Source organism: Lithobates pipiens, unplaced genomic scaffold (genome assembly GCF_037356315.1).
Source record: "Lithobates pipiens isolate NorthernLeopardFrog02 unplaced genomic scaffold, aLitPip1_a1.2 Scaffold_28, whole genome shotgun sequence".
Taxonomy (NCBI): Eukaryota; Metazoa; Chordata; class Amphibia; order Anura; family Ranidae; genus Lithobates; species Lithobates pipiens.
In genome coordinates this window covers 144,836,976-144,981,154 of record NW_027507789.1, presented here as the reverse complement: position 1 = coordinate 144,981,154, position 144,179 = coordinate 144,836,976, and the positions used below count along the sequence as shown (strand labels likewise).

The 144,179-nt window shown below is 44.5% G+C and overlaps 2 protein-coding genes across 3 annotated transcripts; one reads left to right on the top strand and one right to left on the bottom strand.

Moving 5' to 3' along the window:
* Positions 1 to 22,972: 22,972 nt before the first annotated feature.
* Positions 22,973 to 73,726, bottom strand: NAT9 (N-acetyltransferase 9). The gene is made up of 8 exons (XM_077459639.1): positions 73,649 to 73,726; positions 67,080 to 67,160; positions 56,189 to 56,298; positions 39,513 to 39,650; positions 29,619 to 29,678; positions 29,172 to 29,266; positions 27,535 to 27,687; positions 22,973 to 23,308 (listed from the first exon to the last, which is right to left on the bottom strand). Exons 2-7 carry the CDS (start codon positions 67,154 to 67,156, stop codon positions 27,553 to 27,555), a joined length of 615 nt encoding a protein of 204 aa, XP_077315765.1. The 5' UTR covers positions 67,157 to 67,160; positions 73,649 to 73,726; the 3' UTR covers positions 22,973 to 23,308; positions 27,535 to 27,552.
* SLC38A12 (solute carrier family 38 member 12) lies at positions 73,714 to 126,009 on the top strand. Of its 2 annotated transcripts, none has more exons than XM_077459637.1 (10): positions 73,714 to 73,847; positions 82,039 to 82,131; positions 88,248 to 88,369; positions 95,512 to 95,593; positions 98,813 to 98,900; positions 99,035 to 99,115; positions 103,058 to 103,157; positions 112,226 to 112,328; positions 118,936 to 119,029; positions 124,666 to 126,009. In XM_077459637.1, the coding sequence occupies exons 2-10, from the start codon at positions 82,087 to 82,089 to the stop codon at positions 125,424 to 125,426; spliced, it is 1,476 nt and encodes a 491-aa protein (XP_077315763.1). In that variant the 5' UTR covers positions 73,714 to 73,847; positions 82,039 to 82,086; the 3' UTR covers positions 125,427 to 126,009. The 2 variants fall into 2 exon arrangements, with proteins under 2 accessions (XP_077315763.1, XP_077315764.1); XM_077459638.1 differs by lacking the exon at positions 73,714 to 73,847 and adding an exon at positions 73,928 to 74,061.
* The last annotated feature ends 18,170 nt before the right edge of the window (positions 126,010 to 144,179 follow it).

The following is a 144,179-nucleotide window of genomic DNA, read 5'->3' as shown; positions in this document are numbered from 1 at the left end:
GCTGGTTGGTTAGTTATTTATTTATAGTTTCAGGGCACCCGCCATTTATTACCTAATAAAGGTTTAACCCCCTGATCACCCGGCGGGTGTCATTTGTGACTGTAATAACTGTTAGGGCAGTTAGGGTTAGCCCCCTTTAGTTCTAAGGTACCCCCCTAACCCCCCCCAATAAAGGTTTAACCCCGTGATCACCCCCCGTCGCCAGTGTCACTAAGGCTGGGTTCACATTGCAGCGGTTTATGAGAACGGATGTGATTCGCACCGCACTGCAGTGCAAATCACATCCGATCTCTGTGCGATTCGAGTTCAGCCATACAGATAGTATGGCTGAATTCGCGTTGCACCCGCCGCAAATTCGCACGGGACCCTTTTTTTGGTCCGCAGTAGAATCGGATCGCATGGGTGTTCACACCATGCGATCCGAGTTAGCAGATCGCACTGCGATATGCGAACTGATCTGGGGGTGTCATTAACATTTCACTGACACTCCCAGCAGTTCGCATAGGGCAGTGTGAACTGCCGTCGAGAGGCATGCGATGCGGGAACCCGCCGCGGATTCGTGGCGTTCCCGCATCGCTCCAGTGTGAACCCAGCCTAATAAGCGATCGTTTTTCTGATCGCTGTATTAGTGTCACAGGTGACGCTAGTTAGGCAGGTAGGTATTTAGGTTCGCCGCAGCTTTTTATAGCGCCAGGGACCCCCATATACTACCGCATAAAGCCCCCTGATTGCCCCCTAGTTAACCCTTTCACCAGTGATCACCATATAACTGTTACAGGTGACGCTGGTTAGTTAGTTATTTTTTTATAGTTTCAGGGCACCCGCCATTTATTACCTAGTCTCACTAGTGTACCCGTAAATTTAGGGGTGTCTACTTTCCAAAATGGGGTCATTTGGGGGGGGGGGTTTGTGCCATCTTGGCATTTTATGGCCTTCAAAACTGTAACGCCCTTAGAAAGCCTGAAGGCGGTGCTTGGATTTCGGGGCCCCGTACGCGGCTAGGCTCCCAAAAAGTCCCACATATGTGGTATCCCCATACTCAGGAGAAGCAGCAGAATTTATTTTGGGGTGTCATTTCACATATGCCCATGGCATGTGTGAGCAATATATCATTTAGTGACAACTTTGTGAAAAAAAAAAATAAAAAAAAAAGTTTGTAATTTTCCCGCAACTTGTGGCAAAATATAAAATATTCCATGGACTCAACATTCCTCTCAGCAAATAACTTGGGGTGTCTACTTTCTAAAATGGGGTCATTTGTGGGGGTTTTGTGCCATCTTGGCATTTTATGGCCTTCAAAACTGTAATAGGTAGTGAGAAGTGAAATCAAAAATTTACGCCCTTAGAAAGCCTGATGGCGGTGCTTGGTTTTCGGGGCCCTGTACGCGGCTAGGCTCCCAAAAAGTCCCACATATGTGGTATCCCCGTACTCAGGAGAAGCAGCAGAATTTATTTTGGGGTGTCATTTCACATATGCCCATAGCATGTGTGAGCAATATATCATTTAGTGACAACTTTGTGTAAAAAAAAAAAAAAAGTTTGTAATTTTCCCGCAACTTGTGGCAAAATATAAAATATTCCATGGACTCAACATGCCTCTCAGCAAATAGCTTGGGGTGTCTACTTTCTAAAATGGGGTCATTTGTGGGGGTTTTGTGCCATCTTGGCATTTTATGGCCTTCAAAACTGTAATAGGTAGTGAGAAGTGAAATCAAAAATTTACGCCCTTAGAAAGCCTGAAGGCGGTGCTTGGTTTTCGGGGCCCCGTACGTGGCTAGGCTCCCAAAAAGTACCACATATGTGGTATCCCCGTACTCAGGAGAAGCAGCAGAATTTATTTTGGGGTGTCATTTCACATATGCCCATAGCATGTGTGAGCAATATATCATTTAATGACAACTTTGTGTAAAAAAAAAAAAATATATATTTTTTTGTCATTATTCAATCGCTTGAGGCAAAAAAATAAAATATTCAATGGGCTCAACATGGCACTTATCAATTTCCTTAGGGGGTCTACTTTCCAAAATGGGGTCATTTGGGGGGGTTTTGTACTGCCCTGCCATTTTAGCACCTCAAGAAATGAGATAGGCAGTCGTAAACTAAAAGCTGCGTAAATTCCAGAAAACGTACCTTAGTTTGTAGATGTGACAACTTTTGCGCAAACCAATAAATATACAGTTATTGACTTTTTTTTTACCAAAGACATGTGGCTGAATACATTTTGGCCTAAATGTATGACTAAAATTGAGTTTATTGGATTTTTCTAATAACAAAAAGTAGAAAATATCATTTTTTTTCAAAATTTGCGGTCTTTTTACGTTTATATCGCAAAAAATAAAAATCGCAGAGTCAGTCAAATACCTTTAAAAGAAAGCTCTATTTGTGGGAAGAAAAGGACGCAAATTTCGTTTGGGTACAACATTGCATGACCGCGCAATTACCAGTTAAAGCAGCGCAGTGCCAAAGTGTAAAAAGACCTCTGGTCATTTACCAGCAAAATGGTCCGGTCTGAAAGTGGTTAAAGAACAATTTGTGTCAGCATCTGTCTTGAAGCACCCTAATTCTGCGCTACCCTACATCCTAGAGGTGGATGCATCCGAAATTGCAGTGGGGGCAGTTCTCTCTCAGAGGCAGGGCCCCAAAGCCTTATTGCATCCGGTAGCGTTCTTCTCGCGCAAATTGTCTGAAGCGGAGAGGAATTATGACGTCAGGGACAGGGAGCTACTCGCTATCAAAGCTGCACTTGAAGAATGGCGCTATCTTCTGGAGGGAGCGGCTCATCCCATTCTGGTATACACTGACCACAAGAACTTAGAGTACTTGAAGACGGCTAAGAGGCTGAAGCCGCGTCAGGCCAGATGGGCACTTTTCTTTACGAGATTTTCCTTCCACATTACCTATAGGCCCGGGTCAAAAAACACCAAACCCGACGTGCTGTCTCGGATGTTCAGCGAACCCGAAGTCCTTCAACCAACAGATACCATCCTTGCACCCGGAAACTTCCTTATGCTCCAGGAAGATCTTTTGTCCCAACTCAAGCAGGCTTCATCATCGGCTTTGCACCCATCCAACACCACCCTACACTCCAGCAATGATTTGTTATGGCATGAAAATAAGATCTACGTGCCTCAACAACTACGGGTTGCTGTTCTTAAATCTTGCCACGATCACAAACTGGCCGGCCACTTTGGGGTACACAAGACCGCCGAACTCCTCCAACGCACCTTCTGGTGGCCTCAGCTGCTAAGAGATTGCAAGCTTTATGTGGAATCATGCATCACCTGTACCCAGAACAAGGGTAGCAAGGCCAAAGCCTGGGGGTTGCTGAGACCACTCCCTATTCCGGAAAGGCCTTGGAAAATGATTTCCATGGACTTTATTGTGGAATTACCACCGTCAGAAGGCCACACCACTATCTTTGTGGTGGTTGACAGATTCTCCAAGATGGCTCACTTTCTGCCCATGAAGGGTACACCTTCTGCCCCTGAGACCGCAAGGATCTTCATTAAGGAAATAGTAAGGCTCCACGGTATACCTGCAAACATTGTGTCCGATCGTGGGGTGCAATTTACATCAAAATTTTGGAGAGCTTTGTGTGAGTCCCTGAAGATTGACCTTTCGTTCTCTTCTGCCTACCATCCCCAGACCAATGGCCAGACCGAACGAACAAACCAGACCCTCGAGCAATATTTGCGATGTTACTCTTCTTTTTCGCAAGACGATTGAGTATCCCTTTTACCACTTGCCGAGTTCGCCTACAACAACTTCGTTCATTCTGCAACAAATCAATCTCCTTTTTTTGCAAACTATGGTTTTCACCCTCTGTTCTTATCAACCAACATTCCAGAATGTACGGTTCCAGCGGCTCAAGAAACGTTGAACTTTTTCTGCACCAATAATAAGCTGCTTCAAGAGACGATGGCAAGGACCCAAGAACGCAACAAGGCGGTTTTTGACAAAAAGAGGAGAGGGGAGCTCGATCTAAAACCCGGGGATTTAGTTTGGCTGTCTACCCTGAATTTGAAATTGGCATGCCCATCCAGAAAACTGGGCCCAAGATTTGTGGGTCCCTTCCCAGTAACCAGGAAAATTAATAATGTGGCCTATGAACTGAAACTACCGGAATCGCTTCGTATCCACCCAGTGTTCCATGTGGCCCTTCTAAAACCCGCAATCCAGGATCCCTTCACTGATCGGAACGTTGATCCCCCTGAACCTGTGCTTATTAATGGTGAGGAAGAATTTGAGGTTGAAGCGATTTTAGATTGCAGAAAGAGACGCAACCAAGTCCAATATCTGGTGAAGTGGAAGGGGTATGGGCCAGAAGAAAACTCCTGGGAACCAGAGACTGGTATCCACGCCAAGAGGTTGGTTCTGGCCTTCAAAAGATCTTACCCAGTTAAGATGTCCCAGTTGGGCATCCGGAGGCTGCCCATTGGAGGGGGGCAATGTCAGGAAGATCCTTCTCACCGACATCCGAGCGGCGTAAGTCGCAAAAGATCTGTGCGGTAAGAGCGTTACCGCGGTCGGCGGTGCGCGCGGGATCGCGCGCGGCCGTTTGACGCAATTGGCGCCAATGGCGCTATTTAAAGTGGATCCTTGCTTTACTGTCTTGCTGCCCGATCAACAGCGTTCCTGTGTACTCTGGTATCCTGTATCTGAACCTGAATCTGAATCCGTATCCTGATCCGTATTGAACCCGGCTCGTTCCTGACTTCGCTGTTTGCTGCCTGCCCCCGACTTTTGGCTTTGTACCCGACTACTCTTCTGGATTTCGTTTCTGTACCTGATCTGCTCACTTGTGCCTGACCTGGACTGTTATACTATCCGTTATCTGCCAGTTGCCTCTTTTACCGCTGCTGGACTACAGGACACCTCCCAGCCACCACCGTACCCGGCTGTTGTTCCCTCTGTGCCCTGCTGTCTCCCACCTCTTGCTGCGGACTACAGGACTCTTCCCACTTCACGCTATATCCAGTTTGCACCTGCATCCGCTGTTGGACTACAGAACTCCTCCCGTTGTTCGCTGTACCCTGCGATCACTTGCACTCCGTTGCCGGACTACAGGAATCTTTCTGCTGTCTACTGAACCTTACCATTGCCTGCATTCCGCCGCTGGACTACAGGACACCTCCACCATCAATGGTCTGCTGCTTCCTACATCAACCATCCAGTCAGGCACTTGTGCCCCTCTGTGCTCCCGAGCCCCTGTCATCACTACCAGGGCCTCCCGAGTCAGAGGTCTACGAGACGCCGCTCCCTGCATTCCGGGCTCTGCCTTAAGGTACGTGACAAGTAGCCTGCTGCTTCTCCATTTCACTGTGCTAAAGTTTTTCCCATTCAGTAAGTGTCTGTGACACAAGTGCTGTGGCCAGTACTGGTCGCATTGCAGACCCCACAACCGTAAACAAGGAACGGGCGGCTGCCTCGGCCTTCCTGTTCGTAGGATCCTTAAATACAGGACCCCCCTTTCCTGGGATCATGGTTACTTTATTTAACCTGGATACTGGGAGGTCCACGACCAGAGGAGCCAACCATTTTTTAAGAAGGCTCTCCTCAAAGGGGTAACACACCATACTTTTTGGGACCGAAAAGGTAAGTTGCGGCTGTCCCCATTCCTTGTATATGAACTTATTGAAATAAGTCAGATACAGAAACACCTTAGGTGTACGGGCTGGCTTACGGGACCCAAAAGGGACCGCTACTTCAGCAGAGGAACCTGCTGTATCCTGAATTTTCATGGTATCATGCACAGCTTTGATAAGTGCTCCAACTAGCACTTTTTCTTGCGTGGACCCGGACGGGGACTCATCCTCACTGTCTGATCAGTCCTGGTCAGCATCATCTGAAGCAACAGAGCAGGGGCCGCCAGCCTCAGTGGGGCCCGAGTCTGCGTCAGAGCCCACTGCCTCCACCCTGGCAACGAACGTTTCAAGGACCGCCGACAAAGCGTCCAAAGGCACTGCACTATTTGCAGACGAGCCGGTTGCAATTGCAGGGAGTTCTGGGGAAGAAACACCAGTTTCTGAAGCCATGCTGACCCACCCTGTCTGCCACCCTTGGGGACTTAGGACAGGGCTTATGCACAGTCCCACCCTCCTAGCTGCTACAGACTGAGGGGACCCCACCGCAGGACTCACCACCCTGACCAAGTTCTGCACCGTTCAGCTACCAGTGCCTGTGTCCTTTGTCAGCTCCCAGGTGCATTGAGTGAGAAACCACGCTGTTCTGAGTAGCAGGGACCAGCGCTGAACCTAAAAACCACGCTGGACTACAACAAAATGGCCGCCCTGTATAAAGGACATAATCACAGAGAAAATGGCCCCTGACCATGCTTTTCACTGAGGCACACCAAAAATGGCTGACAAACAACTGTACACAGTGAAAGGACAGTGAAAATGGCGGCAGAATATCGCTATGTCGATCAGCACATGCAGAACTCCAGGCACCCACCAGGGAGACCACAGACACCCAGGGACACAGCCACCCAGCGCAGCCCCCCATCCAAGGTGAGAGCCCCCCAGGGGACCTCTGGCTACAGGTACACACACCACTCATCAGCCGATCATGCAGCATCCCCCACGGGGGGGGAAGATAGGGACAGGGAGAGAAGAGAGGGAGGAGAGGGACCCCTGAATCGACCTTCCAGGGAATGCCCAGCTGCTCAACCCCGCCTTGGCAGGGAGAGCTGTACTTACCATCCGATCGAGCTGGGGACATCCCATCACAGACCCACTCTCCAATCAGTACGGGGTGGCTGCTGTCCATGGCACACTGTGACAAAGACATCAGTAGTCCGGTCATATGTGTGCCCCGGAGTGTTGCACTCACCGGTTGCCCCTGGAGCCCGAGGGGCATGTCGTGGCTGACCCAGTGCGTAGCTAGGGCCTGCACACGCTCGACGGCCAGGCTGGGGAGACTACAAGGATAAGGTTATCCAGTCTGTCACCCAGCCGGCTGTTGACAGTAGATCACCAGATCTAAAAATCTTGCGCAAAATGCAAACTTCAACAAAAAAAATCCCAGGACCGATGGTCCCGCAGGGTTCCTAGGTCCATCTCCTTCACTAGGCTGAAAAAAACTGAGCTGCATGCAGCAGGCTGAGGGGATGTTACTGGAGGGACTGCCCCCTGGGCGGAACTGTAAAGTTCTGTTTTTTCACATGTATAACATGTTCTGCCTAGTCCTCTCCTTAAGGTGGCGTAACAACCCTATGGTCAAGAATAATGGAGCTGTGTCAGTCAGTGAACGAAAGAGAAAAAAAGAATTGCTTGTATTGCAAAAAGCTTGTTAACTGTGTTACTCGCAATCCGAGGTATTACTGTATACAACACACATGATTGGCTCCCAGTCCTGTCCACCCCATTCCCAGTCTGGGGTGAGTGCTGCTGTACAGGGGCTTGCAAGTGACTGATAAATCAAATTTAGATCCTTATACGGATTGCATAAACAAAAAAGACTTAGACTTAATGGTGACGGTATTTCTAAGAGCCTTTCAGGACAACCCCGGAGAGAGTGTAGCTCCACCTTCTTCGCAGGAAACACATGCCAGCTAATAAAAACCCCTCCCCTTCCACCTTGGCTTCAGTTATTGTGGACTTCCGACAACTGGAAAACAAAGCACAGAAAACCACACAACCATGATAGATACTTAATACTACTACTAAGATTAATCAAGGGAGAGAAGTATCGGTTGTCCTGAAAGGCTCTTAGAAATACCGTCACCGGTAAGTCTTTCTCAAATCATCTTTCAGGACAACCCCGGCGAGGATAACCGAGAATACCCCTAGGGTGGGACTACTGCCTGCAGTACCTTCCTGCCGAAGGCCTGATCTGCAGCAGACAGTAAATACAGACGGTAGTGCCTGAGAAACGTTTAGAAACTGGACCAAGTGGCAGCCTTGCAAATATGTTCAGGCATCGCAGTGGCCCTTTCAGCCCAGGAAACTGCCGTAGATCTGGTAGAATGAACAGCAATACCTGAGGGAGGTATTTCTCCTTTTGCTTTATAGGCTTCTGCTATAGCCAGCTTAAGCCACCTACCCAGTGTACTTTTTGAAGCTTTCTCTCCCTTGCGTGGGCCTGAGAAGACCACAAAAAGGGCATTTGACCTTCTAAACTCATTGGTCATCTTGAGAAATTGCAGCAAACATCTTCTCACGTCTAATGTGTGGAAAGCCTCTTCCTCTGTATTAGCTGGAGTTGCAGAAAAGGTGGGCAACACTATTTCCCGCGACCTATGAAAGGCTAAAGATACTTTGGGTAGAAACACTGGGTCTATCTGAAGGATCACTCTGTCTGAAAATACCCTTAAAGCGGGAGTCCGCCGGGACTCCGCGTTTTTTTTTTTTTTTTTAAAGCCAGCAGCTACAAATACTGCAGCTGCTGACTTTTAAAATAGTGACACTTACCTGTCCAGCGCGCCCGCGATGTCGGCACCCGAAGCCGATCTCTAGATCGTCTCTCGGGTGCTGCCGCCGCCATCTTGGGTATGGGAATCAGGAAATGGAGCCTTTCGGCTTCATTTCCCGGTTCCCTACTGCGCATGCGCGAGTCGCGCTGCGCAATAAGGACGGTCCCCGCTGCCTCTGGGATCTGTGTGTTTCCCAGCAGGCAGCGGGGCACTTGCGGAAAGGGGCGGGCACTTGCGGAAAGGGGCGTAATCTACGCCCCTTTCCGCAGAGAGCTATCCCGGAAGTGGGTGCAGATACCTGTACTGTACAGGTATCTGCACCCCCCTCCCCCCTGAAAGGTGTCAATTGTGGCGCCGGAGGGGGGGAGGGTTCCGATGAGCGGAAGGTCCACTTTAGGGTGGACCTCCTCTTTAAGAAAGGTTCTGTAAAGCCCCATACACACTATCAGTTTTTCTGCTGAGTTTTTCCTTTAGACTTACCAAAACCATATAATATGAGGTCAAAACTTAGGAGTTTCAATTTGAATGCAATCAGGCAGGCCCTTGCACTACATGGTTTTGGTAAACCTGAAGGAAAAACTCAGAAGAAAAACTGATAGTGTGTATGGGGCTTAACCGCTAAAGCTTGTAGCTCACTAATTCTCCTCGCCGAGGTGATGGCCAACAGAAAAATCATTTTCAGAACCACATTCTGTAGTGAAGCTTCTAGTAAGGGTTCAAATGGAGCTCCTGAGAGACCCTGCAAAACGGTAGACAAATCCCAACTGGGAAAGTCTCTAAAGGCTACTGGCCTACTTCGAGTGAGAGCCCTAAAAAATCTAGAAATTAAAGTTTCTTTTGATGTCTTTTCAAAGAAATCTGATAAAGCCACCATCCGAGTCTTCAGGGCGCTGGCTGCCAGACCCTTCTCCATTCCCTCATGGAGAAACTCCAAAACGGACACCACGCTCCTGACTTGGAGGTCTCTGGATGCACACCAGGACTTACATTTTTTCCAGACCTTCATATAAATTGCCTGCGTGACTTCTTTCCTGCTAGACAGCAGGGTTTTTACCACCTTGTCCGAAAGTCCCTTTGCTTTCAATAGGTTCTCCTCAGAAACCAGGCGGTTAACTGCAGAAACTCTACTTCCGGATGGTTTACTGCCTCCTGGGATAGCAGATCCTTCCTGGACGGTAATTTCTATGGGGGTTCCATGGCTAGATTTGGAAGCACTGCGAACCAAGGTCTTTTTGGCCAAAACGGAGTGATTAGAATCAGATCTGTCTTTTCCTCTCTGAATTTTATTAAAACCTAGCGGAATCAGAGAGAAGGGGGGAAAACGTAACACCGTTGGTAATGCCAAGGGTGGGCAAACGCATCCAAGCCTACCGCTTCGTCCCCTCAGTGAAGAGAAAAGAATAGGCTTACTTTAGAATTTTGTTGACTGGCAAATGCGGAAGAACCCAAGACTTGGAAATTCAGACTCCACTCCACTTCTATCAGCTTCCGTCTGCTTAGAAGATCTGCCAACAGATTCCGAGAACCTCTCAGGTGAACTGCCGATAATGAAGCCGTGTTCTGCTCTGCCCAGGCCAACAAGAGGTTGGCCAACTCTATCAGACCTTTGCTCCTGGTCCCCCTTGCTTCATTATATAGGTTACTGCAGTTGTGTTCTCTGACAACACCTGAACTTGATGACCCCTCAAAACCTGCTGAAAGGCCAACAGACCCAGAAAAATTGCCTTCAGCTCTCTCCAGTTGGAAGACCTTTGGGCCTCCGCCTTTGACCAGACCCCCTGAGAAGTCTGATCGTCCAGGTGGGCCCATCAACCCCAGGCGCTTACATCCGTCGTTAGACGCTTGTCCAGGGGAAAAGCCCAAGAAAGGCCCTTTGTTAGGTTTACTTGATCTCTCCACCACCAGAGAGCCCTTTTTGTCTTTGCAGAAATCTTTATCTGCTTCTCTAGGGGATCTTGATAGGACCAATTATGCAGAATGTTCATCTGAAGGGGCCTGGAGTGTAACCTGGCCCATTGGATGGCAGGGATTGCTGCCGTAAGCAGACCCAGCACTGCCATGGCTGACCTGACCGAAACTGGTTGGTTGCTCTGGATTTGTTTCACTGCTGACTGTATCTTTTCTCTCTTGCAGTGGCAGAAAAACTTTCTGGAGTACTGAGTTTATGGAATAACCCAAAAACTTAATCTCCTGTGAGGGTACCAGATTTGACTTCTCCAAGTTCAGAAGCCACCTCAGACTTTTGAGGTGAGACTGGGACGCTTGGAGATTCACTAAGACTTGCTCCTTGGAGTCTGCAAAAAATAAAAGGTCATCCAAATGAGGGACTACTGAAATCCCCTTCAACTTCAGGGGTTCTAAGGCCTCCGCCATAATCTTTCTAAAGATTCTGGAGGAGGACGAGAGTCTGAATGGCAGAGCCCTGAATTGGAGGTGCCATACTGAACTCCCTAGATCCACTGCCAGGTGTAAAGACTGCTGGGGCGCCTGGTGTATGGGTACATGGAGATAAGCGTCCCTTAAATCCAGGGATGCCATGAAACAGCCTGGGGTCAGTAACTTTGTGATGGAAAAAATCTTATCCATCCTGAAATGTTTGTACCGTATTGACACAGATCGTAACAAGACATAAACCTAGGAAGCATATGTGTGAAGTGTTGTTTGTTCTAAACATCCGGCTGGTTCCTTCCGCTGAACGCCATCAAGGGGGTGATTTGGTCAGTGTATACCTCACTATATGAGTGGATGGACGTCTGAGGAATACAGATCGGGTGAAATACATCCTACCCCACCTCCTATGTGGTGAGGAGACAAGCCGTTTCTTATTGGTAATCTGGTAAGCCTAATTCATATAGGTGGTGGATACACAGCACAGTGAATTATTGAGGATTCGGCACTGGGTGTCCTTCTTCACTTCACGGATTGGACTTTTTATTTTTTATTTAATTTATATATTTATTTATGAACTTTAATTTGGACTCTGTTCCATACACTTTGGGATATTTTTTTATATATCATTTGGATATTGGGGATTCATACCATAAATTTTACATGATTGTGAGTGGTTGCAATATCACTGCTTACCTTATCACTATTTTTAGCGCAGCTTAATTTTTTTCACCATATTGACCTGTTTAGAATTTTTAGGTTTAAAATCAAACGGTACTTCCCTGAGGGTTTCCTCACTAGAAATATATGGGAGTAGAAGCCCCTGCCCTCCTGATTTTCTGGAACCTGGATCATGACTTCTTGCTGTATCAATTCCTGTAATAGGCACATCATTGCAGAAGCTTTCTCCCAGTCCCTTGGTAGGGCTGTTACGTAAAACCTGCTTGGGGGTGGCTCTGAAAACTCCAGCCTGTAACCCTGAGCAATAACGCTTTTCACAAACAGACTTGGGGATATTGAGTCCCACTGCATGTGAAAAGCTGACAATCTCCCCCCCCACTGGAGCGAGATTGTCACTTACTTTTAGAGGCCTGTTCTGGGGGAGATCTAAAGAGACCTCCGCCCTTACCTCTACTCCTCTGGGAGCCCCACTGGCCCTTACGGTCCTGGTCTTTACTCTTATGGGACTGCTGAAGAGCGCAACATTTTTTCTTGACGGTTTGCTTTTTCTTAGCCGGAAACGCCTTCTTCTTGACGGCTGTCCTGTCAAGAACCGACTCCAGGTCAGGCCCAAAGAGAAGATCTCCCGAAAAAAGCAAGCTACATAGCTTAACCTTAGACGCTGTGTCCCCTGACCAGGTTTTCAGCCAGATTGCCCTCTTAGCTGAATTTACCAGAGCCGATGATCTTGCAGCTAACTTAACTGACTCAGCTGAAGCATCAGCCATATACTTGACCGCATTCAAGATTAGGGGAAAAGATTCTAAAAGATCTTTGCGAGACGTACCCGCTTCTACATGGCATTTTAGTTTCTCCACCCAGCACTCCAGGTTCCTTGCCACCACTGTGGCGGTCATGGCCGGCTTAAGACTAACTGATGTTGCATCCCAGGCTTTTTTAAGGATGGAGTCGGCTTTTTTGTCCATCAGATCTTTCAAGATTCCCATATCCTCAAAGGCTAAATCCGTGCGCCTAGAGACCTGAGAGACTGTCGCATCAACTCGAGGCTTCTTGTTCCATACCTCAGAGTCCTTGTCCTCAAAGGGGAACCTCCTCCTGAGGGACTTGGAGAAAAAAGGGTCTATTTCTGGATCCTTCCACTCTTTTTTGACTGAATCCGAATGGACCCTATGGACCGGAAAAACCTGCGTTTTGTTTTGTCCATATCCTGGTACATCTTGTCGTGAATTGACAACTGTACTTTTTCCTCCTGAATTTCCAGAGTAGTGTAGATTTCTCTCAATATATCATCTACCTCCTCCAGTGATATCTTGTACTGAGAGGTCCTGCTTTTCTCTTCCTCCTCCTCTGAATCTCTGAGGGAGACAAGAGTACTCCCCCCTTCATCACCTGAGTCCTTGGTCTCTACTGGTTTAGATGAAGACGCCTTAGGACTAGCTAGTAGGTTCTGGGGTTCAACCTGCACTGATGGGCTTTGTATCAGGATGGTTCTGACGGAACTCAATGGGCTTGTCAGTTCTTTAACCAAGGAAAATAGATCCTTGTACTGCTGGGATGTCTCCTCCTCCACCAGCTTCTTAATACAAACTCTACGCATCACCTTCTGCCACGAATCTCTAACGGGGTTCTTGCAAGAAAGACATTTTCTTTGGCTTGGTTTAGGCTTTCCTAGTGATTTTTCCTGAAACGACAGTTTACACTCGCCTAGTGTCTAACGGCTAACAAACCACCACAAAGCCAGTGCAGAGACCAACCACCACAGGCACATGTGAGACCCCTGAACCATGCTGCAGGGGCCGAGCGAAGTCACCTCTGACCCTGCGGCGACAGGCCCCCGACAGGGAGGTAACAACAAAAATCCCTACAGAAGCACATAAGGTAGAGTAGAAAGGCACCACTGCACCCCACCTACCTGGGCTGGACCGGTGCTAGGGGCGCCTGCCTCCGCCATTGCTGTCTTGCCCTCATCCATTCCGCCGAGTAGAACAGCTTTCCTTGAATGAATTCCACCATTTCTTTTGAATTTCCGGGCCGCTGTGTCAGCGCTGGCCGGAACCGGAAGCGCCGGTCACCTGACCCACCCCCTGGTCCCTGCGTTCCAGGCGTTTGGAACCACAACGCCACGCGTCACCTGAAACGACGCACTCGCCGGCTGGGACCTGGATCCGCAAACGGGGACATGCCGCTGACCTGCAACGGCCCCCGCCAGCCACAGAGCCCTCCCTGTGCTAAACCACGGACCCCAGGCACAAGACGCTGACCCTCTGAAGGACCTCACTCCCCTGAGATGGCAGGACCGGGAGTACCACATCACCCCCCCACCCCTGGGGGGGCTGCTGGCTGGCCACAGAACAAACAACAACACCGGTAAGCCTACTCCACCACCTCGGAGAGCGTGTACCTTCCCTGGTTCCAGGCACATGCTTCCACCATGGAGGAAACACAATAAGTGAAGCCATGGTGGAAGGGGAGGAGTTTTTATTAGCTGGCATGTGTTTCCTGAGAAGAAGGTGAAGCTACACTCTCTCCGGGGTTGTCCTTAAAGGCGATTTGAGAAAAAAAGTGTCTTTTATATCTGCGTGGAATTCATGGAAATCCAGCTGCCTTCGCTCTAGCCCGGTGTGCGCTGAAGGGGCAGAGCTGAGAATGGTTACTGACTGAGAAGATCGGGAGTTGAGTGAGTGGCAGATATGTGATCGCTCAGTTCTTGGGCTTAGAGCAGGTGGGGGATCACAGCAATGCTGTAGCATAGAAGTGAGCATGGATGTTTGGCGGTTACTTTCTTATTTTGGAACACCAAACTTCCCCTTTGATCACTTGCCTACAGGGCACTATCATCCCCCTTCCTGCCCAGGCCAATTTCCAGCTTTCACTTTGAATGACAATTGTGCAGTCATGCAAACTGTACCCATACCCTGACACAAATTGTTTTCTTTTGGTGGTATTTAAATGCTTGCTGACTGTATAACTTACATATACAGTGGCAAGGTGGTTCTGCTACACAGGATCAAGTACATAGTACATGGCCCAGCACTTCCAGGCTTGGGGTGTGCATGCTACGCTGTCGGAGACCCGCTCCTGCTGTGATTATACACAGCGGGAACTAAACTGCGGGTACAGTTGACTCTGTGTCCACCGGCACCCGCTGATCATTAGGCAGAGAGCCTGAACGGTAATCACTGTTCTGTCAGTAGGGAAGGCATGGATCCTGTGTCTCTGCAAAGCAGGAACAGGAATCTCTGCCATCCATTCGTAAAAGCACCTCCCCCACAGTGCACAAGCACTGGCTAGGCACACGCTTAATCCTTTGAACGCCCCTGATGTTAACCCCTTCCCAGCCAGTGTCAGTACAGTGACAGTGCATTTTTTTTAGCACTGACCACTGTATTAGTGTCACTGTATTAGTGTTTATCACTGTAAAGAGTCATTTAGTGTCCTATTTGTCTGCTGCAATATCGCAATCCTGCTATAAGTCACTGATCGCCACCATTACTAGTAAAAAAACAAAAAATTCATAAATATATCCCATAGATGCTATAACTTTTGTGCAAACCAATCAATATATGCTTATTGGGATTTATGTTACCAAAAATATGTAGCAGAATAATACGTGTTGGCCTAAATTGAATAAGAAATACATTTTTTTACATTTTTTATTGAATATATTTTATAGCAGAAATGTAAAAAATATTGTCTTTTTTTGTTTACAGCGCACAAAAAAATAGAAAAACCAAAAAATAAAAATGCAGAGGTGATCAAATACCAACAAAACAAAGCTCTATTTGTGGGGAAAAAAAGGACATCATTTGTATTTGAGTACAGCTTTGCACGACCGCGCAACTGTCAGTTAAAGTAACGCAGTGCCGTATCGCAAAACAATGGCCTGGTGATGAAGTAGGGTAAATCTTCCGGCAATCAAGTGGTTAATCACTACTGGGTTTTTGCTAAATAAACAAATAAAAACCGGGATTAAAAAATAATTTTTTTTTGCAAACAGGTCATTTTCCTCCACTGATGGCACTGATAGACAACATGTCCCTTTTACACAAGCCGGTTATTGGCTCTCATCTCCACTCCTCATGCTGTCAGTGTAAGGAAAGGAGTGCGGATCAGTGGCTTCTGTTTACATCCGTGATCAGCTGTGATTGGACACAGTTGAGCTGATCATATGGTAAATTAGTAGATTGGCTCTTTACCGCAATCTGTGAACAGCAGGACACTGCTATCCCAGAGCGTACCGCCCGCACCCAGCAGCCAAACACACCCTCCTACCTGAACTAGGGGCAGATGAATTCCAGGAAGTAAATGGCAAATTAATTTCTGCCCTTACTCAGGGTGGCCATGGTCAGAAATGCTGGGGGTGTTTTTCAAAGTGATTTCTCAGTAAAATAAAGCATTGAGACATGAATGGATGTGCGGGTTTGCGTTCAATATTAAAAATGAATCAAATAGTGTTTTTGGTCCTCAGGTGCAGTGTAGTTCAGCTTTAAATCACTGAAAGATGATTTCAGACTATTATGGGTTAATGAACCTATAAATGAATGTACTTATTGTATATAGTGGTTTTCTTCATATTTGTGTCCTCTGTTCATTGGTTTTAAACACTCTTACGTTTTTCGTTGTTTAACTACTTTCTGACCTCCGGCAGTCAAATGACGGCCAGGCGGGTCATCTATTGTGGCGGGAGGCCGTCATACGCGTTCGTGCGCACGCATCCCTGTTTCTTCGATGGCGGCGTGTCACGGAGACACCGCTCGCCACCGAAGGGGGTGAACAACCATTGGTTATGGCTGTTTACCACGTGATCGGCCGTGATGAAGTCACGGCTGATCACAGATGGTCACACCCCCACTGTGCACGGCGGATGCGCGCGCACGTCGGTGGCAGCGTGTTCCCCCCATTGGCCGGCTGTTTACCCACGTTCATCCTTTCACAGCCGATCACTAAAATGTAAACAAACCGCGGTAACGAGATGTTACCGGGTTCTCCTCCTCACACACCGATCGTGTGTGAGGAGGAGATTCCAGTAACATCTCGTTACCGCCTACAGTGTACACCAATCACACTGATTGTCCCCCCCCCCAATAAAGAAGACCTGTCACCACCCCTCATAGTACCTGTCACTCACAGTCCATCAGAGTACCTGTCACAGTCCATCAGAGTATTTGAGTACCTGTCACAGTCCATCAGAGTACCCGAGTATCTGTCACAGCCCATCAGAGTACCCGAGTATCTGTCACAGTCCATCAGAGTACCCGAGTATCTGTCACAGCCCATCAGAGTACCCGAGTACCTGTCATGGCACATCAGAGTACCCGAGTACCTGTCACAGCCCATCAGAGTACCGAGTACCTGTCACGGCACATCAGAGTACCCGAGTACCTGTCATGGTCCATCAGAGTACCCGAGTACCTGTCACGGTCCATCAGAGTACCCGAGTACCTGTCGCGGTCCATCAGAGTACCCGAGTACCTGTCACGGTCCATCAGAGTACCCGAGTACCTGTCACGGTCCATCAGAGTACCCGAGTACTTGTCACGGTCCATCAGGGTACCCGAGTATCTGTCACGGTCCATCAGAGTACCAGAGTACCTGTCACGTTCCATCAGAGTACCTGTCACGGTCCATCAGAGTACCCGAGTACCTGTCACGGTTCATCCCAGTACCCGAGCACCTGTCACAGCCCATCAAAGTACCCGAGTACCTGTCACGGTCCATCAGAGTACCTGTCACAGTCCATCAGAAGACCCGAGTACCTGTCACAGTCCATCAGAGTACCCGATTACCTGTCACAGTTCATGTGAGTACCTGTCTCAGTCCATCTGAGTACCCAAGTACCTGGCACAGTTCATCTGAGTACCCGTCACAGTCCGTCTGAGTACCTGTCACCGCCCTTCAGAGTACCCAAATACCAGTCACCAAGCCATCAGAGAACCTGTCACCAGGCCATCAGAGTACCCGAGTACCTGTCACCAGGCCATCAGAGTACCCATCAGAGTACCCGAGTACCTGTCACCAGGCCATCAGAGTACCCGAGTACTTATCACCAGGCCATCAGAGTACTCAAATACCTGTCACCAGGCCATCAGAGTACCCATCAGAGTACCCGAGTACCTGTCACCAGGCCATCAGAGTACCCGAGTACTTGTCACCAGGCCATCAGAGTACTCAAATACCTGTCACCAGGCCATCAGAGTACCAGATTACCTATCTGCAGCCCATCAGAGTACCCGAGTACCTATCTGCTGCTCATCTGAGTACCCAAGTACCTATTTGCAGCCCATGCCTCATAGAATATACGTTGGGGTGTTTGCGTTCCAAAATGGGATAATTTTGCGGGTAATTTCCCTGTCTTGGTGCCCCAGGACCTTCAAAAGTGTGATAGGTAGGAATGAAATGAGATGTGTCATTTATGCTCCTAGAACGCCTGAACGTACTTCAATTTTCAGCCTCTCTATGTGACCAGGCTGTGTAAAAGTCCTACACATGTGGTATTGCCATACTTGGGAGGAGTAGCAGAATGTGTTTTGGGGTGTAACTTTTGCTATATACATGCTATGTGTTAGAAATATCTTATAAATTGACAACTTTGTGTAAAAAAAAAAATGCGTTTTCACTTTTTTCCACATATTCCAAAAACTTCTGGAAAAAAATGAACCGTTCAAAAGACTCATTATGCCTCACAGATTATACGTTGGGGTGTTTGCTTTCCAAAATGCGGTCATTTTATGGTAAATTCCATTGTCCTGGTACTCCAGGGCCTTCAAAAGTGTAATAGGTGGTTGAGAAATGAGATGTGTCATTTTTGCTCGTAGAACGTCTGAAGGTACTACTTCAATGTTGGTGCTCTGTATGTGACCAGGCTATGTAAAAGTCTCACACATGTGGTATCGCCGTACTCGGGAAGAGTAGCAGAATGTATTTTGGGGTGTAATTTGTTGTATGCATATGCTGTGTGTGAGAAATAACCTGATAATATGACAATTTTGTAAAAAAATTATAATAAAAAAAAAAATCGTAATTTTGCAAAGAATTGTGGGAAAAAAATGACAACTTAAAAAAACTCACCATGCTACTTACTTAATACCTTGGAATGTCTACTTTGTAAAAAAGGGTCATTTGGGGGGTATTTGTACTTTCCTGACTTGTTAGTGGCTCAAGAAATGAGATACACCTGATGTACTGAAGGCCTGATCAGATGTGATTTTCAGTGATTGGCACCATAGTTTGTATAACTTTCAGAAAGACCAAATAATATACACTAATGTGGGTTATTTTTACCAAAGATATGTAGCAGTATAAATTTTGGCCAAAATGTATGAAGAAAAATTACTAATTAGCAAAAATTTATGACAGAAACAAAGAAAAGGCACTTTTTTCACAAAATTTACGTTTTATTTTATTTATAGCACAAAAAAAAAACCCACTAGTGATTAAATACCACTAAAAGAAAGCTCTATTTGTGTGGAAAAAAAGAATGCAAGTTTCATATGGATACAGTGTTGCATGACTGAGTAATTGTCATTCAAACTGTGAGAGCACTGAAAGCTGAAAATTGGTCTGGTCAGGAAGGGGGTGTAAGTGCACTGTATTGAGGTGGTTAAATAAGCTCATTGACAATGTGAGTTAAAAAAAAGCACATGTGAGATTAAAGGATATCTAAAGGTTAATTTAAAAAAACAAACATGTAATACTTACTTCTACTTTAGGGGTCCCTCAGCGGCACTCTTGGCTCCTCCTCTTCTCGAGTGCCCTGTTGGAGAGCCGTTCTCCCACGGGGCGCTCCTGCAGGCACGCTCCCGTGTCCTGCTGCTGCGTCTATTCACACAGGCAGCATGACTCGGCCCAACCCTCGTGTCATTTGATTTGATTGACAGCAGCGAGGGCCAATGGCTGTGCTGCTCTCAATCTATCCAATGTAGGACCCAAGACACTGGCTGCAGCTGGTGTGCTCATCCTCGCCACTGGAAAGACATGGCTCAGGTAAGTAAAATGGGTGCTGCTGCATTACTGGAGGTTTTTCACCTTCATGCATACAGTGGTGTGAAAAAGTGTTTGCCCCCTTCTTCATTTCCTGTTCCTTTGCATGTTTGTCACACTTAAGTGTTTCGGAACATCAAACCAATTTAAACAATAGTCAAGGACAACACAAGTAAACACAAAATGCAATTTGTAAATGAAGGTGTTTATTATTAAAGGTGAAAAAAAATCCAAACCATCATGGCCCTGTGTGAAAAAGTGATTGCCCCCCTTGTTAAAACATACTATAACTGTGGTTGTCCACACCTGAGTTCAATTTCTCTAGCCACACCCAGGCCTGATTATTGCCACACCTGTTCACAATCAAGGTATCACTTAAATAGGAGCTGCTTGACACAGTAAGGTCCACCAGAAGATCCTTAAAAGCTACACATCATGCCGAGACCCAAAGAAATTCAGGAACAATTGAGAAAGAAAGTAATTGAGATCTATCAGTCTGGAAAGGGTTATAAAGCCATTTCCAAAGCTTTGGGAATCCAGCGAACCACAGCGAGAGCCATTATCCACAAATGGCGAAGACATGGAACAGTGGTGAACCTTCCCAGGAGTGTCCGGCCGCCCAAAATTACCCCAAGAGCGCAGCGACGACTCATCCAAGAGGTCACAAAAGACCCCACAACAACGTCCAAGGAACTGCAGGCCTCACTTGCCTCAGTTAAGGTCAGAGTTCATGCCTCCACCATCAGGAAAAGACTGGGCAAAAATGGCCTGCATGGCAGAGTTCCAAGGAGAAAACCACTGCTGAGCAAAAAGAACATCAAAGCTCGTCTCAATTTCTCCACAACACATCTTGATGATCCCCAAGACTTTTGGGACAACATTCTGTGGACCGATGAGACAAAAGTGGAACTCTTTGGAAGGTGTGTGTCCAAGTATATCTGGCGTAGAAGGAACACTGCATTTCATAAAAAGAACATTATACCAACAGTAAAATATGGTGGTGGTAGTGTGAGGGTCTGGGGCTGTTTTGCTGCTTCAGGACCTGGAAGACTTGCCGTGATAAAAGGAACTATGAATTCTGCTGTCTACCAAGAGATCCTGAAGGAGAATGTCCGACCATCTGTTCGTGTACTCAAGCTGAAACGAACTTGGGTTCTGCAGCAGGACAATGATCCTAAACACACCAGCAAGTCCACCACCGAATGGCTGAAGAAAAACAAAATGAAGACTTTGGAGTGGCCTAGCCAAAGTCCTGACCTGAATCCTATTGAGATGTTGTGGTATGACCTTAAAAAGGCCGTTCATGCTCGAAAACCCTCTAATGTAACTGAATTAGGACAATTCTGCAAAGATGAGTGGGCCAAAATTCCTCCAGGACGCTGTAAAAGCCTCATTGCACGTTATCGCAAACGCTTGGTTGCAGTTGTTGCTGCTAAGGGTGGCCCAACCAGTTATTAGGTTTAGGGGGCAATCACTTTTTCACACAGGGCCATGATGGTTTGGATTTTTTCTCACCTTTAATAATAAACACCTTCATTTACAAATTGCATTTTGTGTTTACTTGTGTTGTCCTTGACTATTGTTTAAATTGGTTTGATGTTCCGAAACACTTAAGTGTGACAAACATGCAAAGGAACAGGAAATGAGGAAGGGGGCAAACACTTTTTCACACCACTGTATAATACATTAAGGTGAAAAACCATGAGGGTATACAGCTCCTTTAAGCTAGGGCAGGGTACAAAAATACCTGAGTGTACAGCTTGTATAACAGTGTAAATTTGCTGTCCCCTCAAAATAACTCAACACACAGCCATTAATGTCTAAACTGCTGGCAACAAAAGGGAGTACACCCCTAAGTGAAAATGTCCAAATTGGGCCCAATTAGCCATTTTCCCTCTCCAGTGTCATGTGACTCGTTAGTGTTACAAGGTCTCAGGTGTAAATGGGGAGCAGGTGTGTTAAATTTGGTGTTATCGCTCTCACACTCATACTGGTCACTGGAAATTCAACATAGCACCTCATGGTAAAGAACTCTCTGAGGATCTAAAAAAAGAATCGTTGCTCTACATAAAGATGGCCTAGGTTATAAGAAGATTGCCAAGACCCTGAAACTGAGCTACAGCACGGTAGCCAAGACCATACAGCGGTTTTACAGGACAGGTTACACTCAGGACAGGCCTCGCCATGATCCACCAAAGTTGAGTGCACGTGCTCAGCATCATATACAGAGGTTGTTTTTGGGAAATGTCCTGTTGTCTGATGAGACCAAGATAAACTTATTTGGTTCAGATGGTGTCAAGTGTGTGTGGCGGCAACCAGGTGAGGAGTACAAAGACAAGTGTGTCTTGCCTACAGTCAAGCATGGTGGTGGGAGTGTCATGGTCTGGAGCTGCATGAGTGCTTCCGGGACTGGGGAGCTACAGTTCATTGAGGGAACCATGAATGCCAACATGTACTGTAACATACTGAAGCAGAGCATGATACCCTCCCTTCAGAGACTGGGCTGCAGGGCAGTATTCCAAAAAAACGACCCCAAACACACCAAGAGGATTGCTGCTCTGCTAAAGAAGCTGAGGGTAAAGGTGATGGACTGGCCAATCATGTCTCCAGACCTAAAGCCTATTGAGCATCTGTGGAACATCCTCAGATGGAAGGTGGAGTACAAGGTCTCTAACATCCACCCTGCTCTGTGATGTCATCATGGAGGAGTGGAAGAGGATTCCAGTGGAAACCTGTGAAGCTCTGGTGAACTCCATGCCAAAGGGATTAAGGCACTTCTGGAAAATAACGGCAGCCACACAAAATATTGACACTTTGGGCTCAAATTGGACACTTTCACTTAGGGGTGTAGTCACTTATGTTGCCATTGGTTTAGATATTAAGGGCTATTTCACACATGGATATCCATTTCAACGGACTACGCTTGCTCAGCAGCGATCGATCCGTTGATCCCTGCTGAGCCAGCGGATGACAGGTCCGTCTCTGCTCACAGTGCACGCACCTGTCAGAGCCCCATTGTTCTCTATGGGGGATCGGATGAAAATGGATCTGCTTGTCCATTTTCATCTGATCCGCTAGACGGATGGAAAATAGGGTTTCCATCTGTCTGGATTTAGCAGAGCAGATGTCAGTGGACATGTCATCGCTGACGTACATCGATCCATAGATGCATGGAGTGTCCGTTCAGGTCTGCCTGAAAAAATGGAAAGCTGATGGTCCACATGTGTGAAAATACCCTTATGGCTGTGTGTTGTTATTTTGAGGGGGCAGCAAATTTACACTGTTATATAAGCTGTACACTCACTACTTTACATTGTAGCAAAGTGTAACTTCTTCAGTGTTGTCACATGAAAAGATATAATAAAATATTTACAAAAATGTGAGGGGTGTACTCACTTTTTTGAGATACTGTAGTGTGAAGTATGCTACCATCTAGTGGTGATAATTGGTATAAATGTATTAATAAAAAAGTTCATAGTTCATGGTATAGCAATGTAAAATAATTTCAGAAACCTTTTTTTGCCTCTTTATTTTATTTGGTACAACAATATTAACAGTTATAGGCACATATTATTCAATATAAAGAATAAACTATAAAATATATATATATATATATATAAACCGTAAAATATTGTCTTCTGGTAATTAACATTGTTTTTCTTCAGCTCTGTTTCATACAGGAAACTTCTCTCAGTTTGGTACACAGCAGATCACACAGCGAGAGCTTTTCAATCTCCCAGCAGAATTCAGTCAAACCGGCGTCAATTATTCAACAATATCAGTGCTTTTCTTCAAAGGAAACCTTTCACTAAAACGATGCATATCTAGGATTTGTCATAGAAAATACTAACATGCCAGTTCGTATGGACAGAATAAGAAAAAAAATAAGTGCCAAAAGTTAATATCACTAGGCATAACACATGTAATATTTTATAACTATATGCTATTACCAGTAATTAAAAAAGAGGAATTTGACTAAGGCTGGTCATACATTATACAATTTCCTTTAGATTTACCAAAACCATAAAATATGAGGTCAAGCCTAAAAACTTTTAATTTTTCAATTTGTATGCAATCAGGCAGGCCCTTGCACTACATAGTTGAAAGTAAATATAAAAAGGACACTAAAACAAACCATAGCCCCACACCTACAATTTTCCCCACCCTCCCTATTCGAACGTATCATACTAAAGGGGCAAAATCGTAGAGGACTGATCTCAGACATATACCAGATCCTAAATGCATACCTAATACCAGCACGGGGTAAACATGCATACATGTTGCGCTGGGAGATAGAGTTGGGAGAGGAACTCCCGCTGGAGGCATGGCAGGCAGTCTGGAGACAAGCTGCCAAAAGTTCCCTATGTTCTCTCTGTAAAGAAAATTTGTATAAAATCTTTTTTTGGTACCAGACCCCAGCTGTACTCAATAAAATTTACCCCTCCACCTTTGACCGATGCTGGCGCTGCCAACAAGACAGAAAGACAGAGGCTCTCTTTCACATTTACTGGACATGTCCTCTCATAGCCTGTTCTGGAGATCGACCTGACAATTACTAACCCGCCTCTTTGAGGTACCAATACCGCTGACACCTACATTTTTCCTGTTCGGCCTCTCCCAACCAAAAATAGCTAAACCATACAAGAAATTGCTTAGACATATTCTTACAGCAGCCCGATGCCTAATAGCCCTCAATTGGAAGATCAATTCACCCCCATCCCCAGAGGCCCTGTACTCCAGGATCAAAGACATAGAAGTTATGGAGAAGATGATGGCTAGAATACAGGACAGGTTGGACGAGTACAACGTAGTCTGGGAGATGTGGCATTGCGGGAGGACTAACGATGAGCCAATACAGGAGCCAAAGCGGCAATCTACTGCTCTCTTTTATCTCATTCTTTTATACCTTTCCTTTTCTTTCCTCCTTTTTTCTTGATTTGGAGACTATAGTTAACAAAAAAAAAAACTGTCTATTAGGTTGTGCTCTACTGGCATTGTTGATGGAGAAGTTGGACCATATCACGACCCGCTAACGCAAACGGTTTATTTACCCCTGATTCTATCACGTATAAACTGCGCATTATTTTGTATTTGCAATTGCTTTCACTGACTGCTTTACATCTATGTATTGTTAACTTTGCTGAAACTAATAAAAAACGTTAATTGAAAAAAAAATTAAATAAAGGACATTGAATAAGAAAATGGTATAATGTATGGCCAGCTTTTCCTGTAACCTCCATGTCATGGAGTACAGTACATGAGACAGAAAAGTATTAACACACCGAGGGTTATAGACTCGTACCTTCGGGTGATTTGACCCTGGCAAGCTTTAGAGGACACCTTTCCCTAAAGCCCTACTCACTCCATGAGTCCTCCGATTTGCTGCAAGCAATGCTTATTAACAAGATGAGTTAGGGAGGGTGGCTCGTGGCCTGTGTCCTGTACTGTACTTCAAGTTATGGAATTTACATGTAAGTCAATTCTTATCTTAATTGTACAGTGCAGGATGCAGGCAACATATTCATACACCATGGGATGTCCCAAAACAATGAATATAAGGATGGGCAACAACCAGGCAATAGAGCCGAGTACTGGGAGTGCACAGGTGCTGTGAGTGCCGAGTGCTGTGAGTGCCGAGTGCTGTGAGTGCCAGTGGACTGTTTGTACCTGTGCGCTGCAAGTGCCGTGTACTATGGGTGTACTGGGAGTAGAGAGCTGGGAATAGGGTAGGTTACAAATAGTTAGTCTTACTCAATGTCCCCAATAGAATAGCGAGTAAAATGTCCAACAGGATTGGTGATGCCACTCGGTGCACATCCTGCTCCATGTATGCGTTCCTTGATGAGACAACTGAGGGCGCATACTGCTGTGTGAGATGTGAGCGAGTTGTTTCTCTGGAAAGTGGTAACACTGAGAAGCATTAGCAACCTGGAGAGGAGCTTGGTCATTACACAGCAGGTGCTGACAGGGGCCAGTCTAAAAGGAGGTTGGAGAGATGGAAGCACAGGAACCAGAGGTAGGTAGCTGGGTAACGGAAAGGAGGGGTAGAGGGAAGAGTGTTAGGGAGGCCAGTCCTGAGTTGGTACGCCCCAACAAATATGCCAATTTGCATGATTATGGGGCTATAAGCTCAGGGGTGGCAGTGATGGAACAGATGCCCTCCCCTAGCTGCCAGGGGAGAGACGGCTCCAGTAAGGAGAGGAGCAGTGATACAGGAAAGGCTAGACAAGTGCTGGTGGTAGGGGAATTATTAGGATGACAGGGAGGGCAATCTATCAGAAAGACCGGGGTTGCCGAACAGTGTTTTGTTTACTGGGCACTCAGGTTCGGCACATTGCGGATCGGGTGGGCAGATTACTGAGTGGGGCTGCTGAAGCACCAGAAAAAAGTGTAAATAAATAATTTATGAGCCCATCTTGCTCCCATGTGCATGCACATATGAGCGTAAACACACCTGTTGGGGTGCCTACATATCAAAATGTTGCTTGTGCTACATGTCACAATGTAAAAAGATGTGTACTTACCTTTTTTTAATCCAATATGGTTTTGGTCATGTGATCCTGCAGCTCTGGCTTCCTTTTGTCAGTGAGCAGCTGTTGCAGGGGCAGGGGCGTTGCTGGGTCTACAAAAGATCTGGGGCTAGAGCCCATAGCAGCGTGGTAAAGAAAGTCATACGCTGTATATACAGTAATATACGTGTGCGTCTGTGTATATATATATATATATCCCCAGAGAGCCCCCACTTGCATCAGGGTCCCCAGAGAGCCCCCCTTACATCAGAGTCCCCAGAGAGCCTCCCCCTTGCATCAGGGTCCCCAGAGAGCCCCCCACTTACATCAGGGTCCCCAGAGAGCCTCCCCCTTGCATCAGAGTCCCCAGAAAGCCCCCCACTTACATCAGAGTCCCCAAAGAGCCCCCCCCCCCTGCATCAGGGTCCCCAGAGAGTTCCCCACTTACATCAGGGTTCCCAAAGAGCCTTCCCCTTGCATCAGGGTCCCCAGAGAGCCTCCCCCTTACATCAGGGTCCCCAGAGAGCATCCCCCTTACATCAGGGTCCCTAGAGAACCCCCCACTTATATCAGGGTCCCCAGAGAGCCTCCCCTCCCCTTGGAGACCCCTTGGAGACTCAAGGCTATGGGCCCCAGATTTGGGGCTATAGCCCCAAAAGCCACCCCCTAGCGACGCCACTGTGCAGGGGAGAGAAGGAAGCGCCAACAGCAGCTGGGACATAGGAGCCTACAGGTGATGTCAGGGCTCTGGGAATAAACAGCTGTTGTGCGTTCCCTTACACAGGGAAACCTGAAGGATCACGAGACCAGATTAAATGGTAGGTACACAGATCTTTTTTTACACAAGGTAGGCAAAATAAGTAGGAGGAGGGGGGATGGCATATGTTTAGAAATGGTTAGTATTAAGCTGGGCATAGATGGGTTGTTTTTTATTTTTTTTATTTCAATCAGCTGTAGGGCTAATCAGAGTTGACTGAATGAAAATAATCCTACATCTGTTTGACAATAGTTGATCATTAGTCTGACTCTGTCATGTGGGAATGGCCTTAGATGGATCACAGCTTGGCCAGTGTTTATTAAATCTATCTATCTATGGGCAGCTTTAGGCTTTTTTTCCACTTCTCAATGAATTACCAAGGTGCTGTTGAGTGCTGTGATAGTTCATTGAGTTTTCTAGTCAGTGTGAAACATTGGCCATACGATGTACAGGCAGACAGCTCACAAAAACAGTCTGCAGGATACCTGCATGGCATCAGAAATCTGCTGATCCGTGGTGCAATACTTTCCAGGCTCCTAAAAATGTTTTTAAAAAAAAATACACATTTTTTTTTAACTGCAACAAAAAAATGTGCATTTATATATATATTTTTTTAAAGCAAACTTATCCTTTAGGTAATCTTTAGACCTAAAATTATTCTTTTGAAATGTGTGAAAAAATGTCTCTGGCAGTGAAAGCATTAATTATATGGTGAAAAGAAAGATCACATCACTGTTAGAACCAGGCGATGAATCAGTATATTTTCTAAAATGACTGTACCACTCTCTGACATTGATCATACTCACCTATTATATGGTATTTATCTACTGATTTTGTGGCACTTTCAGATTCCTGTATGATGTCACTGTAAAATTCAGTGTGTCCAGAAGCTGCTGCCTTTCTTTATTTGATACTTTCCACTGCAGAGTGAGCTCCTGGAATACTGAGCTAAAAGATACCTGATGAAGTCAAATACACGTGATGATCAGGGCTCAATTAGTATTAGTATTAAGCATTATTAGGATTAAGCATCAGCATTAAGGTGAAAAAACACCTGGCAGTGACCGCCCCCCCTTTTACTTACCTGAGCTTGGAATTTCACCCGGCGGAGACACGCACTCTCTGCCCGGGGTTCTTGGGTCTTGATTGGATAGATTTATAGCAGCGCAGCCATTGGATCTCACTGCTGTCAATCAAATCCAATGACACGGGCGCTGAGTCCTGCATTCGCGTCTATGGACACCGACTGCTGGACTCGGGAGCATGCCTGCAAGGTAACTCCCTGGGAGAGCGCTTCTCCCAGGGGGTTAGCTGATGTGGGGAGGAGCCGCGAGAGCCACCAAGGGACCCCGGAAGATGGGGTTTGGGGCCACTCTGTACAAAACGAACTGCAGTGGAGGTAAGTAAGATATGTTTTTTATTTCAAAAAAATAAAACTCGAACATTTACAATCACTTTAAGTGCAGTTTCGAACAAAAAGACACTTAGTAATTTTACCTTTGTGCCCTTACCCTCCACAGATCTATACTTACTGATACTTGATGCCCGTGGCCTTCCAGGATTGTTTACATACCATTCTGCAAGTCTCCCTCTCCTGATTGTGCCCATCCTAGTCCTTCTCTTGGTTAGGTTAATGGCCCCATAGAAGTTTATGGGAGTGTAATACACAGGTGTTGCCAGCAGAGTAAATCTTGCAAAATGGGATATAGACAATCCCTGAAGGCTGTGGCCAACAGATCTCAGTAGGTATGGATCTGTGGCAGGGGTGGACTGACCATTTGGCTACTCGGGCACTGCCCGAGGGCCCCGGGCCACTAGGGGGCCCCATCAGGGTTGCCAGCCTCAGTAAAACCAGGGACAGTATGTAAAAATCTGTGTTTTTTTTTTACATCTGTCTCTGAAATGTCCCTTACCGACATCCTTTTGGTCTAAAAATCCTGAGATTATAAATGCAACAACTCTCCAGTACCTTCTCAGCCAATAGAAACATGTCTGTGTATACTGTGTGTATATGTATGTGTATACTGTGTGATTGTATACTGTGTGTATACTGTGTGATTATATACTGTGTGGCCCCATTATCTCTGATTGCCTGGGGGGCCCATAATCTCCTATAGCCCGGGGGCCCCATAATCTCCTATTGCCCGGGGGCCCCATGAGTTGTCAGTCCGCCCCTGATCTGTGGGGTGGGGATGGTTTAGGTCAGGGCACAGAGGCAAAATAAAAAGTGCACTGTCTGAAAGTCTGTCCATTAAATCACAATAAATGCAACTTAGGGTACAATAACTCAAGCAAGGTCATCTTTATACAGGTATATCTACACTGTAAAATGAACACATTTTGGAAACAATAAGCCTAGGTATACAGGTGTTGCTCTCTTTATAATGACTGTAGAACATATGAGCTTACTATTTGAGCTATGTAGGTAAGCAGAAGCCCTTACCTCCTCAAAATGCAGTTTGTTGAATAGTTGAACACTCTTCATGTTATCCTGACCTATTTTGGCTTGAAATGTAGAGATGCACAAAGACGAAATACCTGGAAAAGAGGTAATAATGCACATTATATTAACATATTGCAGGCTAACCTCCTCCCGACGCATAACGCATATATGTGACAGCAGGAAATGTGGGCTTTAGCACCTAGCTGCTGCATATATACATCCACTGTGATCTGAGGTTGTGCTGGGAGCATGCTCCAACAGTTCTTGTTGGTTATAGACTCAGATTGGGAGTCTGTGGGTGGGGGCGAGGCTTTCAATCATGTGACCACTGTCAGAACGAACCGCAGCCTCCCGACATAGAAGCCCACTTAACTGGCCCCCGGCAGCCTTCAGCAGGGGGGTTAAGTGGATGCTAGTTCCAAGAAGTAAACAAATTATATATCTTACCATAGAACAACATGAGCCTTGTAGACTCTTCACCAAACCCTTTGCCACGACATGTGGGTTCTAAAAACCAAAACACACAAAACAGACCATTAGTAACACGCAAATGACAAATAGCTTGGTGGTAGGGAAATTCTGGTTAAAATGCTTGTAAGACAATTCAATAACAGGAAGACAGTATGTACTGAGAAATCAGCGGCATCTCATTTCTGTATCACTTCCATAAATTCATATTTTACTTAGGACAGGGTATGCAAACCAATGCATATTACATCCAAACAACTTGCTGGGCTCATTGTGCAGCCATCAGTAAGGACCTATATTACACTGGAATTTTCTAGGTTTAAAAATAGAATTCAGATTGCTATACATTAGCAAGATGCAGAATTCTTAAAAGATTGATGAATGAATTAGAGAAATATGGCAGTGACATTTATTAAGGGCTTCACAGAGCATGGTCATGTGAAGTGAAAGCTAATTAGGCAGAAGACACAGAGGATGCGAGAAGACATTATTAGAGTGTGAATTGATGTGTTGTGTGTGATGAACAAGAACATCCGGGACATTTCTACAAATGAATAGGAGAGTTTCAGAGTCTACACCCAGTGAGTGATGGAGCAGGGCTCTCTCATGACACACTCTCAAAAGCCAGTGTGTCATTCTTAATGTCATTTTTATATTGTATGTCTTCTTTTGCATGATAGCATATTAAATAATTATTAATGACCACTTTAGAAACTAGATCAGCATCTCTAAACTACAGCCCACATCCAGACTGACGATTGTACCTGGCTCCCAGCTAAGGTTAGTGGTGTATCCTCAATGAGCACTGATTGAGGATTAGGGTCAACACACTGCCTATGGTCTCTGCTTTTGGATGTTTGGGGGTTCCCTGATGCAAGTGGGAACTTTGATGGGGACCCTGATGTAAGGGGGAACTTTTATTGGGACCCTGATGTAAGTTGGGGACTCTGACGGGGACCCTGGTGTAAGGAGGGGATTCCGACAGGGACCCTGATGTAGGAAACTAAGGGGAAAGTAAAACTGGGAGTATGCTATAGGCCCCCTAACCAGAGGGGGGGGGGGGGGGGGGGGAACCTGCTATCACAGTTTGGAATGGCAGCAAGGATGGGAAGTGTCATTATAATGGAGGATTTTAATTACCCAGAGATAGACTGGGTGGAAGGGACCCTGCATTCATCTAAAGCTCGCCATTTTCTAAATACCTTGCAGGACAATTTTATGGGTCAGATGGTAAATGCACCAACAAGAAACAAAACGTTACTAGACCTACTGATTACCAACAATACAGACCTGATCATAGATGTGTAAATACCGGGCAATTTTGGAAACAGCGATCACAGGCCAATTAGTTTCAGTATAAATCACACAAATAGGAAACATAAGGGGAATAAAATACACTGAATTTCAAAAGAGCCAACTTCCCTAATCTACAATCCTTGCTAGAAGATATTAAATGGGATAAAATCTTTTTTTTTTTTTTATCAAAAAAACGTTTATTGAGCATGTAAAATGGAGAATACATATACAGGTGCGCGGTCCAACATGCACCAAATTTAAGGAGATCACATCTGACATTAATCATTGATACAGAATGCATACAACATGGAAGAATGGCTACGGTCTTCCCAGGGATCAGCATGGGGTATACCCCGAGGCGGTCCATTAGTCACAAAGGCAGACAGGGCAGCTGTTAGGTCATGGATATTGACTATCAGGGCGCATCTCTAGGAGACAGCAAATTATACTCTGAGTACCCAACAAAAGTCAGCAATGTAATAAAGGATTAGTCCTGTTCTGTGCATGTGAAAGAGTCTTCCACACATCTGTCCCATATATTGTTGAATTTGGTTGGACAGCCTCTATGCATATATAGCACCCTTTTGTAAGGAAGGGTGGCATTAACCGCCCCCCTCCACGTGCGAGCAATTTGCATCCTGGCAAGGAACAATGATTCCTGCAAAAAGGTGTTGAGGTACTTTTCCTCTTCAGGTAGGGAGAGGATGCCCAATAGACATTGACGGGGGCATAAGGATAGAGGTGACCCCATGCGATCATGCAAAAATTTCACCACTTGGGACCAGTATTCCCGAAGCCTAGGGTATGACCATAGTAGGTGGTAAAACGTACCCTGGGGGGGGGGGGGGGTCGCCACATTTAGGGCAGGCCGAGCTGTAATTTGGTTTGAATTTGGACAGGCGGATGGGGGTGAGGTAAGATCTGTGCAGTATGTACAGATGGGTGAGTCTGTCTGACAATTTAGGGGAGACCACCTTGGAGGTAGCCGGTAAGCCTGTAGAGTGGCCGCCGGCCTTATGAGTTGGTTGTAGAAAAAATAAATCATCCCTTTGGGATCCTGGCCGCTGATCACATCCATGAGTGGTAACTGCTCAAGTCTGGGGATGGAATCTACAAACTGGGAGTTGAGGGCATGGCAGAGCTGGAGGTATCGAAAGAGCATTAGAATGGGGAGGCTGAACTCATCCTTAAGGAACATCTTCAAGAACCTGAGAGAGGAAGAGGATTCCCTTGTCTATCCACTGGTTTTGGTCTGGAATTGTATGTAGTTCAGGGAGCTGAGGATTGTCACATAGGGGGGTGTGTGTGTGTGAAATGCAGGGGCCTTAGTTGTGGTAGTGGCCTGCCGCCAGATCTTGCGGTGGTGGGAAAGCATGCTGTCCCTGGGAGTCAAGGGCCCATTGGTGCCGCACAGGAGAATTTGGAATGGATGGGTAACCTGATCATTGTGGGGAAAGCATACAAGTGTCATGTAGCAGTCTTTATCTATCTGGTTGTAATAATAAAAGTGTGACAATTGGGAAGCAATATAATAGAGGGCAAGATCTTGGAGGGCAGTGCCACCTAAGTGAACGGGCATTTCAGCGTGCGCCATGAGAGTTTGTGTAGGGAGGTGCCCCATATAAACGTGTTAGGAAAGCCTTCCATTGATTTGAAAATTCTAGGGGGAATGTGGAGGGGGGCATGCCAAAATAGATAGAGCAGCTTGGGGAGAAGGATCATCTTGACTAGGTTTATGCGTCCCATTACCCCAAGAGGGAGTCGGGACTATGTCTGGGTTTTGGTTTTAAGGAGAGAGAATAGAGGTTCGATGTTTAGAGTGATGTAGTCTATTAGTGTTCTTGAGCACTGGACACCCAGGTATTAAATCTGACTCGACCTGGCTAGCAGGAGTGCTGCCTGGTCCGCAGAGGGGACATCTGGATCCAATGGGAGTATCTGGGATTTAGACCAGTTGATTTTGAGACCTGAGTACTCCCTAAACTGCTCTATTAACCGCAGAGCCGCCACAAGAGAAGGGCCCGAATCCTCCAGGTACAAGAGCATGTCATCCGCGTAGAAGCTTAGAGTCTCCGTCAGACGACCCACGCGGAGACCCCTAATATGCAGGTGGACTCTGACGGCAATAGCCAATGGTTCCATGGCCAGGGCATACAGCAGGGGGGATAGCGGACACCCCTGCCGGGTGCCCAGGGACACCGGGAAGGAGTCAGAGATCCTGCCATTGACCTGAATCCGAGGCGTGGGAGCCTGGTAAAGGAGTCGCAGCCATTTGATAAATTTGGGCCCGAAGCTAAATCTGTGCAGACACTCCCATAAGTATCTCCATTCCACAGAGTCAAATGCCTTTGCAGCGTCCAGGCTCACCACTACCCTGGACCCGGTGTTTTCATGTGTGGACTGCATATTCATAAAGAGCCTATGAAGGTTAAATGCAGTGTTCTTTTGGGGCATGAACCCAGTTTGGTCTGGGTGGATCAGGCTAAGTATAACTTTGTTACGTCTCAGAGCAAGGATTTTGGCCAAGATTTTTACATCCAGCTGCAGGAGCGAAATGGGGCGATAGGATTCAGGGTATATGGGGTCCTTGCCAAGTTTGGGGATAAGGACGATAAGAGCCTCACCCATGGACAGCGAGAGAGTCTCGGAGTCAAACATATGGGCGTATAGAGCTTGCAACTTGGGGGCAAGAACCTCCTGGAATTGTGTATAAAACTCCAGGGGGAGGCCGTCCGAGCCCAGGGCCTTAGAGGGTGGGAGTTGTGCCATTATCTCCGCAACACAATCTAGGGTTATGGGCGCTTCCAGTTGGGCTCTTTGAGGGAGGTAAAATCGATGTGTTGGAGAAAGTAGGAAAGTTCATCTGGTGTGTGCCGTGCTGTGGACGTGTAGAGATTGAAGTAAAATTGTTTGAACTCCTCCGCAACCGAATCAGGGTCCGAGACCACGGTCCCATCGGTCGTATGGAGTCGGACTATGACCGGGGGACTATGGTCAAGGTGGGCCATATATGCCAACAACTTGCCTGCACGGTCGCCATGCTCAAATATGCGTTGTCTACTAAAAAATATGCCTCTTTAGGCATGTTCGTAATGTAAGTGGTTAGTCAATCTTGACTGTAGACGGACAAGGGAAGTGTTATCTGCCGAGGGGTCTGTATGAAATATCTGCTCAAGGGAGTCCAGCCTCTCCTCCGACTGTTGTAGTACAATTTTGGATGTGACCTTGTATCTGTTTATGTGAGTGGACAAAACCAGTCTGGCATTCAATCTGAAGGCCTCCCAAACAGACCCGACGGACGCCGAGCCCAGGTTGGTGCTAAAAAAGTGGACCCCCTCCCTCTGGACGGCCTCCAGCTCTGGGAGAACCGTGAGCCAAAATGAGTTGTTGCCAAATGTGCGGGAGAGAGGCCAAGGGTAGTTTTAGCGTGAGCCAGTATGGGGAGTGGTCGGAGAGCACCCTAGTGCCGAAGCTCACATCCACAAGGTCAGGTAGCAAGGTGGGGGAGATCAAAATTAGGTCGATGCGTGACATAGCTCGCTGCGACGGGGTTTAGCATGAAAAAGCAATTTTAGTTGGGTATTTGTGTCGCCAGGAGTCTGTCATAGCGAATTCAGATAGGAACCTGCCAAATCTGGTGATGCGGGATGGTGGTGACATCTGGGTGGTCGCGCCGAGCCTGTCCATACTAGGGTTGATAGTCATATTGAAGTCGCCCACCCACATTACAGGTACTGTGGGGTATTTGGCCATAAAGATAAGCCCTTCTTGCAGTGCATGGAACTGGAAAGGTGGTGGGATGTAAAACGCCAAAAGGAGTAGTACCAGACCACCGATGGTGGCATGAAGGAAGAGGAACCGACCCTGAGGATCCGACTGCCGCTCATGAAGTTGAAATTGCACTATTTTAGCAATGAGAATGGCCTCGGGAAATAGATGTGTGTGGGGCACTAAATAACCAGCCCACCCAGGGTTTTTTGAGGTTCATCTGGGTTTGTCCTATGAGGTGGATTTCAACCACGACAGGTACATCTGCTCTCAAGCATTTTAGGTGGGTAAGAACGGCTACATGCTTAGGTTTGGCACCGTGCCCACGGCCATTCCAGGTGATCACTTTAAGTGTAGCCATATGGGATCAATACAGGTGTGGGCATACAGTCGGATCCGCCAGAGAAGGCACCTATCAGGGGAACAGAGCAGGATGTCTCCATCACGCCATCACTCAGGGTATATAGAGCATTTCACAGGAATAAGCAGTAGGTCTGTACAAGAGTACGGAAAGGACTTTGAAGACAGGGCGCCCAAATGCACAGAGCGCTATCCCCATCGGCACCAGCCACCCAGCAGACATTTGGAGGCAGGGTTTAAGGAGGACAAAAATGCAGTACAACATAAATGTGTGATGTTTAGGTACCCCCTTACACAGTTGGCCATCTCCAGGTCGCTTCAGCGTAGGGGCGCAAAGCAGCCCACTCAGCAAAGAAGAAACGTCCCGTGAGGGCACGCCTGCTCTGCGCCGCCAGGCGGCTCGAGAACAGGGAGCAATGTGACCTAACCCACAGGGTCCTGCCCCAAGTTTAGCAAGGCGGGAAGAACATTGCATGCGGTGCATTATAAACAAATAAAGTGCATAATAAATCAGATGTGACCATTGCGACATAAAAACTTTTTATAACTTCACTGTCTCTGGACCAGCATGGCGAGACATACAGATAAACACACTCCACAGCCATGGAGATGAGTGCTGGCCAGGGAAACATAACATGTGTAACTATGAACAGTTGCCAGGTCGATAAGGCAATGAGGGGGTGTCCATTTCCAGGGGTGACCATGGCGGGGTTTCGGGGGCGACAAAAAAGAAAAAACTACAAAGCACACAGCTTGGTGAACTGCAGGATGTCTGAGTGAGGGCCTGGAAAGTGTCTGAGAGCACGTAATAGTAATGGGGGGAAATCCAAGGATTGCAGAGCAAAGGAGGAGGGGAGATAGAGTAAGCAGCACTCAAATGTCCGGTCCGGCGACAGGGTGGAAAGTTTGGTTAGCTTCTTCGTTGTCATGCCGGTTGAGAAGTAGGAGAGAGGGGAGATAAAGTGGGGATAGGCATAGGCAAGTAAACGCACTGTTAAAGGCGAGGGTAGACAAATCCAGTCCCCGAGTGCTCATCAATGAAGGCGGAGATGGTTGCAGGGCGGGTGGGGGGGGGGGGGGGCTAGGGGTTGTGGTTCAGCAGTTGGCATGTCCCTCTGCTTGGTGGTGTTCCAGCCAGGATAGAACGGCCGTGGGATCCTCAAAAAACTGGGCTTTTCCGCTGCGGATCACCCGGAGCCTCGCTGGAAACAGCATTGCATAAGGGAGATGATGAATATGAAGCTGACGCTTGGCCTCTGTAAATTGCGCTTGTTTATTTGTCACTTCGGCGGAAAAGTCCAGGAACACCGCCACAGTTGCATTGCTGACTGGTATGTTGCCTCATTCACGGGTGAGACGTAGCACGGTGCCCCGGTCTCGATAACTGAGCAATTTGACGATGAAGGTTCTCAGGGGTTCACTGGCCCGGTGCGTGGCCAGGCGGTGAGCGCGTTCTATCACGAACGATGTGGAGAAGGCCTCTCTACCGTAAGTCTTAATAAGCAGATTTTCCAGGTATGTGGGAGGGTAGGAGCCTTCAGACTTCTCCGGGAGACCGACAAACCGGAGGTTGCACCTTCTGAGTCGGTTTTCCATGTTGTCCTACTTGTGGAGGATGACACTGAGTTGGTGCTGGAGTTGGTCAGTGGTGATTTGCAAAGGGGTGATGTCCGACTCCACGTGGCTCACTCTGCGCTCGGTTTCGGCAACCCTGTCCCATAATTTCTGGATGTCTTGCCAGATGAGTGATATGTCGACTTTAACTTCTTCTATTTTAGAAGTAAGTGTGGTTTGGCAGAGAGAGACAGCCTCGATGATTTTGGCGGTGAGGTTTGAGGGGGACTCTGCGGCCTGGGGAGGGCCGGCGCCATCTTCCTCCTCGATATCCTGCCCATCGCGGCAGTATCTTGCGAGCTTGGCTATAGCGTCTGAGGTCCGCTTTGGAGGCGACATTCGAGCCGTCACTATGGGCTGCTTTGCGGTGTGCTTCTGGCAGAATTTCCCAGAAGGATAAGTTTAAAGGATAGTGTCTCAGATGGAGCTCTCACTCTGCACATCCTATGCCATGCAGCTCCAGGCCACGCCTCAATGGGATAAAATCTTAGAAACAAAGAACACGAAGGAGAGATGGGTTTGCATTAGGAGCATATTAAATAAGGGTATTAGCCAGTGCATCCCAATGGGAAATAAATTTAAAAGAGCATATAAGTCCTGGGTAGCTTAACTCCAATGTAAAAATGCATATAATCGCAAAGGAGAAGGCCTTCAAAAAATACAAGGGGGTCATCATTAGCATTCCAACTTTTCAAAGTATGCAACAAAAAATGTAAGGGTGCAATCAGGGTGGCTAAGATAAAACACAAAAGGCACATAGCGGAGGAGAGTAAAAACAATACCAAGAAATTCTTTAATATAAACAGTAAAAGAGGGAAGTCAGATCATATTGGCCACATAAGGGGAATCTAGTTACTAAGGATGGAGAGATGGCGAAGGTATTGAATTTATTCTTCTCTTTAGTCTTCGTGAGGGAAACAGGGGGTAATCAAAGCTGCAGTGTTTATCCTCATGACATGTCACAGGAAGCACCCTCATGGCTAACAGAGGACAGAATTAGATTCAGTTCGCATTGTGCGCTATACAAGTATTTTATTCATTCATTCATTCAATTAGGAATAGACTTGAAAAATCTAACATTAATAAATCACTGGGACCAAATGGCTTGCACTCGAGGGTCTGTATGGAACTCAGTCAAGTAACTGCCAGACCATTGTTCCTAATTTTTACGAACAGTCTACTGACTGGAATGGTACCAGCTGATTGGAGAAAAGCCAATATAGCACCAATATTTAAAAAAGGACCAGGACATATCCCTGGGAATTACAGACCAGTTATCTTAACATCAATAGTATGCAAGCTCTTGGAAGATATGATAAGGGACTATATCAAGAAATTTTAGCAATGACAGCGGTATCATTAGCAGTAATCAGCATGTATTTATGAAGAATCGTTTATAGATTTCAATCTATTAACCTTCTATGAGGAGGTGAGCTGCCATCTAGATAAAGGAAGGCCCATAGACATGGTGTATCTTGATTTCGCAAAGGCATTTGATACAGTTCCCCATAAAGGTTTACTGTACAAAATAAGGTATGTCGTCATGGACCTTTTGTGTGATGGAGTAAAAACTGCCTACAAGGGCGAGTTCAGAGGGTGGTGATAAATGGGGAGTACTCAAAATGGTCTGGTGTGGAAAGTGGGGTCCCCCAGGGTTCTGTCCTTTAATTCTAAATCCTTAAATCGGATTTAGAATTAAATCCTGTTTAATTTGTTCATAAATGACCTGGAGGATGGGGTAAACAGTTCAATCTCTGTATTTACGGACGATACTAAGCTAAGCAGGGCAATATCTTCTCCGCAGAATGTGGAAACCTTCCAAGAAGATCTGAACAAATTAATGAAGTGGGCAACTACATGGCAAATTAGGTTTAATGTAGAAAAAATTTAAATAATGCATTTGGGTGGCAAAAATATGAATGCAATCTATATACTGGGGGGAGAACCTCTGGTGGAATCTAGGATGGAAAAGAACCCGGGGGTCCTAGTAGATGATAGGCTCAACAATGGCATGCAATGCCAAGCTGCTGCTAACAAAGCAAACAGAATACTGGCATACATTAAAAAGGGGATTCATTCCAGAGATAAAACGATAATTCTCCCGCTCTACAAGACTCTGGCCCGGCCGCACCTAGAGTATGCTGTCCAGTTCTTGGCACCAGTCCTCAAGAAGGATGTACTGGAAATGGAGAGAGTCAGGAGAGAAGGGCAACAAAACTAAAAGGGTCTAGAGGATATTAGTTATGAGGAAAGACTACAAGCACTGAACGCATTCTCTCTGGGGAAGAGACGCTTGAGTGGAGATACCCCACAATTGAGATAAAACTGTTCAGAAAAAGGGAAATTAAAAAGACACACAGCCATTAACTAAATAGTAAAATTGGCAATAAGCTCACTAAAGCATCTACGGTTAAGTTTTTGACCTTGCCACCTCTCTGAAAATTGATCCATGGTGGATTGCTTTTCAGAGGCATTGGACAGGCAGCAATGAGGTGAATTGTTGCCTCCTTGCGACCTGTTTAAATATCTGAAAAACAAGCACCACCAGTTGTGGCATAGCTTCATTCACTTGAATGGGTTGTGTTCAGCAGCAGTACTGCCTGCCATATGCGACAGGGGTGATCATTTTTGCCATGGCCATAAAGTAAAGCATTGTACCTGTAGCATGGATACAACCCTGTTGGTCTGCCTTTGCAGGGGGCAGTTGGAGGGTGGTAAAAATGCAGCTCAAGCATCTCTTTTGACCTTCCCTTTTTTTTTGATTTTTCTTCTTAAAACATAAACCTGTAAAGGTTTACAAATAAAGAATTGGTATGGAAATAAGTTGAGACTCACCTGCAATCATAATTTCAATCTCTGCTAATGTCGGGTTTTCAGGATCAGCGATGAACAAATTAACATCTCCCACCATGCACTGCTCTTCTGGGCATCCCTGATCCCATCTCTCAGCATCTAGTATGATGAAGGTACACTCTAAAATGTAAAGTGGAAAATATTTGTACTTTTTATATGACCATTCAATGAGATGCATTCAGTACATCAGGATGGGGCATGTCAAATGTCTACCCACTCCTAAAATTTACACAGCTCTGCACATAATGGAATGGCAAAACAACGTTATGTTGCTTTGCCTTGTGGCCACTAAGGATGAGCTCTGGCGTGTCCGCATTCTCCACGTGCAGAGCCCGCCAGGAAGTCGGCGCAGCACTGAGCTAATCACAGGCAGTGAGACATTCCCCCGATACGCAGCTGCAGAGATTGGGCAATGTCTCACTGCCTGTGATTAGTGCAGCGCTGCGACAACTTTCTGGCGGGCTCTGTGCACGGAGTATGCGAAAACGCCTGAGCTCATCCCTAGTGACCACTTTGCAAGAGGCAATGCGAGTGCCCGACAGGCGCGATGACCGACGGGCTCCCGCGATCATTCATGACACACTGAGAACTGGGATCTCTAAACACACAGATCCTGGTTCTCTGAGGGGAGAAGAGACTGATCATGTGTTGTTCATACAGAGTATGAACAGTCCCCTCCAACCTTCAGTTAGAACACAGAGAGGGAACACAGGTAACACCTTGATCGCCCCCTAGTGTTAACCCCTTCCCTGTCGGGCGGCACAGTGGTGTAGTGGGTAGCACTCTCACCTAGCCGTAAAAAGGGTCACTGGTTCGAATCCCAACCACGACACTACCTGCCTGGAGTTTGCATGTTCTCCCTGTGCCTGCGTGGGTTTCCTCTGGGGACTCCGGTTTCCTCCCACTCTCCAAAAGCATGCAGGTATGTTAACTGGCTTCTGTCCAAAATTGGCCCTAGTATTTGAATGTGAGTTGGGGACCTTAGATTGTGTGCTCCTTGAGGGTAGGGACCGATGTCAGTGTGTGATGTATGTGTAAATTGATGGCGCTATATGGGTACCTTAAATAAAAAATAATATAATGGATGAGCATGTTAATGTGACAGAATGTACAGGGATAGGGACAGTTGTAGACACTCACCCACACTCAATAGTTTAAATAACTACATGTGACTAATTAAGCTAGTGATTTCAAATGTCCACCTCCCACGGTGAATAAGTGCCAACTAAGCAGTATCCAATCACGTGCAATGTGACGGTTGGATCTTCTTTAACTTAGGACAATAAAGTGCATACAGTGACAATAAAAATAAACAAACTCTAAGATTACAATAGAATTCAGGATGTGACTCAATCCATAAAGTGCATACAGTATAAAAACAGTGTAAATAAATAAAAAAAAAAATATATTGGCAAATATTTAGCACAAAAAAGAATAATTGATATCCAATAAAAGTGAAAAAGAATAATTGATATCCGATAAAAAAGTGACAGTGTCTCTATCTATGACCTAAGAAAACAGTCCGTATTCAGACATGCAGTATGTGAATCCACTCCGTGTCATGGAAATACTATAACTCTGGGAACAAGAAACATAGTTCCACCGGTGATCTTGTGAATCCTCAAACAATAGGTGTCCACACACTAGGTGCAATGACTACCTTACCTACCTCACTGCTGTAAGGTAAACAGCAATTATTAATTCCAGCAATCACAGTGTTATCAGCTGGTGTAGGTACTACAGGTAGTCCCTTCTAGGTGCTTAGCCAAAAATCATCAATCATGTCCATAGGAGAAAAGAAGGAGCTCCAATAGTGAAGTATGTAATTACAATCAAACTTTATTCTAAAAAAGACTGATGAAGTCACATGATTAGTGACGATACACGTAGAATTGGACTAGGAGGATACCGGAAGTGACGTCCGGAGTACAAACGTGGAGTCCGTTAGTTTGATGCTGTTGTTTTGCCTATGAACTGTATGACCAAATGTGAGTACCCAGGACTATGTCCTTTTTAGAATAAAGTTTGATTGTAATTACATACTTCACTATTGGAGCTCCTTCTTTTCTCCTATGAACATGATTGATGGTTTTTGGCTAAGCACCTAGAAGGGACTACCTGTAGTACCTACACCAGCTGATAACAACACTGATTGCTGGAATTAATAATTGCTGTTTACCTTACAGCAGTGAGGTAAGGTAGTCATTGCACCTAGTGTGTGGACAACTATTGTTTGAGGATTCACGAGATCACCGGTGGAACTGTTTCTTGTTCACGGAGTTATTGTATTTCCATGACACGGAGTGGATTCACATACTGCATGTCTGAATACGGACTGTTTTCTTATGTCATAGATAGAGTCACTTTTATTGGATATCAATTATTCTTTTTCACTTTTATTGGATATCAATTATTATTTTTTGTGCTAAATATTTGCCAATATATTTTTTCTTTATTTATTTAGAATGTCCAAACAAATATATAAAAAAATATATAAAAAATAGGAAAACAACGTGAAAACAAGTGAAAAAGTTCTCCAAATTTTCTGTGTATGATACGATGAAGTGAAAACAGTCCTACACCTTCTCCAAAGAATGATCGCACAATCACCGCGTGAACCCTCCACCACATAAAATGGGGGCTTACCAGATTTAATGGATCCTACTCAAAATTATATTTGGAGGATTATATATGCTTGTAGATATACATAGGCTTTTTCGGTGTTGTCCTTTTCTGGAAGACTTTCAAGTGTGGCTATTTCCTCTACAGTATGTCTCCATCCACATAAATCATCATAGGTAATGGGATAGATATAAAAGAAGAAAGCAGGGACCACAATAGTGTAACTCCGTTTTTCGTTTCAAGTAATTTAATAAAAAATTATCAAACTCACGTGTACAAAGTTTATATAAACTGGAGGGCTGCCTTGAAGTTGTACCCCAGATGATGTCTGCTTAAGACGAAACGCGTCGGGACTTCACTGCAGCCTGAGATTTTATTGAAAAAGCGCTTATGTTCTTTGTACACGTGAGTTTGATAATTTTTTATTAAATTACTTGAAACGAAAAACGGAGTTACACTATTGTGGTCCCTGCTTTCTTCTTTTATATCTATCCCATTACCTATGATGATTTATGTGGATGGAGACATACTGTAGAGGAAATAGCCACACTTGAAAGTCTTCCAGAAAAGGACAACACCGAAAAAGCCTATGTATATCTACAAGCATATATGATCCTCCAAATATAATTTTGAGTAGGATCCATTAAATCTGGTAAGCCCCCATTTTATGTGGTGGAGGGTTCACGCGGTGATTGTGCGATCATTCTTTGGAGAAGGTGTAGGACTGTTTTCACTTCATCGTATCATACACAGAAAATTTGGAGAACTTTTTCACTTGTTTTCACGTTTTTTTCCTATTTTTTATATATTTTTTTATATATTTGTTTGGACATTCTAGCTTTAATTATCATATATAGCAAAGAGTGTTTAAATGTATTTATTTGTTTGCACAGTCTAATGTATGCACTGATTACATTGGTCACATTGTAATGTGGTAAAAACGAATACCGTATATACTCGAGTATAGGCCGACCCGAATATAAGCCGAGGCCCCCAATTTACCCCCAAACAAACTGGCAAACTTATTGACTCGTGTATAAGCCGAGGGTGAGACATGCCTGTCCATCCCTGTGTGTGTGTCCGTCCCTGTGTGTCCGTCTATCCCTGTGTGTCCGTCCATCCCTGTGTGTGTGTGTGTCCATCCATCCATCCATCCCTGTGTGTGTGTGTGTCCATCCATCCATCCATCCCTGTGTGTGTGTGTGTCCATCCATCCATCCATCCCTGTGTGTGTGTGTCTCCATCCATCCATCCATCCCTGTGTGTGTGTGTCTCCATCCATCCATCCATCCCTGTGTGTGTGTGTCTCCATCCATCCATCCATCCCTGTGTGTGTGTGTCTCCATCCATCCATCCATCCCTGTGTGTGTGTGTCTCCATCCATCCATCCCTGTGTGTGTGTGTCCATGTGTGTGTGTGTGTGTGTGTGTGTGTGTCCAGCCTACCTGTGTCCCGAGCCTGTGTCCCGAGCCTCCGTCCCGTGCCTTGCCTCCGTCCCGTGCCGTGCCTTGCCTCCGTCCCGTGCCTCCTTGCCTCCGTCCCGTGTCGTGCCTTGCCTCCGTCCCGTCCCGTGCCTTGCCTTGCCTCCGTCCCGTGCCTTGCCAGGATCGCCGCTCTTCGTCGGCGCCTCGGCGGCCATTCTAAAATTCAAAAGCCGCGCCTCCGCCTTCGCCTGTGATAGGCGGAACACTGAATTTCCCAGCAGCCTGTGTTCCGCCTATCACGGACATCGTCTCATCCTCGTACTACGGACGAGGATGAGACGATGTCCGTGATAGGCGGAACACAGGCTGCTGGGAAATTCAGTGTTCCGCCTATCACAGGCGGAGGCGCGGCTTTCGAATTGTAGTATGTCCGCCGTCTGTCTGCTCGATACGCTGATCGAGCAGTCAGACGGCGATGACTCGAGTATAAGCCGAGGGGGGCACTTTCAGCCTCAAAAAAGAGGCTGAAAATCTCGGCTTATACTCGAGTATATACGGTAAGCGCTACACTGTTTTTTCACAAAATTTATTATGCCACATTTGTACACCTAGATGTTGTGTTAGCTGCTGTTTGTATACCGTCTACACATTTGAATAGCGCAGTGTTTTTGGTTCTTTTTGAAAAAACTTTATTTATTTACACTGTTTTTATACTGTATGCACTTTATGGATTGAGTCACATCCTAAATTCTATTGTAATCTAAGGCCGCGTACACACGGGCGGATTGTCTGCCCAACTAAGTCCGTCAGACAATCCGACAGACAGTCCGTTCAACTTTTGAATGAACGGACTTCACCACACACGATGAACAGACAGTCCGCTGAAAACGTGCACGATGACGTGTACAGCACGTACGACGGGACTAGAAAAACGACGTCCAATACACTGCAATGCAACCTTCGGCCATGTAAACCCTTTCTGAGCATGCGCCATACTTAGTCCGTCCAACTTGCCTACACACGAGCGGACTGTCCGCTGAAACCAAGTTTGGACGGACAAAACCAAGTTTCAGCGGACAAAATTACGGAAATTCCGAAAGACAAAGTCCGTCGAAAAAGTCCGCTGAAGCCCACACACGAGCGGATTGTCTGCTGAAACACGGTTCAGCGGACTAAGTTGGACAGACAATCCGCCCGTGTGTACGCGGCCTTAGAGTTTGTTTATTTTTATTGTCACTGTATGCACTTTATTGTCCTAAGTTAAAGAGGATCCAATCGTCACATTGCACGTGATTGGATACTGCTTAGTTGGCACTTATTCACCGTGGGAGGTGGACATTTGAAATCACTAGCTTAATTAGTCACATGTAGTTAACCACTTGCCGACCGCCTAACGCCGATGTACGTCGGCAGAATGGCACGGGCAGGCATAAGCACGTACATGTACGTGATTTGCCTCCCGCGGGTCGGGGGCCCGATCGGGCCCCCGCCCGGTGCCTGCGGCGGTCGGTTTTCGTTCGGGAGCGATCCCGGACGAGGGGACGGCCATTCATTCATGGCCACCCCCTCGCGATCGCTCCCGACGAATAGAAATCCCCGGTGACATCACTTCCTCTCCTGTAATGTAAACACAGGAGAGGAAGTGATGTATTCTCTCCTCCGTGTCGGTATTTTTCGTTCCGACACGGAGGAGAGCGGATCAGTGAGTTGCACCAACACATCCCACACACAGTAGAACATGCCAGGCACACTCACACCCCCCCTTTACCCCCCGATCACCCCCCCAATTACCCCTGCCCCCCAGTCACAGTGACACCAATGTCATTTTTTTTTTTTTTTTTTTTTTTTTTGCATTGGTGTCATTTGTGACTGTAATAACTGTTAGGGCAGTTAGAGTTAGCCCCCTTTAGTTCTAATGTACCCCCCTAACCCCCCCCAATAAAGGTTTAACCCCGTGATCACCCCCCGTCGCCAGTGTCACTAAGGCTGGGTTCACATTGCAGCGGTTTATGAGAACGAATGTGATTCGCACCGCACTGCAGTGCAAATCACATCCGATCTCTGTGCGATTCGAGTTCAGCCATTCGCCGCACCCGCCGCACCCGCCACACCCGCCGCACCCGCCGCAAATTCGCACGGGACCCTTTTTTTGGCCCGCAGCAGAATCGGATCGCATGGGTGTTCACACCATGCGATCCGAGTTTGCAGATCGCACTGCGATATGCGAACTGATCTGGGGGTGTCAGTAACATTTCACTGACACTCCCAGCAGTTCGCATAGGGCAGTGTGAACTGCCGCCGGGAGGCATGCGATGCGGGAACCCGCCGCGGATTCGCGGCGTTTCCGCATCGCTCCAGTGTGAACCCAGCCTAATAAGCGATCATTTTTCTGATCGCCGTATTAGTGTCCCAGGTGACGCTAGTTAGGCAGGTAGGTATTTAGGTTCGCCGCAGCTTTTTATAGCGCCAGGGACCCCCATATACTACCGCATAAAGCCCCCTGATTGCCCCCTAGTTAACCCTTTCACCAGTGATCACCATATAACTGTTACAGGTGACGCTGGTTGGTTAGTTATTTTTTTATAGTTTCAGGGCACCCGCCATTTATTACCTAATAAAGGTTTAACCCCCTGATCACCCGGCGGGTGTCATTTGTGACTAATAACTGTTAGGGCAGTTAGGGTTAGCCCCCTTTAGTTCTAAGGTACCCCCCTAACCCCCCCAATAAAGGTTTAACCCCGTGATCACCCCCCGTCGCCAGTGTCACTAAGGCTGGGTTCAGATTGCAGCGGTTTGAGAACGGATGTGATTCGCACTGCAGTGCAAATCACATCCGATCTCTGTGCGATTCGAGTTCAGCCATTCGCCGCACCCGCCACACCCGCCGCACCCGCCGCAAATTCGCACGGGACCCTTTTTTTGGCCCGCAGCAGAATCGGATCGCATGGGTGTTCACACCATGCGATCCGAGTTTGCAGATCGCACTGCGATATGCGAACTGATCTGGGGGTGTCAGTAACATTTCACTGACACTCCCAGCAGTTCGCATAGGGCAGTGTGAACTGCCGCCGGGAGGCATGCGATGCGGGAACCCGCCGCGCATTCGTGGCGTTCCCGCATCGCTCCAGTGTGAACCCAGCCTAATAAGCGATCGTTTTTCTGATCGCTGTATTAGTGTCACAGGTGACGCTAGTTAGGCAAGTAGGTATTTAGGTTCGCCGCAGCTTTTTATAGCGCCAGGGACCCCCATATACTACCGCATAAAGCCCCCTGATTGCCCCCTAGTTAACCCTTTCACCAGTGATCACCATATAACTGTTACAGGTGACGCTGGTTGGTTAGTTATTTTTTTATAGTTTCAGGGCACCCGCCATTTATTACCTAGTCTCACTAGTGTACCCCTAAATTTAGGGGTGTCTACTTTCCAAAATGGGGTCATTTGGGGGGGGTTTGTGCCATCTTGGCATTTTATGGCCTTCAAAACTGTAACGCCCTTAGAAAGCCTGAAGGCGGTGCTTGGTTTTCGGGGCCCCGTACGCGGCTAGGCTCCCAAAAAGTCCCACATATGTGGTATCCCCGTACTCAGGAGAAGCAGCAGAATTTATTTTGGGGTGTCATTTCACATATGCCCATGGCATGCGTGAGCAATATATCATTTAGTGACAACTTTGTGAAAAAAAAAAAAAAAAAAAAAAGTTTGTAATTTTCCCGCAACTTGTGGCAAAATATAAAATATTCCATGGACTCAACATGCCTCTCAGCAAATAGCTTGGGGTGTCTACTTTCTAAAATGGGGTCATTTGTGGGGGTTTTGTGCCATCTTGGCATTTTATGGCCTTCAAAACTGTAATAGGTAGTGAGGAGTGAAGTCAAATATTTACGCCCTTAGAAAGCCTGAAGGCGGTGCTTGGTTTTCGGGGCCCCGTACGCGGCTAGGCTCCCAAAAAGTCCCACATATGTGGTATCCCCGTACTCAGGAGAAGCAGCAGAATTTATTTTGGGGTGTCATTTCACATATGCCCATGGCATGTGTGAGCAATATATCATTTAGTGACAACTTTGTGAAAAAAAAAAAAAAAAAAAAAAGTTTGTAATTTTCCCGCAACTTGTGGCAAAATATAAAATATTCCATGAACTCAACATGCCTCTCAGCAAATAGCTTGGGGTGTCTACTTTCTAAAATGGGGTCATTTGTGGGGGTTTTGTGCCATCTTGGCATTTTATGGCCTTCAAAACTGTAATAGGTAGTGAGAAGTGAACTCAAAAATTTACGCCCTTAGAAAGCCTGAAGGCGGTGCTTGGTTTTCGGGGCCCCGTACGCGGCTAGGCTCCCAAAAAGTCCCACATATGTGGTATCCCCGTACTCAGGAGAAGCAGCAGAATTTATTTTGGGGTGTCATTTCACATACGCCCATAGCATGTGTGAGCAATATATCATTTAGTGACAACTTTGTGTAAAAAAAAAAAAAAAATTTTTTTTTTGTCATTATTCAATCGCTTGAGGCAAAAAAATAAAATATTCAATGGGCTCAACATGCCTCTTATCAATTTCCTTAGGGGGTCTACTTTCCAAAATGGGGTCATTTGGGGGGGTTTTGTACTGCCCTGCCATTTTAGCACCTCAAGAAATGAGATAGGCAGTCGTAAACTAAAAGCTGCGTAAATTCCAGAAAACGTACCTTAGTTTGTAGATGTGACAACTTTTGCGCAAACCAATAAATATACAATTATTGACTTTTTTTTTACCAAAGACATGTGGCTGAATACATTTTGGCCTAAATGTATGACTAAAATTGAGTTTATTGGATTTTTCTAATAACAAAAAGTAGAAAATATCATTTTTTTTCAAAATTTGCGGTCTTTTTACGTTTATATCGCAAAAAATAAAAATCGCAGAGGCAATCAAATACCATCAAAAGAAAGCTCTATTTGTGGGAAGAAAAGGACGCAAATTTTGTTTGGGTACAACATTGCATGACCGCGCAATTACCAGTTAAAGCAGCGCAGTGCCAAAGTGTAAAAAGACCTCTGGTCATTTACCAGCAAAATGGTCCGGTCTGAAAGTGGTTATTTAAACTATTTTGTGTACCATCCATTGACATATACATTTATTAATCTGTGCTAATTAATTGTGGAGCGCAACACCACTTATTAATTAAATATCATACCTATTTAGGGCAGTGTTTCTCAAATCCAGTCCTCAGGCCCCCCCAACAGGTCATGTTTTCAGGATTTCCCTCAGATGAAACGGCTGTGGTAATTGCTAAGGCAGTGAAACTGATCAAATCACCTGTGAAAAATAACGGAAAACCTGAAAACATGACCTGTTGGGGGGGCCTGAGGACTGGATTTGAGAAACACTGATTTAGGGGAAGGTTTGTTTTGCTGCAACCATACCTTTTTTTTTCTTTCTAGTTGTCTAATCATTGTGGCGCGAGGATAATTTATAACTATTACACTCACCCACACTCACTCACTGGATGGACTGGTGTCTTTATTTAACCTAACTATGTAACTATGCCAGTGACATTTTTACAGTAATCAATGCATTTTTATAGCACTGATTGCTGTATAATTGTCAATGGTCCCAAAAATGTGTCAAAGGTGTCCGATGTGTCCGCCATAATGTTGCTGTCCCGATAAAAATCGCAGATCGCCGCCATTACTAGTAAAAAAAAAATAATAATAATAAAAATGCTATAAATCTACCCCCTATTTTGTAGACGCTATAATTTTTGCGCAAACCAATCAATATAAGCTTATTGCGATTTTTATTACCAAAAACATGCAGAATACATATCGCCCTAAACTGATAAAAAAATAGCTTTAAAAAAAAAAAAAATGGGGATATTTATTATAGCAAAAAGTACAAAATAATATGAAATCCTTTTCTCTGTAATTCACCGACCTACACAGCTCCTCTCTGTAACTAAATGGGTTGTATAGCCTGCCATTAGGAGAAACTAGGCAAAATTGTTACACAATACACAGAACTTTAATCGCCCCCCCCTGGGGGGCGGACCCTGTGCTATCAACCCTCCCCACTGCTCCCAGCAGCTTCAGTACGTCAACAAGCAGAATAACGTAGAAAAAAAGGAGGGGTTGGTGCTGTGTCGGTCTGTGAATTACAGAGAAAAGGATTTTACAGTGAGTACCATATAATCCTATTTTCTCTTATATTCACCGACCGACACAGCTCCTCTCTGTAACTAAATGGGACGTCCCCAAGCAGTGCCAAACGAGGGGCGGGAAAAAACAGCATAAAAACCTCATCCACATTGGCAAGTGGGAACTAGTGAAACGAAACCCACAAAAAAACAGCAGTGTGTGGAAAAACACCACCATATAACCGGGTATCCTCAACAGGAGTTATCCCCAAGACCGCAACATTGTGGAAGTAATGCAACAGTGCATTAACAAAACAGTACTGCGTTTTTATCGAAAAACCAGGAAAAAATTCAATTGCAACTACACGACTGCCTGCAAAACTTTGCAGCCAAAACAGGCATCAGCCGATGTACTGACGTCTACCTTGTAGAACTTGATAAACGTATGGACAGACGACCAGGTCGCCGCCTTACACACTTGAGCGACAGACGCTTGGTGTCGGAAGGCCCAAGACGTTCCGATTGCTCTTGTAGAGTGGGCCGTGACTGGAAAGGGCAGTTGCGGACGCAACACCACCTTATCCCTGTGGATGACCAGATAAAGCGACTTGCAGGACAAGGCCGCCAATTCCGAAACCCTCCTGGCCGATGTGATGACCACCAGAAAAACCACCTTCTGTGAAAGGGTCAACAGGGCAATCTCCTTGATATTTTCAAACGGCGGCTTCTGAAGTGCCGACAACACCAGGTTCAAATCCCATGGGGGTAACGGAGGACGCACTGGAGGGACTACATGTCGTACCCCCTTAACAAAGGTACTCACTAATGAGTGAGATGCCAGGGGTCACTGAAAAAAGACAGCCAAGGCTGAAATTTGCCCCTTAATGGTGCTCAACGCCAATTTCTGGTCTACTCCTTGCTGAAGAAACAGCAGGATCCTGGATATAGAAAAGGAGAGCGGATGCCACCCTTTCTCCTCACACATGGAGATGTAGGCCTTCCAGGTTCGATGGTATATCTTCCGTGAAGATTTCCGCGCCCCCAGCATAGCTGGAATCACCGAGTCCGACAGACCCCGGTTCCTCAGCACCTGGCCATGTCTCAATAGCCATGCCGTTAAAACCAGCGATGGTAAAGCAGGGTGAAAGACTGGACCTTGAGATAGGAGGTCCTCACGCAGCGGCAGTCGCCAGGGAGCGTCTGCCACCAGACGCACCAGGTCTGTGTACCAGGGCCACTGAGGCCAATCTGGGCAACCAGGATTACTGGAATCCCCTTAGCTTCCACTCTGCGAAGCAGACATGGCAATAGTTTCAGTGGAAGAAAGGCGTAGATCAGCTGGTACTGATCCTATGGAGCCGCCAACGCGTCTGACGCATCTGCCCACAGATCTCTCGTCCTGGACACGAATCTGGGCACCGTCCGATTGAGACGGGAGGCCAATAGATCCACATCTGGTGTGTCCCACTTCAGGCACAGCAGCCTGAATATCTCCGGTTGCAATGGCCACTCTCCATCGACTCAGATAGTCCGCCTGCCAATTTTCCACCCCCGGGATGTAAATGGCCGACAGGGCCGGAACGTGTCGCTCTGCCCACTGAAGTATGTGAGTTACCTCCCGAGCAGTGGCTGAGCTTCATACACTTATGTACGCCACAGCCGTGGCGTTGTCCGACTGTATCCTTGTCGGACGCCCCTGAAGACACATCGACCATGTGTGGAGACACAGCCTGATCGCTCTCAATTCGAGCAGATTGATCGGCAACTTGGATTCTTCCCTCAACCAGAGGCCCTGAGCCGACTGAATCCCCATCACTCCACCCTAGCCGTATAGACTGGCGTACGTAGTGATCACTGTCCATTTCAGAGGAAGGAATGATTTTCCGGACTGAATCACTGGGGACCTCAACCACCAGATCAGGGAGTCCCTGACTGGCTGGCTCACCTGGATCTGCCAATCCAGGGACAAAGGAGATTTGTCCCATTTTGTCAAGATCTCCTTCTGCAGGGCTCTGGTGTGGAACTGGGAATAAGGTACAGCCTCGAAGGAGGCTACCATGAGACCCAGCACCTGCATGCAAAAGCGGAACGATGACCACCTGCGGTTCATCAGTAGTTTGACCACATATCTGAGAGTCAGCAATTTGTCTGAGGGAAGAAAAACCCTCACTTCCCTGCAGTCCAACAGCAACCCCAGGTACTCCAGACGCTGAGATGGTACAACCACCGACTTGTTTAGGTTCAACAGTCACCCAAATTCTTGCAGGGACTGCAAGGTGATCGCCACACCCTCCTCTAATTCTGAGGCAGAAGAAGCTCTCAGGAGGAGATCGTCTATGTAACCCACGATCACGTTGTCTCAACAACGCCAATACTGGAGCCAGTACTTTGGTAAAGACTCGGGGGGCTGATGCCAGGCCAAAAGGAAGAGCCACAAACTGGTAGTGGGCTTCCCAGTCTGCCAAACGCAGAAACTTTTGATGCCGAAGGCATATGGGTATGTGCAGGTAGGCATCCTGAATGTCCAAGGACGCCAGGAAGTCCCCTTGATGGAGTGCAGCGACTACTGAGCGAACTGATTCCATTCTGAACCACTGCACTTTTACAAAGTGATTGAGGGCTTTTAGGTTCAAAATTGGACATACCCCTTCCTTCTTGGGAACCCCAAACAGATTTAAGTAGAACCCCTGGAAGCTTTCTGATTCCGGAACCGGTACAATCACCCCCTGATTCAGCAAGTCCCTCACCGCCCCTAACAGGGCCTACCGGCGAACAGGGGACACGGTTATGCTGGAGGGGAAGAATCTGTTTGGCCTGTGGAAATCAGATCGCAGACCCATTGGTCTGATAACCGGGAGGTCCGCCGGGCTGCAAACTCCCGAAGACGACCCCCGATCCGAGACATGGGTGGGGGCAAACCTTCATGTGGTAGCACTTTTGTTCGTAGGCTTGCGGTTCCAGGGAAGCTTCTGACCGTCCATGGGCGTCCTGTCGGGCTGGGGGCATTTTGCCGAAGCACCGGGTGGACGAAAAAGCCGATTGTGAGCGGAAAAAGAGGGCCCTTGCCTGCGGCGTGGCTCCTTAGCCTTCCTGGCCTGTGGGAGTAGTGTACTCTTAGCACCCCTGGCATTTTTAATAATGTCATCCAACGAGGCTCCAAAGAGCCGGTCGCCAAGGAAGGGAAGATCCGTCAGGGCTTTCTTGGATGCCTGGTCAGCAGACCACCATTTCAGCCAAATGAGGCGCCTCAGCACCACAGCTGACACTGAAGCCTTGGATAACAGGGGGAGAGTATCCAGGGCCACGTCACAAACGTACTGAAGGCCATGCACTAGTTGGTCTGCTAGCTCAATGCAGACAGGGGAGGCGTTCTTCTCTCCCAATTCGCAGTGCAAAAGTTTTGGCCACGCAGTCAGTGTCTGCGACACCAGTGTGGATGTCAGTACAGGTCGCGTGGCTGACCGTAAACAAGGAACGAGCCACTGCCTCGGCCTTCCTGTCCGTGGGATCCTTGAATGCAGGAGTCCCCTCAACCGGGATCGTGTATTTAACCTAGACACTAGGGGGTCCACGACCGGAGGAGCCGACCACTTTTTGAGAAGGCTTTCCTCAAAGGGTAACGCACCGCCAAATTTTTGTGGACCGAAAAGGTCTGTTGCGGGCGACCCTATTCCCTGTAGATCAATTTTTCAAAATAAGTCAAATACGGGAACACCTTAGGTGAACGTGCTGGCTTGCGGGACCCAAAAGGGAACGGTACATTAACAGAGGGATCCGCTGGATCTTCAGGGTATCATGTACAGCTGTGATAAGTGCTCCAACAAGCGCCTTGTCGCGCCCGCACCCGGGCGGGGAATCATCCTCACTGTCCGAACGGTCCTGGTCAGTCACGTCTGATAGGTCAGAGCAGGGGTCTCCAGCCGTAGCAGGGCCTGAGTCTGCATCAGAGCTCTCCCCAGAGGACGGGGGGGGGGGGGGTCAGGGGCCTCTTACACGCACCTTTCCTGCCACGTGCCGTCTCTATCTTAGCATCATAGGAGTCAAGGACCACCATCAGGGTGTCCATGTGCACCGCGCTAACCGCAGGCGACCCGGTTGCTATAGCCTGGACTTAGCGCTAGACTCCCCACCTGGGGCGTTCTGTGAAAGCCACAGCAGTGCCTGTAGTCCCTAGGAGGTTTCCAGTTGCAGAGAGGAGAAAAATGTGTCAGCAGCAGTAGCTATAAAAGCGGTGCAACGATCTGCAGAGCTAGCTTCAGCGTTCAGCAAAGAGCCATCCAGCGTCCTGAATACACAGTGGACACAGAAAACAGCAAGTGAGAGCACATGTAATGCTGCCACAAGAGAACAGCGGTGAAAATAACGCTCAGGCTTCAAGAAAATGGCCGCCAATGCAAGTAATAGGAAATCCTAAAGAAAATGGCTGCTGAAACTCATCAGGGGAAAATCAGCTTTCCCTCATCCAAGATGGCCGCCGGACGGCGCCATGCGGTGACAGAACAAAAAATGAAAACGTGCTGCCTGTTAACAGTCAGAACAACCTCCACAAACACCTTTTTTGGACCCCCCAGACCTGAACCAGGACCAACGCCAGCCACACAGAGCCCCCACAGGTGAGAAAATAGCAAACCCACACACACACACCGCCTGCAGCCACCCACCTCAGAGGGGGGAAGGAGGGGTGATAGGGACTTGGGAGAGAAGATAAGTAGGTGAGGTGGCCCCCGAAATCGACCCCCCAGGGAATGCCCAGCTGCTCATCCTACGAGGCAGGGAGAGCCGTACTTACCAGTGCTGAAGAGCTGGGAGACTTTCCATCACAGCCCGGTATACTGTGATCCAGACAGGAGTAGCCCGGTCATATGTATACCCCGGAGCATTGAAGCTCAACGAACATCTCTGGAGCTGAGGCATGTCATGGGCCTGTCGAGCCTTAGCTGCGGCCTGCTCACGCTCGATGACCGGACTGGAGAGACTACAAGGACATTTAACCAGTCTGTCACCCAGCCGGCAGTTGATAGAAGATCTCAGGATCTTTCATCTTGCGCAAAAAGCATCAAACCTGCAGCAAAAACATGGACAGAGAGGCCCGCAGGGTTTTCCTAGGTCATTCTCCTTGCTAGGCAAAATAAAAACTGAAGCTGCTGGGAGCAGTGGGAAGGGTTGATAGCACAGGGTCCGCCCCCCAGGGGCAGGATTAAGTTCTCTGTATTGTGTAACAATTTTGCCTAGTTTCTCCTAATGGCAGGCTATACAACCCATTTAGTTACAGAGAGGAGCTGTGTCGGTCGGTGAATATAAGAGAAATTGCGTTTTTTTTCAAAACTGTCGCTCTTTTTTTTGGTTATAGCGCAAAAAATTAAAAACAGCAGAGATGATCACACACCACCAAAAAAAAAGGACATCAATTTTGTTTGGGTGCAACGTCGCACGACCACACACAATTGTCAGTTAAAGTGACGCAGTGCCGAATCGCAAAAAATTGCCTGGTCATTGAGCAGCCAAATCTTCCGGGGCTGAAGTGGTTAAAGAGCTTATCTTTCTGTTCCCTCCTACTATTAGCATGCTTCTTGTTGGCAAATGAGAACTGTAGCACAACTGACTGGCTCCTTTTCTTTCTCCCAGTCTGTGCTCTGCTGTGACTGCAAGAGGCTGATATGAAATTAGATTCAGGTAGTTAACATACTTGATGTAATAATGAATATAGAGCTACAATATTTTGTGTCCAATACACTATCTGCCTGGAGTTTAAGTGTTTTGTACAAGTGTCAGTACTATATAAGTACCTCAGTGAAATAAACGATTAATCTGTAAACTGATCACACAAAGTATTTGGGGGCACAAGTGGTGATCATTCACCATAGAACAAGAATGACCCTAAGCCTTTGTACACACGGTCGGAGATTCCGACGGAAAATGTCCGATCGGAGCGTGTTGTCGGATAATCCGACTGTGTGTGGGCTCCAAACGGACTGTTTCCGTCGGAATATCCGACAGACAAAGTTTTAGAGCTGGGCTATAAAACTTTCCGACAACATGATCTGATCGGACTTTGTCCGATTGTGTATAGAGAATTCCGATCGGACAAAGTACCACGCATGCTCAGATCAAATTCCTGGACCAAAGCTATTGGCTGCTAGCCTGAACATAGTCCCGTCGTAACAAAATAACGTCATCACGTTACGCACGATCGGATTTTCCAAAAACTTTGTCCGACCGTGTGTATGCAACACAAGTTTCGGACAAAATCTTTTGGATTTTGTTGTCGGAATGTCCGATCGTGTGTACAAGGGCTAAGACAATAAAAGAGAAGGAGGCTCTGAGAAGTGATGCAGGAAATGGAATAAGAAAAATTATGTCTGTTTTATAAAACTGGACAAAAAAAATGTTGTCAATAGCAACTAACATTTCACTGTCTACACTACAGTAGGAAAAAAATGGAATGGTTTCTGAAGTTCAGAACTTTCAGAGAACAGACTAAGATTATTGATAATTGGCCACTTACTATCATTATCCTCTCTCCAGCTGCGCTGCATATCATATTCCTGCTCCAGGGTCAGGGGCTCAGAGGCTGTAAGTTTCTGGAGTTCCTCTGACTTCATCCACTCATGGTACCTGAAGGGGAACATTTTAAAGTGAATAGTTATATAGAATAATATGATAACACAGATGCTGGTTTGGTAGGAGGAATCCAAGATATTACAATTAGATTAAAGGCATTTCTTTTTGTTTAACCACACGCTGACCACCCTATAGCTGTTTTACTGCTACAGGGCGGCAGCTGTTCACCAGTCCATGTATATATATCCGTGGTCCTGCTCGTCCGGGTAGTGGGTGCGAATGCGCATCACCAGCGGCACACTCCCACTGTGAGTAATTACAGCGGGAGCCGATAAGTGGGTACCGGGGACTCGATGTCTGCCGGCACCCACCGATCATTCGGTACACAGGCAGAATGGCGGTCTGCCTATGTAAACAAGGCAGATTGACGTTCTGTCAGTAAAGAATGCATGGATCCTGTGTTCCTGCAAAGCAGGGGCATGGCTCCATGCCTTTACCTAGTACAAGCACCTCCCACACTGTACAAAAACACTGGTTAGGCACACAGTTAACCCTTTGATCACCCCTGATGTTAACCTCTTCCCAGCCAGTGTCATTAGTACAGTGACAGTGCATATTTTTAGCACTGATCTAGGGCTGCAAGTGGTGATTATTTTCACAGTCAATTAGTTGGCCGATTCTTGTTTTGATTAATCGGTTAATAACCTTAAAAAAATAAAAATAAAAATAAGTGTGGTGAATAATTTTGATAATATGTAAAGTTAACAAAAAAAAAAAAAAGGCAATTTATTCTTACATTTTTCTATGCAGTGGTAAATATAAATAACCAACTATATGGTTAGGGAGTAAAATATATAATCCACTCTGAGAATAACAGACAGAAGAGATTATATACTGTATACACTATTAGAGGAGATATATACTATATATACTATTAGAGGAGAGATATACTGTTAGGCCCCTTTCACACATGCAGACCATATGTTCGTATTTCATCCATCCGTTTGCGGATGAAATATGGACATACATGCATTCCTATGGGATAGAGGGTGTCTGTGCATGAACATCCGCAGACACCCGATATTGTACGTCTCCGTTATGGTCCAATTCTGCAGACGGAGGAAAATCCTATTTTTCTATCCGTCTGCAGAGCGGCTCAGATGAACACAGACAGAGGGTCCGTGTTCATCCGATCCACCATAGAGGAGAGCGGAGATCTAGAGAATCGCATTTTTTGGGTGGGGTGTTTAAGGGGATTAGAAATAAGAAGAGGTATAAATAATTGAAAATGTTAAGATGTAATTGAACACTGTGTATTTTTGTATGAATAATTTTCTTAATAAAAGAAAGATTAAAAAAATAAAATAAAATTTAATTAAAAAAACAAAAAACAATGTCTTCCTTCAAAAAAAAAAAAAAATACATTTTAAGAACGTTCCTTTCGATTTTATAATTGTTGGTGGGGTCAAATCGACGTTCATTTTCAACCATAGTGACGGGACAATTGATAGAAATAATAGAAATCCTCTCGGTCAAAGGAATTTTCAGCCAGTGTATGTGGTTCTCGTTCACAAATTACATTAATTTTAAAAATGTTAAAAACAAGCGAAAATTTCAAACATTCTTTCATTCAGCGAATGTAAAAGATTTTTAGTCTGAATATTCTAGTCTGAAAATTGATCCGTGTGGCCAGCATAAGGCTTGATGCACACCTATGCACTTTGCTTTTAATCTGTTTGTAAAGTGCTTTTTGCTGTGCGTTTTGATTTTTACTCACGCGATTTGCGTTTTTGCAATTTTATTTTGGCCAGTTTGTTGTTGGGCAGTTTAAAAAACACATATTACTGCAAAAACGCATTCCATGCTTTTCTGCAGCTTCTCCATTGAAGTATATTGAACCACAAAAACACTGTTTTGTATTTAAAAAAAGTTCTTGACCCTTTCCAAATACGCAGAGGCTGAAAAAAGCATAGATGTGTCCCATAGGAAACCATGTAAATGAACTGTAGTGCGTTTCTGCAAAAAGCACCAAAAAACACATAGATGTGAACCAGGACTAACACGTTTAGTAACATAATGGAGTTAAAAAACTAAAATTACCCCTTTATAGTACAAAAAAAAGCAAATAATCGCTACTGTAAGGGGCTAATTTTTCTTCCTGTAGAATTGTGAAAGTAATATTTACAGTAGCGATTATTTGCTCTTTTTGTACTATAAAGGGCTCATTTTAGTTTTTTTTAACCCCGTTATGTTACTGGCTGGATTAATTTCATAATCGATTAGTTGTCAATTAAATCGACTAGTTGTTTCAGCCCTACACTGATCACTGTATTGGTGTCACTGGTCCCCAAAAAAGTGTCAGCTAGTGTCCGCCGCAATATCGCAGTCCAGCTATAAGTCTCTGATCGCCACCACTACTAGTAAAAGAAAAAAAAATGATTAAATAAATATACCTCCATTTGTAGATGCTATAACTTTTGCATAAACCAATCAACAAAAGCTTACTGTTATCTAAAATATGTAGCAGAATACAAAAATTTCTAAACTGATGCAGAAATTTTATTGGGTATGTTTTATAGAAGAATGTAAAAAAAATAGTTTTATTCAAAATGGTCGGTCTTTTTTGTTTATAGTACAAAGAATAAAAACTGCAGAGACGATCAAATACCACCAAAAGAAAGCTCTATTTGTGGGGGGAAAAAAGGACTTACATTTTATTTGGGTACAGCGCCGCACGACCGCACAAATAATTAAGTTTGCATTCACAAAAAAAAAAAGACCTGGTCATGAAGGGGGGGGGGGGGGGGTAAATCTTCTGGAGCTGAAGTGGTTAAATAACAAACCTGTCATACTTAACTGCTCTGTGCAATGGATCCTGCCTCTTTGCAGGTCCCCCGCTGGTGCTCCTCCCGAGTGCCCCTAAGCAGGCTCGCTCCTGAGCCGCTGCTCTGCGTGTCCATTCACACACACAGCCGCATTGGCTCACTGGCTGTGATTGACAGTAGTGGGAGCCATTGGCCAATGAGGAATGGGAATCCCAGGAGAGCTGAGGCTCAGGTAAGTATTAGGGTTGGGGCTGGGGGGACGGCTGCACACAGAAGATTTTTTTACTTTCATGCATGAAGGTAAAAAACCTTGAGCCTTTAGAATCACCTTGTGCTGAATAACTATCCAAGAGCTAAAAGCTATGCAATTTTTAGTGAGTGAAAAAAGTAAACTCTGTAAATTATCAGTATAACGGTGAAATCAATCTTTACTTAGTGCCAAAGACCATGTGATTTGTGAAATATATGAGAACAAAATTAATAACAGCAGCACTCACTGGTATCCATACACTATAATACCTAAAACACGTAAACAAAAAAGCTCGGCGTGCTGTCTCTTTAAGAGTGAAATGAATGTACACAACCTAACATATATAAAATGTGTTACACTATATCTCACAATTGCTCTTCAAATAAACATATGAATCAGTCCTCATAAATAGACTAATCATCCTTTTCTATGCATGTGGGAAAAGATTACATAAACCACACCAATGCAAGCAGAAACAAAAGGAGAAATCCATAGTGTAATATCCTCAAGAACCATTTACTAATAAAAAAGAAGGTGTGCAAAAGAGACAAGCGTGCAATCGCCACCGCGCTCTGAAAAGCTGGCAGACGTGATGACGTCACTGCCAAAGCTTCTCCCTATGTGTTTCATCTACACAAATGTCTTCATCCCGTGCCCCTTGAAGACATCTGTGTAGATGAAACACATATATGGTTCTAGGATGATTAACTATGGATTCCTCCCACTTGCATTGATGTGGTTTATGTAATTATCAGTCCAGCAGTTATAATCAGCCTTTTCTATGCAGGTACTCGGATTACATAAACCATATCAATGCAAGCAGGAGGAAAACCAAGGAGAAGCCCATAATGTAGTATCTTCGAGATCTGTTTATTAATAAAAAGAAAGGGTATTCACAAGTGTTCAAAAGAGACAAGCTTGAAATCGCCACATTGCTCCAAAAAGCCAGGTGATGACATCACCACCAAAGCTCCTCCCTACGCGTTTCATTTACACAGAGGTGTTCAAGGGGCACAGGAACACCCGAGAAAAAATTATTGCTCTTTTTATTTGGGACTTTCCTGGACTCTCATGATTAAACGTATAAACTCTTCTGTATTATATATTTTTTATTATATTGTGCATGTTATTTATGAGGACTGATTTATAGGCATATTTGCAGAACAATTTTGGGATGTAGAGTAACATTTTTTATATGTTAGTTACAGTAAACTGTAAGTGGCATCCAAGACTGCAAGTGTGCTGTCATCAGCTCATTTAACCTTAAGATGTAACTTCAGTTGGGTGTGTGAAAATTTAAAGTCATCCACTACAAATATTGTAGCTGCTGACCTTTAAGAAACACATACTTAGCCCATGAAGTCCAGTATTGTCCTCCCAACAGTTGGTTCTTTTCAAGATCATGAGTCCTCCCTGCCGCAATCTTGGCTTCAGGAGCAGCTGTGATGACTCACAGCTGCCCCCTACTGTGCATGTGTCAAATCGCTGACAAATGTGAAACTGGCCCTGTAGCCTCCTGGGATGTTCGACATTATCCTAGGAGGCTGCAGGAGGAAGAAGGGATGAAGGAGGCAGGCCAGGGCAACATCATTGTTGCTTAGGTGAGGTATGAGATGATTTTTGGGCTCGTATTTTTGAACACTTCTGTACCATCAACCTCGTTTTTGTACCCCAAGGGCCATGGGTTTGAAGAAGCTCAAAAAGTGGGCAGCGCTGGAATCGTGGAAAACAATGGCCTGAATTTTTACACCATATTTAGAAGACAAAAACACTGTCCTGGCAACCACAGAGAGAGAGTCTGGCTATACCCTCTGAGGAAGCCTGTCATGGTACATTAGAACGTGTGTGGGCAACACTTTGAAGGACTCATTACCATTGCTACTATTTTACCTGCAGTCTGAACTTTATAAATTGCAACATAAGTTAGCTGGCAAGATTGTTTTTGCTATAGTGCAACTGTTATTTAGAAGCTTTGATATCAATGGAACTTTTATTCCCTTTTTTTCTTTTAACAATTGCACTGATTTGCCTGTTTGGGGTCTGACATATCCAAGAACCAATTATGATATCAATTGATTACAGCCACTAAGGCCAGCCATAGATGATTCAAACCATTAATGGGCAGGCTGAATGTACCAAGTTGATCGATTGATTCCGGATTGCAAGTGGCTTCTATAGTCGCTGGCGATAATCACGGTCTTCGCCTGGGGAGGATGGTTTCCCCTGCCTGTGGTTGAAGGAAAGAAACTTGCACCATCTCTGGCCTGCTTAAGCCTACTACGGTAGTGACTCTGGAACACTTCCCATCAGCCTCATCATTGTGAGAGATTGTTGTGTTCTGCGTTCACAATTAAAATTGGTTCATTCAGTATCTATATCAGTTATGTCTGTTAGGTTTGGCAATGTATTGTTTTTTTAGGCCCCATACACATTGGCGTAATGACCCGTACACCTATGAGAAGGGACATTACTATTCAGCCGCCTGGGATGCACAAGTGTTCTGTGCAGGCAAGTTGCTGGTTGCACGGATCTATGCTTTACAGAGTGTACATGTGTGTGGGTCCAATACACAAATAGGACACAGATAGACTATGTGCTGAATAAAATCATGTGATCTGAGGAAGAAGACCTAGTAAGCAGCACATGTAAGGGCTTCTTGGATTCTACAGTCAATTCCAATTAATGCCGTGTACACACGAGCGGGTTTTCCGTCGGAATAAACTTTGAAGGTTTCTCCGACAGAATTCCGCTGAAGCTGTCTTGCTTACACACGGTCACACCAAAGTCCGACCGCCAAGAACGTGGTGACGTACAACATGTACGATGGGACTAGAAAAAGGAGGTTCAATAGCCAGTAGCCAACAGCTTCCGTCTCGTACTTGCTTCAGAGCATGCGTCGTTTTTGGTAGTCGGAACAGCATACAGACGCACGGTTTTCATGATAGGAATTTGTTCCATCTGAAAAATTTAGAACATGTTCTCTTTCTAGGTCCCTCAAAATTTTGGACGTAAAAAGTCCGATGGGGCATACACACAATCGGAATATACAATGAAAAGCTCCCGTCTGACTTTTTCTGTAGGAAATTCTAATCGTGCATACGGGGCATAAGGTAAACTGACTGCTTTTGGTTACATTTAGCACATTCAAAATATGTCCTAACAGTATTTCTTTCCCTGAAATTGCTCTATAAAAGCAACCCTATCCCAAAATCAAAATGATTTAAAAAAAAAAAAATCCCAAAGACCATTATTTAGGCAGGTTGCAGACAAATTAAAAATGTATGTATCCCCCATAGCCACTGTGCCTATCAATTGCCACCACTGTGCCATCAAACGCAGCCACTGGCAAACGTGGCAAATTATGAAATCTCCAAATGCAGCGCACATTCTCTTCTTTAATGGGATAATAATGAAGCTGCTTTGCTGGTGATACTGATGGAGTTATTGGAAATGAATTTTCAAAGGCTTTTTTTTTCTAGTGATATCAAGAATAATATTATTATGCTTTTTTTTTATTTGGGCAAGTTACCACAACACCATTATCCTGTAGTTTTTAAGATCAAAGATACAACTATGTTGGTGTCCCTTGTTAATTTTACATTGTATTTTTTAAAATGTAAATGCCTACTCCCAAACTGTCATTTGAAGTAAAACATCTAGTATTATTCTCCACATTTTTTTTTATTGTGCATTAAAAAAAGAAAACAAATAAAATTAGACATGCTATCTGCCAATAGAAATTAACCAAAAAGTGCATTCTATGCATCCAAAAATATAGAAAATATATCAAATCAAATCATTATTATTCAACCAAAAAATAAAATAAAAGCCTCATAAATGTGTCCTGCTTCTTAATATAGGGGGTCAACAATGCCAAGAGTTGGTGAAAGTCTGTCATCCAGAGATAATCCGGAGATAATTATGAAAATCATCTGGATTATTCTCCTGGAGCTCCTGCAGCAAAGGCATCTGACATAATTGGTCACGATTAATAAAGCAACCAATTTTTGGTCCAAGAAATCCTCCTCCTCCAGTTCCTGGACTGGACTTGGGTCAAAGAAATAACTCCAAGGCCAATAATAAATAACACATTATCTCCTCTGATTCCGCAAATGTCTGGTTGACGAACAGCCGCTCAGAAACTAACTGAAAAGCGCAAAATGAAAAGCGCAAATCAACACTTACCAAACTTCTACTAACACGAAATTAGCAGAAGGAGCCTAAAGGGTGGGGCTAAAGAGCTGAAAAACCACGTAGTACGTTCGTGTTTGTTGGCCAACAATTCCTTGCCGTTTGTATGAAAGACAAATATAAGGCACACGCCTTCGGACAAAAGTGTGAGGTTTTGTCTGTGGAAAGTCTGATCGTGTGTACGAGGCTTTAAAGAATATGTACACACAACATTTCATATTCCTGCCTGCTGTATCATGTACTGGTATTAAAAAGTATCCTGTTCTTTGTATTGCTTCCTTTGTGTGAAATCCCTGGTGTTCCTGCCAGTCCCTCTGCTTTACTATTAAAAACTGACCACACTAAGCAGGAGAATAAACCGTGGTCAGTTCTCTAGCTATGCTGGGAGCTCAGCCTGCTCTCCTCCAGTGATCAGACCTGTTCTGACATCCCCTCGCCCCTGCACAGCTATTCACTGAGAAAACCAGTGTGCTGCTGTTTTTCCTCCCCCATCTCTTATGCAGCTGAAAACATAGAGATCACTTAAAAACAAAGGGAAAAGGGTATTTATAATGTTTTATACGTACACAAATGTTTTGCCTTTTATTTCTATTTTAATATGAATTGGTTGTTTTACAAGGTGAGCGTTTACAATCACTTTAAGAGGTTCCTCACAGCATTTCTCAATAGGAACCAGCAAGGTGGAAGGCAAGAACACCTAAACACATGTTAGTTTTGCCATAGATTTCCAGGGAGCAGGAAATCCTGCATAGGGAATGAACACGAGTCAAGGATGGAACCCAGGTGAACAACAGGAGACAGCAGCACGTCAGTTAAGAAGACGAACTGTGACAGTTGTCTAAGGTTATAAGCTTTGTCCTTCAAATGGCCACGTTCTACAGTGAGGGAAAAAAGTATTTGATCCCATTCTGATTTTGTATGTTTGCCCACTGATCTGTGGCCATTGGAGGGGTTGGAAGCATCAGTAATGGCATCAGCTACATCAGTTAGTAAATCCCCAAATTCTGAATTTGAACAATATCTGTACAAGTGAAATCAAAGGTACAGTGAGGGAACCCACTGACAAAGAAATGATCAGTCTATAATTTTAATGGTAGGTTTATTTTAACAGTGAGAGACAGAATAACAACAAAAATATCCAGAAAAAATGTATTTCAAAAAAAGTTATAAATTGATTTGCATTTTAATGAGTAGAAAAAGTATTTGACCCCTTTGCAAAACATGACTTAGTACTTGGTGGCAAAACCCTTTTTGCCAATCACAGAGGTCAGACGGTTCTTGTAGTTGGCCACCAGGTTTGCACACATCTCAGGAGGGATTTTGTCCCACTCCTCTTTGCAGATCCTCTCCAAGTCATTAAGGTTTCGAGGCTGACATATGGTAACTCGAACCTTCAGCTCCCTCCACATATTTTCTATAGGATAAGGATTTGGAGACTGGCCAGGCCACTCCAAGACCTTAATGTGCTTATTCTAGAACCACTCCTTTGTTGCCTTGGCCGTGTGTTTTGGGTCATTGTCATGCTGGAATACCCATCCACGAACCATTTTCAATGCCCCGGCTGAAGGTAGGAGGTTCTCACCCAACATTTGATAGTACAAAGCCCTGTCCCTTGTACCTTAGATGTGGTGAAGTTGTCCTGTCCCCTTAGCAGAAAAACACCCCCCAAAGCATAATGTTTTCACCTCTATGTTTGACGGTGGTGATGGTATTCTTGGGGTCATAGGCAGCATTCCTCCTCCCCCCAAACATGGCAAGTTAAGTTGATGCCAAAGAGCTTGATTTTGGTCTCATCTGACCACAACACTTTCACCCAGTTCTCCTCTGAATCATTCAGATGTTCATTAGCAAACTTCAGATGAGGCTGTACATGTGCTTTCTTGAGCAGGGGTACCTTCCGGACACAGCAGGATTTCAGTCCTTTACGGCGTAGTGTGTTACCAATTGTTTTTTTGCTGAATGCGGTCCCAGTTGCCTTGAGATCATTGACAAGATTCTCCTGTGTAGTTCTGGGCTGATTCCTCACCGTTCCCATGATCTTTGAAACTCCACAAGGTAAGATCTTGCATGGAGCCCCAATCCGAGGGAGATTGATAGTTATTTTGTGTTTCTTCCATTTATGAATAATCGCACCAACTGTTGTCACCCTCTCACCAAGCTGCTTGGCTATGGTCTTGTAGCCCATTCCAGCCTTGTGTAAGTCTACAATCTTGTCACTGACCACCTGACAGCTTTTTGGTCTTCGCCATGGTGGAGAGATTGTAATCTGATTGCTTCTGTAGACAGATGTCTTTTATACAGCTTGTTATTCTGTCTCTCACTGAAAATAAACCTACCATTAAGTATAGACTGATCATTTCTTTGTCAGTGGGCAAACGTACAAAACCAGCAGGGGATAAATACTTTTTCCCTCACTGCAGTAAAAAAAAAAAAAAACAACAAGTATAACTCATACAAACGCTCAACTTGCAAACTTTCAAAGATGCGCACTTGTGCTTTTTTTTTCCATTCAACCTAGTGAAAAAAAAAAACGCAACGCAAGCAATGCTGGTGCAGCAATCTCCCCTGATGTGCTATTGTGTTCTGACAGGGGGACACCCCCCCACTAGAACACACTGACCGCGATCGCAGCCTTTGTCTGCAAGCACGGATCTTTATTGGACTTATGAACGAGCTCCCGGAACGGAACTCATATATAAGTGGGGGGGTTTACTGTATGTAGTTATGAAGTAATTTTATGTACCTGAATTTGACTTGGCATCAATCTCCTGTACTCCCCCTTGTACAGCAGCACTTCGCCTGGAAGAGGAATGGACAGTACTGGTAAAAATCTGATGGGCAGCATGCAATGGGTTTGGCATGGCACTAGGCTGTCCCCTGATTACATACCTTCGACATGTGAACAAACCCTACTTACGCACGGCAGGTGCCGCCGGCGGGCACATCGGAAAACGCCATTGGAAAACAGAGGAAAAGGCTGTTCTGCGCATCCGTATTATAAACAAATCCAACTTAAGAACAAACAGGCAGTCCCTAACCTGTTCGTAACTTGGGGACTGCCTGTACACATGCTGGCAGGTAGGAAGTGCTACCTACACAACACTGTGTATGTTTGTGTGTGTGTGTGGGGGGGGAGGGTGAACAGAGGAGACACTGTTGGAGAGGGGACAGACAGTGGGGACTACAGTGAGGGGGTATTGTGATGAGGAATGGACAAAGGACACTGCTTTGGGGGATGGGGAGGACACTGGTTTCAGGGGGCACAGGACACTAATGTGGGGTATTTAATCTGCACTGTTTTTTTTTGTTTTGTGAGCTTCTTCTTCAATATTAAATCACAGGCCCGTGGTCGGAAGCTGTATTGTTTATCAGGTCATGTCCCCAACCTTGCTCTGTCATTTAGTAGGGGTTTGTAACACTCACAACTGAATGGACAGAACTACAAACCATTTGGAATAAAAAGATAAAATGGCTCCCATACGTGCATTTCAACTGTGTGTTTAGCTGTTTGTCTGGAGTTCAGTCCTGATAATAATGCTACAGATGCGTTTGGTTTATAGAACTGGTACCTGACAACATGGTGAGGCTCATAGGGTACTAATATCACCCGCTGCCCTCTCAGCACTGTGTCCTCATTTACACGCATGGTCCTGTAAACCAGAGAGAGAATAAATCATACAATCATTCCATAAGACACAACATGGCAAACATTGGTAACTGCACAAGTAAACCCATTATTAACCACTAATTAACTGGGACAATAATCAGCAGTGTTTGCTAGAATAATACTTAGAACCCCCAAACATTATACATTTTCTGAAAGCGGAGGCCCTTTAAAAGAAAATGGTGGCGGTTGCCATTTTTTTATGTTACACGGTATTTCTACGGTCATTTATCATATTTTTAGGAAAATTACACTTGAATTTTAGTACACACAAAGACAATATAACACCCAATTGTTTGGTAAAATGTAAAAGATGATGTTTTGTCAAGCAAATGAATATCAAACAGGTCAAGATTTAAAATTTAAGGACACGGGTAGCTGACATCGACTGTGGAGAGCCAACAGGTGGATCGTAACCACGGTTCTGCCGACCCCCAGCCTCCGCTGCTCTCATGTTAACGGCAGAGTGGAGAGTGGGAGGCAGCATAGTGCTGGGTGGAGGGCGGAGGTGGGAGCTGCTTCAGTGATTGGCAGCTTGTTATTATGAACTTCAGCCCCCCTGCCTTCCACCCAGCACTATGCTGCCCCCTGATCTCTGCTCTGCTGTACACATGCTGGCAGGTAGGAAGTGCTACCTACACAACACTGTGTGTGTGTGTGGAGGGGGGTGAAGAGAACAGAGGAGACACTGTTGGAGAGGGGACAGACAGTGGGGACTACAGTGAGGGGGTTTTGTTGTTATTATTATACACGATTTATATAGCGCCAACAGTTTACGCAGCCTTTTACAATGTATAGGGGGGACAACACAATTACAGTACAGTTCAATACAAAAGGTACAGGAGGGCTCTGCTCGTAGAGCTTACATTCTAAAGGGAGGGGGTGGTGGTACAAACAGTAATAGCTGCAGAGAATGATTTGATGGGGGTGGCTCGGGGACAGTTGTTAGGTGGGTGTGGGATAGGCTTCCCTGAATAAATTAGTTTTCAGGGTTCTCCTAAAGGTGGACAGGGTAGGGACTGATCGGACAGACTAGGGCAGGGAGTTCCAGAGGATGGGAGAGGCTCTGGAGAAGTCCTGAAGGCGAGCATGGGAGGAGGTAACAAGGGAGCTAGAAAGCAAGAGGTCCTGGGAGGAGCGGAAGGGGGCGATTTGGGCAGATGCGGTTGGTGATGTAGATGGGGGTGATGTTGTGAATAGCCTTGTATGTTATGGTTAGCATTTTGAATTTTTCACAGTGGGGTAGGGGAAACCAGTGAAGGGATTGGCAGAGAGGGGTGGCAGTCATGGATCGATTAGTGAGGTGTATTAGTCTAGAAGCAGAATTGTGATGAGGAATGGACAAAGGACACTGCTTTGGGGGATGGGGAGGACACTGGTTTCAGGGGGCAGAGGACACTACACTGGGGTATTTAATCTGTTTTTTGTGATATAAGCAAAAAAAGAGAGAAACTTGTGAAATAAATAACAGACAACCTTTTAAAGTTTTTATTGGAAAATTTAGCAAATAAGTCATTTTTCATCATGAATTTAGGCCAAAATTTAAACTTTGGTAAAAAGTAACCCAAATTAGTATATATTATTTCGCCTTTGTGAAATTTACAGTCTACAAATTATGCCACGTATCATTGAAAATTGATTACACCTGATGTACTGACTGCCGATCTCATTTCTTGAGGCTCTGTTATGTCAGGACAGTACCAACACCCCCCAAATAAACCCTTTTTTGAAAAGTAGACAGTCCAAGGTATTTAGCAAGAGGCATGGTGAGTTTTTCTTAAAGCTGTAATTTTAGAGGGACTTTCTTGTTGATAAATAGGGCTGAAGAATCTGATCATTTAAATCCATCCAACCCCCCCCCCCCCCCCACAAACTGATTATAATCGTGGATACACTCCTGTTGAATGAGACTAGGTCTTCTGTGAATTTCCACTCAGGTGTCATTGTGAATGGTGGACAGGACATATCACGTCTCTTATCCTTCCACTTCATAGCCAACACTTCCTCATTCCTCAGACTTGCTGATTCCCCCTTTGTAGCCTCGTGGTCACCAGACTTCCTGGAAAGGCCCTTCCTGCTTTTTCGGGTGGTACCGCAGGTCAAGGTTTTTTATGGCACAGGTGGCAGAAAAGGGGAGACTTGTATAGTAGTTATCAAGGTAAATAACTAGTGGGCTGTTTTTTCAGTGCGCATGTGCCGATGATGTCGGCAGCAGTGTATATAGTGAATATTGCCTAAACTGTGAAAGTTTAGGAGATATTTACAGTACCTACAGGTAAGCCTTATTATAGGCTTACCTGTAGGTACAAGTGGTGTAAAAGAGTTTACAACCACTTCAGCCTGGAAGGATTTACCCCCTTCCTGACCAAGCCATTTTTTGCGATTCGCGACAGCATTGCTTTAACTGACAATTGCATGGTCATGCGACCTTGTACCCTAACAAAATTGACATCCTTTTTTCCCCACAAATAGAAATAGAGCTTTCTTTTGGTTGCATTTGATCACCTCTGTTGTTTTTATTTCTTCCACTATAAACTTTTTGCTATAAAAATTTCCCCCCAAAAAACTAATTTCTTTCTCAGTTTAGGTCAATATGTATTCTTCTACATATTTTTGGTAGAAAAAAAATCACAATAAGCGTATATTGATTGGTCTGCGCAAAAGTTATCGTGTCTACAAAATAAGGGATAGATTTATCGCATTTTTTTTTTTATTAGTAATGGCGGCGATCTGCATTTTTCATCATGACTTCAACATTGCGGCAGACAGATCAGACACTTTTGACACTATTTTGGGACCATTGGAATTTATATGGCGATCAGTTCTATAAAAATGCACTGATTACCGTGTAAATGTCACTGGCAGGGAAGGGGTTAAACACTAGGGGGTGATCAAGAGGTTAAGTGTGTTCCCTGTGTTCTAACTGTAGGGGGATGGGCTCACTAGAACAGGACAGAGATCACTGCTCCCAATCACTGGGAGCAGTAGATCCCTGTCATGTTGCTAGGCAGAACAGGGAAAGGCCTTGTTTACCAAGGCATCTCCCCGTTCTGCCTCTCCGTGTCACGATTGTGGGCCACCGGCAGACATAGAGCCCGTGACTCGCGGTGTGCCTGCTAAGTGCCGACGATGCAGCAGTGTATGGGTACGTTGTTTTGCGCACCCGTGCTGCTTTGCCGACGTATAACGGCGTGAGCCGGTCGGCAAGTGGTTAATGATTGATGTAGGTCACCCTAATGCCATTGTCTGACTGAATTTGGTTTGGATGACCCTCCAGTAGGATTATCCAATGCAATAGGGACAAACAAATCCCCCAAAGCTTATAGATGTTAATCAGGAAACTAGATTCTTCCAGCATACAAGTCCCCTGCCCAAGGATTTCTCCCCGGCCCAATGGGCTGGCATCTAGAGTGACTCTAGAGGTGGTTTCCTGAACCACCAAGTAAGGGACAACGTGGTCCTCAGTGACAAAGAACTGGTCTGTCCAGAGACAAGATCGACTTGTTTCACAATGACAGAATGTTGTCATGCATAGGTCTGAAGTGAATCCAGGCAGCTACCAGCAAGCCTAGGACTCTCATACAAAAGTGGAGAGCCAGATGGCTCCTGGATGAGATGGTTCAAATCAAAGATGGGAGTGTTTGAAGCTTCTACTATGAAAGGAACACTCTGGCCTGAGTGGTGTCCAAAACTAAACCCAGATACTCCAAATGATTAACGATTTCTGAAGGTTTACGATCCATCCAAACCACTGTAAGGTCGAGAGCCATGTTGTCTGACAAAGTCTGTGCTGACTGTCTCTTCAACAGGTCGTTCAAGTATAGCTGATGGAGGCTCATTACCACGTGATCAGCTGTGACCAATCACAGCTGATCATAGCGTGTAACCAGGAGGTGCCGGTAAACGGCTTTCCTCATTGGCGGCTCTCCTGTCAGAGGGGGGTCTGAGCTGATAATCAGCGCAGCCCCCATCAGAAGTGCCACCATAGCTGCCAATCAGTGCCCACCAAAGTGCCAATCAGTACCCATTAGTAGCATCTGCCAGTGCCCATGTCAGATGCTAATCAGTACCTCATCATCAATGCTGCCTATGAGTGCCATTTATTAGTGCTCATTTGTGCTGCCTGTTAGTGCCTCCTATCAGTGCCCATCAATTCTACATATTAGTGCCTCCTCATCAGTACCCATCAATTCCACCTCATCAGTGCCGCCTCATCAGTGCCTGTCAGTGAAGGAGAAAATTAAATTTTATAACAGAAAGGAAAAAAAACGTAGGATTTTTTTAGTTTGTTGCGCAAAAAATAAAAAACGCAGAGGTGATCAAATACCACCAAAAGAAAGCTCTATTTGTGCGAAAAAAAAATATAAAAATGGAATTTGGGTATAGTGTTGTATAACCGTGTAATTGTCATTCAAAGTGCGACAGAGCTGAGCGTGGTTAATTTCTAAGAATTACAAATTTTCAGAACAATTTCAATTTGCATTGGTTAAAAAAATTGATTCGAACTCTGTGTGAAAAATAGCTGGTTGTTAAGGAGCGGCCAGAACCCATCACCCCATGTTGAAGGCATGTGGTCTGGTATGGCTTTTCAACCCCCCCCCCCCATTGCTCGGTGGAATCTCAGCACCTCAGCAGTTGCGGGCTCCGGCAGCAGCAGGCTTCTATGGGCGACGGGTTCCTGTGCAGCTCCTCCCTTCTTATCCTAGGTGTGCAATAGGATCATCTGTCCTTTTAGCCACTTGGGTGATGGGTATCAGACCCACTTCCGGATTGGCCATGCAACAGCGAATGAACATTCACTATTGCAACCCACCTGGGTGGGCTTCAGACGCAATGCTCTGCGTCCTGATCCCACCCTATATTGAAGCCTATTAGAACCTTTGGCTCTAATCGCTGCTTCAAAAAACAACCCCCGCCATAGGAATTACTGTGCCTGAAAGGGGCCGGGCACATAGATAAAGGGGCCGGTGCCCGTGCACCCACAATGGATCTCTCTCACCCACCCCCCACCACTGACCTCATCTGTCTAATGAAGGACTACAGGTCCCAGCATGTGCCCCTCAGAGCTGAGGATGTGACAAGCCCCCCGGTAGGTCAGTGTAGGAATCAGGTAGGTCAGTGTATGTCCAGATTTTACTCCAGATCCCTCGGGTTATTTGTATTCCCTTTGTGGTATAAAGTACGGGTTTCTTTTATACAACTTTAGTGACTTGGATATAATAAGCATTTGTTTCATGAATGTTAGCCCAACATCGTCAGAACAATTAGAGTGTAATTGTTCTTACAATGTTGGGCTAACATTCATGAAACAAATGCTTAAAGCAGGATTCCACCCTAAAGTGGAACCTCCGCTGATCGGATCCCTACCCCCCTCCGGTGTCACAATTGACACCTTTCAGGGGGGAGGGGGGTGGAGATACCTGTCAAAGACAGGCATTTTCACCCACTTCCGGGCATAGACTCCCGTGGGAGTCTACGCCATTTCCTGCCCTGCCGCGCTGTCTGCTGGGACACACACGGGTCCCAGTGACAGCGCGGAGATTTCCTATTGCGCGGCGCGGCTCGCGCAGTAGGTAACCGGGAAGTGAAGCCGTTTCGCTTCACTTCCTGATTCCCTCACCTAGAATGGTGACTGCAGCAGCCGAGAGCCGAGCGAGCGATCGATCTCGGCTGCCGACATCGCTGGAACCCGGGACAGGTGAGTGTCCATTTATTAAAAGTCAGCAGCTGTAATATTTATAGCTGCTGGCTTTTAATATTTTTTTTTTTGGTGGAATCCCTCTTTAAATAGGTAAGGGGCGGGGCCACTCAGTGACATCACATGGTGACACTGACCCTTGTGATGTCATAGACCAGTGTTTCTCAACTCCAGTCCTCAAGGCGCACCAACAGGTCATGTTTTCAGGATTTCCCTCAGATTAAACGGCTGTTGGTAATTACTAAGGCAGTGAAACTGATTAAATCACCTGTGCAAAATAAAGGAAAGCCTGAAAACATGACGTGTTGAGGCACCTTGATGACTGGAGTTGAGAAACACTGTCATAGACCGATGCACGCTGAGGGGTGTCCCTGAATGGCAGTTTGGAACTGTGGTCACCCTAACTGTGATGTGCATGGCAGTGCGAATCACATGATGTCTGTGTCCGCAATAGCAGAACCCGGGCTAAAGAGTTTACATTTGTGTGCTCCACTGTCAACCATAGCTCCACAGGCCCCAAAGTAGTGCAGGAACTGAAGTGGCACACACATGAAGGCTTTTCATAAGGAAACACGGGGGAACTGGACAGGAGGGCGGGAAAAGCCATGTGGTGTGACCCCCCAATCAAACCAAGGTGGGTGAAGAGGACTCTGGTCTATCATTGTAAGTGCGGGGATCCAGGTTCCAACAGAGATTATACGAATAAAGCCCCGCACCCCTCCCGGATATCAGAGTATACACAGCCATGTGCAGAACCGCTAGTCACGTGACCTTACCTCCATTCATCCGCACTAGACTCCTCTGACCACACCCACTTCCTCCTTCTAATCCCGCCCACACCCGGCAGAAGAAGCCGGAAAGCGTCGGATACGGCAGGACGGGCTGACGTTCTTAGCGCTGATTGGTTCGTGCGCATGTGATCGTGTTAGTAGCCACGAATGCTTCTGAGGAACCCGGAACATACCTAGGGCTACGGTAACCAGGGCAACGGGGGGCTTGGGGGGGATACGTGTGTATATGATATGTGTCATGTGATCAGTACAGGCGATGTCATTGTACTTCCAGATGGTAGTATAAGAGAAGTGTATAGAGATCTATGGATTTCTCTGGTGTGAGGCTACACAGGCTATACATCTCTCCGTCCAGGGTCAGATGTGTACAATGACACAAAGATGTATTATTTAGGCAGGTGAGTATAGCTCCCAACTGTCCCTGATCTGGAGCAATGTCCCTCATTTTGGTCTGATCTATATAGTTGTATATAAAATGCGTTTTTTTTTTTTCTTTATCTATCAAAAAGTGTTTTCCAGCACTAAACCTTTCATCTGATTTCTAAATTGCAGCATCTGGTCTAATCCAAAAGCTAATATAAAGTAATAGTAGTGATAAAAAAAAAAAAAAAGTACTTGTGGGTTTAACCAATCCATTTTTTTTACTTTTTTGTACAGTTCTCCTTTTAAGGGGGTGTGTGTCCTATACCCACATACTTTTGCTGAAAGGTGTCCCTCATTCCCATCTCCAAAAAGTTGGGAGCTATGGGGTGTGTAACCGTGGTACCCCGACCTTATCGGGGGTCATACACAACCTCCAGAAATGATTGATCTCTTCTGATGAGAATAAAGGATCTCCAGTCCGCAGCCCATTCAATCGTTGATTACGATACAATCCTAACTTACGACCTAATCTCCATTTCCATCTCCCCAATCTGATGAGCCATAATATAATATTTGGGCTCAAAGTCTCTCAGTACTGCCAATCTAATCCAAAACCATTTGATAGTCTGCCCTAGTCCATCAAATGCGATTCAAAGGGAGTCTTAAGCCCCATACACACTATCAGATTATCTGCTGAGTTTTTCCTTCAGATTTACCAAAACCATTTAATATGAGGACAAACCTTAGGAGTTTCAATGTGTATGCTATCAGGCAGGCCCTTCTACTACATGGTTTTGGTAAATCTGAAGGAAAAACTCAGCAGATAATCTGATAGTGTGTATGGGGCTTTAAGCTGGCCATATCCGGAATGAAATCCTGTGGAACCGGCTGAGTTTCAGTCCATGCATGGGCAGGCTGGTTGTAGAGACGTTGCTCCATTGATTGACTTCAGTACAAGCAGCCTGGAGGGTTCGATCACCACCAGCAGCTATAGCTACAAGCAGTGATCATTGGGGTTCTTTTACTAAAACTGGAGCACTCGGAAATGGGTGCAGCTGTGCATAGTAACCAATCAGAACCTCAGCTTGTTCAATTAAAAGAGAAGTATGGACCCCGCTCCCCCCCCCCCCCTTTTTTCTTTTTCTTTTTTTTTTTTTTTTTTTCTTTTTTAATTTAAGAATCGTACTTCTCTAGGTGGATGCTGCATTAGTCCCCTACTGGCTCTAACACAGAACTGAGCGATCAAACCCCACGATTGCTTGGTTCTCAGTGCTCCCTGTCAGAACGCTGTCTGCTCTGCCCCACCCCCTGTAGTGGGCTGTGGAGGGGGCGGCCGGCTCAGGCTCTCATTGGCTGAGAGGCTGAGCCAGGTGATAGTTCAGGCATGTGGGCGGATTATTGCAATCTTTCCTTATGGTCATGTGAGCGCCGTGATTGGCTGTCACAGTGGTCACATGATTGGAAAACACCTGATCACAAGCCGCAAGTGGACTTTTCAGTTAACCGCCGGTAACTGTGCCAGGAGTGCGCACTCTCGGCACAGCTATATCGGCACTATCGCATGCAAATATGCAGCCACTTGGCCCTGAGAGGCCGCTTATTTGCATGCCCTTGATGTTTAATATTGATCACGGTGGATTTGATTTAAATCATTAGTAAAAAGGCTTGATTTAAATTGTAATTTTTAAAGCGTAACTGTCATCTCTGTCCCCCAGTGGCTCCTCCTCTGACTCGCTGTTGACTCACCTACAGTCTCATTCACTTTAATGGGGCGGCTGGTGATGCGGCAGTGACACAACAAGGTGAGGGATGTGGCGGCAGCAGGTGAGTAGATGGCCACTAACGGGCACTGCCATGATGGATCTGAAATGACAGGTGCTCTTTATATGTAAGTACTTGTTCTTGCTGGTAGTTAGAATATTTAATATTTGCAAACAAAATGAAGGTTTCCTATTTAGTATAATAAACTGTCAGGTTAGTAAAGCAGCTATATCAGAACTGATTCAATCATACAGTTTGTAGTGTACATAGATGTGCAAAACAATAGGATAAAGAAATCTTCCTGAACTTTGTTTTTTCTCATGATTACTGCGAAATTGTGTGAATGTATCAATGCAGTGCACGTTATAGCTTGCAGAGCTTGGATTCATTGAATGAGTTTACCAAAAATGTAAATATTGCAGAATATACAGCCTCATGCTACATAACTAAGCTCAATTTCATGCTGAATAAACTAAATTATTAATGTATCTTAAAGTGGAGTTCCACACAAAAATGGCACTTTCGGCTTTTCCAGTTCCCTCCCCCCGGTGTCACATTAGGCACCTTTCAGATGGGAGTGGGGAGCAGATACCAGTCTAATGCAGGTATTTTGCTCCCATTTCTGGGCATAGATGCCCGAGCCACCCATGGGTATTTACGCCACTTCCCATCCCCCCCTGCTGTATTCTGGGAGACACACGTGTCCCAGAACAGGGGTCATCAACCCCCAGTCCCCGGCCCACTACCGGGCCGTGGCCCTTCTGCAGGTGGGCTGCGGGTGTGGGCGGCCGCAAGACACATGCTGGGCTACCGGCATGAGAGAGCTGGGTGGATGGAAGAAGCGAGTGGGTGGGCAAGTAGAGATTATATCATCTCTCTCCGCCCCCTCTGCATCACCGCTCTTCCGCCCTCAAAGCCAGTCTGTCGGAGGTGCAGCGGGGAGCAGAGAGATGACATCATCTCATACTGCCTGCCCTGCATCGCCGCTCTCCCCTGGCTCCTCGGTGTGTGAAAACAGGGTTCCTTGTTCAGCGGCGCAGATTGCCTGCCCCCCAGACAGCTAATCAGGGATGACAGAAGGGTGGAGCCAGAGACTGTGAGCCGAAGGAGTCCCAGACCCTCCCTCTGCCTGATGAGACCAGTTGCAGCATGAGGAGAGAGACACCCTGCAACATCCAGAGGGGCGATCCCACAGAGATGTGATGTCATCAGTGACAGGTGAGCTGTGTGGGAGTACAGGTGAGGTGTGCTGGGACTTGTAGTTCACCCCCTCAGCTGTCTGCCTGACATACCACAAGGGGCGCTCCACTCACTCCGCATCTGTTGACAGGCAACGTGGTAGGTGGCAATCCACATCTTGTGGCAGGCAGTGTGGCAGGTGATGTGGCAAGTGACATTCCGCTTCTGGTGACAGGCAGCGTGGCAAGTGACTAGGCACATCTAGCAGCAGGCGACAGTGGTAAGTGACACACTCAGGGCTCCCACTGATTCTACAGTATGGCGAGTTGAACTATTTCATTTATTACTGCAATGTGATAATAGAAATAATGTGCTTCGATCACCCCGACACCATATTAAGCACGGTGCCGTGATGATTGAATCACTAACACCAGCCATTGCCATTGCCTGTGAAAATCGTGATCCCCCCCCCCGGTCCTTGGCACAATTTTCATCCACACAGCCGGTCCCCGGTGCCAAAAAGGTTGGGGACCACTGTCCCAGAAGACAGCAGGGACCGGTGGGATAGCGCAGCGCGAGTCGCGCATGTGCAGTAGGGAACTAGGAAGTGAAGCTGCAAGGCTTCACTTCCTAATTCCCTTAGCGAAGATGGCGGCGGCAGCACCCGAGAGCCAGGGGACAGATCGGCTTCAGGTGAGGACATTGCAGCTGCCCTGGACAGGTAAGTGTCCATATTTTAAAAATCAGCAGATGCAGTATTTGTAGCTGCTGAATTAAAAACAAAACAAAAAAATAAACGGTGGAACTCCGCTTTTTTAAATAAGAAAACTATCTTCTTCCCCCCCCCCCCCCCCCCTTTTTTTTTTTTTTTTTTTCTTCTTTTCTATCCACCCTGATCATATCTAAAGCCAGGAATGTTGAATTCCAAGCAAACACATGTACTACAGCTGAATGCAACCCGTTCAAGTGAATAGGGTCACTTTGCAACCAAATGCATGCTGTTGCAGCAGGTGAGGCTTACAGGGTTAAAAGTGACTTTTCACTACCCTGGTGTGGTCCTGCTGCGCTGTAGGCGAAGGGCAACCCGCAGGTTAGCTGCACTTTCTCATAGACTTCTATGATGTCATGTGGTTTTGGTGTGCTCTCTGAAACTGCACTAAAACCACAGGACATCATTGAGATCTGTGGCAGACAGAGTTGGCAGGTTTGTCACCTTTGGGCCGTGTGCTCTGAGGAATGCACTCAATATTTGTGACAGATCTCATCTCATAATTGATACAGTAAATAGATGTTTGATTGGTTCTTCAGGGTTACAATGCATGTCGCTGCTGCTCTTGAATTGTCTTACTGAATAACATTGCGTTTACTGCAGAAATGTTTACTTTAACCACTTGCCTACCGGGCACTTTCACCCCTTTCCTGCTCAGGCCAATTTTTAGCTTTCAGCGCTGTCACACTTTGAATGACAATTGTGCAGTCACTATAGCCATGTGACATTTTTATTATTTTTCCTCATACCAATAGAGCTTTCTTTTGGTGGCATTTAATCACTGCTGGGTTTTTTATTTTTTATAAAAAAAAAAAAAAAAAGTTTTCTTAGTTTCTGTCAGTAAATTTTGTTAATGAAGTAATTTTTGTTTCTCCTTCACTGATGGGTACAGATGAGGTTGCACTGATGAGGCGGCAATGATAGCCGGCACTGATTGGTGGAGCTTTATTGTAATCAGGGCACTGATGATCAGTGCCCTGATTGCATGTCTCCATGTCTCCTGCGAGAAGATGCCACTGATTGGCCCTTCTCGCCACACAGTCTGTCAGTATGAGGGGAGGAGAGCTGATTACCGGCATGTCTGTGTTTACATGTGACCAGCTGTGATTGGACACAGCCAATCACGTGGTTAAAGAGCTGCAGCTATTTAGAGAGAACGGGGTTGCGCCATGATGCGATTGGCACACTGCAGCGGCCGTTCTGAGGCGATGTCATATGACGGCAAGCGGTTAAAGTCATGAAATCTGAGCAAAGCACATCTGTAGTGTTTATTTATGTCTCCCTAAAGCTCTTAGTGTTGTTTCTGTCTGGTGCTTCGTTCCTCTGTTATCAGCATGAGTCACTTCTCAGATGTTTTCCTGATGCATGAGATCAAATTTGTGTCTTAGAGAGAGGGGGAGCTCAATACGCAGCTTGTCTATTCATAACACAGTTCTACTGCAGTGTAGAGGGGGTGGGGTCTGTCCCTTTTTCTCCAATCAGCTCTTGCACAGTGTAACTGTAGCTCTAGGACCCCTCCGCGTGCCTGATGGATGCAGAAGGATTTTATCACAAATCTGCACTTTTGAAGGGATGTAGAGAAGAGAAGACTGTAGATAAACAAGTAAAACTTATGTAGGTGGATCTGTTTAATCTGTGTCACCTGAAGCTATTCATATAACTTGGCATATGAGAGGTTCTATAATGCTTGGTTCACACTGCCGTGACTTTGCCAGGCGACTTTAGGGAATGCCTGGGTAATCTTCCTGTAATGTCGGCTCCAAATCGTATCAATTAAGGATTCGTTAATGGAATTCGTCTCCAAGTCAGATCCTCAAAGTCTTTGGGCACAAGTCAGGTATAAGTTGCCGTGAAGTAGTACAGGAAACTTTTCTAAAGTAGGAGTGACTTCAGTAATGCTAATTAAGACCGCTCTCATTGGCTAAAATGGAATTTCACATGTCATGCGACTTGGAGTCTCCCAAGTCGGGGGCAGTGTGAACGGAGCCTAAGTGTCACCACAACTTCTTGTTGAAGTCAAGTGTATGTAGCACTTGGTCCCGTTTTGCTCTGTGCTGTGGTTTTCTGCTAAAAGCATCTTTGTGTGGTTCTGCTACCCCAGCTGTAGCTGCACCCCAGGCTGAAGCCCAATTTATGGGCATTTCTATGAAGGAGGTACAGCACAACATTGTAGCCACTGCCTCCTCTCTTGTGTGGGCCAAATGTCCTTTAGTGCTTCTGTTATATCTAAGGTGTCTGCTGTGTAGAAGAGCGGTATCTCTCCTCTTTGTGTGCTAAAGCTATCCAATGGGCTTTCAGTAAATTGTAAACAAATTGGAGAGATCCTGGAACTAGCATTCACACACATCCTGGCACCCTTTCTTTTTCAGCCTGCTGGGAGGTCATGTTTTTCTGGTAAGCGGCAAATTTAATTTTCTTTGGTGGCGGATCAAGCACTACTTAATCGCACACAGCAGTGGATCGTTTATGGTTCATTTGTGGAGGACTTCATTCACACTCTTGAAAGAACTTTTTGTTGACTTACTTATACAGACCTGTAATTCATACACTGGGTGTATTTAGAGTTTTTATTACTACATATAGGGGCATGCGACTTGGTCTTATACTGCAAGGAATGAGCGGTTCGCATGGCCTGGGTTTATAACATTTATATGCATTTATTATTTATGGTGTGATTTCATATCAATTTATGCTTAGAGGCTGGTAACAGTCCATAATTCACTTTTATTTACTTATACACAATCTGATGTTTGTGTGATTTAGCGTGGCTTATTATTTTTTATCTTTGTTTTTCTGTAGTTATGTGACACAGTTAAGCCACAGCCAAATCTGATCCGCTTAGGGGGGGGGGGGGGAGAGCGGGAACCTGTTTTTTAGACTGGTATACATTCCCACTTCCGGGGGACCTTGCCGCAGTGACATCACCTGGAAGTTTGGCCTCCGCCCTCTTTTTTGCCCGATGCCAGGCCATTCAGAAAGCGCAGTACACTTCCTGTATGCCCAATAGGGAACTGGTTATGAAGCCGCAAGGCCTCACTACCAGCTTTCCTTAGAAGCAATGGCGATGGCAGCACCCAAGAGCCAATGGGAAAATTGTCTGGGGTGCTGACATCGTGGGATCCCTGGACAGGTAAGGTTGTTTTTTTTTTTTTTTTTTTTTTTTTTTTTTTTTTTTTTTCTCTGAAGGAGCCTTGAGCTCCTGTTTAAGTACACTGGTCTATGGCAGACCACCTCAATTACATTTCTAGTCCAATTACCAAATATTCCTAGCCGAGCAGGTTATAGTTTTGATCCAGTGATCTTTTGGCAGCCAACAAAATACTAAATTTACTGCTGTCTCTAATCCATTGTGTCTGCAAATTCTAGATACTAAAATAATTGCGAGCTTATTCATCACCTGAAGCAATACCTAAATCACAGCCAAGTATGAACCGATTGTGGTAATTATGGGTCTTGTTCAAGTTTAATTGAACCCGGTCATTGGAGAACTTTGTCATTTCTAATTACATAGCAGGGGAGTGGAATACTCGTAGAGGTGGCAAAGGAATACTATAATTTAATTTATTGTTATACGGGATTGAAATAGTGCCAACAGTTTAGTGCAATGCTTTACAAAATAAAGGCAGTACAGTCTTTTACAGTTAAGATTAGTGTGTGTGTGTGTGTGGGGGGGGGGAGTTCAGCCTGTCAGTGCTGAGACCATACGCCGCATGCTGCATCAAATTGGTCTGCGAGGCTGTCATCCTAGAAGGAAGCCTCTTCTAAAGATGATGCACAAGAAAGCCAGCAAACCATTTGCTGAAGACAAGCAGACTAAGGACATGGATTACTGGAACCATGTCCTGTGGTCTGAGGAGACCAAGATAAAGATAAAAGACCCCAAACACACCTCCAAGACGATCACTGCCTTGCTAAAGAAGCTGAGGGGAAAGGTGATGGACTGGCTAAGCATGTCACCAAACCTTAACCCTATTGAGTATCTGTGGAGCATCCTCAAACAGAAGGTGGAGGAGTGAAAGAACTATGCAAGAACTATACAGCTAAAATTGAAAAAAATTTAATGATATTTGTAATCCTATCTAAACCTGTGACTTTGACCTTTTGATCCTAACCCTGACACTGACCTGGATCAAACACTGATACTGGGAGTGCTCTGTGCAGCATGCTCTGCATACAAACATATGAAGACCCACTTCATTGAGTCCACATATGTGCATGTGCTCCTCGGGAAGGGGTTAACTTTTAATCTTGATATTTTGGCTATCAAGGAGTTTCTTTTAAATGTCATTTGTTTGTTTTTCAGGTTCCCTGGCCCCTTCTCCCTTTCCTCCGTCCACCTCCCGACCAAGCCATGGCAGGGGATATAACTGAAACGGGGGAGCTCTACTCTCCATTGGTAAGTACAGTCTGTGCTCTTAGTGTTTCTTTGTGGCATTGAATAGGCCTGTTCACTCTAATGACAGGCACAGCTATTTGCAGGTGTCTGCACAGCCAGCGTTTACTTTTTTGGTGATTGCTGCTGGACACACACAAAGTATTTCCTATGATCATCAGTTCCATCTAGTGGCCATAATGTGGTATTTTCCTGATTCACTCTATGAAGAACATTTTGCCTTGGAAAGAAAATGGCCTGATGGCATCTCAAAATGTTTACATGAAGTTTCATAGGACGAATTGTTCTGTGAAGTGTTTTTATTAAAAGAAAAAAAAAATCCTTTGAGCATGTGTCCGGGCCTGTCTGTGCCTGAACAGACTGACATCTGAACAGTGGTGAGAATCTGGGAACACTAATGCCCCATACACACAATGTTCTATGGGAGCTTGTTGTTGTCATAAATTCCGACCGTGTGTAGGCTCCATCGGAATTTCCATCACGCAAAATTTGAGATCTGGATCTCAAATTTTCCAACAGCAAAATCTGTTGTCTTAAAGTGGTTGTAAACCCTTACAAACCACTTTGACCTACAGGTAAGCCTAGATTAAGGCTTACCTGTAGGTCCAAGAAATATCTCCCAAACCTATACGGTTTAGGAGATATTTGCCCGAAGACGGGCACCGCTATCTACGGCGCATGCACCGTAGACAGCGGTGCACTGAGCGGGGCATCGTCGATGACGGCAATGCCGCGAGTCTCGGCTCCCGTGCGCATGCGCGGGAGTGACGCCATCGCTGCTCCGGCGAATCACAGCGCCGGAGCAGTGAGACCCACAGAGACCCACCAAGAAGATGGACTCTCGGAACTACAGGGGACAGCGGTGACTTCGCTGGCTCCTGTGTCAGGTAAGTGACACATAATGGACTACTATGCATCTAGTAGTCCATTATGCTTTGCCTTTACAGGGAATGAAAGAGGAAGTAAACTCATCAGGGTTTACTTCCTCTTTAAATTCCGATTGTGTGTACACAATTCTGATGGAGTGCATTTTTTTTGTTTTGTTTTTTTTTGTTTTTTTTAGGAGTTAACCAGCCCTAAATGAATTGCATATTTAAAAATTGCACAAACCAATAATCACTTTTATAATCGTCAATGTGATAAGGGTTCTAGTGTTGTACTACTGTCTGCAATAAATTCTAAATATCAGATCAAAAGCATTGTGTTACAACACAGGCAACTGATTTGTAATTGTCACCGATACAAAAGCACACAGCCACACAACTCCCTGTCAGACAGGATCAGATAGCTGCCTTCTGTCAAATGGGCATGTTTGAAAACCAGCCTCTGATCAGCGCTGGCAGCACGTGCTCGTTTATTCTGGGGGGGTGGGGGAATAAACACAACAGCACAGCGGGGAGATCTTTGTATTATCATGGTTTGTTGTTGTTTTTTTTTTTTTTTTTCCTATTTTTAGCCCACTGGGTTGAAGGAACAAAAAAATGTAGTGCGTAAGCACACAACATAAGTGAAACAACATTGAGGAAAAAAAGAGACCAGAAATGGTTAAACTGAATCTCAGCACAGGGTTAAGTTACTCACTCCAAAGTTCTCATGCCCAGCAGGGCAAGAACCCCCAAAAAATATGTATTAGAAACGTAGATGACAGTAGGATAAATACAGTTGCAGCAAACACCGTAGTCATCAGGTTCATCCACTCCTGTGGGCATACAGCTTCAAACAACAACCTGTAAGACAGCCCACAAAAATGAAGTAAGAAAAGGGGAGGGAGGAAAACCTCATTGGCTAGGTATTAGGAGGAATCCGTATGCCCCGTACACACGCGCAGAATGTCCGACAGAAAAAGTCAGATGGGAGCTTTTGCATCGTATATTCAGAACATGTGTATACCCCATCGGACTTTTAAATCAAATTCTGACGGACCTAATATGGGGAAAATGTTCTATATTTTTCCGACGGAACTAGTTTCTATCGGGAAAACCGCTCGTCTGTATGCTGTTCCGATGGACCAAAAATGACACATGCTCTGAAGCAAGTATGAGAAGGCAGCTATTGGCTATTGAACTTCCTTTTTCTAGTCCTGTTGTACGTGTTGTATGTCAGTGTTCTTGACGGTCGGAATTTGGTGTGTACGCAAGACAGCTTCAGCGGAATTCCTTCAGGAAAACCTTCAGAGTTTATTTTGATGGGAAAACCGGTCGTGTGTACAGGGCATAAGTTTCCCTAATGAATTTGTAAGGGCAACTTTCAAATACCAGTCGGTGAATTGAAAGGGTTACATTAGCGAAGCAATTTCCGAGGAGGTGAAAGTACGTTCTATAAAGCATCTCCATCTGGAGAAGCAAGGCTTCACCGGGCAAAAATTTTGAACAATTATGTCCAATTTTTCTAAATCTAGAAGTGCTTTCAAGTCCATCTTGAGGGTTGCAATAGTGTGGATAGGTGAAGAGGTCCGGTTTCGCAGGATAGTCTGTCGGGCCGTGTGTAGGCATATGTGAATCCATTGTGGCAGTTGTGTGGTAGAGGTTGTGGATGACTGTTTGTTTTAGCTAAACAGGCACACACCATGGGTTGCTCGATTTGCCCCATCCACACAGTGCTGAGAGGGGAGTTCCTCCTGCTGAGCCATTGTCTTCTCCCGGTTGGCGGGCGGGGGAAAATGTCTCTGCTGGGAGAGGACAGTGATTATCATTATCAGCTATAGTATATAATATATAATCGCAAGCAAATCTGGCAGGCTGCTTATACCCAAGTTGATCCATCAATCAACTTGGTGCATTCAGCCTGTCCATTAATAGTTCAGATCTCAGCCAGTTCCTGCTGAACCAGCCAAGATTTGTCTATGGTGGGTCTAATAATAAAAAATGCATTCACATCTAGTAACTCCCAGTGCGGTGCTATAGACACACCAGTAGCATCAATTCTTGTATCACGTGAGCTGATTTGTCAAGCCTCTAGATAGTTCCAGTGGTCAGGTAAAGTGGCTGACTACAGCAGAAGTTTTAGTGAGTTTCCTTACAGAAGCACTTTTCTTTCCCCCACACATGTTCACACAGTTTGTAAAATGCAAAGCGAAGCAGGACTTCCCTTGTTCCTGTTCTATTGTGATCTCTTAGACTGCATAGTGTTTTGTCTTCCATTTACCCTTCACTGTGCATTGTCTGCAGACACCCATGTGATGAAATATCCGCTAGTTAAAGACTATCAGGCTTTCTTCCACATTTTTGTAGCAGCTATGGTCAGGAAATGTGCGCTATCTTATGATAAAAAGCATTCGGGTCCTTTAACCTCCATTCATGTCATAGTCCTTGCACAACCACTTCCAGACAGTTACAGAGTAACAATTGCATAATAATATAAGTACTAAGTACATCCTCCTTATGGGTATGAGTGGATGGCATCGAACGTCCTCACCTAACCCATTGACGGAGGACTTGTCATCTCTCCTGGGTATCCCCCCCTACATGTACTAGCTCTGAAGGAGTCCACTTTACCCTCTGATCCTCAATTTTATTGCATCTGGAAAAATCTTCACATTTCATTTGCATTTTTTTTCCACTCTTTAACACATTTCTGTCTAAGTTACTGAAGTCAAACTAGCATATGGCAGCATCATCCACTACAATCAAATGATTGGGTTAGCTGTGTTTTTCATATATGGGGGAAGAATGTGTGGGTGGTGTTGGCCATGCTTGTTTGAATGAACATTCCAAAATCAGAGTATTATATTTTTATATGTATATATATATATATATATATATATATATATATAATTTATATTCTGGTGCAGCTGTGCATGGCAGCCAACCAGCTTCTAACTTCAGCTTGTTCAAATAATTTTTATTTTTTTTTCCCAATAAAAAAATAATAAACCTGTCATACTTTCCCCGTCTGTGCAGTGGTTTTACACAAAGAAGCCCAGATCCAGGTACCTCTTCTGTGGTCCCGGCCCTTCCCTCCTGTTGAGTGCCCCCACAGCAAGCAGCTTGCTATGGGGCACCTGAGCTGAGTCCATTCAGCCCCTGCCCCGCCCCCTCTCTCCCCTGATTGGCTAGGTGACTTTGACAGCAGCAGGAGCCAATGGCACTGCTGCTGTCTCAGCCAATCAGTAAGGAGAATCTCGGATGGCTAAAACACTTGCTGGACAGAGGGGGACCTTGGGTAAGTGTTAGGGAGGCTGCTGCACACAGAATGCTTTTTATCTTAATGCATGAAGATAAAAAAAATCTTCTGCCTTTACAAACCCTTTAACTGCTTGCCAACCAGCTGCTGCAGTTGTACTGCAGCAGAATGGCACAGGCAGGCAAATTGCCGTTTATCAGTCAGTCCCCTCCCCTCTTCAGTTAGAACATGCATTAGGGAACATAACCCCTTGATTGCCCCCTAGTGGTTAACCTCTTCACTGCCAGTGACATTTTTTTTACAGTAATCAATGCATTTTTATAGTACTATTTAAAAAAAAAAAAGAAATCCGATCAGCGCAAATAAATGGTGTGTGTGTGTGTATATGTGTGTGTGTATATGTGTGTGTGTGTATGTGTGTGTATATATATATATATATATATATATATATATATATATATATATATATATATATATATATATATATATATATATATATATAATTAATTTTATGCGCGCACACACTCCTATCAGTGAGTGATATCACAAAAATACCCCCCCAATAAAAAAAAAAAAACTGAAATTGCTGAATGTTAATGCTCACGACAATAAGTGATCAGTTTGCAAAAAATAGCAAGATACAAGGTGCACAATCAATTATTCAGATAAAGGGGATTAAGAACCCTCCCCCCCTGAAAGTGTTCCCTATGTTGGGATAATGCACAATAGAAAGCATTAAAATAATAACACAAATAAAGTGACATGAAAATTCAATATGATATAAAGTCCCTGGCAGTCCTCAATATCTTACAAATGAAAATACATCAATCAGTGCAAATAATTTTAAAGTGCTGGTGCTCTCCTCCACCTCAGCGCAGTGTCCTAGCCGCTCACCTCAAATTCTGACCCCTGTTTCACCAGTAGGTCAGAAATAGCAGATTCTATCTCAGGGATACAAAAGGATCAGCCGGGCGTGAAGCTCCTATTTCATCTGTGCAGCCAAAGGCTGATTGCCTGGCTACCAACCAGTGGGATAATTCCTCAAATGGATCCAGTTAACATAGGATTAAAACAAAAACAAATCTAGTGCTCTCTGTATACCAAAGGGTTTATTTCATCAATAAAACATGAAAACGTTACTCGCAAACGAAGCACTTAAGCAGTGTGGGCTCAGGATGCATAAAACGGCAAGATGCTCACAGGATGACATCACCACTAAGACTCTCCCCTTATACGCGTTACGTCAAACGGGTGTGACTTCAGTAAGGGGCGGAGACTAGACGTCTCACCGCTGTTTAAATTTAGTAGTAGTTCCTGGTCAGGTGCATTGTCTCCTCCCTCTTCACTCCGGCTCGATAGATTGCATGATATGACCTACTTAGCTGACACTGGATGTGGGGAGTTACTTTTTTCGGCACCATCACACACGGGGACACCCAACAAGGGAAGACCCATTCCTCCCAATTGGGCTAAAAAATATGTAAATAAAAATACATCTTGAATACAATAAAAGTGACGGTAATTGTCCAATGTGTCTGCCATAATGTCGCAGTCACGATAAAAATCGCAGATCGCTGCCTTTACTAGTAAAAAAAAAAAAAAAAAAACCAAAATGCTATAAATCTCCTCCTTCTTTTTTTATTTTTTTTTTTTTTTTTTGTATACCCTATAACTGTTGGGCAAACCAATCAATATATGCTTATTGCAATTTTTACCAAAAAATATGTAGAAGAATATGTATCGGCCTAAACTGACAAATTTTTGCTTTTTTTTTTTTTTTTTTTTTTTTTTTTTTTATTATTATAGCGCAAAAAATAAAAACTGCACAAACAAAAACACCAACCCTATATTTATACCTAACTAAATGAGGGATCAGGTGCCAGATCTACTGAGGTCACTCAACCCAGTCCCGCTCATCAGCATTTATTGTACTGGATTACATTTTACAATTTATAAATTGTTTTTTTTATTTATTTTATTTTTTTCCCCTCTATTAGGTTGGGCTTGTGTACATGTTCAATTTAATTGTAGGCACAGGTGCACTTACCATGCCAAAGGCCTTCGCCCACGCAGGCTGGTTGGTGAGCCTCATCCTTATTATCTTCTTGGCATTTATGAGGTAAGTGAACAAAATAATAATATAGCTTAATATGAACATTAAAAACCAATAAAATCATATAAACAGTCAAAGAACACTACAGGTAATGAAATGAGACGTCTGCTCTTCTGTCTGTAGGATTGTGTACTGGTGAAAGGATAAGCACACTTAAAAACAAAGGGGTTGACTTGCTAAAACTGGAGTGTGCAAATTCTGGTGCAGCTGTGCATGGCAGCCAACCGGCTTCTAACTTCAGCTTGTTCAAATAAAGGACTTGTAAAGTCCAGGTTTTTTTATTTTTATCTTAATACATTCTATGCATTAAGATAAAAAGCCTGTGTGCAGCAGCCCCCTCTAATACTTTCCTGAGGTCCCCTCTGGATCAGGGCTCGACAAATCCCAGGCGCCAGGTTGCCATGGCTACTAGAAATTGGATCCTGGCGCCTGGGCTTTTGTCAGCCCATTCACCGAGGGTACCCTGCCACGCACAGCACAATCCCAGATCCTGCAGAGCAGGCCCAGATTGGCCATAGGTGGGGCTGCATGTCCAAACATTTAGACAGAGCTGCTCACACCGGGGCACTGGGATGTTTGCATCTGTGCCATCCACCAACAAGTCCAATGAGATGCCACCATCCCTGGCGATCATGCTCCTGCTCCCACTCCTAGGCACCTGTACTGAGCAGAAGACGAAAGTCCAGCCAAACCCAGCCCAGAGAAGCCGCAGAGGAAGGCAGACTCCCACATCAGCGGGGAATACACGATCATCCCCGCCACACATCCAGAAGACCAGGAGCACCATGCTGGCCCCTCAACACCTGTGCAAGCACAAGGCTGGCCAGAAGTGCAACCACCATCACTGGCCCGGCAAGGAGGAAACCCACCCCCCACCAACTTGAGCCGCGCAACGACCAGACAGAGCTGGCCAACTGCGCGCCTGCCAAAGTGGACAAGGAGATCTGGCCCAGACCCCCAGGTAAGCAACCCCCCCCCCCAGCTGAGGGTGTCACACCTGCACCGCTCTAACTGCTGGGGAGCACATAACATCAGAGCCTATATCCTCACCGTTGTGGCAGGAAACTTTTCAAGCCACTGAAAATACCCAACACCCCCAGACTCTCCTGTCAGTCCATGTGTCACCCCAGTATGGCCAGTTCTGGGAATCTCGCTCATCAATGGGGTTACACTGAACCCCTTCACATCCCCCTCCATTCATGGCATAGCCCATATGTGGACATCTTTATCTCTGCATGGGGGGTTGTACTATATGGGGGGGGGGGGCATAATAAGTCTATTGAGGATGGGGTGTGTGTGTTAAGTAGGGGGTCATACTTCTATACAAGATATTGGGGGGGGGGGGGGGAGGCAGAAGTCTATACAACATGGGAGAGATGTCCTAAAGAGGGGTTAATCTGTGGTATAGGGCCTGTGGTATGTGGGGGAGGGGTGTAGAATAAGTGTATACAGTATAGGGTTGCTGTGGGATATAGGCTGTCCTCTATACAGGATGAGAAGCTATGGTATGTAAGAGGGTTAGAATAAGTGTATAGAGGGCCTGGGGATGCTGTGGTATATAGGGGGTCATATGTCGATACAGGATAGGGCAGGCTGTGGCATATAGCGGGTCAGCAGTGCGCTAGCTACCCCATTGTCATGGTATTGAGCTGGGCACTGTAGAAACTGGAGCGAATGTATCCATGGTGTTTGCGTCAGAAAGGGTGCGCTCTTGTATTGGCAGAGGGGAGTACCCTGTGTCGTGCATCTGTAAAGATGCACATCAGGGCTACATAAGAGAGGGGTTTTGCTTTTGAAAATGAAAGCTTGCTTGGGTAAAAAAAAAAAAATATCAACTGGCTTCTAACTTTTTTTTAGCTGGCTCCTAGATTGAAAACAAATTTGTCAAGCCCTGCTCTAGCGCCAGCGATGTTGTAGGAATGTCTTGACCATCCGGGATTCCCTTCCTCATTGGCTAAGACAGCGGAGCCATTGGCTCCCCCTGCTGTCAGTCAGCCAATGAGAATATAAAGGGCCAGGAGCAACGAAGAGGGACCCGAGAAGAGAAGGATCCGGGCTGCTTTGTGCAAATCCACTACACAGAGCAGGTAAGTATATAAAATGTTTGTAAAGTCTCTTTTTTTAAATTAAAAATGACAATCACTTTAAGCTTTGACAAAACAAGCCTGGAAACGGATTGGTTCTCTGCAGAGCCATACCAAATTTGCACTTCCCAGTCTTGGTAAATCAAACCCATAGGGGGTTATTTACTGAAGGAAAATCCACTTTGCAATGCAGAGTAAAGTCGCTGTAGATCCGAGGGGGACATGCAAGGCAAATAAACAGCATTTTAGCTTGCACGTGATTGGATAATAATAAAATCAGCAGAGCTTCCCCTCATTTCAGATCTACCCCTTAGATTTAGAGAGACTGCACTTCCAAGTGCACTTGCAGCAGTGCTCGACAAAACCCGGTCGCCAGGTCGCATTGGCGACTAGAATCAGCGACCTTGCGCCTGGGGCAGCATAGCTGGGGGTATCCCGTCTCCGTGGACCCCCCCCCCCCCGCGCGATCGCGTCGGGCCGCGCCGCAGGCGGCCGGTAATTGAGCCCCTGGCTTTGAGGCCTTCTGTGATCCTATGGTTCCTTCTGGAATCTGGCGCCCTCTTGTGGTGGCCGTTGGAATTACAACCAACAATGCTAATGGGCCAGTCTTTCTCCATCCCTTTACTAAGAACCCCTAAACAAAACAAACAAAAAAAAAAATAAAAAAAATAAATAAATATATATATATATATATATATATATATATATATATATATATATATATTTTTTTTTTTATTATTTATTCTAACACCCTAGAGAGTAAAATGGTGGTCGTGGCAATACTGTCTGTCACACCATATTTGCACAGCGGACTTACAAGCGCACTTTTTTTGGGGAAAATTTTTTTATTTAATAAAAAAAAAGACAACAGTAAAGTTAGCCCAATTTTTTTTTTTTATATTGTGAAAGATAATGTTACGCCGAGTAAATCGATACCCAACATGTCACGCTTCAAAATTGCGCCCGCTCATGGAATGGCGACAAACTTTTACCCTTTAAAATCTCCATAGGCGACGTTTAAAAAATTCTTCAGGTTGCACGTTTTGAGTTAGAGGAGGTCTGGGGCTAAAATTATTGCTCTTACTCTACCGATCGCAGCGATACCTCACATGTGTGGTTTGAACACCGCTTTCATATATGCGTTCGCTTCTGCACGCAAGCTTGGCAAGACAGGGCGCATTTAAAACAATTTTTTTTTCTTATTTTAACTTTTATTTTTATTTTTTTCACTGTTTAAAAAAAAAAAAAAAAAAATGTGTGTCACTTTTATTCCTATTACAAGGAATGTAAAAATCCCTTGTAATAGAAAAAAGCATGACAGGTCCTCTTTTATATATGAGATCTGGGGTCAGAGAGACCTCACATCTCATATTTACACTAAAATGCAATTTAAAAATGTCCCTCTAAGAGCTATGGGCAATGACTTGAAGACAGGTGGGGGGCTGGGGGCCATCTTCCCCTCACTCGTCTCCATGTTAGGCAAGGGACAGGTCCAGATCGCCATCACGGACCTGGCTCCTAACTTTTTTAGCTGGCTCCTAGATTCCAAGCAAATTTGTCAACCCCTGACTTGCAGTGTAAAGTGGATTTGCCTTTCGTAAAAATAACCCCCATTGTGTATTAATCCTTGTTTGCCTCTCGTGTTTATTTACATACAGCTATGCATTTGTTCAGTGTCCTGCACGGTAGCACCCCATAGTCTTTCTAATGTACATCCGTGGGCAGGGCTTAGTATGCATTGTGGTGGAGGCTCTAGGCTGGGTCAGGAAAGGGGTGCAAAAGGATGAGTGGGCTTATCCTTTCTTGTGCATACTGATTATTGTTGCCATTTCTGGAAATGGTAAAAACCATGGAGAATATGCCTTTTCCATGTCATTGTTTTTAATGTAATAAAAAACATATTCTGGCATATTCTTGTATCCATGTAGGGCAAAGTAAAAGAAGAATCTGGAAAGAAAGCCTGATGTTATTGTATCCAGACAGATCCCAGACTGGAGATCAGACTTCTGTTCATAGGGCGTATTAAGTTGCTTAAAGTAGATGTCCACCCTATAATCCCTGCATCTATAGACATCCACAATGGAACGCTAACCTATCTAGCCCTGTAAAGAAAAAATATGTATACATACCTTTTCTGAAGCTGATCCCATGCTAAGGCTGTCATCTGCGCTGTGTTGGCGGGTGCGTCAGACAACGGAAGCCCCATAGTTTGTCTATGGGTGATGTTACTTCCCATTCATTTCACAGCTGTTTTCGGCTGTGTCCTCTGCAGAGCTTCCGCTGTTGGAGCTCGGCTTCAAAAAGGAACAGTGGATATAAAAAAATCTACACACCCCTGATAAAATGTCATGTTTCTGTGATATAAAAAATGAGGCAATGATAAATCATTTCAGAACTTTTTCCACCTTTTTTAATGTGACCTATAAATTGTACAATTCAGTTGAAAAACAAGCTGAAATCTTTTAGGGGGTAGGCAAAAATAAAAACTAAATGTAAATAATGTGGTTGCATAAGTGTGCACACCCTCTTATAACTGGGGATGTAGCTTGTTCAGAATTCAGCAATCACATTCAAACTTATATTAAATAGGAGTCAGTACACACCTGCCATCATTTTTAAAGTGCCTCTGATTAACCCCAAATAAAGTTCAGCTGTTCTAGTAGGTCTTTCCTGACATTTTCTTAGTCGCATCCTACAGCAATAGCCATGGTCTGCAGAGAGCTTCCAAAGCATCAGAGGGATCTCATTGTTAAAAGGTATCAGTCAGGAGAAGGGTACAAGAGAATTTCCAAGGCATTGGATATACCATGTAACACAGTGAAGACCATCATCATCATGTGGAGTAAATATGGCACAACAGTGACATTACAAAGAACTGGACATCCCTCCAAAATTGATGAGAAGAAAACTAGTTTGGGAGGCTACCAAGAGGTCTACAGCAACATTAAAGTAGCTGCAGGAATATCTGGCAAGTACTGGCTGTGTAGTACACGTGACAACAATCTCCCATATTCTTCATATGTCTAGGCTATGGGTTACAGTAGCAAGACGGAAGCTTTTTTTATACAAAGGAAAAACATCCAAGCCCGGCTTAATTTTGCATTGGAAAATGTGTTATGCTCTGATGAAACAAAGGTTGAACTTTTTGTGCCATAATTCCAAAAGATATGTTTAACGCAAAAACATTGCAAATGACCAAAAGAACACCATACCCACAGTGAAGTATGGTGGTGGCAGAATCATGCTTTGGGGCTGTTTTTCCTTCAACTAGAACAGGGGCCTTAGTCAATGTAGAGGGAAATATGAACAGTTCCAAGTACCAAAATATCGGAAAAATTGTTGGCTGTCCGAGAATCGCAGCATCACATCCCGTAATTTGTAGAATTCAACAATAAGAAAGGTATGGGATTTTAAAGGTGCCAAAACACAACAATGATATAAAATATATCAAAATTTTATTTAAAATCAGAATAAGGTCGTCATATACTATCCATATGGTAATGGAAAAATGCAGTAGGTTCCAATTCTTGACATGTTTCTCCATACAATGGCTTCATCGGGACATCTTATCAGGTACTCCATATATGATCACTGAATACTGATGAATTACAATCCAATAAGATTAGACTCCAAAATCACAGGGGTAGATAGAAATGCATATATGGTGAAACCAGAGGAAAGCATAATAATGCCAAAAACAGCTTATCGATAATGCCAACAATGATCTAATCCCAGTTGTTGAAAGTTTGGTAAGAAAATCCCAGCTAGATAGGACTATTGCCAAAGTTGACACCGGGACCAGTTTCCACCAGGACATGTCAAAAAGACTGGCATCGGTCCTTTTGATGTATTTATCTGGTTATAATTTCCTCTCCATATTTGATGCCGCAGCAATTCTTTTCAATAAAATTTTTGATATATCTTATATCTGTTTCTGCACTTTTTTTTATTTTTATTTTTTTTAAATCCCATACCTTCCTTCTAGTTAGAGTTCCAAATACAAGTCAATATTGGCACAAAACCTTCAGGCTTCTGCTAGAAAGCTGAACATGAAGAGGAACTTCATCTTTCAGCATGACAATGACCCAAAGCATACATCCAAATCAACAAAGGAATGGCTTCACCAGAAGAAGATTAAAGTTTTGGAATGGCCCATCCAGAACCCAGATCTGAATCTCCTTTAAAAATCTGTAGGGTGATCTGAAAAGGGCTGTGCACAGGAAATGCCCTCCCAATCTGATAGCTTTGGAGTGTTTTTGCAAAGAAGAGTGGGCAAATATTGCCAAGTCAAGATGTGCCATGCTGATAGACTGAGTGAAGCACCTTTTGATTCTGTTACAGCAAAGTATTAGTTTAAGGGTGTGCACACCTATGCAACTATATAAAAAAAAAAAAAATATATATATATATATAATACACACACACACAACTCAAGTGAAATCTTTTTAGGTAGAGGGAAGAAGAAAAAAATAAATAAGAATTATTTATATATATTTTTTTTTTTTTCTTACACATTTTATATATCGCAGAAACCTACCATTTCTAACGGGTGTGTAGACTATTTATATTAACTTTTTATCTATATTTATTATTATTTTTATTTTTTCTATTTCAGGTGGAGTGCAGAGGGATTAGAATGCTTGTCATTAGGGAGATTCATCTGCTCTATTTGTTCTGTTTACCATTATCATTGAAAGTAAAAAAAAAACACATTTTGTGTTGTCCCCAGAAAAGTAATAGAAGAGAAATTTTCCAATGGGGACGCTACTTCTGGTGATCTGGGGGTCCCCAAGGACTTCCCTTTTTTAATTTGCAGGGATTTCCTCTTGCTTCCTATTTGGCTATGGGACGGGAAGTGAAGAAAAATGGGACACAGATGGCAAAAAAATCTGACTGGGGTTATAACCCTTCCTTACTCTATCCAAAATGAAGAAAAAAAGTTTTGCCTATAGTTCTACTTTCAGTGGCTAAGAACATATAACCCTCGCTCCCCTGCAATTGTTTTATTTGACATGCAAATTGTTTCAGCACTCTGTGCATTTTATTTATTTTTTTTGTTTCTAGTTATATGACCACAACATTTGTTATTGAAGCCATGGCTGCAGCTAATGCTCGACTGCGCTGGAAGAGATGGGAGAAGGAGGAGGTGAGTTCCCTGTTGTTGGTATGGAACCCCCTGCAAGTGGTCCCATGTGTATCCTAGGTGTAGTGTTTACTGTGTAACACCAGTGAGTAGCCTCTTGGCATTGAGAGGCCAGTCTACTCCTCCAAGGAATGTATTTTAGTATCCAGTTTAGCTCCTTTGTATGTGTGGGTTTTGTTCAAAGGTAAAAAAAACACAAGGGTGCACAACATATCTTGAGTTTCCACAGGATTAGACAATTTGCGTGTGTGTGTGTGTGTGTTTTTTTTTTTTTTTTTACACTTGGATTTATATAATGGTTTTTACTACTAGAAGTACTTGCTGATTTTCTATATAATTGTATTTTTTTTTTTTTATAGTTGCACCCACCAAACTTGATGGGGGTTCTAATCCATACCTACTCTACCTGAAACTAAAATATTTTGACTATATATACCTTTTTTATGATGTAATAATTCATACCCAACTCACAATAATTTTTTTACTTTTTACCTGTTCTTTGTAGTTCTGACCATAATAAATAGGGCAAGATTACTACACATCCCCTTTAAAATATGGGTGGAACTCCACTTTAAATAATCAATCGTTGTCAAGCCCATCCGGAATACTAGTATTATAAATGGCAATATTTTTATTACTTTATTTTTTTTTTTTATTTGTAAATACCTTATTTGCAATCTATATTCTGCAGCACTACCGGCTGCAGCCGCCTAGGCGATTTTGTCACTAGGCGATTTTCATGGACTCTGATATCAGCGTCCTCTATCCCAGGAGTCCATGGGAATTGCCTAATGCTGAAACAGCACTGCTCCGTGACATTACTGCGCAGATGGGGGGGGGGGGTGTAACTTAACCTGATCTCTTATCCTGTGGAAAAGGGCCTTTTGGTTTTACCCATGTAAAATGCATGACATACACACTTCATGTAGTAAACTACACCAACTGTTTTACAGTCAGCAAAAACGAGGGTTTTAGATGCTCACAGCAGAGATGGACCCTGCTTGCTTCTGAGATCCAGGCTAGTTTTTACATGATATAAACCAAAAAATAAAAGGACCACAATAATGACATTATCTAACTGTTGCAGTCGAAGTGGACACAATTACGGCGGAGTATTTTAAAAAAACGAAACAAAAAAAAAAAGTGCACGCCACCAGCGACCTGCTCCACCAGATACCGGAGATTAGAACGGCGGGCTGCCTATGTAAACAAGGTGGATTTCCATTCTTTCAGTAGGTAATTTGGAGATCCTGTGTTTCTGCTAAGCAGGAACACTGATCTCCGGCTTCCCACAGTACAAGTACCTCTCCCCCCACACAGTTGGCAAGCACTCCCTAGGAACGCATTTAACCCCTGATGTTAACTAGGGCTGAAACAACAAATCGATTAATCGATTACTATTTTCATAATCGAATAATCGGCCACTAACATAATGGGGTTAACAAAAAACTAAAATTAGCCCTTTATAGTACAAAAAGAGCAAATCGCTACTGTAAATATTACTTTCACTGTCCCATAGTAAAAAATTAACCCATTTACAGTAGCGATTATTTGCTCCTTTTTGTACTAATTATTGTTTTTTAACCCCATTATGTTACTAAACATCTCACGCCTGGGTCACACCTGCTTTTTTGCAGAAACACACTACAGTTCATTTACATGGTTTCCTATGGGACACGTTCACATCCATGATTTTTTCAGCTGCTGCGTATTTGGAAAAGACAAGGACTTTTATTTTTATTTTTTTACCGCAAAACGGTGCTATTTTGTTTTTTTTGGTGCAATATACTTCAATAGAGAAGCTGCAGAAAAGCATGTAATAATGTGTTTTTGTGGAAATTTGTGTTTTTTTTAATCTGCCCAACAACAAATTGGACAAAAAAATATGTAAAAAAGCAAATTGCAGCAAAATAGGCAAGGACTCGGCGCCCAGAGTGAGTCCGGGCGGCCTCTGCCCAGGCAAAGGCTCGGCGCCCAGAGTGTGAGTCCGGGCGGCCTCCGCCCAGGCAAAGGCTCGGCGCCCAGAGTGTGAGTCCGGGCGGCCTCCGCCCAGGCAAAGGCTCGGCGCCCAGAGTGTGAGTCCGGGCGGCCTCCGCCCAGGCAAAGGCTCGGCGCCCAGAGTGTGAGTCCGGGCGGCCTCCGCCCAGGCAAAGGCTCGGCGCCCAGAGTGTGAGTCCGGGCGGCCTCCGCCCAGGCAAAGGCTCGGCGCCCAGAGTGTGAGTCCGGGCGGCCTCCGCCCAGGCAAAGGCTCGGCGCCCAGAGTGTGAGTCCGGGCGGCCTCCGCCCAGGCAAAGACTCGGCTCCCGGTGTCCGGGCGGCCTCCGAATTTTTATTTTATTTTTTATTATTCGATTAATCGAAACAATAATCGGCCAACTAATCGATTATGGAAATAATCGTTAGTTGCAGCCCTAATGTTAACCCCTTATCTGCCAGTGTCATTAGTACAGTGCATATTTTTAGCACTAATCACTGTGTTGGCGTTGCTGGTCCCTCAAAAAATGTCATGTCACTTGGTGTTCGATTTGTAGGCCTCAATGTTGCAGTCCCACTATAAGTTGCTGATCGCCACCAGTACCAGTAAAAAAAAAAAAAAAAAATTCATAAAAATATCCCATAGTTTGTAAACGCTATAACTTTTGTGTAAACCAATCAATATATACGCTTGTTGGGATTTTTATTACCAAAAACATGTAGCAGAATACATATTGATCAAAATTTGGGAAGAAATTATATATTTTTCTTTAATGGTGTTTTTATTTTTTTTGGATATGTTTTATAGCAGAAAGTAAAAAATATTGTTGGGGGTTTTTTTTTTTTTTTTTTTTTTTTAATTGTCGCCCTCTTTTTGGTGCAAGAACTAAAAAATGCAGAGGTGATCAAATGACACCAAAAAAAAGCTCTGTGTAGGTAAAAAAAAAAGACATGCATTTTATTTATTTTTTTGGTACAACGTCGCAATTGTCAGTTAAAGTAGCGCAGTGGCATATCACAAACTGGCCTGGTCAGGAAGAGGGGGTGGGGGGACCTTCCGGGGCTGAAGTGGTTAAATCCTTCTTTAATAGAACCGCTCTAGAAATGTATTTGGGTAAGTTTCGAGGTAAACCTTTCCCATGGGATGAGAACTTGTTGTGCTGATGACTTCTTTATGTAGACTATTCCTAATTTATGTATTGTCCTGATGCGGCTGGTTTGACATTAGACTTGTGTCCTCTTCTGTAGGAAATGGATTCATCTGAAAATTCTGATAATGAATCTCTGTCTCCAGATGGGTATGACAGCTCAGAAGCTCGACCCATCCTTTCTGTGCGTGAGTATTTATGTGTCTTGCATGAAAAGCTGGCGAGAATTTCCATAAGCTCTTTTTCTTAAGATTTTCATTTATATTTTAAAAATATGACTGACACTTCTTCCTCTTTCTTTATTTTTTATTATATCTTTCAGAGCGTCGTGGTTTATCCGACCCTTTTGAAATTGTGGAGCGAGTGGAAATGGGGCAGATGGCGTCAATGTTTTTTAATAAAGGTATGAATTACGATGTGCACAGCTTCTGTGTTTGGAATTTCAACAGTTTTATAATGCATTGCCTCTTCCCCACAGTCATTTCTATTTTAAATTTATTAATTATTAATTTTCCTTTTGGTAGCCCTTCCATATTCCAGCAGGTGGAGCTAGATTCTTATAAAAAAAGATAATGTTTTATTTATGTTATTTGTTTCCTAGAGCTGGACAGTTAAAATACATATTCATAAGCATTGCAATAGGAAAATATATCATTTGTTCTATAATGTATAGTGTTCAGTATTGAAATGAAATGAAATTTCAAATCTGTCACACTTGTCCCTGTATAAGAAGAAAGAAAAAGCATACCAGTCCTTGGAGTCCATCACTGTCTCTTTGCAGACACGGCTCCCATTGCTCCACTTTGCTCCTGCAGAATGAGCTTTAACTGGGATCTGGTGCTTGCCCTGGCATGCCATGGGTCCGTGCCGGGTCCCATAGACTGGCCAGAGACCGACAGCATAATCTTGTATACATTTTTCTACAATGGTCCATTGGTGAAAAAATTTCGTTTTTGCAGTGTAAAACCCTGTAGGGGTTGGTTGTGAGAACTATAGGGGGCAATGATGTAGGACAGACGCTACTGTATTTCTGTAACACCAGTGTTTACATTTGCGCCTGTTTTTTAGCTATTTTGTATTGTACAATTGGTTCACTTTATGGCAAAGGTCCTAACCAAGTTTACTCACCCAGTTAACTGCCAAGATATGGCTATTAAGGACGAAAGGATGCGGTCCTAGGGTTGCTACCTGTCCAGGATTTAGATCCTGTGCCCGGGTTTCAGTCCACCTGAAACACAGACACATCAGTGGCAGCCCTGCAGCACCAGTCTTCCTATCTCCCTCTCGCCTCCCATTGGCTTCCAGTGCTTTTAATTCTATTGGTGGTGGGGGGGGCTTTAACTGGGGTACAGACTGGCCTGGGGGGGCTTTAACTGGGGTACAGACTGGCCTGGGGGGGATTATACTGGGGTACAGACTGGCCTGGGGGGGATTATACTGGGGGACAGCCTGACACTGGGGGGGATTATACTGGGGGACAGACTGACACTGGGGGGGGTTATACTGGGGGACAGACTGGCACTGGGGGGGGGGATTATACTGGGGGACAGACTGACACTGGGGGTAGGGGATTATACTGGGGGACAGACTGATACTGGGGGACAGACTGACACTGGGGGTGATTATACTGGGGGACAGACTGGCACTGGGGGGGGGATTATACTGGGGGACAGACTGGCACTGGGGGGGGGGGATTATACTGGGGGACAGACTGACACTGGGGGTGGATTATACTGGGGGACAGACTGACACTGGGGGTGATTATACTGGGGGACAGACTGGCACTGGGGGGGGGGATTATACTGGGGGACAGACTGACACTGGGGGTGATTATACTGGGGGACAGACTGGCACTGGGGGGGGGATTATACTGGGGGACAGACTGGCACTGGGGGGGGGATTATACTGGGGGACAGACTGGCACTGGGGGGGGGATTATACTGGGGGACAGACTGACACTGGGGTAGGATTACACTGGGGGACAGACTGACACTGGGGGACAGACTGACACTGGGGGTGATTATACTGGAGGACAGACTGACACGGGGGGAGGATTATACTGGGGGACAGACTGACCTGGGGGTGGATTATACTGGGGGACAGATTGACCTGGGGGGATGTACTGGGGTACAGACTTGTTTGCTTTTAACTATACTCCCAAGCTTCTCCCATTATTGCCCACACCCACTGTTCATCACAGGATGCTAAATGCGCTGCAATACTACTACTGGGGCACCCAAAGGTGTGACAGGTCTTTGACTATCCTATAGTGTGAACTGAAGGTGGCAACCCTGTGCGGTTTATTATTGGAGTTTTGAAACTTTGTATGCAATGTTGTAATAGGGATAGCAGACAAGTCCCAGGTATGTTCTTGTTGGTTAGAGGAGAAGCAATAGAAAATTGTGACTGGAAAAATATCCCACTGCCTGCAGTTAGAAGTGGGTTCATTCCCATAGTTTGTGAATCATTGGTTGAACCATGTTACTTTTCTCGCAAAAGTACATCATTACAACTTGGCCTTAGACACCTGTAAAAATGGTATGGTTATTTCATGAAATTGGGGGGGGGGGGGGGGGGATAGTAGAATTGGCTGGTACTTCGAAAGGGGTGCAAACCTTGAAACTTGAGGCGCCATTACTTACCGTTTTATTTCTAGACGCACTCATCTGGTTCAAACGAGTGCGATTTCAGATGTATCTTAAGTCGCACAGAAATGTGTGGCAAGGGGAAATTGCATTGTTTTCAATGGTGCCTGTTCACATCAATGTAATTCAACATGGAGCAATTATGGTAAGGGCCGGTTCACACAGCGGGCGATGCGAGGCGACACGACTCGCCTCGCCTCGCTCCCGCAAGTCGCCCCCGTTCTGTACAATGGAACCGTTCTGAGAGGAGCGACTCGAGTCGCTCCGACTCAGAAAAAAGGTTCCTGTACTACTTCTGGGCGACTTCGGGGGCGACTTGCATTGACTTCTATACAGAAGTCCTCTGCAAGTCGCCGCTGAGGTCGCCGCAGGTCGCGGCGAGGCAAGTCGGAGACTCCTCGCCGCGCCTGCAGTGTGAACCGGCCCTAAAGGTTCCTGTACTACTTTAATGTAACAATTTTGGCTGCATAAAATATACAAACGTTATTAAAGTTGCATCCAAGTAGCACTACATAATTGCACTGAAAGGCAGATCAAAATATCGGAGCATTGTGAGCCTAGCCTAAATAATGATCAAAAAATCTTTGTGGGGTGTTTTTTTTTTTTTTTTTTTTTTTTTTTTTTAACTGTCTGTGTCCTATTGCAAAGACTGCCATAAAAACCTGACAAAGGTTCCACCCTTTTCTGGTCTTTACTAAAACTAAAAAAAATGACTTGAGGTACATTTTAACCCCTTCCTGCCCATGCTATAGCCAAAAGACCGCTACAGCGCACTGAGCGCAGGCTTACTTTGCCAGGAGGGTGTCCATTGATTTCCTCCCGTGAACCCACTGCAGACTCCTTCAGACTCAGCCAATCACAGATTGGGGTGAAGGGCTAGGGTTGTACCAATACTAGTAAAAGTGCTGATAACGAGTATTTGCAGGTGTACTTGTGCTTCTGCAAATGCTCCCGATACCTAGTTTGATACCTGGACACTCAGGAACCATTGGTGTGGTGGTGGGGAAGTTATAATCACCAGTCTCCTTGTGTGGTTTTCAATAAAGCAGTTGACAGCCGCTTCTCCTCCTCTCCCCTTCGTGGCTTTCAGCTGCTTTATTGAAAACCACACGAGGAGATTGGTGTGGCAGTGGGGAAGATATAATCACCAATCGTTCCTGTGGCTAACACCCCCACCCCTCCCCCCCCCCCCCCCCCTCGTCCGCCTCCAGCCTTCCTCTGTGTGCTCCTCTGATCTCCCCCAGTCGTCCATCCCTCCACCCAACACCCCCCCCCCCCCCCCATCCCAGATCTTTCAGGATGGAGAGTGGAGGAAGGAGCCAGCAAATATATATTTTACCAGCTCCTTCCTTTTCTGAATGCACAGAGTCTGTGATTACTGACTCTGTCCATTCATAACTGAGCATCGTAAAATATTTTTCAACCCAGTGATGGTTAAATACCGATGAAAGAAAACTGTGTGGAAAAAAAAACAAGATAAAAATTAGTGTTGCATGACCGTTCAATTTGTCATTCAAAGTGCCTCAGTGCTGAAAGCTGAACATTGGCCTGGGCAGGAAGGGGGTAAAAGTGCCCAGTAGGCAAGTGGCTAAGAACCATTTAACGGTGTCTTTTTCTGTCTTTATAAGTGAAATATACCCTTGTTAATCTCAGTCTCAGACAGATAATTTTGTTTGGTGTCTTTCTGCTTTCCCCTACAGTTGGTGTAAACCTCTTTTATTTGTGCATTATTATATATCTGTATGGAGATCTGGCGATATATGCAACAGCTGTACCTCTGTCTCTCGTGCAGGTCACATGGTGAGTAATACTGGGGTGGGAAAAGTGGAAGTAGAGGAGTTAGGTTTGCAGTGTATAGAAATGTGGTTGTCTTATCCGTTCGCTTAGCTGAAAAAGATCCACCCACATAAATAATAAAAGAAAAAAATTGCATTTACAGTATACATTTTTTGCATTCAGCCCTGCAGAACATTGCAACCATGATCTGTCAGGAGGTCCTGATTGTGCAGAAAATAAACAATAGCCTACAAGTGTAGTGATATATCACAACCTTTGTGCTCCATTGAGACTTACAAGTCCCTCTGCTGCAAATGTTAATGGATGGTGTCACCATGATGGAGCCACATGAAATTTAAAGAAACAGAACAAGTGTGCAAGAATATGAGTGAGCAATCCAAACAAGCCAAAGAAAAACAACTAGCACAAAGTAGGGTAATCGGCCAATCTTGTACGCATAAATAAAAAGGGACAGTGCAGCATTCGGGCATTCTACATACATATAATGGCTGCATAAATGAAATGCTGGAATTCATAATCATCAAATTAAACCAAAAGCCATTTTTTAGTATAAATAAACCAGTACATGTAATGAGGGGTATTTGCCACTAGGTGGCAACTATTCTTAAAAAATGCTGGTAAAGTACGGTAAGTGCAAAGATGAATATCAATCTTCCTCCTAGGAAAGTGCTCATAGTGCAAAGTCCCCCCAAAAAACTACAGACCTTAATATCAATCTTCCTCCTTAAAAAAATAAATAAAAAATAAGTGCTAATAGTTAAAAGTCCCAAATTTAGATGCAATGATAAATCTCAATCTTCCTCCTGAATAAATGCATATGCAGTGTCCCCAAGTGCAGAAATAATCCACGTTTGTCACCAAAGGTGCCCTACAATGCACTCACCAGATAGATGAAATGTATCAGGAAATACAATTCATAGAGTGCGGGGAAAAAAGTATTTGAACCCCTGCTGATTTTGTACGTTTGCCCACTGACAAAGAAGTGATCAGTCTATAATTTTTGATGGTAGGTTTATTTTAACCGTGAGAGAAAAAAACAACAAAAATATCCAGAAAAACACATTTCAAAAAAGTTATAAATTGATTTGCATTTTAATGAGTGGAAAAAGTATTTGACCCCTTTGCAAAACATAACTTAGTACTTAGTGGCAAAACCCTCTCAGAGGTCAGACGCTTCTTGTAGTTGGCCACCAGGTTTGCACACATCTCAGGAGGGATTTTGTCCCACTCATCTTTGCAGATCATCTCCAAGTCATTAAGCTTTTGAGGCTGATGTTTGTTAACTCGAACCTTCAGCTCCCTCCACATATTTTCTATGGGAATGATGTCTGGAGACTGGCCAGGCCACTCCAGGACCTTAACGTGCTTCTTCTTGAGCCACTCCTTTTGTTTTCTTGGCCGTGTGTTTTGGGTCATTGTCATGCTGAAATACCCATCCACGACCCATTTTCAATGCCCTGGCTGATGGAAGGGGGTTCTCGCCCAAGATTTGATGGTACAAGGCCCCGTCTATCGTCCCTTTTGATGCAGTGAAGTTGTTCTGTCCCCTTAGCGGAAAAACACCCCCAAATCATAATGTTTTCACCTCTGCTGTTTGACGGTGGGGATGGTGTTCTTGGGGTCTTGGGCAACATTCCTCCCCCCCCCCCCCAAACATGGCGAATTGAGTTGATGCCAAAGAGCTCGATTTTGGTCTCATCTGACCACAACACTTTAACCCAGTTCTCGTCTGAATCTTTCAGATGTTTGTTAGCAAACTTCAGACAGGCCTGTACACGTGCTTTCTTGAGCAGGGGGACCTTTTGGACACTGCAGGTTTTCAGTCCTTCAGGGCGTAGTGTATTACCAATTGTTTTCTTGGTGACTTTGGTCCCAGCTGCCTTAAGATCATTGACCAGATTCTCCCGTGTAGTTCTGGGCTGATTCCTCACCGTTCTCATGATCATTGAAACCCCATGAGGTGAAATTTTGCACAGAGCTCCAGAGCGAGGGAGATTGACAGTTAGTTATTTTGCGTTTCTTCCATTTGCGAATAATCGCACCAACTGTTGCCACCCTCTAACCAAGCTGCTTGGTGATGGTGTGCACATGCCACAGCAAGAATTAGGCCCCCTTCTGGTGGATACTACTGTCTGACAATCATAACTAGAGGTCGACCGATATGGGGTTTTTCTCTGGCCGATGCCGATATTTAGAAATTGCGGCGGCCGATATTTATTTATCCCCTCCCCCCCTTCATCTCATAAAATCTAACAGTTAGACACCTTTCACACTGGGGCATTTTTCAGGCGCTTTTGGGCTAAAAATAGCACCTGTAAAGTGCCTGCAAAATGGCTCCCCTGCAGTCTGTGTGAAAGCCCAAGTGCTTTCACACTGAGGCGATGTGCTGGCAGGACGTTAAAAAAAAAAAAAAAGTGCTGCAAGCAGCATCTTTAGAGTGGTGTATACCGCTCCTCCACTACTCCTGCCCATTGAATTTAAAGGGCACCGCTGCCGAAGCGCCTGCAATGCGTTTTGGCAGCGCCGCTTCACGGGCACATATAACCCCTTCCTCGGGCGCTAACTGGATTATAAGTGCCCCACTAGCACCTGAATAGCGCCGCTAAAATGAAGGTAAAGCGCCGCTAAAGCTAGCAGCATTTTACCATCAACGCCTGTCCGGTCCAGTGTGAAAGCAGCCTTAGACCCCTTTCACACTGGGGCATTTTTCAGGCGTTTTTCATGCGCTTTAGTGTTAAAAAATACGCCTGAAAGAAGCCGCAACTGCAATCCCAATGTAAAAGCCTGAGTGCTTTCACACAGAGATCCCTTTCATACTGGGGCGTTTTTCAGGCGCTTCAGCGTTAAAAAATACGCCTGAAAGAAGCTGCAATTGCAATCCCAATGTAAACGCCCGAGTGCTTTCACACCAAGGCGCTGCGCTGGCAGGGCGTCAAAAAAAGTCCTGCAAGCAGCTTCTTTGCAGCGCTTTTGGAGCGGTGAATAAAGCGCCCCTTCCCATTGAAATCAATGGGAAGCGCCTGTAAAACGCCTGAAAAACGCTATTGGCAGCAGCGTTTTGTGGGCGCTTTTAACCCTTTATTTGGCCACTAGCAGGGGTTAAAAGCGCCCCAATAACGCTCGAAAAACGCTGGTAAAGCGCTGCTAGTTTAAGCGGCGCTTTACAAGCGTTTTTCGGGCTCTGACATTGTGAAAGGGTTCTTAAAGCACTTGGGCTTTCACATTGGGACTGCAGATGAGGCTTCTTTCAAGCGCTTTACAGGCGCTTTTTTTAACGCTAAAGCGCCTGAAAAACGCCTAAAAAACGCCTCAGTGTGAAAGGGGTCTTAAAGAGGATGTAAACCCTGATGAGTTTACTTCCTCTTTTATTCCCTGCAAAGGCAAAGTATAATGGACTACTATGCATCACATAGTAGTCCATTATGTGTCACTTACCTGACACAGGAGCCAGCGAAGTCACCGCTGTCCCCTGTAGTCCGGCGCATCCATCTTCTCGGTGGGTCTCGCCGCTCCGCCGCTGTCCTTTGGCGAAGCTGTGATGACGTCGCACATGCGCACGGGAGCCGCCACGGTTTAGGAGATATTTGCCGAAAGACAGGCACCGCTGTCTACGGCGTATGCGCTGTAGACAGCGGCGTGCAGGCGCACTGAGCGCGGCACCCGTCAACGGCGATATGCCACGCTCAGTGCGCCTGCGCGCCGCTGTCTACGGCGCATACGCCGTAGACAGCGGTGCCTGTCTTTCGACAAATCTCTCCTAAACCGTGTAGGTTTAGGAGATATTTCTTGGACCTACAGGTAAGCCTTAATCTAGGCTTACCTGTAGGTCAAAGTGTGTTGTAAGGGTTTACAATCACTTTAAGTAATAAGCGATACAGAAAATTTCTTACATTTAAACATTAAACAAAACAAACCTCCAATCAGTTAACTTTTCTATGTATAATTTAGATGAAAAAAAAAAATAAAAAACGATATTAAATAGACAAAAACAGGCAATCAAAACTTTTGGATGAAAAAAAAAATAGGCTAACTGTACTTTTTTTATTTTTTAAATCATTAGTGTATTTATTTTTTCCCAAAAAAGTTGCGTTTGAAAGATCGCTGCACAAATACTGTGTGACATAATTGCAACAACTGCTATTTTATTCCCTAGGGTCTCTGCTAAAAAGAAAAAAAAAATGTATATATTTATATTTTGGGGGTTCGAAGTGATTTCTAGCAGAAAATACAGGATTTTTACTTTAAGCATCAAGTGTCAGAAAAGATTTAGTCTTTAAATGGTTAAACTGAGAACTCTACACACAGAGCTCAGTTCATTGCTAATTATAAACATTGTATCTCTTTGCTCTCTTCTTGGCAGACTGCCCAGAGAGGAGACAAGTCTTCCATTGAAGTCTTCCACCTCTAATCATAACCCATTCAAGTAAATGGGGCCTCTCTGCAAGCGCCCCGCAACTGCATGCTTCTGCAGGATCCAAGGGGTTAAAGCAGGTGGTGAGAAAGCAACACAACGCTACCTGCTTTAACCCCTTGTTTGCTGTACTGCAGAAGGTTGCAGGGCACTTTCAGAATGGACTTGTTTGCTTGGCAGGTACTACACCCACACACCAGGACAGGGCATATAACTCCTGCTATGACATGTGTACACTCCTGGCCACTGCAGCTAAAGGGGGTACAGTTGGAGCAGGGGTTGGAAAAGCACGGCTTAACTGTGGGTTTTACCATCCCCCAAACTGCAAATGTAAAAGAACCCTTACTATTCTGAGCCCCCTATAACGCTGCTTTCACATGTATGTGCTGTGGATTACCTGCACAACGTGTGCAGCGCAGTGCATCTGCGACCTTCCTGGGTTAACCGCTCTTTGTCATAGACGTCTATTCTATATTGCAGGTGTGATGCACTTTCTGAAAGCATACCAAAACTTCTGCATTCAAAAAGCGCACAAAACCTGCAGGATATAATGGAAGTCTATGGCTAAGCACAGCAAAACTGCAGGAAAGCTTCAGGTACACTGCACCCGCCATGGTATGAGTAAACTGCAGCACATCAGTGTGAAAGCAGCCCTATACTATTATGTCCAGTGTATTGCTTCACATTAATCTGAAGATCTCTTCTTTCCTGCTGCCGGCACCACTCTGGAGACCGCTTGCCGGGATAAGAGGTGGAGTGCAGTTGGTATCACAGCACATGGGAGAGATGGCATCAGCTTATATGTCTCTTGCTCCCTATTACAGACCAATTTTACAAGTATTCCCTCTGAATTGTACTCTGATGCTCTGGCATAGCGGGTCAACAAGCCCAGACCATGATCCTACCAATCACCTGTCCTGGTCTACTGTTAGATCGCGATCTACTGGTTGCTGACCCCCATTCGAAATAGATGTATTTACCTTCTAAAGTGTTCTCTGCTACATAAGTGATTTAATCTCTTGCTTCTGTTTTAATCTCTTACTTGCAGCTACCTCATTTATGCTAGAACTGCACAGGAGATTTATATTGGCTCAGTCTTAAAAGTATCATGTGGGAGCGATCAATCTAGCTTGATCACACAATTCTCCAATCTATGTGCAAATGATCACTTCAAGATGCATAACATTTGCAGACTGCAATACTGCATAACAGTTGTGTAGCTTGCACCATAAGGAGTTATTTATTAAATTTGCTTAGCTAACCTCTCCTGTGTAGCTCTCGCCTAATGTGGTGACTGCCAGCAGCTGATTAACCACTTCCGGACTGCCCGCTGTCATTATACATCAGTACTTTGACACTGAATACCATTGTTATGGCAGCAGATAGCTGCCATAACCCCAGTATTTTCTTTAGAATAAAAGTAGTCTCTGTGGTGAATTAGCCGCGAGATCACCTTTATCGGCGGTGGAAGATCCCCCATCCCGCCTCTTCCCAGAGCCAACGGTATCGGCAGAGGTCCTTTCTCTTGTTGGACAGGAAGTCAAGTGAGTAAAACGTCACTTCCGCCCAACGGCCTTAAAGGGGCAATTTTTTATTTTAATTTGCTTTTAAGTCTAAATGTTAGATCTGAGGAGCCCTCACATTAAAGAGGCCCTGTCCTGCTTATTTCTATTACATCACTTCCCATGTGGAGTGATCACATATTCATAATTGTTAGGCACGTTTACTTGGTGGATATCTTATCAAAATCGCCAGGACCCCTGCTCATGCTTTTAGTTCTGTTCTTTTATTTTTTTTTGCCAGTTGCAGCTTATTTTCACCCCTGCTATCACACCCCCCCCCCTTTTTTTTTTTTTTTTTTTTTTTTTTTTTTTTTTTTTATGAGGTCTGTCATCTCACCATCTTTCAAGATTTCAGGGTTCCTACCCTTCTGCTTTCACTTGTTTAGGGTTTCATTTTTCTTTTCTCTCTCTCTTCCAGTCAAGGGGGTTCTTTTCCTTATACACTTACCAGCCACTTTTTAGGTACACCGGTTCAATTGCCTGGCAAGACAAATTGCCAATCAGCCAATCGCATGGCAGCAACTCACTGCATTTAGGCATCTAGACGTGTTGAAGACTACTTGCTGAATTTCAAACGGAACATCAAAATGGGGAAGAAATGGGATTTAAGTGACTTTGAACGTGGCATGGTTGTTGGTGCCAGACAGGCTGGTCTGAGTATTTGGAAAAACTGCTGATCTACTGGGGTTTTCGTGCACCGCCATCTCTGAGGTTTACAGATAATGGTCCGAAAAAGAGAAAATATCCAGTGAGTGGCAATTGTGTGGAGAAAAATGCCTTGTTGAGGTCGGAGGAGAATGGGCAGACTGGTCTAAGATGATAAAAAGGCAACAGTAACTCAACCACTCGCTACAACCAAGGTATACAGAATACCATCTCTGAAAACACAACATGTCAAACTGAAAGCAGATGGGCTACAGTAGCAGAAGACCACACAGGGTGGCACGCCTGTCAACTAAGAACAATAAAATTGAGGCTACAATTAGCTCAGGCTCACCAAAATCAGACAATTGAAGATTGGAAAAATATTGCCTGGTCTGATGAGTCTTGTTTTCAGCTGTGACATTCAGATGTAGGGTCAGAATTTGGCGTAAACAACATGAAAGCATGGATCCATCCTGCCTTGTATCAACGGTTCAGGCAGGTGGTGGTGTAATGGTATGGGGGGGATATTCTCTTGGCACACTTTGGGCCCCTTAGTACCAATTGAGCCATGGCCTACCTGAGTATTGTTGTTGACCATGCCCATACATTTATAAATACAATGTACCCATCTTCTGACGGCTCCTTCCAGAAGGATAATGTCACAAAGCTCAAGTCACCTTACCACTGGTTTCTTGAACATGACAATGAGGTCACTGTACTCCAGTGGCCTCCACAATCCCCAGATCTCAGTCCAATAGAGCACAGTTGGGATGTGGTGGAATGGGAGATTCACATCATGGATGTGCAGCCGACAAATCTGCAGCAATTGCGTGATGCTACCATGTCACTGTAGACCAAAATCTCTGAGGAATGTTTCCATCACCTATGCCATGAAGAGTTAAGGCAAAGGGGGTCCAGCCTGGTACTAGCAAGGTGTACCTAATAAAGTGGCCATTTGAGTGTATATCTCCTTTGAGATTCCTTGTCCATCAGGTACATCCTGCCTATTGCAAAACTCCCTCACCCTGGAGTAAGGGTTTAGAGCCGGGGTCTCCAAACGTTCTAAAGAAAGGGCCAGTTTACTCTTATCAGACTTGGGGGGGGTTGGTTAATAATGCCCGATCTTTGGTATTAGGGAGAGAAATGGTTCAGTGTCAGTGGGAGGAATAGTACTCCACCGTTGGTGTCGATGGCAGGCATTGTGCCCCACTTTTGGTGTCGGTGGCAGGCATTGTGCCCCACTTTTGGTGTCGGTGGAAGGCATTGTGCCCCACTTTTGGTGTCGGTGGAAGGCATTGTGCCCCACTTTTGGTGTCGGTGGCAGGCATTGTGCCCCACTTTTGGTGTCGGTGGAAGGCATTGTGCCCCACTTTTGGTGTCGGTGGCAGGAATTGTGCCTCAAGGGCCTGATGAAGACAAAAGACATACCATTGCTTAAACTTCCTTCTCTAAAGTCAAAGGTTGAGTCTTTTTAGACATTGGCAGTTACACTGTTCATTGTTGTGAACCCCTTAGCTCTTGGTCCAAGTTTTCTTCTGTTCATGAAGTATTCATTAACCTCGTTCCCCTTTTGTGATGGGTGATTGGTTATCCTCCCACATTACTGCTGAGGCCCATCATCGTTCAGGTAACAGTTTCCTCTTACTGACCCACCACTCTCCTGGATTCAAGCACTAGGCTGTATCAATATTTCCATATTTAGTTAATGGGATATGTTTTTGGCATCCTAAATGTCTACGAATATAGTACATTCCTATGTCCCTTCAAAGAAAATCTTTTTCGTGAAGTATATTGTGGGGCAGTTGTCCTGCCCCTTTTATGTCTTTTTTAACCTTTTATGTATTGTTTGCTCAGAAAACCAAGGCATGACATTTTGGAAGCTTAGACAGGGGCTGGCTTAACGCTTTTTTTTTTTTTTGCCTGTGTCCCAACCTCCTGAAGTCCGTATAGCTCAAATGTCAAAGAATGATCTATTTGTGTCTGTCCATGTTGCAAACATAAAAAAAAAAAAAAAAATGTAGATCTGGTCAAGAATGGTTTGAAGCATCTATGATAGTTTTGTTGCGTGAATCACATTTTTATACAACACTGAACCTTTACTGGAATTATGTTACTAGAGGAACATCTTATACATACAAGCTGTGGCATCGCTAGGGGGTGGCTTTTGGGGCTATAGCCCAGAGTCTCTGCAAGGGGAGGGGAGTCTCTCTGGGGACCCTGATTTAAGGGGGAGGCTCTCTGGGAATACAAACGCACACTGTATACATGTGTATGCCCGCCCAAGCGTATGACTTTCTTTACTACTATGGGCTCTAGTCCCAGATCTTTTCTAGACCTAGCAACGCCCCTGCATACAAGTCTTTTTATTTTACTCAAATTTGACACAAACACACATTTATCACTTTTGGTATACCGTAAGTGTTTGTTTTTTGTTTTGTTTTTTTGTCCTGCAGCTTCTCTGGGAATGAGACTTGTGGCTCTGGGTCAACAGAGATGAATGATACACAAGCATGTTGGGGAAAGATTAAACGAATTGATGCCTACAGGATATATTTGGTGAGTGTTGGGTTTTTTGTTTTGTTTTGTTTTTCCTTTGACTAAATAAAAAAAATGTTTTAGTTGTGCAGTGAGATGACCGATGACCATGAATTTTCCTGTAAAGTTTCTTGTCACCTTTTTTATTTTTTAAGAATTGTTGGTATCGCGAATATTTCTTAGATAATACTAGCTACATTAAAAAGCCATTTTATACCAGCCCTAACCTCTGCCAGAGGTAAGGAGTTCCTTAGCTGTTTGAAGACTTGGGGTTTTCATTATTGTACAAGGTTTGTTCAGCGTCTACCCTGCATAGAGCCATCAATGGTGGGCACCATATCCGAGGTGAAATCGGGGCGGTGGGACATGTCGTGGATTGGTTTACAAAGATTAAGTACAGATACTTTGCAGAACCCATTTCTGCTGACACCCACTTCTTATCACAATACAATGTGCCAGAGCAAGTAAACTATGATGTAAAGTCATCTCTTGTACAAATACTACAGAATATGGCCTAAAATTTCAGGAAAAACCTCCCCAGCGTTCATTTCCATTATGCCTGTAGCTACAAATCGTTCTGCCCTCTCAATATCTCCCTTTTTAGCCACCCATACGAAGGAATTGAGAGCAGAGACTACAAATGTATGTGAAGAGCTGGTCCATTACCGGTAGTATAAAGTAGGGTTGCACCGATGCCACTTTTTTAAGACCAAGTACCGATACTTTTTTTTTTTTTTTTTTTTTTTCCCCTAAGTACTCGCCGATACTACTTCTACTTCTTTCTTTTCTCTTTCTTTTCTCTTTCTTTCTTTCTTTTTCTTTCTTTCTTTCTTTCTTTCTTTTTCTTTCTTTCTTTCTTTTTCTTTCTTTCTTTCTTTCTTTCTTTTTCTTTCTTTTTCTTTCTTTCCCTTTTAACCACTTCCATACCAGGCCTTTGTGATATGATGTCCGCAGGAACACAGTCCCTCTAGAGGGGCGTCAGGTGATGTCCTTGGCTTCCTCACGACATAGGGGGCACGCGGTGTGTTTTTTTTTTTTTTTTTTTTTTTTTTTTTTTTTTTTTTTTTTTAGGCCAATTTGTATTCTTCTACATATTTTTTGTAAAAAAAAAAAAATATTTAGAAGAATACATATTGGCCTAAACTGAGGGGAGGGGAAAAAACCTGAGGAAATTTTTTTATTTTTTTTTTATTTTTGGATATTTATTATAGCAAAAAGTAAAAAAAAAAATTTGTGTGTGTTTCTTCAAAACTGTCGTCCGTTTTTTTGTTTTTATAGCACAAAAAAAAAAAAAAACGCAGAGGTGATCAAATACCACTAAAAGAAAGCTCTATTTTGTGTGGGGAAAAAGATGATCAAATTTAATTTGGGTACAGTGTTGCATGACCGCGCAATTGTCATTCCAAATATTAGTGCTGAAGGGGGTGAAAGTGCCCTGTATTGAAGTGGCTAAATGGTTATTACAATATTTTCTTTATCAGCCCTGTTGAGACACAGAAAGGGACTAAAGACAAAGATTTTGCAGTCCCTTTTCTCTGTAGCCTGCACTGAAAATGAATGGACAGGAGACAGTGGCTCCTCTCCAATCAAAAATGGAGACATTGTAAATACAGATTACGATGCTCAATTTTGTGAATGAACAGAGGTAGTGATTGCTGACTCTGTGCATTCAAAAAAGGAAGGAGCCGGTAAATGATAGATTTATTGGCTCCTTCTTCCGCTCTCTGACAGATCCAGAACTGGGGGACTGGAGGAGGACACGGGACAGTCAGACGGGTGATCGCGCGATGTGGGGGCTAGGGGGGTGTTGCAAGCACTGATTTTCTTGTATAAATTTCAATAAAGCAGCTGAAACGGAGGGAGAGGAGGAGAAGCGTCTGTCAGCTGCTTTTTTTTTTTTTTTTGAAATCTATATAGGGAGCTGTGCTTGTAAACCCCCCCCCCCCCCCCCCCACCACCACCACCACCACCACACCAAACACTCTTGACTGTCCAGGTATCGGGCGAAGCATTGGAGCATTCACACAAGTGCTCGTGCAAATGCTTGGTATCGGTGCAACCCTATTATAAAGCCATCCCTGCATTGTGCTGCTAAAGTGCAGGATCGGAGTTCTGTGCTGTTTACTTGCTGGGGCAGTGACACTGTGTGCTACTTTATGCAAGATACATAACAGGTGTGCTGATGCAATGGTAGCCTCCATATTTTTCTTATAACATGTTTCTTTTTAAAATGTGCTTGAGCTCCAAGAATTTCAGATTTGCTGTGTTGTTTATTTATTGTGCCTAAGCATTACCCTAAAAATGTACATTTTGTCGTAGCTGAGCAGTCAGAACCCTCCTGGGATTATTAGTGTATTATGCACACAAGGCCATTGTACTCCGGTGGAAATCTTCTACTGCACCATCCATCAATCTCTGGAAACGGTTGATTAAACTCTGCCCTTCTGTTGTATAAGGCCACTTGCTTATCTAGAGGATGTGCTAAGAAATGTGGGACATGTGGGTGGAATCCCCATCTACAAATGTAGACTCTGTAGATGACTAGTAAATATCTGTCCAATAATTAATTCATTTCTAATGGAACTTTGAATTCTTGTTGCACTAGTCACAAATCTTCCGGGTAAATAAGGTCTGAGAGAGGAGCTCTCTTCATAGTAAGTTAGGTTCTGAAGTTTAACCAGAAAACTGATATGTTTCAAACTGCATAGGTGGTCCGAGCATTCCAAGTTTTTATTGGTGGTGTTTTAGTTATGTCTGCTGTTTGTACATTCGAGCCTGGATATGCCCAATAGGCTCTGTTCTGTACCTTAACCACTTCCCAACCACCTCATGCAGATATACTGCGGCAGAAGGGCACACACAGGCAGATTAACGTACCTGTACGTCGCCCTATAAGAGGCGGCGCGCGCATGCCTGCCAGGAGCTCCGTGATCGCAGGTCCCACGGACCCGATGTCTGTCTGCGGGGATACCCACAATCATCTCACGGTGAGGAAGAACGGGGAGACGCTAATGTAAACAAGCATTTCCCCGTTCTGCCTGGTGACAGTGTCCCTGATCAGCTCTCTGTAATCGGGAGCAGAGATCAGGGACATGTCACACACAGCCCCTCCCCCCACAGTTAGAATCACTCCCCAGGACACACTTAACCCCTACAGCGCCACCTAGTGGTTAACCCCTTCACTGCCAGTCACATTTTTACAGTAATAAATTCAATTTGTTAGCATTGATTGCTGCATCAATGCCAGTGGTCCCAAAAATGTGTCAAAGTTGTCCGATGTGTCTGCCATAATGTCGCAGTCACGATAAAAATCGCTGATAGCCGCCATTACAAGTAAAAAAATAAATTATCAATAAAAATGCCATAACTATCCCCATATTCTGTAGATGCTATAACGTTTGCGCAAACGTTAATCAATAACGCTTATTGCAATTTTCTTTTCTATGTAGAAGAATACGTATCGGCCTAAACAGGGAAAAAAAATTTTTTGGGGGATATTTATTATAGCAAAAAGTAAAAAATGCATTTTTTTTTTTTCAAAATTGATGCTATTTTTTTTATCGCACAAAAAATAAAAACTGCAGAGGTGATCAAATACCACCAAAAGAAAGCTCTATTTGTGGGTAAAAAAGGACATCAATTTTGTTAGGGAGCCATGTCGCATGACTGCGCAATTGTCAGTTAAAGCGACGCAGTGCCGAATCGCAAAAAGTGCTCTGGTCAGGAAGGGGGTAAATTCTTCCGGGGCTGAAGTGGTTAATTTAAAATACTACAATAACGAATTTAAAAAAAATTTACATTTTGACCTCATGCGCACTACAGGTTAAAACGCCTATTTTACAGGTGTTATATATTTTTTTCTGCCTTTCCATGTAGCCATTTTACAGGTGCTTAGAGGCAGAAAAGAAAACCCACCACTTGCGCATTCTGAAGAAAAGCGTTTTGGGCTGGAAAAAATAAATAAATAAAAAAAGTGCAAATATGCATCAATGTTATTAATACATTCCAATGGCCAGAATAAATTAATATTCTGGCCAATAGAATCCATTAATGCCAAATGTGCAAAAATGTGGCTTTTGACACATTTTTTCCATCTACTTTTCTCCTAGGCATCCTTTGGAGTACAGTGTGTATGATGTCTTATTGTCTGAAATTTCTCCTGGAAAAATAGCAGTGCACTTACTATGTGAGGGTGCCTAGAAATTCCTGTGCCTACAGATCCACAGCTGTATGTCTGCTGCAAGATCTAAGGCGCTGCTACCTTTTCAGTTTGCTTCCTCATGTCAGTGTGTCTCTAGAAGAGAGAAGTCCCAACTCTACCGAGATGATGGTTGTCTCCACACAGACACAGAGAAAACCAGACATAGTAAGGCTGGGTTCACACTTATGCGCTGACACATCGCATGTGATTAGCACCGCATTGGTGTGCGGATCACTTGCGAAGTCTCTGCGATTTAAGCCATGTAAACTGTATGGATTAAATTGCATTTGCCCCAAAATGGTGCTGGACCCTCTTTAGTTTGCACTGAAATCGGATCGCGTGGGTGTGAACACCCATACCATCCGACTTCAGCGCAAACCAAAAAAGGGTCCTGCACCATTTGGCAGTTCGCACTGTGATATGCAAACCAATCTGGGGGTGTCATTAACTTTCTTTTGACACCCTCAGTGGTTTGCAGAGGGCAGTGTGAATTTCAGACAAGTGACATGCAATGTGGGAACCCACACTGATATCATGCTCCCGCATCGCATATGTGTAAGCCAGGACTAAATCAGTAATGTGTAAAGATCAGCTGCAGGAAGATCACGGGCAATACTGGGGACTAGTCCTTTGCGACTTTTTTTTTTTTGTTTTCCTCTTGACACCGCTTCCAGAATTGAATTCCACTTTAACCACTTCAGCCCCGGAAGGTTTTACCCCCTTCCTGACCAGAGAACTTTTTTGCGATTCTTCACTGCATCACTTTAACTGACAATTGCGCAGTCGTGCGAGGTGGCTCCCAAACAAAATTGACTTCCTTTTTTCCCCACAAATAGAGCTTTGTTTTGGTGGTATTTGATCACCTCTGCCGTGTTTTTTAGTTTTTTTATTTATTTTTTTTGCACTATAAACAAAAAAAAAGACTGACAATTTTGAAAAAAATATATTTTTTTTTTCTTTTTTCTATAAAATATATCCAATAAAAAAATCGAATTTCTTCATCAATTTAGGCCAGTATGTATTCTGCTACTTCTTTTGGTAAAAATAAAATCCCAATAAGCGTGTATATTTTGGTTTGCGCAAAAGTTATGGCGTCTACAAACTATGGGATATTTTTATGGAATTTTTTATTAAATATTTTTTTTCTAGTAATGACGGTGATCAGTGACTTATAGCAGCACCGCGACATTGCAGTGGACAAATCGGACACTAAGTGACACTTTTTTGGGGACCAGTGACACTAATACAGTGATCAGTGAAAAAAAAAAATATGCGCAGTCATTGTACTAATGACACTGGCAGGGAAGGGGTTAATATCAGGGGCAATCAAAGGGTTAAATGTGTCCCTAAGGGGTGCTTTCTAGCTCAGAAACACAAAATCTCTGTCTTCTCCTGTCACGGAATGACTATCTGCCTTGTTTACATAGGCGGACCGCCGTTCTGACTGCCTTGAACAATCGGCGGGTCCTGATGGACATCGGGTCCGCCGGACCCGCTGATTGCCTCCTGCTGTGTCCTGTCACAGCAGGAGCAGGTTGTCAGCGGCACGCATGTGCACCCCAGACCCAGAAGAAATAAATCAGGCGCAGGTACGTTATTTCGCACTAAAAGGCCATCCTGTACGTTGGGCCAGCCCTTAAGTGGTTAAAGTGAAACATCGCTCTCCCATTCAACATTGATTGTTTTTAATACTTCTGCAGCTAGCATTAGTAAATGGATAGGAAAGTATATCATATTTAATTGTTTTAAAGGTTGTGTTTTTTGCCTAGGCCAATGATGTCATACATTCCAGGAGTCTTCAGGAGGGGGTGGCGGGGATGAGGGGTTTTCTCATCCAAGCACACTCTCCTGCATGAATGCTTGAGCTAAAGGCAGATGGATTCCAGGAAGTAACTGTACATGAATCATCTGCCCTTACTCAAGATTGCCACAGCCAGGAATACTAGAGGGTGTTTTTCGAGTGATTTTTTCAACAAAATAAAGCATGGAGACATGGATGGGTGAGTTTGCGTTTGAATATTAAAAATGAATTAAATGGTGTTCTTGGCTTGTGGTGCTCAGATGCAGGAAATATTTGCTTTAACGCTGGATTCACACCTATGCATTTTTAGTGCTTTTTTGCGTTTTTCAGATTTGCACTACAGTCCATTTAACATGGTTTCCTATGGAACACGTTCTGTAGTGCAAAATGCAAAAAGCACTAAAAATGCATAGGCATGAATCAAGCCTAAGGGATATGCTCTAGTCTGAATTTAAACCCAAGTCTTGAAATGGCACAGTTGACTTAGCCTCCCAACTGAGGCTTTTTGCTTGCCTATTTGTGCAACAGGAGAGTTATATCCAAAATTAAATTAAAAGATTTGGCCGGAGTTCGGCTTTAAACAAAGAAATTGTGTTTACAGTACATTGTTGTCCTTTGTTTTTCAGGCTGTATTCACTCTGCTTCTCGGCCCATTTACATTTTTTAATGTGCAGAAAACAAAGTACCTCCAGATCTCCACTTCACTAATGAGATGGTGCGGTAAGTGTGAAATATGCAATCACATTGTTTTATGTGGCAATGTTCTATTCATGCCACTCGTTTACAATGCTTAAATTTATTACTTTTGCTTTTGGAAACCAAAACATTTAATTAGTTTTCTACAGCAGCACCTGCGATTAATATGATTTGCAACTTGTTGATCCAAATTCTCTCATTTATGGACACCGGTCCAAATGATCTATTTTGTGAATGCTAAGGCCCCGTTCACACCTGAGCATAGTTGAAAAGTGCGTTTCTGCTGTTCTCAAAAAATGCATAAAGCACATTTTAAGTGTCATTCCTTCTTAATGGCACGCAAATGTGCTAAAAAGGGTGTTTTTTTGTTGTGCGACAAAGCACATTGTTGAAAAACGCTTTGCTAAAGACTGCACTGCTGTTTATCTTGGATAGTGGTCACTTGTGCTAAAATGTGGGGTCCTCGCCCAGGGTACAGCCTACCCACAAAATTGAAGGGTATAAATCGGTGCTTTTACATGTGATCATTTCAGCTGGCTCTGTACTGCTTCTTAAAGTGAGAGTGCATTCATTGTCTATAATATTGCTGGAAGGCCATGTCTCAAACACTGCAGATGGGGAGAGAATCACAAGGAAGGTTCCCAGACACCTTGACCTACCTAAGAGGAATTTGGACATCGCTTCCCTTGCAGTAACTCCCCTTGAGGTCTGTTGGCTCCTTGTGGTTCTAAATCCCTCTTTTTGCCTAGCCTTTCCACTATCTCTGAGGTGCCTTCCTCCAGTTCATTTGTATCACTGGAGGAATTCTCTTTTTCTATTGCTGGGTTACAACGTCCTCTTTCTGGGATCCTTTCTGGTTTGGGCCATGTGGGTTGCAAGCAGAAACACTCCCTTCCCCCTCCTTATTGACAGAGGGGGACGGTAGAGCAAGGCAAGTTCTCTTCTGGGGATTCTTCTCCTGAAGAATCACAGGGTCTAGTCCTCTTGCAGGCTCAGGAGGCCTTTATGTTTTTTTTTTTTACTGAAGTTGTTTGAACTGATTTTAAAATGGCCATTTTTGGAATCCTCTGGTTACACGTTTGGCTTCCTGCCAGCTGCCACAACATCCCCAATCCTTCCCTGCACATCGCTATTTAATTGATGTATTATATGCAGACTGGGCTCACCCTGAGAAGGGGTTTGTCCTGTCTAAATGATTTGCATAACAATACCCTATTGAGAGTGAGTTTACTAAGAAACTGAGTATAATCTTCCCAACCTTCACCTGTGGTTTGCTGTGGACAACCGCCACGTTTAGTTTTTGGCTCTGCCACTTGGCCTGTTCACTGCTCCATGAGTATTTACCAATTTGCTAGCCCCGTACTTGGGCTCCTACATATTCGGGGCATTCCGGTCATTGGTTACCTGGAAACTTACTCCTGAGGGAATGGTCCACTCCAGGTCAATGTGACTCGTACGGTGCAGACTGGCAAGGTTTGTATGGATCCTGAACTTTCAGAAGGGTTCAAAGAGTGGAATATTTAGGCCTGATGCTGGACACTGTTCAATCGAAAGTGATCCTACCTAAGGATAAGTGCCTAGCTCTAAGAACTCTGTAAAATTACTACAAACTCTGATAAATCCCTTGATTTGGCTTTATATGAGGGTTCTTGGAAACATGGTGGCCTCCATTTTAAGGCAGTTCATTTTGCCCAGTTTCATTCAAGGTTCCTCCATCTGAATTGTATGTCTACATGAGACAGGAGGACACAGTTGTTGGACCCCCCAAAGTAGTTACACCCCAGAATGAGACTTTGGACTGGTGTATTTCCCTGTGAATGCTGGAGATTGGAAAATGACCCCAACCCTTTGTTTTGGATGGTCTAGTGACGTGGGATCAGTTCTCTTGTGCCTTTTGCAGCTTTGCAGAATTTTGGTGGAAGGCATTCTGGTTATTCTGATTGCCCCAGCTTGGCCCAGGGGAATGTGGTACTCTGACATTGTAAACTTGTCAGCAGACAAACCATGAACCCTTCCTAATGAATCCGACTTCCCGTCTTTTTTCTTTCTTTACAGTTGCTGGCTTTAACAATGCGGCTGTAGAAGCTAGGGTCTAGAGAGACTGGGAAGTGTCTAATTTGGTCATTCCTACATTATTGAGGCCTAGGAAGGTGACTTCAAGGAGGATTTACCACATGACTTGTAAGTCTTATTTTGCCTAGTTTGAGGCTTGGGGGTGCCATCCTTGTAAATATTTTGTGGGCTGCATCCTGGCATTTCATCAATCGCATTCCTTGGTGCATGCCTTTTGTACTAGGTGTCATGCATATTGTTGCACTGTGACTCTGACTCCATGGGACCTCAACTTTTTGTTTTCTGTATTTCAGAAATTTCCATTTGAACCCATCCAAGATTCAGTATTCCCTTATTCCTGACACGGAAGGTTTTTTTTTTTTTTTTTTTCCATATCTACCATTGTTCGATGGATCCATCAACTTCTTCCCCAAGCTCATGACCTAAAGGGCAAAGTAACACTGTTCTATGTGATGGCTCATTCTATCAAGTGTTGGTGCTTCCTTGGCTATCTGACATTGGGCTTTGGTAGTTCAAGTTTTTAAGACTGCTACCTGGTCTCTGGGTCATACTTTTACAAAGTATTACCAAGTGGATGTTCAATCCTCGGAGGACGGGACATGTGTTTAGCAAATCTTGCGGGCTGCTCCATGAGGTTGTAACCTCTTCAGGTTTAGTTGGTTGAAGGCCGTTGGCATGTTGCCCTCACCTGCATTTTCAGTGCTTTTTAATATTCCTGTCGATGAATATGTCTTGGGATGCACGATTAAGAACATGATTTTATAGGTAAACTAAAAGTGCAATTTTCTTTTGAGTACATCACAGGACACAGAAATCCCACTTCTTTCTAAATTATTGCTTTGCTTGCTAAAAAAGGAAGCCTAGCAGGGAGGAGTTATGTCTGGGTGGGGGATTCCTGTCTTTTTTTTTTTTTTTTTTTTTTTTTTGTCAGTGTCCAATCACCTGAAGGTAGTGGGATAAGCCTATCATAATGAATATAAATATGAAGATGTCCTGTGATGTATATTACTCCACAAAAAAATCCCATTATTGCCTTTATTACTTCATTGTGTATTAAGACTGCTCATAAAAGCAGATTTGTGATACTGAGATTCTGACTGATGGATTCTGTCACTGTTGTAGAGGCAAGCTGCTGCAAATAATACCTGTATGATCTTCCCAAACCTTTCTGTTATGAATGACATGCAAATGTGTTGGAGCTGGTCACTGAGTCTGTTGGCCCATCATTATAATAAAATGGGAAGGTACATGAGATGGGAAGAGGGATGGGCAAACTTGATCACTATACGGAAGAGCTGAAGCCTTGTCAGATTGGCCTGGGAATAAGCCTTGATGGCAGAATTTAGGAAGCTACTGGCAATGTGGCTACCCACACTTTGGAAATGTTTACCCACTACTTTGGAAACGTTTGAGCTTTTGCCTGGCATTACCTTGTGACAGGAAGGTTTTGATGGCTGCTTTAAGTATATGAATGCAGCTCTAGGCGTTTGCAATTTATACCTGAAGCAGTTTGCCCATGCCCTCCTACCCACCCCGTTGTACAGCACACCGTATCAAGGTTGGCTCCCAGATCTCCAGTGTTTGTCATATCTTGTACTGCCCCCTGGCTCAAGCTACACAACTTTGAGTCCAGACCTGATCCAGCTCTGCTTTTATTAACGGTGTGATCATCAGCAGAGGTCCTGGGCTCTGAGAAGAGAAAGTTGAACCAGGGAACAGTTTAAGTTGTAACACTTGAGCTCTAGTAGCCAACCTTAAAATTGTAAGCTGTTACATCCTTTGTGGATTTCATCTATGTGTGCAGTACTCCTGCCACAAAATGAGGCCTGCACTTTGCTTCTGTGCAAGGGTTTCTTGCTGTGCAGACTGGTCACTGCTGCTCTGTTTTCGTACAGGGTGGCTGTTCTTGTATCCACTATCCCTTTTTTATTTATTTTTTTGTTTTGTTTTGTTTTCTGCAGGCGTGTAATGGATGGACCTGCTGGGTGCCAGCCACAGCCCTGCTGGCTGCCCAGACCATGTTTAACACGCTGATGATGTTCACCGCTACATTTGGCTGAGTCTAGTGGAATAGGCAACCAGTCCAGTCCAAAAAGCTAGGTGGAGAAGGACAGCTAAACGGAAGCCTAGGAAATGCTTTGTCAGCACTTCCTGTTGGTAGAATAAAACTCTGGACACGCATAAATACAACAGAAGGCGCCTGTAGGTGCCATAACATAAGATTTATTATTTTAAAAAAAACAACAGCTAAAAACACTTACAAGATGAGAGTGTGAGTCAGGCTCATGAATCCCAATAGACAACAAGGCTGGATCAGCTGTCACAGTTCTCATCCAATCCATGTATGTCGATCAGCAGCTTAAGGGAGGATAGAGTGACAGGGCAAGATGGCCGCTGCGCTTCCAGAACCAGTGTGGAACGCATTCACCAGAAGTGATGTCATGACATGTTTTAGATCATGTGGTTTGATCAAGTAGTGCTGCACATGCTCTGAAACAACCACCCCCCCCCCCCCCCCCTTCATCACATCAGGTGCCTGCCTTCCACGCTGGTTTTTGGACGCGCAGGGGCCATCTTGCCCAGTCACTCTTTCCTCCCCTAAGCTGCTGGTCAGCATATGTGGATTGGATGAGAGCTGGCCCAGCTTTGTCTTTTGGGATTCATGTGTTTGATGAACCTGACTTCTACTACTATCTTGTAAGTGTTTTTGTATAATACATTGAATGTTCTTGCATTTAGAGGCGACTTCTTCTTCTTTTTTGTTTTTATACCACTACATTACTAAAGGTAATATCTGGGTTTAACAAGACACAACGTGGCACATTTTTGGCAATTGAGGAATATACTTTTAAATAGAGGTTTTTGTGCCCGAAGGTCAGCTTTTAATTTACGTTGTCTTTCCTATTATTTTTTTTTCTAAAGCTATTTCAAAACAAAATGTTATATTAAAACGGAGAAAAGTATAGAAAGTTTATATTAAGATAGTTTTACTTCGTCTGTCCCCTATGATGTGATGGGGAAGAAAAGTTGTAAAAGGTCTCTCTCACTTTCCATCTTGTATGTTTATAGAAACAAATTTTCTTGCAACTTATCAACTTTTGCTACCCACAGGCAAAAAGAGATTAAAATCCTCAAGCAAATTCAGAAACTATCTCACGTCTGTATGTCATTACAGATCCGTTCACCCCCTTTCCTCAGTGCACATGCCTTCACAGGGAGACCATGCCGAATGCAGATCGTATACGCTTGTAACCCTATATTGCTCATGCTGGCAGTAAGGTCCGTGTCCTTGCAGCACTGTGGGAAAGCGAGGTTGAAGTGTCAGGGTCCTCCTTCTCCAAATGATTTATAGAGCGAGTAATGAGTTTTCACAGCTTTACTGCCACTTTGTTCTCATCTGAGTCCCTGTCATAAATCGTAGAGACAACAGTTTAACTCTTGACTGGCCAGATGTGCAGGGAAGATAGAACTGGTAAGGAGGGTAACTGCAAGGGCGCGGAGTGACCTAGAAGGGAGACGATGAGTAACATTATCTGTTTTTATGGAAACACAGCCTAACCACATCATTTGTTTTTCTTTTACTGCAGCTTTCATCATCATGATTGTAATAGCTTTGATTCGTATTGGCAAGGGTGAAGGTGAAGGTCATCCTCCTCTTGCAGACGTCTCTGGAATCCGGAACCTGTTTGGCGTCTGTGTCTATTCATTCATGTGCCAACATTCTCTGCCTTCGTTGATCACACCAGTATCCAGTAAGAAACACATAACCGGACTCGTCCTCTTGGACTACGTATTGGTTCTTTCATTCTATAGCCTACTTGGCTTCACCGCTATATATTGCTTCTCCTCTGGAGCACTCATGGACATGTACACTCTTAACTTCAGCGGCTGTAAAAGTTTTGTGCCTCCAGTGATTGGCTACTTTCTAGGACTGTTCCCAGTGTTTACCATCAGCACCAACTTTCCCATCATTGCAGTCACGTTGCGCAACAACTGGAAGACTCTGTTTCACCGTGAAGGGGGGACCTACCCATGGCTTGTAGACAGTATTGTCTTCCCATTAATAACATTGATCCCTCCTATCATTGTGGCATTCTGTACCCACCACCTTGAACTACTGGTTAGCATTACAGGTGCTTATGCTGGCAATGGCATCCAGTATGTTATCCCAGCTTTTCTTGTGGCCTTCAGCCGTAAAGACTCTGCCCTAGTATATGGACCCGGACTCGCTAATAAGCATAGGTCACCTTTTAAACAAGTGGGTTGGGTATGGTTTGTCCTCCTTTGGGCATTGTTGTGTTTTATATATGTAACAGCCAACATAATTCTGACTGATGGTAGTGCATAAATTTCAGATACTGTGCTCATCGTGGAATGGACAAAGCTACTCTGTGCAGGGCGCAGTAGTTGGCCTTTGGTTGATGACTGTCAACTCTAAAGCCTGTTCCTCATGTGCTTTAAACGACGATGGAGCTTTGGGGCCGGCCCCATTCTTGCTGGACATTGGATTTGATAATCCTTTATGTTGTAATGACTGTACAAGTCTGTAATATAATCTGCTGCCAGAAATCACAGATGGTTAACTCTTTCATAATCAATTTTCTGTGCCTTCTCCTTTGCCATGTTTAATCTTGCTTATGGACACACAACCAGACCTTTTGCCTGTTCTTGGCTTACCGACTTATGTAAGACTTTTTAAATTGCCTCAGTTTACAAAAGGGGGAACCCTGGCACAAGAAGGGTCTTTCATACCGTGACATACAGGTATACTTGTTACTTAATATGAAGACATGTCTGGTGGGATTCATAATGTGCATCAGAAGTGATTTCTATAGATCCTCGCTGCTGTCTGTATAAAGGTTGGTATGGAGAACGTGCTGCTCTGTGTGCAATGTTATCAAGCTAAATAAAATGAAGATGTTGGACATTGAGTTGGTTTGTTTTGTTGAGGGAGAGCTTTTGTTACCCAAGCAAAACGCCACCCTTTTCACAGCATGTTCCCAGCGGAAACTGATTACAAATGCTACTGCTTCTGATTAGATTTCTCCCCACCCCCCACCCCCCCATCTCCCTCCAGCAGGAGAGGTGATTTATGAGTACATTATTCTCTGGCTTGATGAAATCTGTACGTGACACAGCTTTGCTTGTGTTGTATACAATGCTTGTGTATCTTCATATATGCTCTGGGCTTCAGCTGCCTTAGGAGTGAATGCATGTTTAAGGCATTGAAGTTTGAAGGATAACTGCGCTTTCATTGCAAATCCTTAAGCTGTCCCTACATGCTGTATGGGGATAAAAATGAATGGGACTTTGCACTTTACTTAAAGAAATCGGTGTTATTCCCTCTACCAACCATACTGTTTACATCCTGTACTGCTGAGGAAGTTACTCCTGGCCACCACTAGAGGGAGCTCATGGAAGCCAGCAGAGGGACTAAATGTTAGGCTAACACTTTTCTTTTGTGCAGGCTTCAAGGACAAACTAAACATATTTGACAACTGATGTACTTAAACTAAACCTGTAGGTTATGCTTTGTAGTAAACCTGTTTATAAAAAATTTAGGATTTTTCATTGGAGCCTTTTTAGGAGGTACTATATCCTCTGGCTTCATCACTAAGTGGCCACTGACTGAGTATGCAGCCAATGCATAATGAGTGGTCTTCAAGATCACCAGGGGCACCGTAGTCTGGAGATAGTGTAGCGAGACACAGCATATATAAGGGTGGTTCCAAATGATACTGCAAGAGAAAGGAGCCACCCAGAAATGGGGCACATGGGGCAGTGGTTATGACGCTAGCTTAGCCTGGAACATAGGCAGTAAGGGAGTCAATCAGCTGCTATAAGTGCTTAAAATGATGGTTTAACCACTTGTCGACCAATGATGTACCGTTGCGTCTCTGGATTGCAAGGGTGAGATCTCGGACATCCCTTCAGGGATGACTGAGATCCAATTTCAAAGAGCCTGCTAAGCTGAACAAAGTAAACGTAATCTGAGTGGCTAAAGAGCTGCGGATTACTTTTACAGCCGGTGATTCGGGAGCCCCGTAAGGATACGACCGGTGGCATCCAAGTCTTGTGACGCAATTGAAGGACCGATTTATGTTCCTCCTACTGTGTGATGTCAGAAAGCGGTTAAGATTTAATTGCTTCTGGTTTTGGTTTTTTATTTATAAACCGTTACCAACTTGTATAAGCATCTAATCAAGCTGATCTCCGGTTGATCAGATGCTTTGGTGGGCAGAGGGGAGATATAGGGCCTAAAAGATTTATCCATAAAGAGAACCTGCCACGGCTGCCCCCATCTGCCCTGTGCTTGTGCACAAATGCGAACGCACGCATCAGTCCTGCATGCAATGTAAATGGTGATCACACTACACATGTGAGGTATTGCTGCAAACACCAGAGTGAGAGCAATAATTTGATCACGAGACCTCCTGTGTTATCAAACAGATTTTTAGGTACCATGGTTTGGTGCCACTCCATGGGCATACACATTTTTAAAACGTGACATGTTTGGTTTCTAAAACAAAGTCCACAACGAAAATGGGGAGGAGAGAACACCGGGGCTTTGTGATACCAAAGGAAAAAATAAAGCGCGTCATATAGCATAAAAGACTATCGATTTATTTTATTGAAAAATATTAAAATTACCCCTGTAAACAACACTATAGAGGGAAGTTAACATAAACATTTTTGACAAACAATAGAAAAGTTGCATATAGCAATATTTCTGATTGTAAGATTCCAAGAAGCTCTGACACATTTCTACCTTGATGGTCTTTCTCAGGGAATTGCCCTTGGATAACAAATCAAGAAGCTCTCTAGGTTACAAAAGTACCTATAAACCACGGAAGATCATAACATAATGAACTTGCATCGCCTATGATTTTTGTACAACAAACATAGCAGGTTGTGTGATGCTGGAGGTCCACCGAGAAAAGAGGAGCTGGGAGGGGGGTTCTCTCAATGCTCAGTATGTGTCACACAAGTACAAGGGATAATGGCCAGTCTGATGGTGTGGAGCTTCCTAGCAAAAAAAATGGGGGTGAGTGGGTGGCATCAAACATAGAAATGGTATAACAATTATGAAAGTATTCACAAAAGTATAGAAGATTAAAAAAACAAAAGTAAATGGGGGGGGGGAGTGCCCATCCCGTTTTATTATTTTTAAATAAAATGCATGTCTTTGATGCTATATGATGTTATATTTTCCTTTTTTTTCTGTTTAAAATTTTTATTATCAGTTTACAGACAGATTACACAGTACGTTGCAAACAGGATTTGGATATAACAATGGATAAAGGACATTAGAACACTAAACTTGCGACTCGTGCGTAATATTGCAGTTACATGAAAAGCAGAAGAATATGTCGCATAGAACTACATGGAGAGTAATCGCATAGATATACAATCAGAAACCAGGACATTCCGGTGTTACCGGTGTCGGAGAGTTAAGTTACTCCCAATAGCAAAAAAGATAATAGGTAGGAGAGTATTAGTACTGCGTGGGCAAAATTTTTAAATATGAGAGAGAGAAAGGAGAAAAAGAACAGTTGGATTAGGAACAAAAATAAAAGTAGTAAGATAAGGGAGAAAAGAGAGAAGAGGTGGAGAGCAAAAGAAAAAGAGAGAAGAATTGGTCGATCGGCCCGCACAGACCCAGGCCACCAAAAGTTGGAGACAATCTCAAATAAATGGGTAATTCAGGACTCCAAGAGATAGGGATCTAAATCAGGGGGCAAAAAGTGTTGTAACCAAGGCTGCCAGACCTTGTAGAATTGGGGCATACGATCTAAATGCTTCGCCTCAGTTTTGCAATGAATCATGGCCTGTGTAACCCTATTTTTCATTTCTGCTACCGGGAGTGTCGGGGTTTTCCAGGCTCTGGCTATAGTTTGCTTAGCTGCTGTGGTTAGCTGCAGAAACAGGGATAGTTGATTACGGGTATAATTGTGGGGTGTTAAGTTGAGTAATATATTTTCCTTTTGTATCACGAAGCCCCGGAGTTCTCCCCTCCCCATTTCCCTTGTGGACTTTGTTTTGTACAAATTTTGAGGCTGATGCCCATCATTGGTGTGTTTTTTTAGCTGCATCAGGGTTATATACACAGTTATGTTTGGTATCTCTTTACTCAGCATAACTTTGTTTTACCAAATTAATAGTGTGTTCTGTTTGTGTGCACTAAAGTGTATTCATTCCAAAAAAGTGTTTTAAAAAAATAGCTATGCAAATACTGTAGCGTACAAAAAAAGTAACTCACCATTTTAATTCTCCAGGGTCTCTGCTTTTAAAAAAATATGTACAGTGGTGTGAAAAAGTGTTTGCCCCCTTCCTCATTTCCTGTTCCTTTGCATGTTTGTCACACTTAAGTGTTTCGGAACATCAAACCAATTTAAACAATAGTCAAGGACAACACAAGTAAACACAAAATGCAATTTGTAAATGAAGGTGTTTATTATTAAAGGTGAAAAAAAATCCAAACCATCATGGCCCTGTGTGAAAAAGTGATTGCCCCCTAAACCTAATAACTGGTTGGGCCACCCTTAGCAGCAACAACTGCAACCAAGCGTTTGCGATAACGTGCAATGAGGCTTTTACAGCGTCCTGGAGGAATTTTGGCCCACTCATCTTTGCAGAATTGTCCTAATTCAGTTACATTAGAGGGTTTTCGAGCATGAACGGCCTTTTTAAGGTCATACCACAACATCTCAATAGGATTCAGGTCAGGACTTTGGCTAGGCCACTCCAAAGTCTTCATTTTGTTTTTCTTCAGCCATTCGGTGGTGGACTTGCTGGTGTGTTTAGGATCATTGTCCTGCTGCAGAACCCAAGTTCGTTTCAGCTTGAGTACACGAACAGATGGTCGGACATTCTCCTTCAGGATCTCTTGGTAGACAGCAGAATTCATAGTTCCTTTTATCACGGCAAGTCTTCCAGGTCCTGAAGCAGCAAAATAGCCCCAGACCATCACACTACCACCACCATATTTTACTGTTGGTATAATGTTCTTTTTATGAAATGCAGTGTTCCTTCTACGCCAGATATACTTGGACACACACCTTCCAAAGAGTTCCACTTTTGTCTCATCGGTCCACAGAATGTTGTCCCAAAAGTCTTGGGGATCATCAAGATGTGTTGTGGAGAAATTGAGATGAGCTTTGATGTTCTTTTTGCTCAGCAGTGGTTTTCTCCTTGGAACTCTGCCATGCAGGCCATTTTTGCCCAGTCTTTTCCTGATGGTGGAGGCATGAACGCTGACCTTAACTGAGGCAAGTGAGGCCTGCAGTTCCTTGGACGTTGTTGTGGGGTCTTTTGTGACCTCTTGGATGAGTCGTCGCTGCGCTCTTGGGGTAATTTTGGGCGGCCGGCCACTCCTGGGAAGGTTCACCACTGTTCCATGTCTTCGCCATTTGTGGATAATGGCTCTCACTGTGGTTCGCTGGATTCCCAAAGCTTTGGAAATGGCTTTATAACCCTTTCCAGACTGATAGATCTCAATTACTTTCTTTCTCAATTGTTCCTGAATTTCTTTGGGTCTCGGCATGATGTGTAGCTTTTAAGGATCTTCTGGTGGACCTTTACTGTGTCAAGCAGCTCCTATTTAAGTGATGCCTTGATTGTGAACAGGTGTGGCAATAATCAGGCCTGGGTGTGGCTAGAGAAATTGAACTCAGGTGTGGACAACCACAGTTATAGTATGTTTTAACAAGGGGGGCAATCATTTTTTCACACAGGGCCATGATGGTTTGGATTTTTTTTCACCTTTAGGCCGGGTTCACACTGCTGCGGGGGGAGATCCGGATGTGATTCGCACCGCACTGCAGTGCAAATCACATCCGATCTCCATAGCGATGCGAGTTCAGCCATACATATAGTATGGCTGAATTCGCATCGCTCCCGCAGCAAACTCGCACGGGACCCTTTTTTTGGTCCGCAACAGAATCGGATCGCATGGGTGTTCACACCATGCGATCCGATTCCTGTGCGAGTCTGAAGATCGCACTGCGATATGCGGACGGATCTGGGGGTGTCATTAACATATCATTGACACTCCCAGCCGTTCGCATAGGGCAGTGTGAACTGCCGGCGGGAGTAATGCGATGCGGGAAAACGCCGCGGATTCGCGGCGTTCCTGCATCGCTGTGGTGTGAACCCATCCTTAATAATAAACACCTTCATTTACAAATTGCATTTTGTGTTTACTTGTGTTGTCCTTGACTATTGTTTAAATTGGTTTGATGTTCCGAAACACTTAAGTGTGACAAACATGCAAAGGAACAGGAAATGAGGAAGGGGGCAAACACTTTTTCACACCACTGTATAATGTTTGGTGGTTCTAAGTAACTTTCTAGCAAAAAAAAAAAAAAAAGTCAAAATCTAAATATGTGGGAATTGACCCATAACTGAAGTAGTTAATCTCACATTTTGCTAGTTTTGGATAGAGTGGGGAAGGATTCAGAATCTGGTTTTGCTGCTGGTTTCATTGCTATTGGGCGCTATATAAATTTACCTCCCCTTACTGTAAATGCTGACAATGGTTTTACTAGACCGGAAGTGGAGGGGGAATCTGCAATAGGAACAAGTATTATTGTTTCCATGTGCGTTGGAGCATTTGCCTCACTTACTGTCTAGTAAATCATTGTCAAGAGGACTGGAAGCGAGGATAAATCTTGCTAATGGAGCCCCCGCTAGTTATGAGGCCAGCAAAAGTTCTAATCCTTCCCCACTCTATCCAAAACACGCCAAATAAATTGCCCTTACAGGAGACCACGATAGCAGTAAAAACCACTCCAAAACAAAAAGCAGTTTTGTCTGGACATGTATTCTCTATCTATCTATCTATAAATTTTTTAATTTTTTTTTGTTACAGCCTTATTCCAAAATGGATTAACTTCATTATTTTCCTCAAAATTCTACAAACAATACTCCATAATGACAACGTAAAAGTTTGTTTGAAATCTTTGCAAATTTTATGTAAAAATAAAAAACCCTATGTACATAAGTATTCACAGCCTCTGCTCAATACTTTGTTGAAGCACCTTTGGCACCAATTAAAGCCTCAAGTCTTTTTGGCCCCTTTCACAGTGGGGCATTGTAGCGCCTGTATAGCACCTGAAAAAATCTGGCCCCTTTCACTCCAGTGTAAAAGCTGGAGGGCTTTCATACTGGAGTGGTGGGCTAGCAGGCCGGTGAAAAAGTCCTGCTAGCCGCATCTTTTGGAGTGGTGAAGGAGCAGTGTATTCACTGCTCCTAAACCATTCCTACTCATTGAAATCAATGGGGCAGCGCGGCTATACCGCCGGCAAAGCGTCGCTGCAGCAGCGCTTTGCAGTCGGTTATAACCCTTTTTCAGCCACTAGCGGGGATTAAAACTCCCCTGCTAGCGGCCACATACCACCGCTAAAACGATGATAAAGCAGCGCTAAAAATATCACCGCTTTACCGCCGACGCTGCTCCTGCCCCAGTGTGAAAGGGGTCTTTGAGTATGATGCTACAAGCTTGGCACACCTACAGTGCCTTGCAAAGGTATTCACCCCCTTGGCCTTTTACCTATTTTGTTACATTACAGCCTTTGGTTCAATGTTTTTTGTTTGTTTATGAATCAGAACACAATAGTCTAAGTTGGTGAAGTAAAATTAGAAAAATATATACATAAAACTATTTTTCAGAAATAAAAAAAAAACCTGCAAATTACCATGCGTGTATGTGTTCACCCCTTTTATTATGAAGCCTATAAAAAGCTCTGGTGCAACCAATTACCTTCAGAAGTCACTCAATTCGTGAAATGATGTCCACCTGTGTGCAATCTCACATGATCTGTCACTTTTTTTTTTTTGAAAGGCCCCAGAGGCTGCAACACCTAAGCAAGAGGCACCACTAACCAAACACTGCCATGAAGACCAAGGAACTATCCAAACAAGTAAGGGACACTGTTGTTAAGTACAAGTCAGGGTTAGGTTATAAAAATAAATCCAAATCTTTGATGATCCCTAGGAGTACCATCAAATCTATAATAACCAAAATGGAAAGAACATGGCACAACAGCAAACCTGCCAAGAGACGGCCGCACACCAAAACTCACGGTCTGGGCAAGGAGGGCATTAATCAGAGAGGCAGCACAGAGACCTAAGGTAACCCTGGAGGAGCTACAGAGTTCCACAGCAGAGACTGAAGTATCTGTACATAGGGCGGAAATAAATAAGCCGTACGCTCCATAGAGTTGGGCTTTATGTCAGAGTGGCCAGAAGAAAGCCATTACTTTCAGCAAAAAACAAAATGGCACGTTTTTGCATTTGCAAAAAGGCACGTGGGAGACTCCCAAAATGTATGGCGGAAGGTGCTCTGGTCTGATGATGCTACTTACAAATGAATGGAGGATCCAATTGATCGGACTGTCCGTGTGAAAGGGGTCCAAGGCTGCTTTCACACTGATGCTCTGTGGTTTACCTGCACCACAGTGTACCTTTGGCTTTCCTGCAGTTTGCAATAGACTGCTATTATATTCTGCAGGTTTGATGCACTTTCAGAAAGCTCACCAAAATCGCAGGTAATAATAGAAGTCTATGGCTCAGTGCAGGTTACCCATAGGTAAATTGCTCTGCACCTGCAGATCAGTTTGAAAGCAGCCCAGTAACCACTGCAGAAAAGATATGCCCATATATAAACTGTGATTTTAGTAATAAACTGACCTTTAATAACATTATTCTTTCTATATTATCCCAGAGAAGGAGGTCAGGGGCCATGTCAGAGGGCTCCGCGGGCCACTGGTTGGGCACCCCTGGTCTACAAGCTATGGTGCAATTCATTGAAAATTGATCACATCTGATCACACCTGATGCACTGGTGGCCTATCTTATTTCTTGAGACTCTGAAATGTCAGAAAAGTACGAATACCCCCCCAAATGACCCCTTTTTGAAAAGTAGACAGTCCAAGGTATTTAGTAAGAGGCATGGTCAGTTTTTTGAAGTTGTAATTTTTTCCCACAATTCTTGGCGAGTATGGCGATACCACATGTGTGGGACTTTTACACAGGCTGGCCACACAGAGAGGTCCAACATGCAGGGAGCGTCAGGCATTCTAGGAGCATAAATGACCTATAATTTCCTAACAACCTATTACATTTGTGAAGGCCCTGGAGCACCAGGGCAATGGAATTGCCCACAAAATGACCCCATTTTGGAAAGCAAACACCCCACCGTATAGTCTATGAGGCTTAATGAGTCTCTTGAACAGTTCATTTTTTTTTCCATAAGTCTTCGGAAAACGTGGAAAGAAAATGAAAATCTTTTTTTTTTTTTTTTTTTTTACACAAAGTGGTCAGTTTATAAGATTTCTAACACATAGCATGTATATAGCAAACATTACACCCCAAAATACATTCTGCTACTCATCCTGAGTATGGCGATACCACATGTGTGTGACTTTTACACAGCCTGGACATATACAGAGGTCCAACATTGAAGTAGTACCTTCAGGCGTAATAGGAGCATAAATTACACATCTCATTTCGTTCCTACCTATCACACTTTTGAAGGTCCTGGAGCACCAGGACAAGTGAATTATCCCCAAAATGACCCCATTTTGGAAAGCAAACACCTCGACGAGTATTCTATGAGGCATGGTCTGCAAATAGGTACTTCGTTACTCCGACGGGCTGGTGACAGGTACATGGGTATTCCAATGGACTGTGACAGGTATTCGGGTACTCAGATGAACTGTGACAAGTACTCAGACTGTGACAGGTACTCAGATGGGCTGTGATAGGTACTCGGGTAGTCAGATTGACTGTGACAGGTACTCAGATGGGCGGTGACAGGTACTCGGGTACTCAGATGGGTTGTGACAGGTAATCGGGTACTCAGATGGGCTGTGACAGGTACTCAGATGGGCTGTGACAGGTACTTAGATGGGCTGGGACAGGTACTTAGATGGGCTGGGACAGGTACTTGGATACTCAGATGCGCTGACAGGTATTCAGGTACCGGGATACTCAGATGGACTGTGACAGGTACTCTGGTACTCAGATGGCCTGTGACGGGTACTCAGATGGGCTGACAGGTACTTGGATACTCAGATGGGCGGACAGGTACTTGGATACTCAGATGGACTGTGACAGGTACTCGGGTACTCAGATGGGCTGTGACAGGTACTTGGGTACTCAGATGGGCTGTGACAGGTACTTGGATACTCAGATGGACTGTGACAGGTACTCGGATACTCAGATGGACTGTGACAGGTAGTCGGATACTCAGATGGACTGTGACAGGTACTCCGGTACTCAGATGGGCTGTGACAGGTACTCCGGTACTCAGATGGGCTGACGGGTACTCAGGTAGTCGGGTACTCCGATGGGCTGTGACAGGTACTTGGGTACTCAGATGGGCTGGGACAGGTACTCGGGTACTCAGATGCGCTGTGATGACAGGTACTTTGATGGCTGGTGACAGGTCCTCTTTATTGAGGGGGGGGGGTAATTAGTGTGTGATTGGTGTACACTAGGCGGTAACGAGATGTTACCGCAATCTCCTCCTCACACAGGATCGTTGTGTGAGGAGGAGAACCCGGTAACATCTCGTTACCGCGGTTTGTTTACATTCTGTGACCAGCTGTGATTGGACACAGCCGGTCACGTGGTAAAGAGCCAATATTATTGACTCTTTACTGCGATCGGGGTTGGGCTGTGTCAGGTTGACAAGCCACATCCCCGATCGCCGCTCTGCACGCGCCCTAGCGACATGAATGTGCACGGTACATGTGACCGGCTGTTATTGGACACGGCCGGTCGCGTGTATCGGGGGGTGGATGGGGCTGACGACCACACCGATCGGGGATGGGCTGTGTCCAAGGGACACCCCTTATCCACGACCGCCCGCACATACCCTTTTTTGTCCTATTTGTTTGCTTGACAATAAAAAAAAAAAAAATAGAAATCTTCTAAGTTGTGGGCATGTTCTGTTAATTAAATGATGCAAAGCCTCAAACAATCCATGTTAATTCCAGGTAGTGAGGCAACAAAACGCAAAAAATGCCAAGGGGGGTGAATACTTTTGCAAGGCACTGTATTTTTGGGCAGTTTCTCACATTCTTTGCAGGACCTCTCAAGCTCTATCAGGTTGAATGGGGAGCGTTGATGCACAGCCATTTTCAGATCTCTCCCGAGATGTTGAATCAGTTTAAAGTCTGGGCTCTGGTTGGGCCACTCAAGGACATTCACAGAGTTGTCCCGTAGCCAGTTCTTTCTTATCTTGACTGTGTGCTTAGGATCTTTGTCCTGTTGGAAGATAAACCTTTGCCCCAGTGTGAGGTCCAGAGCACTCTGGAGCAGGTTTTAATCAAGGATGTCTCTGTGCATTGCTGCATTTCTCTTTCCCTGGATCCTGACTAATCTCCCAGTTCCTGCCACTGAAAAACATCCCCACAGCATGATTCTACCACCACCATGATTCACTGTAATGGTCTTGGCCAGGTGATGAGCAGTGCATGGTTTCCTCCAGACATGACGCTTGCCATTCAGGCCAAAGAGTTTGATCTTTGTTTTCATCAGACCAGAGAATTTTGTTTCCTTCAGGTGCCTTTTGGCAAACTCCAGGCAGCTGTCATGTGCCTTTTAGCGGGGAGTAGCTTCCGTCTGGCTACTCTACAATACAGGCCTGATTGGTGGAGTGCTGCAGAGATGGTAATTCTTCTGGAAGGTTCTCCTCTCTCCATAGAGAAGCACTGGAGTTCTGTCAGAGTGACCATCAGGTTCTTAGTCCCCTCCCTAAGGCACTTCTCCCCCGATCACTCAGTTTGGCTGGGTGACCCGCTCTAGGAAGAGTCCTGGTGGTTCTAAACCTCTTCCATTTATGGGTGATGGAGGCCGCTGTGCTCACTGGGACCTTCAATGCTGCAAAAATCTTTTTTAGACACCGTACCCCTCCCCAATCACCTTTAAAAAAGGGATCTAGAGGGCTTCCAGATTCTGATAAGCGCCCACCCCTCCCCCATGTTGAGGGCATGTTGTACGGTTCAGGTGGGGGGGGGGGGTGCTCGCTTGTCCACACCCCTTTCCTAACCTTCCGGGCTGCATGTTCGGATAAGGGTCTGGTATAGATTTTGAGGAAAGGGTTCCCTTAAAATCCATACCAGACTGAAGGGCCTAGTATGCTCTTGGAGGGGGAACACATGCCGTTTATATATTTTTTTTGTTTTTTTTATTTGGGCGAAGATTCATACCAGACACAAAGTGCCTGCATTGTTGGGATCAAAGTCGGATCCCTGTTCATAGAAGTTGGATGGATGTCATACTTCAAGTCGCAGGGCAAAGTGGGATCCACAGTTGTACGACTATCAGTACCAGTGTGAACCCGGCCTTAAGGATGATCAGTGGAAACAGGATGCACCTGAGCTCAGTTTTGAGTGTCATGGCAAAGGCTGTCCAAACTTATGTACATGTGATTATTTATTTTTTTTCTTTTATAAATTTGAAAAGATTTAAAAAAATGTTTTTATTTTGTCATTATGGGTTATTGTTTGCAGAATTTTGAGGAAAATAATGAATTGAATCCATTTTGAAATAAGGCTATGCGCTATACATTTTAAGGCCTCTTGCACACGATACTCCTGGTTGAGCATCTATTTTTTTCAGACTTTTTAAAATTTTTGTATGTATTTTTGCACATATGCGTTCGCCCATAAGTGAAAATGTATTCTCGGGTTTTTGTTTTGCACAATATGTAAATGGGCGTGCGCATCTGTGCGCATGAGGCGTAAATTCCTAACCAAAAATCTTTTTTTATTTATCGTACATCATGGGACACAGAGCCTAAGTAATTACTTAATGGGGTATGGGCCTCCTTCAGGTGTTGACACTGGTATACACAATACAGGAAGTTCATTCCCTATATAACCCCTCCTCCTTCCAGGAGTACATCAGTTTTTTCGCCAGTGCCTAAGGTGTTGGTCATGAGTGAAGATGTGCTCTGAGGAGCTCCAGGAGGGATCCATGCTGGATATAAAAAACCTTGACAACTGGATCCATCCACGCCACTGTGGCCACAGGATGGTACCCGGGCCTTTCATAGAAGAATGAGGGTTTGCCTGTAACGCCTCTCTTTGAGGGGTGGATCCTAGGAACCAGGACTCTTTTTGGTCTTGCTACATTACCTAAAGTTGTCCTGAGGGGTGCTATACGGGTCCAAAGGAGTGGAACCTCTATTAAGGGACCCGGTCTTTAAAGGTTTACTAACGCTGCCCACCGCGATGGGTGAAGTTTAGATCTGTCTGTTTTCAGCAGTATCCTGCAGCGAGGAAAAGGTAAGAGAAAAGCATAGGAACTGCAAAGTCAAAGTAAGGATACACATACCCTTTTCAGTAGCTTTGTGTCCAGCTCCAACAGCGTGGTGTGTCCTAGTAGAGGAGGGGGTTCTTTATTATTCCTCTCCCCCCAATTGGGGAAACTGAGGGGCTGGGGTTACATGTACAGTGCAAGGTACATTACATCCTATCTGTATTCAGTTTGAGCAGTGTTACATGACTCAGTGACAGCACTAAAGGCTGATTCACACTTGTAGGAAGCCTCAAATGCTAAGAACCCCACCTCGAGGGGTGTGGGGCGGCTTTCTTTGATAAACATTTTGTTTACTTGCCTTGTATCTAAGGCAAGGAAGCCAGCTTTCTCATGTAATGAGGATACTGAAACGCCGCATGGTGGCTGCAGCCTCCTCTCTTCCTTCGGACACAGACCTGGATGCTGTTCCGCCTGCGCAGGCTGAGATTCACTTTTTGAAAAGAGGAGGAGGGTGGTCGATGGAAGGGGCGTGGCTAAGGCAGTCAGCGCTGTGTACGGACTCAGCGTCCATGTGGAAACACACAGGTAATCAGGCTTACACCTGAGAGGTCTTAAAAGGCTGATGCTCTTATCACTAAATGTCTCTACCAAAGCAGCTGAATGAAGAGTCTGCCACACAGGACACAGGAGCACTGGAGCATGTGTGGGGTGTACACAGGCATTTCCAGTACAGGAAAATACATTGTTTAGCATCAGGTTAATCTTTATGCTGCCTTTGTTTTTTTTTTCTTAATATTGCTCAGCAAATAGTACATTATTATAAGAGTGCCTCTGCTTTTATGCTTAGCACTATGGCTTGGCTTCCAAGGTTACCACAAAGGCACCAAAAGTTCCACCCCCAGGTGCTGGGCACTCCAGTCATGGCTCCACACTGTCATCTCTCCGGAGATGCCAGATATGGCAAGCCAGGGTGAGTCTTTGGAATCGATTGATGGTACAACTGCTTCTCACACTTCAGACCCTGTATACGAGACTGAAGATGCATTTTCCTCTGCCCTGCAGGGCTTAGAAGGAAGATTAGCGGCTTTAATCGCATCCTCCATCCAAGGGGATAGGAAGTGTGCTAGATCCCCTTCCCCCACCTCAAACCCTTTACCAAGGGAACAGTGGACACAGGATGAGGTATTACACTCGGGCAATCACGTAGAAAAAAAAGCCGATTACTCCTCTATGGAGGAAACAACAGTTGATGAACCTTATGCAACCTCACAATCTGAGAGATTGATGGTACAAACTCTTACAGAGATGGTTCGTTCCACTTTATTGCTACCCCTAAGAGTCAGCTGAAAGTTCGGTCTCTTCCTTGGGTTCTTTAAAACCTTTGCAGCCTTTTTCAGGCGTTTCTGTATAAGCATTTTTTCCCTCCAAAGAGATTCACAATTCTCTATCCCATGGAGGAGAAATTCATAAAGGATGGGAAGACACTGCGAATTCCAACATCATTTTAACTTGTCCAGTAGACAATGCACAAATGCTTAAAGATCCAACAGATAAAAAGTTGCCATTTCTGTTAAAATCCTCTTTTTCCTTGGAAGGTGCCATTTTTCAGCCTGCAGTTGCTGCAATAGGCATCTGTCAGTCCCTAAAGGACCAGTTCAAAGAGGCCCTTAAGAAGGTCCCTGCACAACAGGCCTGTGAGTTAGCCAAACTACCAAAGGCGCTATGATTTGCACTAGACTCCATGAAAGACTCTGTTCACCAAGTGTCCCGCCTTGCGATTGTGCTAAAACACATGCGTAGGACCCTGTGGTTAAAAAGTTGTTCAGCCAAAGCACATTGCAAAAAGCTTCTGACTAGCTTCCCTTTTTTATGGGGAGCGACTATTTAGGGAGGATTTGACCAAATACATCCAAATGATTTCTAGTGGGAAAGGTACTCTTGCCCAAGAGAAGGTATACACGTCCTTTTATTTAAACGGACTCCTTCCCCTGCACCAGGGGCATCTGCCCCTAGGCTGTGGCAATGGTCTCCACTGTCAGACTCTGGAGGAGAGCCTCAGGGTCAGGCCTGGGCCCAGAAAACATTCAGCCTCTATATATGATTGAAAATGCATTTTTCCTCTGCCCTGCAGGGCCTAGAAGGAAAATTAGTGACTTTAATACGCTTCCTATCCTTTTGGATAGCGAATGCGATTAGATCCCCTCCCCCACCTTAGACCCCTTATCAAGGGAACAGTGGGTAGAGAATGGGGGGTTACCCTCAGGTGATCAGGAAGAAAGGCAAACCGATTACTCCTCTGTAGAGGAAACAACTGGTGTTGAACCCTTTTCAGCCTCACAATCTGAAAGATTGCTGGTATAAATCTCTTACAGAGATGGTTCGTGCCTCTTTCAAGCTATCTCTAGTAGAGTCAGCTGATAGTTCTGTTTCTTCTTAGGTTCTTTTAAAACCTTCACTGCCTTTTTCATGTGTTTCCTGTACATGTACAGATCCACACAGAAATTCAACAGATCCATTCTAGATCTAAAAGAATCTAAATCAATTCCTGAGGATCCGCTCCTTTCTATTGTCTGTAGTTTCTATCCTACAAGGAGGAGAACTTCTGGCATCTATCTGCATCAGGGATGCATATCGGCATGTCCATATATTTCTCGCTCATCAAAGGTTCCTGCGGTTCAAAGTAGAACAACAACATTTCAGTTTGTAGACTTCGGGCCAGCTACAGCTCCCCGAGTGTTCTCAAACAGTTTTGGCAGTAAATGGAAGAAACTCCCCAAAATTGGGGTTTTTAGGCAGCAAAGACAAGAACAAAAATTATAAAACTAAATAGTAATGTATGAAAATTTTTATTTATTCAAATAGAGCAAAAAAGCCCTCTTAGCATGATAATAAAAACCATGAGCTTCAGTGGAAAAATTGTTAAAAAAGAAAGAAATGGATTATATCATCAGGCAGTAATTTCATATCAACATTGTATATATAACATAAGTCAAAAAATATGAAACATAGGTGGCCCTGATGCGTTTCAACCCACACTGGGGTCTTCTTCAGAGGGACTTGTTGCTCGGAAGATATGTAACAATTATTTTCTACACACAGTATTCGGCATATCATCATCACATAAATAGGTATAGTTACCCCATTAGTGTATCCGGACAGGGGAGAGATTTATTCCCACATGTAGTGCTTCTCACTTAGAAAAGGGGGAGAAAATGGGAAACAGAAAAGGACCCTTTGATTCGCCAGCCAGAGCTCCGAAATGCTCCGCAGGTGCCGCAATCAAGAATGGGCCGAGGCCACAAAATGCCTTACAAGGCACACTTAAGGTCCACACCCCCCTCCCCAAGTTACGGAAAATGGGTCACAGTCACCCGATGGTGCAGTTATGGATAGACAATACCTGCAGCAGAAAAATTAAAAATTAGATTTTATTTAATGTGTAGTACAGTATATGCTACTTAACCACTTATAACCGCCCTATAGCTGAATGACGGCTACAGGGCGGTTTCTTAACTCTGGGAGGCCGTAATATGACGTCCTCCCAGAATTCCGCTCTCGCGCGCCCCCTGGGGCACGCACTCGAGAGTATCCGTGACCGCTGGGTCCTGTGGCTCATAGCGGCCGTTTACCACGTGATCGCTCCGTCAAATGACGGAGTGATCACTTGTAAACAAACCGGCGTCATGTTATGACGCCGGTTCCTCCCTCCCCCTCTCTGTACCGATCGGAACAGCGGAGGGGGAAGAGATCAGTGTCAGCAGCAATGTGGGCTGCATCTGCAGTGCCCACATCGCTGCTCATCAAAAATTAACCCCTCAATTCCCTGCCAATACTCTGCAATACCCTGCATTACCCTGCAATACTCTGCAATACTCTGCATTACCCTGCAATACTCTGCAATACCCTGCAATACCCTGCAATACCCTGCAATACCCTGCAATACCCTGCAACACTCTGCAATACCCTGCAACACTCTGCAACACTCTGCAATGCTCTGCAACACCCGCCAATACCCTGCAACACTCTGCAATGCTCTGCAACACCCGCCAATACCCTGCAACACTCTGCAATGCTCTGCAACACCCGCCAATACCCTGCAACACTCTGCAATGCTCTGCAACACCCACCAATACCCTGCAATGCTCTGCAACACCCGCCAATACCCTGCAACACTTTGCAATGCTCTGCAACACCCGCCAATATCCTGCAATGCTCTGCAACGCAATACTCTGCAACGCCATACTCTGAGATACCCAGCCATACCCAGCTATAGTCGGTGATACCCTGCAATACCCAGCCATAGACACCCCCCCCCCCTCCCGCCGCCCTCCGGTGCTTCTACCGACTCGCCAATACGATCAAATCCAGAATCTTTTTATTTTTTTTCAGGCTTCCCAGCTTAGAGGTGAGATGCGGGGTCTTATTGACCCCATATCTCACTGTAAAGAGGACCTGTCATGCCATATTCCTATTACAAGGGATGTTTACATTCCTTGTAATAGGAATAAAAGTGATCAAAAAATTTATTTTTGGTGAAAAAAAGTCAAACTAAAATAAATAAAGTAAAATGAACAATACATTTTTTTTTTTAAAGCGCCCCTGTCCCCATGTGCTCGCATGCACAATCGAACGCATACGTAAGTCCCGCCCAAATATGAAAACGGTGTTCAAACCACACATGTGAGGTATCGCTGCGAACGTTAGAGCGAGAGCAATAATTCTAGCCCTAGACCTCCTCTGTAACTCAAAACATATAACCAGTAAAAAAAAAATTAAATCGTCGCCTATGGGGATTTTTAAGTAGCAACGTTTGGCGCCATTCCACGAGCGTGTGCAATTTTGAAGAGTGACATGTTAGGTATCTATTTACTCAGCGTAACTTCATCTTTCACATTATGCAAAAATTGGGCTAACTTTACTGTTTTTTTTTTTAAGCACAAAACTGTTTTTTTTCCAAAAAAAGCATTCGAAAAATTGCTGCGCAAATACCGTGCGAGATAAAAAGTTGCAACAACCACCATTGTATTCTCCAGGGTGTTTGCTAAAAAAACATATATAATGTTTTGGGATTCTATGTAATTTTCTAGCAAATAAATGATGATTTTTACATGTAGGAGAGAAATGTCAGAATTGTCCTGGGTGCTCCAGAACGCCTGATGGCGCTCCATGCATGTTGGGCCTCTGTATGTGGCCACACTGTGTAAAAGTCTCACACATGTGGTATCGCCGTACGCGGGAGTAATAGCAAAATATGTTTTGGGGTGTAATTTGTGGTATGCATATGCTGTGTGTGAGAAATAAACTGATAATATGACAATTTTGTGAAAAAAAAAAAGTTAAAAAAATCTTGATTTTGCAAAGAATTGTGGGAAAAAATGACAACTTCAAAAAACTCATCATGCCTCTTACTAAATACCTTGGAATGTCTTCTTTCCAAAAAGGGCTCATTTGGGGGGTATTTGTACTTTTCTGGCATGTTAGGGTCTCAAGAATTGAAATAGGCCGTCAGTACTTCAGGTGTGATCAATTTTCAGATATTGGCACCATAGCTTGTGGACTCTATAACTTTCACAAAGACCAAATAATATCCACCAATTTGTACTTATTTTTACCAAAGATATGTAGTAGTATAAATTTTGGCCAAACAAAATTACTAATCTGCTAAATTTTATAACAGAAACAAAGAAAAATTTATTTTTTTACAGAATTTTCTGTATTTTTTCTTTTATAGCACAAAAAATAAAAAACCGAGCGGTGATTAAATACCACCAAAAGAAAGCTCCATTTGTGTGAAAAAAAGGACAAAAATTTCATATAGGTCCAGTGTTGC

Bases quoted from the DNA above. Each gene is read 5' to 3' on its own strand.
- SLC38A12 (XM_077459637.1), top strand. From the start codon at position 82,087: ATGGCAGGGGATATAACTGAAACGGGGGAGCTCTACTCTCCATTG. The intron at 82,132-88,247 runs GTAAGTACAGTC...CCCCTCTATTAG, and splicing joins GGGAGCTCTACTCTCCATTG to GTTGGGCTTGTGTACATGTT. The intron at 112,329-118,935 runs GTGAGTGTTGGG...TTTGTTTTTCAG, and splicing joins ATGCCTACAGGATATATTTG to GCTGTATTCACTCTGCTTCT.
- NAT9 (XM_077459639.1), bottom strand. From the start codon at position 67,156: ATGCGTGTAAATGAGGACACAGTGCTGAGAGGGCAGCGGGTGATATTA. The intron at 56,299-67,079 runs GTACCAGTTCTA...GTTCCCCTTCAG, and splicing joins GAGCCTCACCATGTTGTCAG to GTACCATGAGTGGATGAAGT. The intron at 29,267-29,618 runs GTAAGATATATA...CCTCTTTTCCAG, and splicing joins AAGGCTCATGTTGTTCTATG to GTATTTCGTCTTTGTGCATC.